Source organism: Neolamprologus multifasciatus, chromosome 7 (genome assembly GCF_963576455.1).
Source record: "Neolamprologus multifasciatus chromosome 7, fNeoMul1.2, whole genome shotgun sequence".
Taxonomy (NCBI): Eukaryota; Metazoa; Chordata; class Actinopteri; order Cichliformes; family Cichlidae; genus Neolamprologus; species Neolamprologus multifasciatus.
Genome location: NC_140445.1, coordinates 1,827,641 through 1,949,536, shown reverse-complemented (window position 1 = coordinate 1,949,536; position 121,896 = coordinate 1,827,641). Strand labels below are relative to the sequence as shown.

The following is a 121,896-nucleotide window of genomic DNA, read 5'->3' as shown; positions in this document are numbered from 1 at the left end:
AAAAAGAACAAGGAGAGGGGATTTATCTTACATTCACATACAGTGCAGGAATATATTAATCAGTATTGTAGTCAAAATCTACACAGATGCATCAAAGAACACAGCCAACCAAAGCGGGATAGCATTTATTGTTCCTGAATTTAATATCAAGGTAGGGAAAAGGATCAGTGACGATTTATCAGTGTACACAGGAGAAATGGTTTCATTATTGTTAGCAGTCCAGTGGGTTGAAGAAATAAAACCACTAAGATCTGTGATATGTTCAGACTCGAGCTCATCACCGGCCGGTCTGCAAGACCGTCACTCAGAATCCAGACTGATATTCTGATAGAGACCCAGCAAATATTATTCAGAATAATTATGATGGGGCTTATGGTCACATTCTTATGGTTACCAGCGCATCATGGAGTTAAAGGAAATGAAACGGCAAATAGGACAGCAAAAGAAGCAACAAGGAGACCGATGGTAGATATGGTTATTAGTGTTAGTGGGACGGAGATCAAGAGTAGAATGGGATACAAAATGAAGGAAAGGTGGCAAAAGCAAGGGGAGGAAGAGAGGAAAGGGCGATGGTTTTACAAAATCCAATTTTTTGTCATTTCGGTCCGCACTCCACACCAGCTGGTGGCGGTAATGCACCATTTTGCTGTTTGCCAACTGCCAATAAACCCTATAAAGAAGAAGGAGGAGGAAGCGAGTTAACCGAGTGTAGTTTTTTTTTTTTTTTTTTAAATTTGGATAAATTTGGTAAACTCACTGTCTGACCCATTGACTGTAGAAAAAGTTTTCTACAGTCAATGGGCTGACCCATACTCCGGAACAGTAGGAGGCGGTAATGCTCCTTTACGTTGGTTGCCAACCGCCGCTAAACACAAAGAAGAAGAAGAAGAAGAAGAAGAAGCGAGTTGACGTTATGGAGGCAAACGCGAACCCTGGTAGCTAACGTCCTACATTCATCCAAGTCAATAAAGGCAACTTTAACCCGCTGTGGTGCTCAGCTGCATGGAGAACAAAGCGCCTGTGCTGCTTAACGCGGTTCCTCCTTACGGACACATGATCTGCAGCGACAAATGGAGAAACTCGTCCTTCATTCAGGGTTTGAAAGGTAAATAAGCACCACGAACCCGAAGTAATAAACATTCACCAAAAAACAGACGAGAACCCGCCTTTAACATTTTATTATAAAAGTACTGACTTTTAATACTTGTAAGGTTTAAAAGCAAAACGCGTGTGGATGTGGATGAAGTCTTATTTTATAGTTACTGAATTATTTATACTGTTAAGTATAGTTTATTTTCAATAGAACATATTTTTTGATGCCAGAGTTTAATGTTAATGTTCAAATATGATAATAATAATATTTTCAAACAAATTCATGCTCTCAGAATTTATTATTAAACTTCAGCTACACTTTAAATGATATATTCATAAAACTCATAGTATCAGATATTTGGCCTGAACATTGAATGACATGGCTTAAGTAGCTCTGTAAATATAGCTATTTGATTTCATCACAAACATCTGTATTTTATGAGCAATAACAGCAGAGGGCTGAAACTTGGCAGTTTTTCTCTTATTAAGATGTGAATAAGTGAGGTGGTCAGACCGGAAGCATTTGGTGAGTTGACATAAAGTACAGTGTTCTTAAAAGCAGCTAAACTTCCCTGTGTTTAAACTGTCCAACAACACTCCTGAGGTTCAGTGCGGTGAAATACATCAGTCACTTTATTACTGATCAAATGAATGATGATATATACAGACAACGGTGTAAGTTCTATGTGCAGGCAAATTCAGCTTCTCTTCAGTTTCAGTTAAAGCGGCTTTAATTGCACACCGTTATATACTGCCCCCTTGTGGTCGTCTGACGAGCAACGTAGAATGCAGAAGCCGCATGTTGCATGTGATGATGCAGTGAGGGGGCAGTGTCAGTCAGATGTTTGGACTTTTAAAGCACTTTTAAGAAATGTAATGTTTGCTTTTAGAGAAGGACTGGCTCTAGTAACAGTTTGCTTTTAGGTGTTTCACTGGCTAAAGTGTTTGTGTGTTTAGTGCAATTAATTTGCATCTGCTGCAGATGGAGGTGTGAAAATCCTCTTTGAGACCGAGCTCGGAGTGGCAGATTTCCTCCTGCCCAACAAAAGCAGTGTCCTCTACGTCTCTGAGTGTGACATCATCGCAGGAAGCGGCTACAAGAGGAAGGTGGTTCGCTACAGGAACGTAAGTTTGACGTGGAACCTGGAAGCTTCTCGATGATGTTCAGGTTGATATTGGAGGCGCTCCTCGTGTTTGTTTTCAGGCTGGGAGCAGCTTCCAGGAGCTGGTGTTGGTGGAGAAGACCAGACTGAGCGAGCAGTACTTCCCCGCTGTGCAGAAGTTTGTGGCGTTTGACCTCGGCCTGTCTCTGCTGCCCATCAGCGGGCAGGCCGACGCCTCACAGCTCATCACTCAGATGGTAAGATTTCCAGAATGTGTTGATTTATAGTCCTTAACTCTGAGTTACGGTACATAAAATCATTTTGCGTTGTTTTTCTCTATGATGTCACATTTTGTAAATGTTTGTCTCTGTGTGTCATAAAAATATTGCATTAAGTTCATTTTTATAGACAACGGTCTGCTATAAAGAATCATATCAGTGAGAGCTCAGTATTAACACAACATACGGTGATTTATTCATACATGACTTTTTGTTTTACAGAGACATGATGTCACAGGCGCTGTAAACCCTGCATAACAAAAATCAAACCAATCAGATCAAAGCTGGCCTTTTTGTTGAATTTGAGGCTTGTTCTTGTTGTCTGCAGGTTCACGGGGAGGCTCGGGAGAACCCCTTCAGGAGGAAGAGCTCGTCCCGCCTGCTGGACCCTCTGGTCCTGGCTCTGGTCCAGCAGATCCCCGGGGTGGGCAAGGTCAAAGCTCTGGTGCTGTTGCGGCACTTCTCCAGCATCCAGCAGCTCTGCAACGCCTCCCCTGCCGAGCTGGAGCCCATCGTGGGCCAGGCTGGCGCTCAGCAGATCCACAGCTTCTTCCACAAACACACTGCCGGCACCTGAACAGCTCAGTTCAGATTACAGTGGCCAAAATCCAGCCTTGAGACTGAAGTTCCTGCAGCATCGATTCACAGTCCTGGTTCCCAGAGCTGATGTCTGCATGAGGAGGCTGAAGAAACTCAGTTTTTACTCTGGCTTGCAGTTGCTGGTTAGGTTGAAGCAATAAAAACTGCACGGTTAAAATGAGGTAAAGGTTGGCGTTTGGGGGAGAATAACCCCTTCGCAGCAGGAATCCTGATCCATCAGGTTTAAATTAATGAGTAAATCAGGATTATTTGACACCCCAGGAATGAGAACAGTCACTGGACGATCAGAGCCGGGTGACCGTGACCTGCACAGCAAACAGCACTTTCCACAGTGGTGCCTCAGGTCAGGCATGCTCCTCATCTTCATCGACATTCACGGTGTTTGCGTCCTGAGATGTGTGAGAGAAGGCTTCCTGCAAACTGCCTGACGTGTGTCGAATCTAAACCAGGCGCCAGGCTGATGCAAGAATTACTCGCACGTTTGTGTCTCTGAGACGACGGTTTACAGCACAGCCTTCAGCGCGAGCAGGAAGTGTTGGAGGCAGCGTTAACCTAACATGTTGCCCGGTGTGTTCCCGCGCAGAGAGCACCTGCACACTGTCACTGGCCACAGAGCTGAGCGTGAACTAATTCATGTGCCGATTTTTACTCTGCATTATTTATTTTGACCTGAATGGATGGTTCCGTTTTAAAGGACAGACTCGGACATCAGTTTGCCTCTGCAGAGGAAATTTTCCAGATTTTGAATGCATGCAAAACTGTTTTCTATGACTGTGAAATAAAAATAAAAACAAAGTTTTGCATTTTTTCTTTTTATTGCTTTAAAAATACCTGAAAGTATCCTGATGAAATGAGCTGCAGATTATTCCTCTGAAAACTCATTTCAGTCTGAGGATACTAACAAATGCACAGACTGCATATGTTGGGGTGTGTTACACTGTAGTCTTTGACATTTGGCACACTCAACTACATTAATATTTTTAACTTTATATTACCTCATCTTTCTTCTATATATTTTCAAATGAGCTAATGACAATACTTTTGAAAATATGAAATGATGTCTTTAAATCCTTACCTTTTACACTTTTTTATTGAGAAGGTCTCCTCTACAAGGGCTCAAATCTCTCCTTGTGCTCACGACCTCTCAGTCTGTTTCCTGCTCTGCTGTCTTTGACAGCTTTGAGCCTGTGACTCCTTTTTAAAGGAGACTGTTGGTCATCTTAAGCCTGCAGGGTCTCCAAATGATGCTGTCCCTCCTCGACTTTTAAAAGAGGTGTTACCTACAGTTGGTCCTTTGGTTCTTGAGCTGGTAAACCATAGTCTGATGTCAGGTGTTGTCCCTAAAGATTTTAAAGATGCAGTAGTCAAACCCCTGATTAAAAAACCTGCTTTTGATCCTACGGTTCTTGCAAACTACAGGCCTATCTCCAAACTACCTTTTCTTTCCAAAATTCTTGAAAAGGTAGTTTACAGCCAAATAACGGCCTTCCTGTTTTAGAGGTTTTCCAATCTGGTTTTAAACCCTTTCATAGCACTGAATCAGCCCTTTTAAAAGTTTTTGACATATTTTAGCGACTGATGCTGGGGACTGTGTTGTTCTTGTGCTTTTAGATTTGACAGCTGCGTTTGATACCGTGGATTATGCCATTTTATTCTCTCGTTTGGAGCACTGGGTGGGCATTAGGGGCACAGCACTGGAGTGGTTCAGGTCCTACTTGGCGGGGCGAACTTTTCGTGTCAGCCTTGGTGACTATGTGTCGTCCTCCGCTCCCCTCTTGTGTGGTGTCCCACAGGGCTCAGTTCTAGGCCCCCTCCTCTTCTCTTTATATCTGCTTCCTCTTGGTTCTGTACTGAGAAAACACGGCATTCCTTTCCACTTGTATGCTGATGACTGTCAGATCTATGTCCCTCTAAAGAAAAAAGGCAGACACAGCCATTACTTCAGTGTCTCGATGACATTAAGGCTTGGATGTCTGTTAACTTTTTAAAATTCAATGATAAAAAGACAGAGGTGATGGTTTTTGGTAGCCCACTGAGACCCCCAATGTGTATGTAGATTCCCTGGCACAGTATGTTAAGCCAACTGTCACAAACCTGGGGGTCAAAGTGGACTGTGATCTGAAGCTTGATTATCAAATTAAGGCAGTGGTAAAATCTAACTTCTTTCACCTCAGGCAGCTGCAAAAATAAAGCCAATTCTTTCACGGCAGCACTTTGAGACAGTGATCCTCGCCTTTGTTAGCACTCGGCTGGATTACTGTAATGCACTTTATATATTAGTCGTCTACAGAGGAGGCAAAATGCCGCAGCTCGTCTTTTAACTGGCACTCGAAAGTTTGAGGACATTTCCCCTGTTTTAGCTTCACGTCACTGGCTGCACATTTCTTTTAGGATTCATTTTAAAATTCTTTTATTTGCTTTTAAAGCTCCCCATGGCCTCGCCCATCGTATCTCTGAGCTGCTACAGCCTCATACACCCACCCGCTCTCTCAGGTCAGCTGATCAGCTGCTCCTGCATGTACCCAGGACTGGGCGTAAACTTCGTGATCGTGCTTTTGCTGTAGCAGCTCCAAAACTGTGGAACGAGCTTCCTTTAGAGATCAGACAGGCCACTTCTTTATCTGTTTTTAAGTCACTCTTGAAAACCCACCTCTTTACCCTGACCTTTGACACCACGTGAGATGTTGGTTTTTATTTTTATTTCAGTTGTTTTTAGGTGATTCGATGCTGTTTTATCATGTTTTTGTTTTAATATAGGGCTGTTTTAATTTTATGTTTTATGTGTTTTATTTATTTATTTTGCTGTTTTCTGTTATTCTATTGTTTTAACTTATTTTCTGTACAGCACTTTGTTCCTGTGCTGGGTATTTTAAAGTGCTTTATAAATAAAATTGGATTGGATTACAGAATTTGGGAGTTTCTTTCTGTCAAGACTGGTCCTTAAACTTCTTGCACTAATCCCTTTCGGCAGGACCGGGAGAAGGTGAGAGTGCTCGGGCCGTTTTCCTCTCGGTGTCCTTGAACGCCTCTTGGTGAGTCCTGGGTATTTAACATTCTACCCTGGACAGCGGCAGGTTGTTGCGCAAGCGCAGCCCATTCAGTCTGCATGAATGCGGAGTGAGGAGAGGACAGGAGCACTGGGAGTACTGGGACTGGGAGGATCGGACCGGACCCGGGTAGGCGGACATGGATGGACAGAACAGCGGCAGCATCTGCTCCCGGCCGCACGGCACCGGGACGCACGGCAGGAAGAAGAAGAAGAAGATCCCCGACAGAGTGACTCTGAAGAAGGAGATCGGGCTGCTGAGCGCCTGCACCATCATCATAGGTGAGGCTGAAAAACAAGGAGATTCCTTCTTCTTTTGATTTAGTGCTGCAGAACTTTACATAAAACTCGTTCTTTACCAGAGCTGTGCTGATGGAGCAGCTCCTCTGTGGCTGATTAATAAGCTGAAAGCTGCACAGCAAACTCACAGCTTGTGGGGGTAGAAAAATGAGGGAGTCCATATTTGTTGTGGGTTCACATCAAACTGAGTTGTAGTGCTTACGTGGCTGAAATACACGAAGTCCAGGAGCAGGCTGTGGTGAAGCAGAAGATCATTGTCTGCTGGAGCAGAAGGAGAAGCTGGGAGCTTTAAAGAGGAGCATCATCCAGGGTGGATGGAGGGGGGAGGCCTGCAGGAGCTCAAGTCTGACTTAAAACTACTGTCAGCTTCCAACGGGCTCTTATTGTTCCTCCGTTTGATGCTGGGCATGTTTGCAGTGAGCCAATCAAAATCCAAACTGCTTCTGGTGCGCAAAAAAGAGTTTATCTAAGCTAAATGAGTACTTTTTAAAAACTCTATTAACTGTGTTTTTCTGTTTGGCACACAGACACAAGGAGGAACTTTTATATTGTACTGAGCCTGGCTGTAGGTTTCCTTCAGCACTGGGAGACAGAATCCTTCACTGAGCCTGGTGCTGAAGTGCCAAAAGGTGCAGTTCCTCTAATGTCCACTTGAGGCAGATACTCTCATGTTAAACTGTCCAGCTTTACACGCAGAGAAATAAACTTGTTTACAGCCTGAAGTTTCTGTGCAAAAGTTTTACCCACAGACTGTTGGACACAGCCAAGACCAACACGTTCTCACTCCCAAAGCGTAACATTTTACGCTAGGTGACAAATCGTCAACACATTACATTTTCGGCTACCCACCACGTTCCTGAATGAGACCTCGGAAAAATGAGGAAAAATGAGAACCGTATGGACTCAATCTACACATGTTCGCTCTTTTTCTTCAAATCGCTTAGAAACACGCTATTTAACATCATTAAAGTCCTGGTTAACCTCAGGAAAAAGGTTATGGTTAGGGCGAGGGATAAGGTTAGGTTTAGGGCTGGAATACAGGGCTGGAACGTCTATTACCGCGGGAGCGTCATTGCACTGGATTTCGGCCATAACCCGCCGCGTACCATAAGAACGCCGAAGGTCTCCTTTCGCGTTCCTCAGGAACGCCGCGGGACGTGACAAAACGTCGGCATGTTACGCCTCGGGAGTGAGAACTGGCGGCCAAGAAGTGGATGCTGCGCACTATGGTGGCCTCAAGATCATTGACGGTGTGCTGTGATGATGAGAGAGCTTAGTCTGAAAGCAAAGGTGCCGATCTGCATTCTTACCTACGTCTACACTCACAAACTCTGAGTGGGTTTGTGAGTAATTTCCAGGAGGTTAGGAGGGTTATGGCCCCCTCAAAAATCAGACCCAAGCAACCCCCCCCCCCCCAATAAAGTTATGAATTATCTTGCATAAATAGGCTGTTTATTTATTTGGACTGAGGCCCCACCAATGTTCAGCACAAAGTTACGCTGATGGGAGGTTCAGCATCTGTTCAGGCACCTGGAGGCCTCCTGGTGAGGTGCTTCTGAAATGAGTTCCAGAGCAGACCCAGGACTCAGTCTCTTGGCTGCAAACATGTTTATTTCTGCACTGTAAAAATTAAAAAAGTTTGCTTTTTTTTTTGTGCTTTTAATGATATTTTAGAATATCATTAAATTCACATAAATAGATTGTGATTTTACATGTCAAATGTAAAATAACATAAAATCACTGCTGTAAAATGTGAAGTTTTTACATGAGTCTGTGGGGACTGACTCACTGCTGGAGCCAGGTTCAAGAGGACGGCCGTGGTGGCTTTAGATAGCACAGAGGAGCAAATCAGTGAATCAATGCAGGGAGGAGGCTGTGGTTGGTGTGTATGTCGGCAGAACTTTGGACTTGAACACAGGATTTTGTTGTTTTTTTTCCGTTTTCAAACCAACAGACTGATTCTGTTTTTGTGCATAAACCCAACCATACATACCTGTGCTATATTTTACACTCCCATTAATGTCATTTAGGATGTATAGGGATTAGGGATGCACCGATACCGATACTGTAAAATGTGTGTGTACTCCTACTCGTAAAAGTTAACCGATACCATGAACCGATACCAACTTATTTCATTAATCAGAGGGTGGCTTGTCATTTCTGTTGTAGTTTTTTAGATTGGCCACTAGGGGGGCAATTATTATTTTATTTATTATTTATTTTATAATTTTTTATATTTTATTATTTATTTAATAATAATTATTTTGTTTGTTTCTTTACAATATGGACACTCTGCAATAATTTAAAAGTTTATTTTATTCGCAAACCTAATTTGTATTTATTTTATTCCAAACAGAAGTGTTTATTTATTATTCTGAAAGCTCGAGACAGTGCCAATAGTTCAGTGATATTTACAATGTGGAGACTCTGCAATAATTTAATTCGTTTTTTTGTACTCCGTATCGGCAAGTACTCAGATCCAAGTATCGGTATCGTATCGGTTTGAAAAAATTGGTATCGTTGCATCCCTAATAGGGATAAATGACCTTTCTCTTGTGAGGGACAGAAAGTAGGCCCACGGCTTAGCAGCATGGAGCAGCAGGTTTTCCCTGGTAGGTAACGAGGGGCCAGAGCATTAACGGATTTGCTAGTGGAGCTTTGTAGGTGGGGGTGATATGTTCCCAGAGGTCAGAGTGAGTTAGAAGCCTGGCATATAAGTTCTGGACATACTGGAGCTGGAAATCACTAACAGAGGTGGTGACAGAGGCACGGAGGAGAGTCTCTGCTGCAGCATCAATGAGTAATGGCCAAAATCGAAAGGTGTAAAAAAGCTGCTTTGGTGACAGATCTGATGTGAAAGCGTAGAGTCCAGAACGACACCCAGATTGCAAACCTCGGGGTTCATGTCAATGAGAAGGTTTTTAGTCTGCCGGAGTCGGACTTTGGGGCTCACAACCTGTGTTTTATTTCTGTTGAGTTTGAGTAGGTTAGATGACATCCGTGTTTTGATTTCATGCAGACAGTTGCAAGTGATTGTGGGAGGAGCTGAGTGGAGAGTTAGGTACTGAGATAAAGAGGTGTATCATCAGCATAGGAATGTAAGCACAAACTATGGTGGCAGATGATCTGACCAAGGAAGAAAGACAAGAATCAGTCATGAGATCTGGAGTTATTCACAGTCCTGAAAGTCTCCTTTTCTATTTGCTATCTTACAAGAGTTACTCTAAGTTATCATGATGGGTTACTTTAACCTCGTGGTCTACTAGCATATAGCTTAAATAAAAATAAAATAGCTCAATAAGGTAAAAACTCCACAAAAGAAGGAGCAGAATTTAATAGAAATGAAATAAATCTTTAACACGTCACAAGAAAAAACTATAGTAAGGATCTTTATGATGCAGGGAAAGATTTTCCTCATCTGTCCTTGTGGCAGCAGAAACAGATGTTAGAGGAAGTATTCAGAAGTATGTCTAGCTGTTCACCACAGTCGTGTGGATGGTCGCTGCATCAGCTGATGGAGGTCTTACAGCAGTGATGGGGGGAAAATTCCCTCATCAAACAATACGGATGCATTAGCCGGAAGTTTAACATCCGAGCAGCAGTAACGTTCAAATCTATTTTTATTTTATATTTTATATACAACGCCAAATCACAACAACAGTCTCCTCAATGTTCCTTCATGGTCACGTGTCCGGGTTCATGCTGTTATTCCAGTTCCTCAGCATTCCTTCTCACCACTTGGATTAACGTCCCTGTCCACCCAAAAACTCCACAGGCCTGGTACCCACACTGTGTCTGTGAGGTGTGAGTGCAACTACGCTCATGATGAGTCTCTATCAGTTCACCGAGCTCATCCATGTTATTATCCAAGAAGCTCACATTCCACATGATGAAAGCCGGAGAGACATTTGTATTTCCTTCTCCCAGCTTAGCTGCAGCTCTGAAAACCTACTCACCTCACAAACATTTCTGTGGTTTAAAGCAGCTGTCTTTCATTTCTTTTTCACCACAAGTGATCAGTTCAGTTTTCCGGTGTGTAAGGAGGATTCCAGCTGTTACGGCCGACCTACAGTGGTTTTATTATCGAGTAACTGGAGTGCTCCAAAGTGTTGCCAAGGCATTGAACCCCAGGCTGCTAACCTGCTGCCTCCGTGGAAGTTGGTGCAGGTCTTGGCTAACTGGACCTCATCCACACTTGGCTTTGTGTTTTTTCCCTCCAGAACAAGAGGAAGGTTTTGTGTGCAGAATGCTGAAACACCTTTCCATTCACAGAGGGAACAAACTGGCTGCTCTGCACGCTGCAGGAAGCTCTGCATCTGAAGTCATGTTTCTGTAGATTAAAACAAACTCAAATCTTTTTTCTTGACCTTTTAATTCCTTCCACGCTGACATGTTTCAGGAGGAAGCTGCAGGAATGAGCTGCTGCAGAAGGTGAGTCGGTCACTTCCCACCTCTGCAGACTGGAGTGGATAATTTATGTCTGGTTATGTAATGGCTGTGTGTGCCACTTGGCTGCCTTCTGCCACGCTACTGGTAGTGCTGTAGACTGAATGTGTCGGATCTACTGGTACTCCACGCTGCATACTGAGGCTCTGGGCAGGAGGAATTGTTCCCATCCTGAGTTATGGCCTTTATGTCCTTCTCTAACTCACTCTGTTATGGAGCTCTTTGTCTCTTTATGTCCTCTATATAAACTCAGAGGGGACCAGTTTGGACTTTGGAGCAGTAGAAATGTTCAGGATGTTCTCTGACAAAGAAGTCACGTGTGAAAAGCACGTGCAAGAAGGATGGTGCTATGTGACCAATAAGAGAACAATCAGGACCCTGTGGGGTCTCTACCTCCAGCTTCATTCTTTGCATTGTTTTCTGGGTCTCATTTACTCTTTTTTTAGCATTTGACAGATTTCTGGACTGATAGCAAGCAAAAGCCAAATTCTCCTGAATGTATCTCATAAAGCTTCAGGCTCTTCATCCTTCCTTAGAGTTGATGCTTTGGGCGTCCGCTGCAAAATCAATTCTGACTTCTACCTGACTTGCAGACAGGCACACTAACCCCTGATCCTCATGTTTGTGTCACCAGAATACATGAATACAAATGAATGTACAATGTGTCCCCCGCCCAAAACAACAACAACAACAAAAAATAAACAAAGATGAAGAGAGAGGAGTTGAGGCGTTTGACAATATGAGACATTATCCATCCATCTATCTTCTGGTTATCAAATTCAGGTGTCCCAGGGCAAGGTGGGAGGGCTCACACACCGGACAGGTCACCCATCTATCACAGGCCTAACAAAACCAGGAAATAAAACCATAAAAGACACACTGGCCCGGTGGCGCCAGTGTCCGACAGCCTCGCCTCTGTCAGTGCGCCCAAGGGCGGCTGTGGCTACAATGTAGCTGCCATCACCAGTGTGTGAATGTGTGTGACTGGGTGGATGATTGTGTGTAGTGTAAAGCGCTTTACAAATACAGACCATTTACCATTTACACAAGGAAAAAACTAACAAAGTAAACCAGGAAGTAACCAGGAGACTAACATGAAACATGATGACATAGACATAGTCTTATTACATCCCGTATTGATTACTGTAATTCCCTCCTATTTGGTCTCCCTAAAAAGTCCCTTCATAAACTCCATCTTCTTCAAAACTCTGCAGCTCGGATCATAACTCTACTCCGTTAAGTGCTCATATCACCCCAATTCTCCAGCAGCTTCACTGGTTGCCCGTAGAAGCCAGGATAAACTTTAAAATCTTACTTCTCACGTTCAAATGTATCCATAAATCTGCTCCTTCATATTTGTGTGACCTGCTCCATATCACCACTGTTTCCCGCCCTCTCAGATCATCATCTGCTACTCATCTTACCGTTCCGCCCTCACACCTCATCACTATGGGGAGCAGAGCTTTCAGTCGCTCTGCTCCTCGGCTCTGGAAGTCTCTTCCTCCTGCACTAAGAAATATTGACTCCCTCTCTGTATTTAAGACACAGCTCAAAACACCTGTTTAAACTGGCTTATTCGCTTTAATGCTGATTTTATCTGTTGTCACGCTCTGTTTTGTAATTTTAACTTATTTTATGTATTTTATGACTACTGTTCCTTTTATTAATTGTGTTTTTTGTAAGGTGACCTTGGGTTTCTGAAAGGCGCCCTCAAATAAAATGTATTATTATTATTATTATAGACAGGACAAGAAAAAAGGCATGAGAAGTAAGAAAACACAAGGAATGATTAAAAAACTAATGGAAACCATGGCAACCATAACAGCTCACCCAAAGTGACACATACCTCATATGACCTGGGTTATTCAACATACAAGACATTAAAGATCTCGACTCCTGTTAAATGTGTCTGATAGGGAACATCATCGGCTCCGGGATCTTCATCTCTCCTAAGGGCGTCCTGGAGCACTCGGGCTCGGTGGGAGTGGCTTTAGTGGTCTGGGTGCTGGGAGGCTGCATCGCTGCGTTGGGCTCCCTCTGCTATGCTGAACTGGGCGTCACCATTCCCAAATCTGGAGGCGACTACTCCTACGTCACGGAGATATTTGGAGGTCTGACGGGGTGAGTGTGTTTGTGTGTCCAGTACTCTTCACTGAATTAGGATTAGGATGATGAAAATCTAAATGTCAGGGGCCTGAGACTAACCTGAGACTGCTGTGAGTGCTTTTAAGTTCAAATGTGGAAATAACATAAAAGAGAAAAGGAGCAAACACTTTGCCACAGCACTGTACAATCAATAAATATGACTTTTTATCAGGGTTAATGCCAGTAAATAATGTTTTTGACCAATGTAGGTCAGTCTACATGGACAGGTAAAGGGTGTAGCTTCATACCACACATGGAGACAGATATGGAAGACATGAATTAGCACAGCTAACCAGCAGGTTCTTACCATCAACCGAACATTTACGTGTTCTGCCGTCATACAGGCAGGTTGTGTACCAAAAACTTTCTGAGTTGTTGTTCATGTAAATTTTTCTAGTTGCGACACTTCGTTGGAAGGACGCAAATTCATTAACTCGAATGTGTGTAGCAGAAGCGTCTCGTTGTGTTGGATGAAGGTGATGCCATCAGGACGCTGGTGCTGCTGCTCGCTTCACACCTCAAATCAAACTGGAGGATGCCCTAAAGTGGTTCATGATACAGAAAGATATTTCACTGCAATAGAAACCTGTTTCAGTCCTTCTGTCAAAGACATGACGAACAAAAGGAAACAGTTTGGGCCACAGAGCCCGGTTATTCTGGACTGTCTTACGAGTGCCACGAAGACTCCAGAAGTCTAGAGGTTCTTTAGCTGCACTCACACTGGACGTGGTCTTTTTTATATCCACCAGTGAAATCCACGGCGAGGGCTTTGCCTCGTGTCCTGCTGAGTTATGGAGAGTTTCTGAATCTGTGTTTGTCACTGAAGCTCCTTCTCTCTTCCAGATTCCTCCTGTTGTGGAGCGCCGTCCTCATCATGTATCCGACCACGCTGGCCGTCATCGCACTTACCTTCTCCAGCTACGTACTGCAGCCCGTCTTCCCAAACTGCGTTCCACCGTACATGGCGACACGGATGCTGTCTGCCACCTGTCTCTGTGAGTGATAACTTTATCAAACACACTTTGATCAGTGTGAGGCCAGTTCATCAAGTCAGAAGAATTGCTTCATTATTTGGAAAACTTATAAGGTCGATCCTTCAGGCTCGCAGGAGATGTACGAATTGGGATGTGTATAACAGGCAACACCTCGGACGCTGTCGTGATGAAACACATTTCGTTGTCCCAGAAACTTCTTCTAAAAGGTGCCTTTAGACTGTTTGATTCAAATGGCTTATCAGAATATACATACACCTCCATTAATATTTGTTGTACCTCAACCAAGATCCTTTTGGTATCCATCAACAGGCTCCTGGTATAATTCTGGTGACCGTTCCTCTTGGAAAAGTCAGTAGAGTTCATGTATATTGTTTGGTTTCCTGTCACAGACTCAACTGTTAAGCTTAAACCACACATTTTCAGCAGCGTTGAGGTCGAGGCTTTGGGAGGCCCATCCCATAAGCTTAATGCTAACTTGGTTTATCCAAATGCAGTGTTTGGGATCATTGTCCTGTTGGAAACCAAGACTGTGTCCAAGTTTCACCCGTCTAGCTGTTGGTTGGAGAAGTTGAAGATTGTGGAGGTAGTCCTCCTTCTTTATTCCATCCACTTTGTCTAATGTACCAGATCCACTGGCAGTGAAACAGCCCAGAGCGTGATGCTACCACCGCCGTGCGTCACAGCTGCAGTGTCCTCAGGGTTGAAAGCCTCACCTCTGCTCCATCTTTGTGTCGTCTGACCATCAAACTTTTCTCCAGACGCCGTTTGGCTCGTCCATGTGGGCAGCTGCAGATTTCAGTTGAGCTCGTTGATTTTGGAGCAGGAGCTTCTTTCTTGGTTCTTGGAGATGTGAGACTGGCTTCACTGTGGAAGTGACACTGGTGTTCCAGCAGATTCTAGTCCACAGCAGGCTTGATCCTGAACATAAAATAATGATGGCCCGGGTTGTTCCTGAACATCCGAACCAGTTTCCTGTAATCTGAGGGGGACAGTCTGGGTCTCTCCCAGACCTCAGTGGGGACAGATCTGAGTAACTTGTACTTGTGTGATCTTGGATCCTTGTTCAGAAACGGCTCAGAGAGAGTTCCCCAACCTGTGTAAATCTGCACTTCTGCTTTTCAGATCTTCACTGAGATGGCTGGACTTTCCCATTGTTCCCAGTATTGGTCAATCCAGTGAATGCTGTCAAACAAATCCTTTTTATGCTGCAGAGAGAATCTGTCAGTCGTAATTATGATCACTAATGAGAAGCTAGCAGGCCTCGGCCAAGTTTAAAGACATTATAGAACCTCCAACATCCTTCCATTCCTTCTCTCACCCCAACCAATCACAGCAGATGGCCCCGCCCCTCCCTAAGCCTGGTTCTGCCGGAGGTTTCTTCCTGTTAAAAGGGAGTTTTTCCTTCCCACTGTCACCAAAGTGCTGCTCATAGGGGGTCATATGATTGTTGGGTTTTTCTCTGTATCTATGAAGCGCCTTGAGGCGACTTTTGTTGTGATTTGGTGCTATATAAATAAAATTGAATTGAATTCATCACAAGCTTTCAGCATGTGTACGTAAACATCAAAATCAATTCAGACTTCAGGACCCAGATCCTGTTTTTTAAAACAGTCCATCCTGGAAGAAGAACCGTTCAAAGAAATCATTAAAAGCCCAAAATTTTTGTGAGGTTCATGCCTGTGACGAGTGGATGGAAACTTCTGACCTCAGCTGTGTCCCATGATGCTGCTGCTCAGCATTCATCTTTAGAAACAGCTGTGCTGATCAGAAACATACTGGTTGCTCTTTTTAACAGAGCTTGAATGTAAGAATGAATAAGGCAGAAATTCTGTGTAAAAAAAGCCTTTAATAAAAACAAATCACATGTTCGGTGTGATGCAGCGTGGAGAATTACGTCATGGAGCTACAGATTGCGGCTTGCGAGTCTGCCGTGCTGCTCGTTGTGTGCTCATCTTCCCTCTGTGCTGCAGAGAGCAGTGATGCAGCATTACTTGAATGTCGGAGGAGAGTAAAGTGTGTTAAAATGTTTCTTATAAAAAATGCATTGGAATCCTGGAGGAGGAAGAAGAGCAGGACCAGGAGATGAGATGAGCTAAAATCATTTAAACCCTCCGAATCAAAGATGTGTCCATTATTCAGCGTCATGTGTGTGGCAGTTTACAGTTTCTATAGAGCGGTTCGGTGCTCAGGGTGTGAATGAACTGAAGAAGCAGCAGCAGAGGGATGTTTGTTTCACATTCTGCTTGAAAGCAAACAGTTTGCACAAAGCTGAGTGTTTATAGCAGCTCTGAAAGGCTACACTCCACAGCAGAGTCAAAAGTCTGCCTTCATAGAGAGCGACAAAGTGCAGTGAATGGTAGAAATGAGCATAATGGCGCACACTTTTGAACAAACCCTCGTTGAAGGCTTTCATGCTGTTAAACTCAGTTGTTCACACATGAAGTGAGCTCCGTGTAAAGAACGAGAAGAAAGACGGCGAGAAAAGTGACCCGGCTGCTTTCTCTGCTCTTCGGCTCTGCAGATTTTCTGCCCTCTCACGGCTGTCCAGCATTTCTGTTACACAGTTCAAATCATGGCAGTTTCATGTATTTATAAACTGTGTATAAAAGTCACTTAAAGTCACTTAAAGTCACACGTGATTGGTTTTGGGAGGTCCAGTGTGTGTTTTATGGAGGTAGAAGTGACAACAGCACAGACGAAGTGTATCTATAGAGAGCAAAACTGTGTTTGTGTCAGGCTGCAAACATTTGTTTTTCTGCTGTAGTTTGAACTTTGGACATCAGAGGAAGTGCAGCTCTTTTAACACTTGCTAGTTTTTATATACATTTGTACTCCAGCACAGGAATCTATCTCCATCCATCTTTGGAGGTGGATTCATGCCATAGATCGCATGTTTGAGTGCAGCTGTCAGTACAGGGTCATTTCCATGTTACCTGAAACTTTACAAAGACTGTCTGAATGTCTCAACAGTTACTGCTTGTCAGCACTGAATTAAGCTGTTAGACACATTAGCATGGAGGACATAAGCTAACTCTTTGGTTCCTTTCACTGTGAAGTTGTCCGTGAGGGAACTGTCTCCTCCTGGGTTTGGACTGATGACCTTGGCTTGTTAGGTAAATGCTGCTACACTATGGAGTGACTGGAAATGCTGGCTATAAGAACTCTGTAAGTTCACTAATCCAGTGGGTAAAATAAAAACTCTTAGATCTGAGAAAAATCTTAAAAACAGGGTGTGACTTGAAAAATTCAGCTGTTTTTATCAAAAATTGATTCAAAGATAGCGAGTGTCATTAGACGTCAGTGAGGACGACAGAAGAGCCCGAGCAGAGGTCACGACCCCTCGGGCTGCCTAATTGGTTGATGTCTTGTAACCGGCTGCAAATGCCTGATCAATGAGTAAATAACGTTGGAATCTGAAGTGAGACAGCTGGACTCCTGACGCCCTCCTTCACACTCGTTCTTGGAACGGGATCCTGAAACGTGAGCTCGATCCGGCCTCCTCGGAGGGTGGCCGAGGGGCACCCAGACGGTTTTGTTCGCCCTTCGCAACGGAAGTGGTTTGTTTTGTGTGGCTGACAGCCTGCCTTTGTGCCAGAGAGCGAGGCCACCATGAGAGCGAGCAGGGGAAAGCCGCTGACAGTGATAGACGAGGTGAAACAATCACGCCCTCTCTCACTCGGCCTTTTCCCACATTCCTGCCTCCCAGGGTAACCGGCTGCTGCCGCCCACTGCCGGTGAGAGCACCCGCACTGGGACCGCGGGATGGAGACCAGATACTGCTGCTGATCTTATTAAAGGAGCACTCCAGCCAGCAACCAGCAACCTTTGGTCAGTCTCCAGTGATGTCCAGCTCAGTCCCAGTCAGACGGGGACTGGTGATCCAAACCTGTGTTGTCCTCTTACCCAGACGGGTCTTACTCCAGGAGGCCTTTCCTCCTTGCCTTGAGGAAAGGCCATCGCTAATGGAATCCATTTCGCTCAGCTCAGACACTTAGGCTGCGTTCACTCTGCAGGTCTTGATGCTCAAATCCGATTTTTTGATCAAATCCGATTTTTTTGTCTGCTCGTTCACGCTACAAATAAAATGCGACAGCAAACGCGCTCTAGTGTGAACGCTCAAAGCGCCCACATGCGCAAAAGAAGACGTCACACACAACGCGCTCTGTTTAGACCCAGAGCAACAGTATTGTTTGACTGATGGACCTTAATATAAAGACTTCGGACTTCACGTTTCCCAATTTTGCTTTAAGTTATTTTGTTATTTACATAATAATGTAAATAACCTAATAATGATCCTTATTGCTGTTTTAGAGGAGCGCTGCTTCAAAGGATAGTTGCAGATTTCTGTCAGAATCTGCAGATTATACGGCACAAATAAAATGTTCACGTTTCTCCAACGTTGTCTTCCCAACAGTTTCACCGGATGACCAGGAAGCGTTCACGATGTCTTCTCCGGCGCTGATAATTAGCGTCTGTCTTGTGTTGGTGACATAAAAGACGGATTTAATGCGACATGACCATCAAACAGCAGCTTTCTGAAACATCAGATATGTATCGGATTCAGCACCACATACGAAAGTGACCCAGATCGGATTTGAAAATATCGGATTTGTGCCGTTCACACTGTCACACCATGATCGGATATGGGTCGCATAGGGTAAGAAAAATCGGATTTGATGCGTTTTTGCCTGCAGTGTGAACGTAGCCTTAGAGGTTCCACTCCAGATGTTTCTGTCTGGATTTACTTCCATAGCCTTTTGCTTGACTCTCAAAGAAATCAGAGTTGTCCTTCCCCCAGATCAGCCCCGAGGGCTTAAATTTTAAACTTTTCAACTTTTTTCCTTCATTATTCTTTAACTCTCAGCCCAGACGTGGCTCCACAGAGCGGTGACCTCCAGCATGCACCTGAGCCCAGAAGGATTGAGCTTGGAGACACGTTACTGCTTATTGGTGGTTCATTTAAAAGTCTCATTAATGTGTGGAGGTTATTTTGCTGTGCAGAAAGAAAATAACAAATCCTAAGCATTCATTTCCTGAGGAGAGCTTTCTGCAGTAATACCCCCCCCCCCCCTCAGAATCAGCTGATAGTCTTTGATCTTTAATGGAGATGTGCCAAGTTTGACCTTTATACTGCAGAGATGTTCTGAGCACTCTCTGTCCTCCCGAGTGTGTCGTTAACGAGTTCTGTGCTCGGCTCAGTGCTGCTGACCTGGGTGAACTGCTCCAGCGTCCGCATGGCCACCAGGATCCAGGACGTCTTCACGGTGGGGAAGCTGATGGCGTTGGGCCTCATCATCGTAGTTGGTCTGGTCCAGATCTTCAATGGTAAATCTGCCAACCCTCAACAGATCTGACGCTTTTCCACTTCCTGAAAGCTAAAAGCTCTGATGTCTCATGTAACCACCAGGAAACTACGAGGCGCTGACGCCTCAGGTGGCCTTCTCTCTGGAGAGGACGCCGTCGGTTGGGCAGATCGCGCTCGCCTTCCTGCAGGCGTCCTTCGCCTTCAGCGGCTGGAACTTCCTCAACTATGTGACAGAGGAGGTGGTCGAACCCAGACGGTGAATATTCACACTTCTCATCACCGTGGTTTTGCTTTCACAAATTATTGGGAACGTTCTGAAGATATGTAAGTGCCCAAACACGAGAACGTCATCCAAATGAAACTTTAAAGGAAACGTCAGACATCAAGGAAAATCAAGGAGACTGGAGTGAGAAACTAGCCTGCTTACATTAACCAGATCACCACCAACTCATCATTTACTTAGCAGATGAGATTGTTAATGTGCTGCAATATTTTTTTTGTTCTGCAGATTAATCGACAACTGCTGAGACCAAAATATAATCTGAAAACTAATCTTGCACTTTTGTAATCCTCCGTCAATCATCGTTTGACTCAAACAGACCAAATGATGTCTAACACTTCCTTTAATGTTTGTTTTTGGCTGCTACAACTTTCTTTTTTCAGCAGAGTGATGCTCTCCGTTTTTATTCACCACGACCGTGTGAAATAAGACGTGGTAACACTTTATAAAAACCGGCTGTGAGGCTCACGCTTTTCTTTATTTCTTTATTTATTGCTTTCTGTTTGCTAAGACACACAAGAACAACAGAAAAATGACATCTAGTAGGAAAGAATGAGGCTTAAGGTCGTTGCTGATGATGACTGAGACCTCACAGGGTTAATAAATGGAAAATTTCTAGTTAATTAACTTTTATGTTCAGTAATAGGTAAATGGATCGGAAACCATACAGCTGGTGTACACTGATGAGTCAGAGGGACTTCTGTTTCCTTTTGTCTGCCCCTCGGCTCTTCACTGTTGGAGTTACTCAAAAAAGTAATGTATTACCCACAGGACCGATGCTGAAGGCCTGTGAGTAAAATAATCATTTAACTATTTATTATTTTATGATTTTTCCACTGCTTGGAACAGTACTGCAGTTTAGTTAACTGTCAGGTTGCCATTTATTACTGATGGTTATTATAAAGTGTTACCAAATATGTGAGTAAAATATAAATATATGCAACTTCCTTTAAAGTGGATCCTTTCTGCTCATTTCCATGTTTTCATTCTTGGACTCTGCTAGAGGAGCTTTGCATGAGTCACAGTTCAAAATAATCCTCCTCTATCTCACACTGGGCTGTGTTGCAGACCCTCAGCTCATCCTCTGTCTGAAACGAGACGTTTAGCTCCTCCCCTTTTAAATCAACTTTCTTCTGATTGGTTGATGGGAAATTGGAAGAGAAGTGGGTGGGGCTCTTTGCCTGAGATGATCAAATTAGGGACATCCCCTCTCCGTGACATCATACAGAGCTAGGAGTAAAAAAAAAACTGTGAAGCCTGAGATTCAGTCTCACAGGGACTTCCTGTGCAGACATTGATCTAAAACTTTAATTTCATGCTCCACAGTAAAAGTTTCACAGGTTAGAGTTAAAATATACTAGTGCTTTTTCTTAAATCTGTAAACTTTGTAAAGTGTTGCATTATTTAATTAGTTAAGTCTGTTACTGTTAATGTCTTGGAGCAACCACATAATTTCCTCGGGGATAATTAAAGTATTCCGAACATGCACCACAGGGACGTGCCATATATGGCAGGAAATAAGCAGAATATTCCCACTTTGATAGGAGTCTGCTGGTGGTCAGCTCACTCGTTTCAGTGAGCTGACCACCAGACCTTCCTGCTTGAAAAGCTCATCCCTCAACTTCACATGTGGTTGTAAATGTTTTGGTTTGGACTGTGTCGTTTGTGCATGGTGCGTGGCCTCGGTCAGGAATCTACCTCGTGCCATCTACATCTCCATCCCATTGGTGACCTTTGTGTACACGCTCACCAACATCGCCTACTTCTCCTCCATGTCGCCCGAGGAGCTGCTGTCATCCAATGCTGTGGCTGTAGTGAGTAACATGGAAATCATGGTCTCGATGTCCAGCTCTGTCTGCTGAAAATGACGTGTTCATGCAGCCAAACTGCTTTTTAAATTGTGTTTCGAGGGGAAAGGTAGAAAGGGAGCAGTCATGTGTAACACAAAGACATTTGGAGACGTAGCCTGATGAACCAGGTAAAGTTAACCACTATTAAAGGGGTAGGCCCTCCCACAGCTAAATTTACACATTTTTCCTCTGACATGTTGTGCTGGTTATGCAGCTGAGTTATATCCCCCAGTGTTGGAGAGACCACCACATACTAAATACCCTATAACTCAGCGGTCTCCAACCTTTTTTGCGCCACGGACCGGTTTATGCCCGACAATATTTTCATGGACCGGCCTTTAAGGTGTCGCGGATAAATACAACAAAATAAAACTAGTATCGGTACCGAAAAAAAGAAGATTTATTCATAACACACGTGAAAAGACCCAGGAAAACTGAGTAAACGATAAAAACGATAACAAAATAACGCTGAAAACCGATAAAAACCCTGAAAACTATACATTTCACACCTGAGCCCCAACTCTCGCGGCCCGGTACCAAACGACTCACGGACCGGTACCGGTCCGAGGTCCGGGGGTTGGGGACCGCTGCTATAAAATACATTAACATTTAGGATTGACAAAGTAGTCAAATATGCCCACACAGACTGAAAACCCTCCCACAACACATTGTAAAACCTTTACATGTATACATGCAATCAGTAACCAATCAGTGTTAAGCTTTGGTTGTGGAGAGGACTCAACAAAAAGTGTCTTCATATCCCAACGTTCCGATGAAAAAGAAAGTTTGGTTGATTCTGACTAAATCAGACTCATGGGTACCTGTCCCTTTGTTCCAGTGTGCTTAAAAGTGAGGTAATCTATTTCAGCTTAGCTCAGCCAATCAGAGTCTGCGGGAACAGATTAAAAGAACACCGCTGTGGTCTGAGCGTGTTGGTCAATCTTTCTGATGTTCTGCTCTCCAGACGTTTGGTGAGAAGCTGCTGGGAATGTTCTCCGTCATCATGCCGATCTCTGTGGCTCTGTCTACCTTTGGAGGAATCAACGGCTACCTGTTCACGTCTTCCAGGTGAGCCGGACTTCCTGTTTTTCTGTGGTTTTGAATAATGACCCAGCTCTGAAGCAGCTGCTAAGTTCGGGCTGGTTTTCCTATCAACAGGTTGTGCTTCTCGGGAGCTAGAGAAGGTCACCTCCCCAGCCTGCTGGCCATGATCCACTATAAGAGATGTACGCCCATCCCCGCCCTGCTCGTCTGCGTATGTACACATTGATATTACAGAAGTCTCAGTTTCTATGCTTTCTACACATAAACAGTATTTTAATTGTTTTTAACTGCACAGTGCTGTTTTTAAGTATTTTTATAAAATTTCTCCCTAACTCTGTGAGCTTTAAGTCCCATTACTGCTAACCCTGAACCCAGCGCTATCAGCGTATCAGATTTGTAGCTTTTAAAAAATCAAACAAAATCAAAAAGTGTTGCATATTTAAAAAAATAATCATTTTCTTTTCCTCCAGAACCCAATTTTGGTACCAAAGGTTTTTAAAACCTTTTTTTTTTAAAATTTAAGCAAACTGCTTGTGTGGACTCCCTTCTTTAACCAGTTTGGGGGTTTGTCCGGGACAAAAGGAGCTGAATTGGCGAGGCACAGTGTTGTGAAAAAACTTGGCATGGTTTCTAAAACAAGTGTCCATAGATGGCAAGAGAACCTGTTACAATAGCTAAACAAAGGTAAACAAAAAGAAAACTATCAATTTTTTCTGATTATTTTTCTGATTTCTTGTTTTTCTTATAACTCTCAGAATAAAACCACATCCTGGTTTAAGTGGACATACAGTAAATATAGACTTAAAATGTTAAAGTTGGTCACCAGATTGACTTTGCTGGGTGTTAATTTACCAAAGTGGCCCGTCCAACCAAAGTCTGCATGTGGGAAAAACTTTCAAAAGCTCTTCTTCAGTCATGTTCACGCAGTCACGTCTAACCTTGTGTTACAGTGCACAGCCACCATCATCATACTCTGCATTGGAGAGACACACAATCTGATCAACTACGTCTCCTTCATCAACTACCTGTCATACGGTGTTACCATCGCAGGCCTGCTGTACTACCGCTGGAAGAAACCCAACTTGTACCGACCCATCAAGGTGAACCCAGCAGGCTTCTACCATCTGTTTCCTGTTAACTGTTCATATCTGCAACTCGTCAGCTTTCACTGACTTCCCATCATGTACTTTCTGCCTTCTACAGGTGAACCTGCTGGTTCCTGTGTGCTACTTGATGTTCTGGGCAGTGCTGCTGGGATTCAGTCTTTACTCTGAGCCAGTGGTTTGCGGCGTTGGACTAGTCATCATGCTTACGGGTGTACCTGTCTACTTCCTGGGTGTGCATTGGAAAGAGAAACCAAAGTGTATCTATAACTTCATTGGTGAGTTTCTAAAGAAATTACTTTGTAGGGTTTAATTTGACTTGTTTTAATACAACTTGTGATTTTATCTTTCTGCAGAGAGGGCGACACATGTGGGCCAGAGGTTGTGTTTTGTGGTCTTTCCTCAGCTCGACCCCATCGAGCTCGCCAGTCCTCCAGAGTGGACTGACCGCTCATCAGGCAGAGGAAGCGTGTCTGTCAATTCTTAAAACTCTTATCTGGAAACAAGAAGATCTTCTGGGGGTTTTTTTTATCCTGTTTTTACTGATCATCAAACAAGTCCAGACACCTGTTCCAGTCATGGGAGCTTTCTGTCTGAGTTTTGAACCTTTGAGACTCTGATTTTTGTTTTTCTAAAGTTGAGTGGATTGCCCGCTGTTCTGTGTGGGCTGCGTACAATTTTTTCTCTCCATCTACTTTTCTACTAAGTCTTCAAGTACACCATCCTAATGCCAACAGTTTCACGCCGTGAACGGACTTTTTATTTCCACTTTGGAACCATCTGTTCCTCCTTTGGTAACACGACAGAACAGTGACTGTCTCTGAATGTTGCTGGTATTTTATTGTGCCTTCAGGTCTTTTCACACCAAGTTTTTCCTACAGTTGGAAAACTGCAAAAAAACCTTGCACATTGTTTGTTAAAGTCACTAAAAACAGCTCCATCCATGCCACCAGTGTGTCACGGGGCTCTTTTAAGATACACCAATAAAGAAGTGATACTGGAACAGCAGGCTAGATGCTTTAGATTTGGCTAGATTTAGAACCTAGGCTGAAGTCAAAGATAGCTGTTGTGATAAATTTTGGTTTTTTTGTCTGTCTTCTTGGATATTTGCCCCATTTATTTTCATTTGCCTGAGCAAAACATTTCTTCAGACCAATCTAGTATCTGCTGATTAGTTCCCATGCATTAAAAATTAAGATTTTACATGTTTAAATGGGGAAAATGATCCACATTTGGAGGCAGGAGGCGTTGGCAGTGGCATTAATCATTTCCTTGCTCACAGTTTGAGTCCTGGGAGAGATTCTTTTTCCTTGCTGCTCTAATAAAGTGGACTGATTCTGCTTTTCCTTATTTGTAGTCATACATCTGCTGTGCTGAACGTTCATATGAAATATGACCAAAATTTGGGAATGGCACACATGGCTCTGTATGATGTCAGCAAGCACAGATATTCCTAATGTGGCCATCTTAGACCTAAACTCCACCCACTTTCTGTTCAAACCTTCTATTTTTTTGAGGGGCAGCCAATCAGAAAAAAGCTACTGTCTTGTTTCAGGCAGTGAACGAAATGTGGGGCTTCACCAAGGCCGAGCACAAAATAAAGGATTATTTTACTCTAGAAGAGTCCTTGAATGTAAATATGGAGCTGCAACATTAATAATAACACCTTCTCGTTGTCCCAAGGAGTCACCACAGCAGATGGAGCTGCATATTTCCATTTGGTGAAGCTGCAGCCCCCATTAATCCAGGTTTGGGATTGGTATAACCCTGTAGGTTTGTAGCTCCTCCTCCTGGTCTTGAACCAGGGAGCTTGTGTGTGTAAGACAAACGTTAAACCACCACATCAGCCCCCAAACTGTTACGTGTTAATCAGAATGAGTTACAGATTTTATTTTTTAAATAAATAGAAAAGTAACGTTAGGAAAGGACAACATTACAGACTGTGTGCAAGACGTCAGAGTAGGTGTTTAGTGAAGATTTCAGACTTGGTGTGAAAAGCTCTTTATTTGGTGAATTGTGTATAAAATGTGGTGTATTAACTGAATCACTGTTAGAGATTTTAATATATTTGTTTGTGCCTTTTTGCTTTGTTTGTTGCATAGATTGTCTGAGAATTACTTTGGTGTCCTGTTGACTGTTTCTGTGTCACTGTAAAAAGAAACCTGCTGTAAATAAACCAGACGGAGCACAAAGCACTGGCGCATCCAAAAGACCGAGGGCAAACTCAAGCTTAAAAAATGTTGCTAACAAACTAGCTGTGCTCACGTCACCTGCTGCTCTCACGGATGGATTACATGATGCTGTGACCGTGAGTGCATTCAGACATAGGATTTGTGTAATCCACAGCAGTCTAACACGCTGTGGCACTTTATGTTGTGCATGTAAAGTGTTGCTAATGCAGGATGTTACTGAGACAGAATTGGCCCTTCTTGCAGTCACATCTGCTGGTCAGGTTGGAGCTGTACTGTTAGCCAAGCTTCTCACCTTTGCTAACAGTACAAAACCATCTTTCTTCAATTTCCTGCTCTGTGCAGTTTCTGATTATGCAACATGTTATTCTAAGAAACTGTGAACAAGACCCTCTTTCAGTTCTAAGGTTTTCTGGATTAGGACATAAAAAATCATCTGGTCTTTAGCAGGTTCTAAACATATTACACTGTGTCAGCAGCATGAGGCAGCATGCAGAAACGGGCCTCATGCATTCAGCAGCTTCGAGACGCTTCTTTAGCAGTAATAAGTTGCAGTGATGATTTCCTGTGTGACTTATCAGTCTCGCACATCACTGTGGAGGAGTTTTGGTTTCTTTGCCTCATTGAGGTTTGCAGCATTAAGCTCCTTGAGGACTGGACTTTGGACCGTTGCAGCAGCTCGATGCTTTTCTTCTTCAGCCGTTCTGCTGCTTGGATCATCGTCCTGCTGATGACCCAGCTTGGTCCAAGCTTCAGCTGTGGGACACCCGGCCTCACACTGACTCTAGAATACTTTGGTATACAGAGGAGTTTGTGGTCTAATCAGATCATCATCCCTCCACCACCATGCTGACAGCTGCTTAGTTCTGTAAATTATGGAGAGATATCTCCACTCAGGTCTCATCTGTCCAAAGGACATTGTCTCGAGGTTTGTTCAGTTTCAGCTTCATAAACCTGAGCCACGCTGCGATGCTGGAGGCTCTACTGAAGCCTGTAGAGTCAGAGATGGAGATCTTGATGGGGGGTTTCCACCTCCAAACCAGCAAACTGCCACAATTTCAGCTTTTATAGAGGTGCTTACACCTCTGAGGATCATCTACTCAGGTGCATCTGATTAACTCACCTTTTAATTCCTATGGAAGCAGTGAGGATGGACTTTTTCACACACTGCTTCTGTGTTTTGGCCTCATTTGTTCAGTAAATCCTGACACAGTGTGATGTGTAATAATGTTCATCTGAAGCTGACCTAATTTTAAAACCTTCTAAGGACCAGCTGAGTTTTTATGATGTCCACCCTAAAATTAAAAGAGAGTGTACTTTCTTTTTATGACTGTGTGTTTTTCTGTGTTTGCTCTCAAGCAGCTGTGCTGTTGGACAATAACAGTAAGAGGAAGCCTTAACATTTCTATGTGCGCCCTTTTATTCATGTCTTTTTTGTTACAACATTTAGTATAATCCAGTACACTGTGCACTTAATGAGTCATAGTTATCCCAAATGATTTTTAATCCCTCAGGTTATGCCGATTTGCAGTGTAAAGCAGCAGGGATGAGAATTCCCACCTCCAAGTCTGAGGCCATGGTTGTTATCCAGGCGCTGGGCTCTGTGCTGATGAGAAACTGCAGTATCTTGTGTGCTGTTCTTGAGTAAGAGGAGAGCAAGAGACTGACGCAGCCTCTGCAGTGATGCAGACGCCGCATCGCTCCGTTATGATGAAGAGCCGCAACAGATCAATACAAGTCACAGAGGCACTAGAAATTACAAAATTAATATCATTTTTTATTGAATGAGACTTGAAACTAATGATTAAATCAGGAAGTCATCAGCAGCATGTTTGTTGCGGTCACAGAGAGAGGATGCTGAGGGCGGTTTTACCATAGTCCCAACTTCAGATTGGCTATATAATAATAATGATACATTTTATTTAAAAATAGCGCCTTTCAGAGCACCTAAGGACACTGTACAACAAATACACAATATACACACTAATAAGAGTAACAGATAAAAGTTAAAAGCATGCAGAGGTTTAAACATAAGCAATTTTAAACAGGTGAGTTTTGAGGGTGGACTTAAAAAGAGGGACTGAAGTATATCAGTAGAGGGGCCTAATTCTGTTCAGACAACAATAAAAAAATTCTCAAATCCAGCTGTATTCACTTTGGAAATGATAGCTGGTGTCTCCACTCGTATTGATACACACACTTTCATGTTGTAAATTTCTTGTAAAGCATTCGGTGTTTACAGTGGGATCATCACACTGGATGTTAACTTGAATGTGTGTTACTGCACTTTGAGAAAATAACTATAAATAAATGCAGAATGAGGCAGACCTGGACTGATGGTGTCTGTCTTTCTGAGCTGTGCCGGCTGTGGATGCGTCACAGCTGCTGGGGGTGGAGCCAAGAAATTACGGGGCAGGTGATTAAAAGCGATTCTGGGTGGGGGAAAAAAAATCTGATTTTATAAGATTAAAACGCAAGAGAAAATTCCAGAATAGAGAGCAGAGGGGCAAAAAAACAAAAAAGTTAAATATATTGATTAAATTTGTAATTTTTGTTATATTTTGTAATATTATATATTTCTGTTTCCTGTTTTTTTTTTTTTGCTGAATTTTATTTTTATTATTATTTTTATTTAAAATGAAAACTATAAATATAGATTCTGCTCTACTGAAGGTGTCGCGAAGATGAACGACGTGATGACGTAGATACCTACACAGGAAGTTTAAACTGCAGCACGCTTTATTCTTCCCCACATGAGCACGAGAGCCGCTGTCGTCAGCACCTGAGAACAAATGCCGGTAAAGATTTGATTTAAACGTAGAGATAAAAACTTCTGTATGATCGCAGCTGTCGCTTCCGTACTAACGCCTGTTTTCAGCTCGTGACGGAAACACAGTTAAGCAATTAGCTAGAATGCTAACGTAGCTTGGCTAGCCGCTCTGCCAAACTCTGTGCACAAAAATTGCAGTTAAAACGTTTATCGCTTGTTCGCTATCGGAAAGCTACCAGAGAGCATGAATCTAACTTTTCTACAATAAGCATCTCAATAAGGTTAATTCGGCGCAGATAGTTAGCAGATAATTGAAAATATTCAAGTGAAATTCTAACTTTAGGTCTGATAATCTGACCAGGTTGTCGACCTGTAGGAGAAGCTAATTGATCCAAAGCAACACTAAAAGGTAGGAATGTTGTTATTTGTATTGATTTGTTTCAATGGTGTCAATTAATGCATTAAACATACTTCTTTCAGTTATATCCACTTGTGTTAGAACCGAAACCGCCTTAAATCAGCTGATTTTTCTTAAGGGAGTTTTGTGTTGTTGTGAAAATGCGGCTAAACATGCCAGCACCTCTGGATAGTTGAAACCCAGCTGTTTAAGAGGAGGGTCTCTGACCGTTGGGTCCTGTGTGGTCTTGGCAGGACGACTGAGCCGCCACGATGGCAGCAGGCCGGCTGAGCTTCAGTAACATCACCGCCCTGGCGCCCATGGTGCGAGTGGGGACTCTGCCCATGAGGCTGCTCGCTCTGGACTACGGAGCTGATGTGGTTTACTGTGAGGTGAGGACAGAGGCTGTATCCTTGGTGACCATATTTGGATTATCCCCTCTCTGTGACATCATACAGAGCAAAGAGTGGTGAAAAAATAAATAAAATTATATTTATGTAGCATCTTTCTAGACAGTCACAAAGTGCTGCACATAAGATAACAAATAATAAAAGGGTAAAACAGACAATATAAAACAGGCAGAAATTTACCAAAAACTGTTTTAAAAAGGTGAGTTTTGAGTTGTTTTTTAAAAAAACAGCTACTGAGTCCACAGTTCTTAAGGTTTGGGGAGAGAGGGCCACAGTCTTGGGGCCACAGTGGCAAAAGCTCTGTCACCCTTAGTTCTCATCTTAGCTTGTTTTATAGCAAGTAAGCCCTGATCAGATGACCTCAGGGACCTGCTGGGGACATCGGGCTGTGGCAGATCAAAGATGTAGGTGGTGCCAGTCCAGGCAAGGCTCTAAATGTCAAGACCAGGATCTTAAAATCGACTCTAAATTCAACAGGAAGCCAGTGTAGCTGAAATAGCAACGGTGTGAATACTTTGTTAAAAGCCTCGCTGCAGCATTTTGCACAGCCTGCAGACGATCCAGAGAACCTTTGCTTAGACACATAAACAAAGAGTTACAATAGTCCAAGTGTGAGGAAATAAATGCATGTATAGCAATCTTTAGTTCAGAACGAGATAAAATAGGGCTTAGCTTAACAGTTCTTAAATGAAAAACTGCTAAGATGGAGTGTTTACAGCAATCTTGGGTCATGTGTTGACTACAAGAAGAGGGAAATGTGTGATAAGAAATAAGTAAAATCCGAATAGTTCCCCCTTGACCCTTTGGTGTCTGTTGCAGGAGCTGATTGACATCAAGATGGCCCAGTGTCACAGAGTGGTAAACGGTAAGAATCTGTGCCCTTCGCTGCCCTTCACACCGGCTCTTCATTCAGACCTTTCTCATAACTGTGTGTGCATCAGACGTGCTGGAGACGGTGGATTTCGTGGCTCCGGATGACCGAGTGATGTTCAGGACCTGTGAGAGGGAGAAGGGCAACGTCGTCTTCCAGATGGTGAGACTGGAAGCTTATAAGCGAGCAGAATGGCATCGATGTGGAGAAACAAAATTACTTTATTGGCTTTGTGCTTATTGTTTGCTATGGAAACAATAAGTCTGATTGGTCCTCTGCAGAGACGGGTCACAGGGTCAATCAAGGCTACTCTCTGAAACAGTATTGAAGGATTAATCTTCCATTTATTATGTCAGACGTCCTAAATGCATCTGTAGTTCAAAGTTCAGGATTGGCACTTATTATTGGGGAGGTTCAGCGTGCTGTGAAGACATGAAATGTGAACAGTGTGTGATGGGAAACCTTGAACACAGTCTTTCTTTTCTTTCAGGGAACCGCTGACCCGGACAGAGCGTTGGCTGTGGCCCGACTCGTGTGAGTTCAAAGTGAAGTGCTCGTGCCGTCAAGCTCGGCACCGCCTTCCTCGCTACAGTAACTTTAAACGTACTTTGTGATAACAAGCTGCTTCCTCACAGGGAGAAGGACGTGGCTGCTGTCGACGTGAACATGGGCTGTCCAAAGGAGTACTCCACCAAGGTGAGTCCAGTCGCCTCCCGCTGACGCTGTGACCCTCTGTCCCCGTGGCTGACCTCTGACCTCTGCTGTCCTGCAGGGCGGGATGGGAGCTGCTCTCCTGTCGGATCCTGATAAGATCGAAGCGGTGAGCTGCGAGCTAAGAGATCACGTCGGGATAACAGGAATGTTTTTAATTCTGACTTTGGTCTTCACCTCAGATCCTGAGGACGCTCGTGACGGGAGTGTCCATCCCGGTGACGTGTAAAATCCGAATCCTGCCCTCAGTAAGACGAGAATGTTTCACTTCCTCACCTTCAGTCTTTCCCTTTACCTTGTATTTTAAGGTCTCGTGAGACCCCATCCTTAAACAATGAAATGTCATGTGCCTTGCACCCTCTGCATGCACACAGCCCCCCGTCTGCCCTGTTTGTTGCAGCATGCGGTAATATGCAGCAACAAATCTGCAAGTGCGTGTTTTACTTGCTGCCTTGCACCGTGCAGTCAAAGTGCTCGCTCAGAGAGACCAGCTTTCTGTTTCGCCTCAGCTCTGTGTGTTGGTCTGATCGTGGTTGTCTGCAAGCGACACGCAACATGCAGTTTTTAAATGATGGTTTCATTCATTAACCCTTTAAAACCGGTCGGAGCAGCACGCTCTGCTTTGCGTAACTATTTTTAAATCCCGGTAGCTCTGCGACCACGTGAGCTAGCGCAATAATTTTTTTTGCATATGAAACCGGAGGAGTTGTACTTACATCTTATGCCATCAGCTTGTCCTCGGTCACAGTTTCCTTCCACATATAGCTTTGCAAAAACTGCATAAAAAGCACTAAAAAACATAATATTCCAGAAACACGCTTTGCTGATCCGATCAGCTGTTCATAACACTTCCTATGTCCATCAGTGCGAACTATCGCATGTCCACCATGACCTGCCCGAAACCGGAAGTGACGTCATTTTCCGGAAATGTAGTTTTTTACCATCAGGGCCTCATGAGCCTATACTGGTGTTTTTAAAAGTTATCTTTGACTTTATGACTTTCTGTGTGGTTTCTGGGATGCTTAGGACTCATATTGCACTGCTGGAAATAGTTTATTTTGATGCATATGCTGCTTTTTTGCAAATTTTCATTATAATATTTATTTTCGTTTTTTCCTGCAGTGTATAAAAATTGGTGTATTTCAACAATAAAACTATGAAGACACTCAAAATAAATTTCCTGTGGTGGGAAACTAGTTTGTGCAACTTTTTTGTATTTACAGTTTTGAGGGATAAGCCTCTTAAATTTCTCTAACTAGAAATATATGTTAAAAAAACAAAAACGATTTTCAATTTTTTGTAGTTTATTGCACTTTTTTGCAATTTACATAATCACTATGCACTTAATGCAGACATATTATTAAAATTTAGGCTATAATGGTTGTATTGATGTATAGCAACTTGAAATGCTCCCAAAAATGGCTCCACAGCATGTAAACATATAATATAAGCTCTGGCGGACTTGGTTCTATGGTCGGTCTTAAAGGGTTAAGAGAACAAAGTTATCCAAACCTAACTGCCCGTGTGCAAAAGTAACTGCCCCCTAAACCCGACACTGAGAAGTCAGGTGTTTGTGATCCCTTCAGTGGGCCACATGTGCAGAAGAATACACGAGGAGGGGGGTGAATACTTATTGCAGCTGTTTAATCTTCGCTGTTCTTTGGTTCCAGCTGGAGGAAACAGTCAGTCTGGTCCGAAGGATCGAGAGGACGGGCATCGCCGCGGTCGCCGTTCACGGCAGGTAAACTGCTTCAGGAGTGAAAACTTCAGTTACAGAGAAGCAGAGTACAGTTTCACAGTCATTCAACTCGTATACAGAATTAATTATAAGGAGTCCAGTTCATCCTCTGATTATCTTTGCATCTAAAATATGAGAAAGTTAGAAAAACATCTCATAATATCTTTAAAAATAACTTTTACTGCACCAGCTTTTCCAAAACCAAACAATCTGTTTACGGTGTCAAACAAAAGGAGCCAATAAGAAGCCTGGAAAAGTCTCAAACTGCTTCCTGTTGGATTTCTTTTGGCTGTCGCTGACTGCGTCTGCGTCTCGTTGTTCAGGTTTAAGGAGGAGCGTCCCAGACATCCTGTCCACTGTGATTACATTCAGGCCGTCGCTCAGGCCGTCTCCATCCCCGTCATCGCAAAGTGAGTAACAGTCAGCTCCCGCTCAGTTTGAACGCCATTCTTGGCTTGAGATCGAGTGTTTGGCGCTGTTAGGAGAGAACAGCAGCTGCTCTGAGGACAGAGCCGTGTGGTTTCTGTCCTCAGTGAAGAGACTCTTAAATACCAGCGTTCCTAAACGCAACACTAAGACCTGGAGTCATTAAGCCGTCCGCTGTCCCGTGTCTCCTTCAGCGGAGGCTCTCTGGATCACGTGAAGACCAACGCCGACATAGAGGAGTTCAGAAAGGCGACGGGCGCCTCGTCGGTGATGCTGGCCCGCGCCGCCATGTGGAACGCGTCACTGTTCCGCAGCCAGGGAGCGCTTCCTTTGGAGAAGGTCATGGAGGACTACCTCAAACACGTGAGTTTGAAGTGCAGCTCGTGAAGATGCAGAATGAAAGTCTCTCTTTGGAGAAGCTTTGAGCACGTTTGGCGTTTTGTTGATGACCACAGATGTTGTTTGATGCTTCACAGGCGATTCAATACGACAACAACGCCTTCAACACAAAGTACTGTCTGTGTCAGATGCTCAGAGACAAGGTGGAGTCTCCTCTGGGGAAGCAGGTGCAGGCGGCGCAGACCAACGCCGAGATCAGGTGCAGCATTGTTCGTCTGTTTGCAGCAGTGTCAGATGTGTGTGTGCGTAGGGTGGGTGTGGTGTGACGTGGTGCTGACGTGTTGCAGCGAGGCGTACGGGCTGCAGGAGTTTTACCGGCAGACTCAGGAACAGCTGCAGGCTCGGAGGGACGCCCTGCAGAGCGGCAGCCAGCCAGAGCGGCCCGTCACGGACGGAGACGTCACCGCCATGGCCGTCAAGTTCGAACGGTGAGTGAGAAACACGTTTTCAGCTCCTCATGGTTCACGCAGCAGCTCATAGAGCCGGCCGGGAAAGTTTTTAGAGGTGTTGTGGTTTTCCAGAGACCTCAGCACAAAATATTTATTCATGCCACGACTCTTTTAGCTGGAAATGAGCTTGTGGCTGATTTTTCCACCTTTGATAAACACGGTCTTTAACCTTAAGGAACCACACCGCTTCATTTTTATCTAAACACCAGGATTTGTCCGTCAGCCTGAAGCCCAGCGGGCGTTGTGGACACGCAGCTTGTTCACGTCCACCTGCTGGTTATGTTTGGGCACCAAGAACAACTCAGTAGGTTCAGGGATCGTGTCACTGTTACATGCATCAAATGACGCCTCGAGAGAAAACGAGCAGCTGTAACGAGGCGGTACTAACTGACACCCCGGGGATGACAGCGGGCTGGACGCCGCGGCTCGTCTGCCTGCGTGGACTAAAGTGAAACTCTGTGGATTTGATGTGTTTGGTTGCAGGAGAGAGTATCCTCCTCAAATCACCCCGAAGATGTTCCTGCTCGAGTGGAGCCGTAAGGAGAAACTGGAGCAGCCGCAGTACGAGACGGTGAGAAAACGCAAAGCTTCACATCCGCAGAAATGCCTTCGCCTTCGTTCCTGAATGCGACGCCGTGTGTGTGTGTGTGTGTGTGTGTGTTTCAGGTGCAGCGCGCTCAGGACCGAGCCTTTCAGTCCACAGTGACCGTCGCGCAGAAGAAGTACAGATCTTCACTGTGGTGAGTACAAACTTCATGCTTCTGCTCTGTAGCTAGGGATGGGTATCGTTTAGGTTTTATCCGATACTGGTGCCAAACCGGTACTTTTGAAACGGTGCCGGTGCTTAAACGGTGCTTAAACCGGTGCTTAAAGAATGGAGAACACAAACTTTGTCCCAAAACCTCTCATGTTCAGCTGTTTTTTTTGTAAAAAGATAACAATGTTAGCCTTTTCTGCAGCTATGGGGCATATATGGTATCACTCTTGGCTGGAAGCAGCTTAAACAATGGAAAAAACACAAACTTTGTCCAAAAACCTCTCATGTTTAACTGTTTTCCACTTTTTCTTTGGTCATTTTAGCCTTTTTGTCCAGGGTGAAGGGAGTATCTGCCATCAAACAAGAAGACAGCTGCATGTAGCTATGATGATGTTTGCTAGTTCACCTTACATGCATTAATGTAATAACGTGGTTAGCCTACTCAACGTAAATTACACACGAACAACATTAAGCTACTCACGCAGAGAAGAACGGCTGCTGCTGCATCATCATCCTCATCATTTCTGCTACACTGGCAGGGCTAGGGGCCAGGACTCTCCTCTTCGGGGTTTTGGGGGATGTTGCTAACTCTGGGTCGATAACAGGCACCACACCCGCAGTAGATGTGCTCGGTGTGAGGTCTCGCAGCAAGCTATCAAATATGGCGCATTTCTCGGCTTTTAAAAAAACGCTATGCGTCGCCAGGTGTTTCATCAGATTTGAGGCGTTACCTCCTTTGACAGTATCACAGTATCAGCTTAAAGCACTTGTTGCAGCTGCTGAGTTTGCATCTTTTGCTGTGAAGTACAGCCAGACTTTGACCGCTTCGCCTTGGGCATTTTTAATCTGTAGCTCTGCTCTAAAAGAACGTACGTACCTGGACCCGCCTACTATCCTCGGAAACGTAAAATGATTGGCTAGAATCTAAAGTGTATCACAGCTCAGGAAAAAAAAGCACCGAAATGTGCGCTGCTTTTCGGTCTGGTTACTACCGTTTACGTCAGGCACCGGATACCGGTACCCATCCCTATCTGTAGCTGTGTTCAGTCACAGCGAGCCGCTAATGTGCTAAAACACCAGCAAGGCTCACATCTTTGCCTCTGCACAACCGACAAAGTTTCTTTTTGGGTTCTTCTGAGCAGCTCTGAAAGTCTCCTGGTTCAGCGGTTGTTGACCGGTGGTTCAGGCTCAATCCTGGAGAACTCTCAGCTGTTGTCCTCCTTCATGTCCAGCTGACAAATCTCAAATCTGATTCTTAGCCTGCATGCAAGCCGCTTTGCAACCCGCCTCCACCTTTTTCATTGATGCTCTTTTCTGTTGCTACATGCACTGAATTGCAGCTGTGTGATTGGCTGTTTGGATAGTTGCATCATTTAGCAGCTGAACAGCCAGCAGGGAATCTATACTCCTGAAGTAAGTTGTGAAGAGTCGGGAACGCTGAGGCGGAGCTGGAAGATGATCTTTAAACACCTCGGTGACAAAATGTCAGCTTGTGGAATAAACTGCACGGCTCTGATCCTCCGAGCGCTCCCGCCTCCTCACAAATATCTCTGCTCGCTCATTTCCTACAGTTATTGCGACGTCTCGTGTGGTTGAGCGCCCCCTCCTACAGTTCTGACCACGTTAGCTTCTCACAACAGGCACGACTGAAAGTGTGAAAATAGAAAGTTTCATACAGATGATCAAAAGTAGACACGGTGTCGTCCCCGTCTGACACCAAGTGACTCATTTCAGCTCCAGATTTCAGTTTGAAACGACACAAAGTAACTGAAGAGAATTAGAATATGTTTATTTATCATGAGGATGTTTTTCCAGCTTCCGCTCAGAGCGTGGAAAACCTCCAAGAAAAGAGCCGGAGTTTAAAATTTGATCACAGTCGTGATTTTTTTAAGTCTTCTGCGCTTTGGGCTGAAACGATCTCGCCGTCTTTCAGGGAAAAGTCGAAGAAGTTTGCAGAGCAAGCGGCCGCCATCGTCTGCCTGCGAGTTCTGGGAGTGCCAGAGGGACGGATCGGCGAGGAAGACTCCGGCCTGGTCTGCAAAAGGAAGAGGGAGGGGAAGGTGAACGGCGCCGCAGAGGAGGAGAGGAGTAGGAAACGGCACGTAAGCGACGTCCTGCAACAAACCTCAGAGGTCGCTGTGGTAACGAACGGTGACAGTCACCAAGAGGCTCCGCCTCCGAGCCTGTGAGGAGTAACAGCTGGGAATGACCTGCATGATCAGACATTTAACCCAGAAATGAACTCTGAGTTTGTGCTCACAGTTTTATTTTTTATTATTCGTCACTTCATCTGATTTCAACTCAAAGTAAATATTTTTTAAACCAGCGCGGCTGACGTTCGTCTCACAGCTCAGGTCTGATCGTTTAGTCCCGTTAACCATGCCGCTGATCCGCATCCTGTGGATGTCTGCACGTGTGCGGGGAGCCACGCCTCCTAATGCACGCGGTTAAAACCCATCAGAACTCGCTGGGTTTCATATGAAACGTCTCGCGCGTAGCGTAGCCATCGCACGGTGTCCGACCTGCAGAACAGACGAGAAGATTAAATTAAACACAGACCTCCTCCTGGGTCCAGAACACCTCACCTGCCAGGAGGAGCGCCACTCTGTCTCTGAGGGAGAGCCCCGCCCCCTTCAGAAGAAGCTCATTTCTCCCGTTAGTAACCCCGATCTCTCCGGCTGCAGGTGAGAGTAACAACAGCAATCAGCAGCTTCATCACTGCAGCTGCTCGTCTCCAGCCCGGGTCCTTATAATTTACAGACAAACGGCTGTTGGATAAAAAGCTGCACAAACATCGAGCTCCTGCGTACATGTGAGGCTTTAATGAAAAACCCCACACGCGTCCTGCAGCAGGTGAGTGACAGTTTTAGGGCTCGGCCTGAAATCTGAGTCAGATCCTGGAATAAATGCAATCCTGTGGCTGCTCGTTAGCGATTCCTGTCAGTCTGATTTGAGCTGAGTGGACGACGCTGTGCAGCTGCAGCATCTCGGTGCGGGACAGGTGAAAGAAAAGGGCGGTGCTCAACTTTTCAATTCAAAGTTGAATCTTTAGAGCGTTGCAGAAAGCCGTTTTAACACCCGGTGCCTTACTCTGTCTTTTGTTCGTGATTTGCGGAAGAGCCTCAAACTCACCGTGTGCTGATGGAGACGACGTCTGATTTGTGCAGCTTCTCGCCTCACAGTAAACACCGACTGCCACACTTTGTGAACTTGTTTTGATCTCATGATCTTCTTTGTTTTGAGGTATAAAATCTGCCAAATGATGTTATGTTTTATGTTCATGCCAAAGGAACAACCTGTGCTTTTCTTTGTCTGCAAGTTGAGTTAAAGCATGTGCAGCCTGGTGGACCTGTCATAGAAATCATTTTGGACACTTTGCATTAACACTGGCTCAGGCTATGTTTGCCTCCATTAAAGAGGTCGTCTCTGTTAAACAAATGTGCATGTGTCTCGTTTTCCCCTCAGTAATACCTGAATTTAATTGGATTTTAAACCTCGAATTTTAATCGCTTGTTTTGTTGCAGCAGGATTTCTGCTCGTGTTCAGAACTTTCTGCACAGTCAGATGAAAGAAAAATAATTATCAAACTAGCTCCAAACTTTCTAAACTCAAAAACATGACTGGCTACTCAAATATTTTTACAATTATTGAATCCAGCGATGAGGCACAAAAAGCTGCAGTTCCTCTAACATCCACTAGAGGCTCCCGCAGTGAGTCCATCCCATAGACTCCCATGTTAAAACTTTGCTGGAGATATGAACACGTTTACAGCCTGATACACAAACTTCGGTCTCTACAGATGTTCTCTTTCATAACACCTGTGCAGGTGGGGAGTCACTGTGTAAACTGCATAAAGGCTGAAAGTTCGAACTATTAGGGGCGTGGCCTCTCTGGCCTGATAGGCGTATGGTGACACAGGCGGCTGTAGCTGCTAGCTGTCTGTTAGGCTTCACCTCTGGTAACTGGAGTCCCTGAACTGGACTTCTGGACCATGTTTGTGCTGTTTGGAGCATTTTTTATTTTTTTTGTCATGAATGAAATTCTATTTCCGCACTAATTTGCAGGCGCTGCCATACTGTTTATGAATGCAGCTCGTTCTCATTAGCTGATACCACTAACCAGCATGGTGGCAGCCAAACATGTTAAACCGGAGGCTTTAATATTCACTCAATGAACCAACATGTGAGCTGTGTCCATGTTTCACATACAGTCTATGCCTCTGATCTTTAGCAAACATGAGCGTGACATTAAAGAAGAAAAATTCTGTGGTTTTATTAACTCATATTTGATCAACTTTCGGTTCCGGAGAATGCGATCAATAATTATTAAAAAATATTTCTCAATTTTCTGTTATTTGTGTCGACCTACATCCACAGATCAGCACATCTCTGTGCTGTCGCTGTATGATGTGGAGGCCCGGGGATAACAATGCTCGGCAGTCCCTCATAAAGAGGGTCACCTGGTCACCCAACCCACACCTGGACCTGAGGTCCGGTTTATGAACCGGCAGGTGTGAGTTTTCCTGGGCTGACTTCGAAATTCATGCAGTTTTACATCTTTTAGCTTCCTGTGTGACATGTTTCAAGTAGCCTGTACTTCACCTGAACTCACCTGAGGTCAGGTGAGTTCAGCTGAGGTCAGAGCTTCTGCACGCAGGACACGAGCGTCACTACACAGGTGTGCCACATGGTGTTAAAATAAAACCGCCCCTTGTGTTTAAAGAGTCCCGTGAAGTCCTGAGCTGAACCTGTGAGGTGGAGACATCTTGCTGCTGACGTCAAATTAGGGCGGTCTGATGGGGCCTTCAGGGGCGCTGCGAAATACGGTTTCCAGGCGCCTGCTGATCTCTGGGAGGGGACTCAAGGAAGGTGCAATGTGAAGCTGTGTGTCTGAAAAAATGGTCATAATTAAGGAGAGGAACACCCTGTGGAGGCTTTCTAAAAGCACATGGCAGCTTTCTGTCAGCTGCTCAGTGGAAAACAAGATGAAGTTGGGTGAGGCCACACAGGAAACTAACGTCTCACAGCTGAAAAAGGAAGTGCAAGGTTAGCAGCAGTGTGCATGGAGAGATACTACAGTGCTGCGCTTTAAATATGAACACAGGAACTGCTACAGAGCAGCAGTTTCTGACTACAAAAGCGGGGGGAGCATATTTAAGTTATATTTCTGTTCATGAATCAATTATTGGATTATATAAAAAGAGGCAGTAATAATAAATGCTCTGCTTACAAAAACAGATGTATTCTTACAGCAGCTGGAGGCAAATGAACCATGTCTTAAAGATCTTATTTTGAAATTATAGCTCAGACATGATGAAACACATTAGCTGTTTTTAAAGGAATTTGAGGGTTCTGAATATCTGACTGGTGTAATCTTTATTTTTATGAATAGAAAACCTGTTATGACACCAGTCATCATCTTCTATTGGCTGCTCTCTTCAGGGGTTGTCGCAGTCGACCATCTGCCTCCATCTTCTCCTATCCCAGCATGCTCCTCTGTCACTCCATCCCTCTGCATGTTGTCCTGCACTACATCATCGAACCTCCTCTGAGGTCTTCCTTCTTTTCCTTCCTCCTTCGTTGCTTTGGCTGCTTGACCCCATCCAAATGGGAATCCCCTCCCATCACACACAGCACCACTTCATATGCTTCTCTGCTACTCCGGACTTCCTCATGCAGTACCACAGTTAAAAAAATAATAAATAGATAAATAAAAATGCAGTCTTTTAAATTGTTAAATAAATGGTACAATAAAGTTTTTTGTTTTCAGGGTTAACTTCCTGTTTGATACTTGCCACACCCATCTATGACATGCCACACCAAGATATCACAGCTAAGGTTTATTTAGAAAAATTAAACAAACATAAAAAGTAAACAAAGTTTAGATCAAACTCTTTATTTCCACTTTTGGCAGTATATAAACCCTGCCCATTTTCACTTTTGGCTGAATGGGACCGTTTTCAAAAAGCCCCGGTCACGCGTAAACACGATGTGTTGGGGTTTCCGAGGCGGCCGTGAAGGCAGCAAACGGATCAAGCTGGAGGAGCGTAAAAAGTGAACGCGAGCAGGAGCCGCGAGGACAACAAGTTAGCGCGGATAATGGGACCATTGTGCTCCAGCAAGGCAGACCGCAGGCGTGTTTACTGAGCCGTCACATGCCGCCGGCCAACTTTTAGCTCGGATTCAGTCGTCGTTTCGTTCGGCGGGTCAGTTAAAAACAGAGTTCTGCTTTCAGTCGGATGTCAGTGAGTGAGACAGGTCACTTTTAAAGACAGGCAGGCAGACAGGTCGGCTGCACGGCTTCCGCTGGGGGACATTTTCGGCTCTGTTCACTTCAATGTCCACAGTAAACTGCGCGGAGGAGCTGGACTTCAGACTCATCTTTGAGGAAGACGGCAGGCAAACGGCAGGTACGTGTCATTTTCTCGACGTTAGTTAGCAATTTGTCGGCGGCGTCAAGCTAGAGCTAACGGGGGCGCCACCGGAGGTGAACGGCTGTGGCCTTCAAAATAAAACACGGCACGAAACTGGACTGAGACTTTTGAAGCTGCCGCAAAACTTGTGTCAGATGTTCATTTTTATTTTGTGGTGAATATTTCTAGATTTTACCCGCTGGGTTCCCCATCAGGTTAAAGTCAGTATAATCAAGCCATTACATTACATTTTTTAAATAAATGGTCCACCAGTAGCAAGTAGACATTGGACTGTCTGAGATGTTCTTTTACATTTCCTTAAAAATGTTTGCCAAATATATACAATTCCTTTTCCTATAAAGTACTCATTTGAAATCGCCTCAAAACATATTCATTGTTTAAAATGCTAAAATAGAAATATGAGCATGACTGGCACACTTTTATCTCCATGCACTGTATTTTATGGTGTAATAATAAACAGCTTTGTAATAATCTACTAAATTTACTGTGTAAACTGTAGCTGTTTGTCTAATGACAAGGATTACAGTTCCCGTATTTCAAGCAGCTGCGACAGTGATTAATGATTATTTTAGTCAGTAATCAGTTTATAATCCCAAAACAGTCCAGAAACACGTCACCATAGTCTAATACTTTGCGCGATTCTACTTTGAAAATCCAGACCGGATGTTGTGATTTTGTGTTTTGGTCGACGTGACACATCAGCTGTCTGCTGATAAATGTGGATCAGGAGGTGAATAGAGGGCCAAACCAGCTTCTTCACTTCCTGCCTGACTTATTGATAGACTTACGATCAATCAGCAGATTCATTAATGATGTCTGAACTGAAAACCATTAACAGATATTTTAACGTTTATGTCATCTGACCTTTACTGCAAAAGCTCTTAATGTTGTTGTTGTTGTTTTTTTTTAACATCTTATCTTCATTTTATTTTTCAATAAATCAATTTATGGAAAATAAGATTCAGAAAATAGGAGAAAAAAATCACAGAAACCTCACTTTACCCCAGACTTCAGCATAAAAGTCAAAAATATTAACTTTGTTCAAACTTGATTAAAAAAAAAGGTAATCAGTTGATTCATCAAATAGCCAGTGGGCAAACATTTATAACACATCGAAGTAAGAGGAAGTTGCAGTTTTGAATTAATGTCCACGAATAGCAACGTATGTGGAGTGTTGGTGGCTTTAAGTCTTGTGTGTGTAACCCGAAATCTATCTGGTGGTTTCCTGCTCGTTAAAAATTTACTCCCCACCAATCATGTTGGAAGGAAAATCACCAGATCATCATTTTAAAAAACAAAATACAAATGGAGGGTTTAATTTACTCATACATAAAATACATTTGTTTATCAAACGGTCAGAAATAACAGGAAGATGCTTTTCACTATGACAACAAAGACGTTGCCCAAAAACTCTGATTTAAATGGAAAAACCCCCCTGACTAAGAAGTCTTTTTGCAACGTTCCGGAAATTGAGAATTAGTTGTATTTTTAGTTTCTCGTGGCTGATATACTCATAACAGCATGCTGTTTAAATGCTTGGTTACTGAGGGGCAACCAATCAGAAAGGGGACTGGAATACACTCTACTTCTGTATGGCATCTGTCATAGAAATAGATGATGCCAGATATTGCAGCGCCTTTAGGCGACTTTTGTGATTTGGCGCTGTATAAATAAAATTGAATTTAATTGGATAAAATGTGAAAGAATACAAGCTGTCTAATATGTCTAACACTTAAAGAAAGTACGCTTTGTTTGGTTTTCTCCAACTTCATTTATTAAGAGTCTGTAGCTCCACAAACGCATTGCCCGTGACAGCCCTGATATAAAATAAAAAATTATAACCGACTTCCTGTGAGAGTTTTCATAGAATAACATAAAAAGATTGTATTGAAGTTCTACTGATGCACAGCTACTGTAGTAGAGTCCAAGAATAAAAGCATGAAGCTGGAACGAAGCAGAAGGAGGTCACTTTAAATCGTCATATTTTTCAAACATTTATGCATTTGATGCACCATAGACGAGATATTTTCAGGCCTCATACTCATACCTGTGCAGAAAAGCCTGCGTGACGTGCTGTCGGTACTTCTGATTTTTATCATCAGCTAAAAGCATCTAGCTGGCATTTTTCTGCATTACAACAAGCTCCAAACCTGCCTTTGTCTCCTTATTTGATGTTTAACCTGGTGGAGGTCCCACCCTCTCATTTTTCTTTATCAATAGTTCGAGCTTTCTGAAGGTCTAAATTGGCTCTTCAGACACTTTACTAGGAGCCTGTTTCAAAAATACCTTTGTCTTTAGTTAAATCTATGAAAAGTGTCAAAAGAAGAATCCATTCTTAATTAAGGGAAGCAGGAGGAAAGGCTGAGGTATGAAACGTATACAAGAATTGGACTGAAATGGGTCTGATGGAGCGATGGATCCAGATCCAGTATAGATGGAGGTCAGGAGAGAGGTCCAACAGTGAGGCTCCAGCCATCTGTGAGACACGGTGGAGGCTCGGTCATGGTTTCAGCCAGTGCTGTCGGAGATCTTTGTTAAAACTGATGAATTATGAATGTCCAGGTGACCCTGAATCCTCCCTGAGTTATGCTGCAATAGATGTAGGCTGCCGTCGGATACCCATGATGCATTGAGTTTTTCCTTTCCAGTCACCTTTCTCACTCACTATGTATTAACAGACCTCTCTGCATTGAATCATATGTTATTAACCTCTGTCTCTCCTCCACAGCATGTCTTTTATCCTGTCTTCCTTCTCTCACCCCAACCAATCACAGCAGATGGCCCCGCCCCTCCCTGAGCCTGGTTCTGCTGGAGGTTTCTTCCTGTTAAAAGGGAGTTTTTCCTTCCCACTGTTGCCAAAGTGCTGCTCATAGGGGGTCATATGATTGTTGGGTTTTTCTCTGTATCTATGAAGCGCCTTGAGGCGACTTTTGTTGTGATTTGGCGCTATATAAATAAAATTGAATTGAATTGAATTCTCAGTTGACATCACCTGTGCTAAATCCAAAGTATTTCCACATAATGGCCGATTCTGCTTTTAGAAACAAGCTGTTTTCCTTCTGCTGTGCCAGACGTTTGCTCTTTGTTTCAGCCGTCTGTTATTGGTTGTGTGTCTGTTGTTCAATGTAGTGTCGTTTCTGTTGGCGGAGTGTTTTCCGTATCATAACTGAGGTTAATGATAATATATTAATTAGGGCTGCCACAAACGATTATTTTGATAGTCGACTAGTCACCGATTATTTTTGCGATTAGTCGACTAATCAGATCATCATCCATTGGACGTAAAACGTACAGCTTATTGCACCAGCAGCATCTGCTCTTATATAACTATCATTAGCTTACAGCTTTAAGTGTTTAAGGTATGTGCTAACTAAAAATAAAGACAAGATGATAGTTTGTTACATTTTAATGAAATTTGCAGATTGTTTCGGTGAAGTTTAATAAACTCCTTGCTATCTAAAATATAACAGGACACCGGAGTAAATTCTCGAGCATCTCACACTTCTGATAATCAGCTGTCTGCTTGACGTTTATTCAGCTGTGTAAAAACTATAACTTTAATCTCAGCCAAACCGTTTTACTCAGGAACAAATAAAACACTAAAAAAGCCAAACAATAACATTTTTAAGTTATCTAAGTGACTTATATATCATGTTTAACCTGAGTAGCGAAAGACGGCGGTGGGTTTGAAAACGATTTGCCGGAGTCCGGTGTTCTCACGGCTCTAGTTAGCCTAGCCCCCGGCTAGCTATCGAGCTAGTGGCTAACAGACGTCTCCGAAAACGTCGGAGCGCTTTTGAAAATATGTGGTGTCTTGATAAACTGAGCAGATATTTGAGGTTTACACAGCTACATTCTCGCCTGAAAATATGTTAAACGTTTATTTTGTGACCCAGAAAGAATAATAAGAGTAATATTAAAACTAGCTAGCTGCCACCATTGTTGGAAACTGAGCTGGGCTGCGCTATGAATTCTGGGACACAGTTTCTTCTTCTTCTTCTTCTTCGGGGTTTAACGGCAGCTGGCATCCTTGTACATGCAGTGCTGCCATCTTCTGTTTCAGTCCGTTATTACACTCTTAAATCCTACTACTTATTCCTGCGTCTTTTGTGATCTTACAAAGCTTCAAACGACGCGTCGACTATTAAATCAGTCGTCGACGATTTTGATAGTCGACGTAATCGTGACTAGTCGACTAATCGTGGCAGCTCTAATATTAATAATTAGGTTAATTAATGATTAACCTCGTCTTGTGGACAGATGTTCTCAGATGTTCGGTCTGTTTTTGGCGTCTTCTTCCTGCTGTTCGATGGCGTTTGCGGTGGACCCTCAGCAGGAGCTTTGGGAGAACACGGGGATCGTTTTTAGCTGAAAGAATTTGGACCATTTTTCCCTCTGTGGTTTCTCAGAGTTTGTTTGAAAGAGTATTTTGAGCCAATAATGACTAATGAAGACAAAGCTGTGGTTTGCTCCTGACAAATTTTGTCCTACTATTATATGTATTAACACTTTATTATTTCCCACCAGTCGGTTCTCACTTTGACAGTTTTATATCAGGCTGCTGACACAGCAAACTAAAGTAAATCCTTGGACTTGGTGGAATAATCAGTTGTGATTTTGAGCAGATGTGATGTTATTGGCAGCTCATAGGTCGTGAAATTAAAGTTGAGACACTTGTTTGTAGATGGACAGAAAAACAGCGAGCAGCTATTTTTATACTCTTTCATTGGTTCTTTAGTCAAACAGACACTGAAGGAGTCGTCTGCACCTCTGAAAAGTTTTCACTGGTTTCTCTTTAATTCTTGACGCTTCTTTCAGCTGTTCTGAATGTCCCGCAGGCTGACTTTGACAGACTGGCAGATAAGCAGCTTCAGCAGCTCTGATGGATGAATGGATGCATAGACTGTGAGGTGATTAGATGTGCAGATAGATTACGGACAGGTCAGCAGATGGCTACTGCAGATGTGTTCGTTGTCTGCATGCGCTTCAGGCAGCGTGCTGCCGTGCATCACTGCTGGCAGGTTTTACTTCCTGGTTTGCTTGTTTTTTTGTTTTAACCGCTCTGTGACACCCAGCTGCTGGTGGGTATCACCTCCTCCCCCTCTGTCTGCACTCAAACGGGGCAACTGTTGCATCAGATCTCATTTATTTCTACTCAGCGAGTGGAGCTACTGAAGCAGATCACAGTTGGAGCTTTCATGCCTTTTTTGCATACACACTGCAAGGTGTGGGGGTGGGTGGGTGAAGGGGGGGTATCAATAGTAGTGTTGTAGTAGGGTGTGTGTGCAGCTGTGTGAATGCATTTACTCAACTGTTGGGGATAATCTGTCACCATAATTACCTCGGTGCAAGTCGAGTCGGACCGAGACGGCGTTACTGAAAATAGCTGAATAATGCATCACGAATACGCGTCGTCACAGACACTATACAGCAAATAGTAAACAATCAGCAGGCAGACAGGAAGTGGTTCTCCTCTGGAGGTTGTTTGGTTGGTTTGGGATTTCATAAAACTTTTTTAAACCACATTCAGAATCAGTTCCCTTATCGGATCTCATTTTTGGGCATCTAAAAAAGTATAAATAACCACAAATCAGAGCGTCAGTGTGTCAGGACGTCTGTGGTCACACAAGATGCTCATTTCCATCTCTCACAGACCTTTGTGGTTTATTGCCAACTTTAATTTGATCAAAAAAATAAAAATATCCCGGATTATACTACAGGGTGGGCCATTTATATGGAGACACCGTAACAACATGGGAATGGTTGGTGATATTAAAGTCCTGTTTGTGGCACATTAGTATATGTGAGGGGGCAAACTCCTCAAGGTGGGTGGTGACCATGGTGGGTAGAGATGGACCGATCCGATATTACGTATCGGTAACAGTCCGATACTGACGTAAATTACTGGATCGGATATCGGAGAGAAATAAAAATGTAATCCGATCCATTAAATATCAAAAAAGCACCTCACAAAACTTGCTACACAGCGTAACTCGGCTCATAACCGTAGCACGTCGGAGCAGTGTGGTCACGTGATAGAGCGGCTGTGTGTATTTGTAGCCTCGCTACCAAACCAGCATTTCATGTCCGAGGACGTTTTCCCAGAGAGAAGTAAAGCAAGTGTGTAAGTTCATCTCTGAATGTTTGTAAAGCATTCCAGCGTTAAGCTTAACAACCGATATATGGAGCGACTGCCTCTTCTTGCTGCTACTTCAATCATAAACTGATCAATGATCAGCTGATCGTCTCTCTTCTTAGTTTTTGGCCCACTTTGCACCAGAAAGAGGAAACCAGCGGCTGAACAACAGCAGCACGTTTAAGCTTGATAAGCTGTTGTTAGAATTTATTTAATATTATTTCTACACCAGGATCTTTTTCTACAGCTGACGTAACTGTGCAGGGGCGGAGCTAGCAAAGTTTAGCCAGGGGGGCCGATAGGGCATGAACAGGGAAAAGGGGGCACAAAGACATACTTTTCTTTCTTATTCTCATTTAAAATGTCTAGATTTTAATAAATAATTATCTGACTCTTACACCCAAAGTTTTAATCTGATGTAAAATATATAGAAGTCCATTACTGTATATAGTAACTGTTAAGTCTAATATACCCTAGTAAGCTATACTACTTTTTCCTTTGGGAACCATCTGTGCAGTTCTGTTGAAGAAAGATGTTGAATCTGTTTAATTATTCTTGAAAAATAATTTATTTCTGTGCATTTTTTTTCACACTGCATCAAATTAAAGTTGATTACGTCGATTAAGCATCATGAGGTGGAGGGTGGGGGAAATGCTCTTTAACTTCTTACATTCAAAGTCCAGACAGAACCTCACATAGCTGCAACAGACATTCCTCCACAAATGGTGACGTAGTTGATGCAGGATCGTGATTTAACCGCAAAATGACCAACCTGGCAACCTTGCTTTTATGTATAAGAGGCCAGTTGGCAACCAGATTAGTCCACGACCTAGTTGCAAAGAGACACATTGTAGATGAGTTGTGCTTATTGGTGCATACTGACTCAGATTTATTGCCTGCATTTATATATAAGATCCAAATGATTTGCAGACCTTTTCCAATCTGTCTGAGATGTATTGCAGTCGATCTGAGTTGAACCACAGATGCCCAGAAACAGGTTGCCTCTCATCAGGCAACCTGTGCGATCACTGCAGAGGGTGAGAGTACTGCACGCTCAGCTTCTGAGTGACAGGTTGGTCCTTGCAGCTGTTTCTAATCGGCGCCACTTGAGAAATGCCTCCACAGTTTTTTCACATCTGAAATGCTTTTCTATGCGACACAGGATCGACTTCCAGGAGTGTATTTGAAGCTGAAGCAGTTGCATGGACACTGAAGGTCTGTGAGGTATATCTAAATAATGCACCTCGCAGATTCATTGTGATACTAATGTCAGTATTAGTATCAATAAAACCTTATCGATTTTTATCCCTGTCTCCGCCAGCAAAGACATTCAGTCAACCACCAACATTTTTGCGTATCTGCAAGGAGGTTGCTCTTCTATCTTTGCTCCGGTGTGGCTCAGCCAATAAGCACCAAGTTTGTTTTTTGCTTTGTTCCCTGTTTCGTTTATTGACAGCTTGGAAGGCCAAAATTGATCAAGAACTTTAAATGATAAAAATTTGCAAAGCGCAGTGGTTCCCAAACTGTCAGGGAACTGCAGCGGAGCTAAAAGTGCTACATTAACCCTTTAAGACCTACCATAGAACCAAGTCCACCAGAGCTTATATTATATGTTTACATGCTGTGGAGCCATTTTTGGGAGCATTTCAAGTTGATATACATCAATACAACCATTACAGCCCAAATTTTAATAATATGTCTGCATTAAGTGCATAGAAATTACATAAATTGCAAAAAAAGTGCAATAAACTACAAAAAAAAAGAAAATTGTTTTTGTTTTTTAACATATATTTCTAGTTAGAGAAATTTAAGAGGCTTATCCCTCAAAACTGTAAATACAAAAAAGTTGCACAAAATAGTTTCCCACCACAGGAAATTTATTTTGAGTGTCTTCATAGTTTTATTTTTGAAATACACCAATTTTTATATACTGCAGGAAAAACGAAAATACATATTATAATGCAAATTTGCAAAAAAGCAGCATATGCATCAAAATAAACTATTTCCAGCAGTGCAATATGAGTCCTAAGCATCCCAGAAACCACACAGAAAGTCATAAAGTCAAAGATAACTTTTAAAAACACCAGTATAGGCTCATGAGGCCCTGATGGTAAAAAACTACATTTCCGCAAAAATGACGTCACTTCCGGTTTCGGGCAGGTCATAGCGGACATGCGATAGTTCGCGCTGATGGACGTAGGAAGTGTTACGAACAGCTGATCGGATCGGCAAAACGTGTTTCTGGAATATTATGTTTTTGTTGCTGCAAGTGCTTTTTATGCAGTTTTTGCAAAGTTATATGTGGAAGGAAACTGTGACCGAGGACAAGCTGATGGCATAAGATGTAAGTACAACTCCTCCGGTTTCATATGCAAAAAAAATTATTGCGCTAGCTCAGGTGGTTGCAGAGCTACCGAGATTTAAAAATAGTTACGCAAAACAGAGCGTGCTGCTCTGACCGGCTTTAAAGGGTTAAAAAGAAAAACTTGAAAATTTCTGCTTTGAATTAAATATAAAATATCTGTTAAATGATTGCATTAAAAAAGTAGCAGAACCAATGAAACAAAGCAATGAGAGTTTTAAAAAATGACGTTATTCATCATTTTTGTACCTTTTTTTTGATCCTGAAATCATGACGCATCTCATCGTTGGTGAGAGAACTGAAATGAAGTCGAAGCAAATCAACAGAAGATCAAAATGAATCGACAGAGGAGGAAATGCGTCACGGCGGGCTTATGTGGTGATCACAGTTGTGATAATTGGGCTGAAACAATGTTTTTATCACATTCTGTTTTGTTGTAGTGATCTTTACACACGTTGGTTTCTTTTTGCCTTTTTTGGAGGTTTTTATGTCGAATGATATAATGACAGGAAGTCAGCCTGCATCAAACATGTAAAATACTCAAAGATGTTGAAATTGTGAAACTGTGCAAGAGCAAAACTGAAGCTTAATCATGTTGCTGTTACATCTGTAGCCAAATGACGTGACCGTCATTTTTACATTAAATGATAACATATCGACGAGTGTTTTTCACCCCGGGGATGTGACTGCACACATAATATCTAAACTCTGAGTAATCTATACGCGCCGAACACTCATTTCCCAGTACGGCCCTCAGAGAAGATATTTAAGTCTTTGCTCTGTGAAGGTCACATTCTTGGGATGTGAGGATGGTCTTGTTTTTGAAACCCTGTTAAACTCTGCAGGAAAACGTGTGGACTTTCTTTCCTCACCGCTTTCCTGCAGGTTCTCTCCTGGCGGTTGATGAATATTACCTGTCAGGTGCAGTCGTCTGCTGCAGGACAGCTACACCATAATAAGAAAACCACACATTTGCAATGCAAATGATCTCCTGCCTGATTTACATGTTGTTTTCTTTACTCCGCTTCGCAGGTCCAGATCTCGATGTGAGGACGTTCCCCTCCTCCGCGCAGGCTCTGGTCGAGCAGCCCTTCATCCAGGAGCTGCAGAGTTCCCCCTCATGTTTCACCTCAGACCCACATGTTGGATACCAACTTCAGGGGCCCCAGTACGGTGCCCAGGTGAACCCCAGAGCCTTTGACTGCCCCAGCATTCAGATTACCTCCATTGCTCCAAACAACCATTTGGAGCCCGACAGTAGCCAGGATGTTTTGGCAGTGGGCGGGGCAGAGGGGGGTTACAGCGATGCATCCTGGTGCAGAGACCAGCTGTACCTCTCTCTGGAGCCCCGCTACCGGGATCCGGCTCTGTGCCCGAGCCCGTGCAGCAGCCTCTCCTCCAGGAGCTGGATCTCCGACCTCTCCTCCTGTGAGTCTTTCTCGCATACCTACGATGATGTGGAGGGGGAGCTACCTGATGCCGCCCGCCTCGCCATGGGTTCCCCGCTCGGCTCGCCTTTTGGTTCTCCGGGCTGTGGGGGCGGAGCCTTTGGGGTAGAGCTGTGGCAGCAGAAGTACCAGCATCCTATGGCCTTCAACCCGGCGCTCTCGCCCCATCAGTCACCTCGCCAGTCGCCCCGCCAGTCACCGTGCCACTCTCCTCGCACCAGCGTGACAGACGAGAATTGGCTCAACCGCCGGCCCACTTCCAGGTAGATATCGCCATGGAGACCAGATGGCTTAATTTGGTTCATTTCAACCATTTTAAGATAAAATCACAACAGTACCCTTAAGTAATCGATACTTTTTTTTTTTTTTTTTAAGATCTAAAAAATTAAAAATTAACTTATTATTACATATTAATAAATAATTAAATCCTAATAATTAACTGAATAGTCGGAGTTGTGATTAAAGGTGTGAATTTTGGGAAGGGCTTGTTTAGCGAGTCAGGGGACGTTGCATTACATTACAGGTGGGTTTAGGTTTATTAAACATAAAAAGTGTTTAATAAAGGAGAAACTGCCTAAACCAGGGGTCGGCAACCTGCAGCTCTTTAGTCCTTATATTGCGGCTCCGCCTGGTTTGGGAAAATAAATTAAAGTATTTAGCTGAAGTGTATTTTATGTATGTTAGTTCTTTTTTAACTTGTAGTTCTAAATTGGAAGATTATTGTGATATTGACATATAAAAATAAAATTATATTTTATTATTTCTTTCATCGCTCAAAACAAGCGTCACACTCGCGGAAGCCGGTGTACCCGCCAAAACGGCGTGCATTTATCGAGACTTTCAACCCCAGGTAGGCCAGTTATGGATCTTTGGATCCACATAATGTCAGCAGCTGTTCTCCACTGTGAACATGTTAAAACAAACACGCTCACGCCTCACAGACGACAGCTTACAGTCCTGTAAAGATGAAAGTGACTTCGTACAGCCTGATCTGCAGACGCTGTGCGCAGAGGTTCAGGAGCAGAAGTCCCGTTGTAAACATATCACGGCAGACCCGACGATGTTTCCATGAACACGCTTTTCACACACGGTTGCTGACGCATACAGACGGCTGTAGCTTTGCAGCTCACAGCCCGACACACACCAACACAACAGCACAGACGTTAAGGCGGCGAGGCGTGATTGCGGCTGCCGCTTAGGTGCGTCCTCCTCCCCTGCAGCGGCGCTGCAGACCACGCCCCGCCACACACATTAACCAGGTAAAATCCATATTTAGGCAGAATTTTGTAAATATCTATTTTTCATTTTCAGCACATAGTGCTTTTTTTCCAATTATTTTTTAAAAGTCAAGTCAAGGCTCTAAAAGTCCAAAGGTGATATAACAGTTTGTGTTTGCTGGATCATTTTAGTTCAGCTTTGCTTTTGTTATATTTCTTAAAGAGTTCAAAATGTGTTAATTACATAAATAAAATGTAATTTTCTCTGTAGCACTTCATGGATTTCATAAGAAACACATCTTAGTTGTTCACACAAAGCATAAAGGTAAAAACAATATATACAGTGTTATCTTCATTTCAGATGTCAACATGTATTTGCGGCTCCCAGAGTTTTCCTTTGGGTCTTAAAGGTTGCTGACCCCTGACCCCTGACCTAAACACATTCACATGTGCATGTCTGAGTCGTTGATCCCGCTCTGCTTTCTCAGGCCGTCATCCAGGCCGACCTCCCCCTGTGGTAAGAGACGCCACTCCAGCGCCGACCCTCACGCCCGCTCTCCGTCCCCTCACCACTCACCCAGCCCCACACCAGGCGCCTCCCCACGGGGCAGCGTGACAGATGAAACCTGGGTGGGAAGCCCTGCCGGCGCCCTCGGACCCCTCCTCATGTGCGGATTCCCTGAGCTGGACGTTCCCTCCAAGACTAGGAGGACGTCGGGGAGCCAGTTGGTCCTCCTGGCAGGTCAAGCAGACGCCAGTCTGGAGTCCTTCCAGGATCCTCCCGCAGAAGAGGGGCGGGACCAAGAGGGCCTGGCCGAGCTCTTCCTTCAGGTGCCCTCCCGCTTTACCTGGAACAAACCCAAACCCGGAAACGCCCCTCTGTTCAGGTGGGCCTTACAGCATTCAGCAAATAGATTCGGTAGTTCGGTTACTAGCTGATGATCACATCTGTTTTCTCTGCCTTCAGGACCTCATCGCCCCCTCCTTTGGACTGGCCTCTGCCCAGCCAGTATGACCAGTGCGAGCTGAAGGTGGAGGTCCAGCCCAAGTCCTACCACAGGGCGCATTACGAGACGGAGGGCAGCCGCGGATCCATCAAGGCGGCTGCTGGACATCCTGTCGTTAAGGTGCGTCCTCACTATCAGTTTGATATGAACCTTTTTTGTCACTGAGTTTGTTTAATCTAAGCTTGTTCTCGATTTACTTTAAGGTGAGTTACCTTGGCGCTGACTTAACATGTGAGATTCAAGGGTATTATAGAAATAAACTGAAATGATATTGGAGTCTTCCAATATCCAATGCTTCAGAGAGCTTTTCTTCAAAGTCTTTATTTCTCACTCACTTTTGCAGCTTTGTACTTTTGTGTTACTCGCAGCAACAACTCCACCTCATTGTGAGTCCATTTAAAAAACTCTTTTCCTCCACATTTTGCCGCGACGTTTCAAAGAGCCGGAAATTAAATACGCCGCAGACAGAAATGAGGCAGGTCGAATCTTCTTGCGTTTTGCGCTTGCACAGCACTGGAACGTAAGCGTTTTCGGCCGTTTCAATGAGGACGCACAACTCTGTGAAAACGACTGAAAACGCTTGTGTGGACGCGTTTTCAGACGAAAACGCCGTTTTCAAATCTATCCGGGCCAGTGTGGACGTTGCCTGTGTCACCATCCACCTGTCAGAGGCCACGCCCCTAATAATGCAAATTTTAAGGCTTCGCACAGTTTAAACAGGCGAGTCGTTATGAAGGGTGAAATTATCTTTAAAGACCAAAACACCTTTTTTTTCCCTGTTTCACGCTGTAAACGTGTTTAATACTGCTGTAACAATTTAACATGGGAGTCTATGGGGACGTCTGAGGCCTCTAGTGGACATTAGAGGAACTGCAGCTTCGTTTTTTGTTTAGGCTGTGCTAAGTTTAGGTTTCTGAAAATGAAAACAGTTCAGGTAGATGAAAACAAGCAGTTTTTTGTACTCTTTAAACAGTTAAGTTTGAGTCTGTGGCATAAATAATAATTTTAATAAAAAGCTGAAAGCATCGAGCCTGTGGTGACCCACAGGTCGACTGAGGTTGCGCGCTTTGCTGATGTATCAAGTGAACGGCCCCGCGGAGCCTGTGGATCAGACAACAGAGGCGGGCTGAGACAAGTAAAGCCTCCATCAAGGCCTCGCATGTAACGGACACCAGCAGGGCTATTCTGGGTGTCACATTCTCAGGCCGCCACCAAGGCTAGAAAAGCTTCCTGCTGCAAGACGTGCTGAAACTCGCAGCGTTTACTGTCGAGAAAAAGGACAACAGGTCACACAGGAAGCAGATAATCACACAGGCTGCTGTTTAATTTGTGAAATCTACAAAGGACGACAGAGCTAGGGCTGTTCTTCAAATTCTCTTTGTCTATATTTCCTCTCATCTTTCTTAAGATGAATGAGGGTAGAAACTAAATGGTACAGTGACCCCTATCTTTATGATAAAGCAAATACTTAACAAGACAATATAAAAAATTTTAAAAAGTCTTTATAAAAGGATAAGGCAGCTCAGTAAGCAGATGATTTCTTAACTGCAGCTGAAGTCTGTAAATGTCACGATCAGTCGGGCCGTTTTCATTTCCTCGTCCTCTAAGAGATCCCAGCATTTCCCAGGATCCCTTTCCCGGTTTTTAAACCTGTTCTTTGTTCCAGTTTAAATGCTGAATCATATGCAATCAATCATCATCAGAACTTTTCATGGCGAGACCTTTTATTGGGAAAGGATCTGCATTTCGACCTGTAATTACAGGAGGTCTAATAAAAGAGTCGTATTCTCAGTTACATGTCAAAACAAGAAAAAGGACCACACTGCTGTGGGCTACACCCAGGTGCCCCACCACACCCACCTGTTTTTGTTTCATTTATTTATGTTTAACTGTCAAGTTGTTTTTATTTACAAGTTTATTTGAAGCAGTCGTGTCTGTAGCTCTCGTCCTGTTAAAACAGTTTCTAGTGTTTGCTTTAATTTGGTTATGACACAGGCTTTTTGTTTGGACTTTTTATATGACAATTGGAGGTATAAATGTAAGCCGGGCTCGCCTGTCCAAAGGTCAAAAGTACACATAACACCTCAATCAATCAATCAAGGCTTTATTCGCCCTGCAGTGCGATAGTAACTGTTAATTTCTCTTTCAGTTCTTTTCCTTCTGCTAATGTGACCACAGTCGTTTTCACTCCGTCTCAAACATGCTTCATGTGTTCACTCCAGCTTTATTTATGGCCGGGAGCTTCTCAGTTCAGATGTCACACTTTTGCTTTGCGATAAGCTTTTTAATATCAACACCCTTCCTGAGGACGTGTGACACCAACGATCAAGGCCACTTACAGCTGAACATGCACATAATGCTGCCTCCTCCGTGTTCGGGGGATATTGTCATCAGGTCTCTCCTCCTCTGTAGGTTTCTCTTCCCGTCATTCCTGTACAAGTTATTCCTGGTTTCATCTGTCCAGATGTTTTTGTGTTGTTGTTTTTCTACCTTTCAAGACAAATATCACAAATTGCTTTGCAACAAAATGCTAAAAAACAAATGCTTTGTCTCCTTTAGCTCTCAGCCTTGATGCACAGGCCCTGATCACATGACCTTAGGTCACAATGTAAATGGTCTGTATTTATATAGCACTTTACTCAGTCCCTAAGGACCCCGAAGCGCTTTACACATCCAGTCATCCACACATTCACACACTGGTGATGGCAGCTACATCGTAGCCACAGCCACCCTGGGGCGCACTGACAGAGGCGAGGCTGCCGGACACTGGCGCCACCGGGCCCTCTGACCACCACCAGGCAACGGGTGAAGTGTCTTGTCCAAGGACACAACGACCGGGGCTCAAACCGGCAAGCTTCCAGTTACAAAACTCCCAACTCTTGAGCCACGATCGCCCCAGTACGTTGGTAGTTGTCTGTGCAGAGCTCTGAAAGTCAAAACTAGAATCTTAAACTCTCTGATGTAGAACAAATCAATCAATTCTTCCAGAAAATGTGACAAGAGGACCGAGAGTTCCCATTACCCTTGGACACAAACAGACTTCTTTGTTTTTTCAATCGAGAAAAGTCTCAGCGATCTAAGTTTTAGTAGAATCTAAGCAAGATCTGTAACATCCTGGGGCTTAACAGGATGTCATCAGCATAGAAGTGACGAGAAATGTTAAAGGCGCTCAGGCCCCAAAACTGAACCCTGTGGCTCACCGTAGGCAGGAGGAGTGGAAGGTGGTGTTAACTTGGTAGCAGTCACAGAAAATGCTCGTTCAGACATGAGGAGAACCTCTCCAAAGCAGAGCCTGATACACCCACCCAGTATCTCCACCTGTCGAGCATAATGTGTCACAGGTAGAGCTCAGGTCCAACATTAGCAGGAGTAACTGGAAACTCTCGAAACTTTACAAAACCAGAAAGAGGTTTTTGAACAAAGATGCAGGCAGATGTTTCCAGTTCAGTAAAGAAATGGATACAAATCTTTCCAAATAATAATAATTCCAAATAATGTCCTGGGATTAGCTCCTCTCTGAAACCAGTTAACCAGCCTAGTGATGGCCCCCCTCACTTCATCTCTTTGGACCTCATGCTGAGAGTGAACGGCTAACACATGGAATCACCTCCAAGTCTTTAATCTGCTTAAGTTCTCCTGGAATATTTAGGAAGTAGGCTTCACCAGACCATGAAACTTACTTCTGAGCCTCTGAAAATGGTCCTCTGTATAAAAGCGACTTCCTAAACAGCTGATGCAGGACTTTTGTTTGGTGGTAAAAATGCATCATTGTCCAAAAACCATCAAACCATTTCTTTAAATAAAGGTCTGACCACTTGCGTCTATCCCTCAGGTGGCCTTCATGCTAAACTACACATCCCTGCACTGATCCGGCCAGCACCAAATGAATCATTGTAAAACTGATTTCCTGCGAGATATCGCATGTCGGCTTCACATCCAACAGTTTAAAGTAATTTGGAGTCCAGAGCGTGACGTTTCAGCTCGTCTTTCTTCCTTTCCTGTAGTTGCACGGATGCAGCGAGCAGCGGGTCGGTCTGGTGCTGTTCATCGGCACCGCGGACGACCGATACATTCGTCCTCACCCCTTCTACCAGGTCCACCGAGTGACGGGGAAGACGGTCGCCACCATGTGTCAGGAGAAAACTATGGATTCCACCAAAGTGCTGGAGATCCCTCTGCTTCCAGAGAACGACATGTCTGCCAGGTAACGATCACGAACCCTATAAGCCATGCACCGTCACTCAGGTGCTCCTCATATAGTTTCAGCACAGAGAAGAGCTTTGAATGTCCTTCAAGGAGCCTGAAGAAAGACGATCACATCAAATATTGACTTTTAAACTTGCTGCTTCTCCATGTATGTTTCTGTTTTCTGATTTTTCCTAACAACGTGTAAAGAATGGGCAGGTGTTGTTATGTTCCCCTGAGGCGTCTAGGCGGTGAGGGGGAAGTAACAAAAAGTGTCCGGGTCAGAAAAAGAAGTCAAGGAGGCAAAAGGGTTAAATTAAAGAGTTTTATTAAAGTAGCTCAACTAAAAGAGACGGATAAGCCGCAATCACCATTTAAGAAAACAAACAAAACTCAAGCGTTGGTCAATAAACCCAAATTGCAGGCTTTCCACCTACCAAACCCCATAGCAACGGTTAGGCATCGCCTGTGGAAGCTGCCAACCCCATCTCAATGGGTTAAAAATACTGAGGGTGGCCCCAGACCTTCAAAACAATGTCCCATGTGATAGCCAGGGCTTTTTGAGCCATCACATGTGGAGCAGGCAGTCAGAAGACCTTACTGGAACAGTTTTCAGGTGTTTCCTCAGGGGTACAGGCAGGTTTGTTAGCAAGAGGTTCAGTCTGAGTGGTGGATCTATACACGATCTGTCCCCCTGCAAGTCATTTTGAGGACCCGAGAAATGGTCAACCAGCGGCAGCTTAGGGTTAGTTGACCTCTTACACTGACTACATGATACTACTAAGCGATTATGGTGTCTCAATACTTTTGCACAGCATATCAAACCATTTACATACAGCTGCTAATTATACTTAATGCTCAGCTACCCACACCCAGCTGAGTCTTTATCACGTTCCCAATGATATCGATCTTCACACCAGCCTCGCTGCCAGAAAACCTTTCATGTTACTGTTTTTTCTTCATCTGAGCAACAAAACACACGGTAACAATTTCCCCAAAAATGATCGAAAGCAATTTTACTTTGAACACAAAGACGGAAACACTCAGGACGTTTGTTCTGAAGGTGTTTCGTGACTGAGGCACCTACGAGGTTTCGAGCCCTCCTTTTAGAGGAGGGGAAATTACAAAAAGCAGCTGTTTGTGACAGGAAATGACATCGATAAGAACTCAGCATGGTTTTAAAAAAATACAAATACACGGCCGCTGTCTCTTTAGGCTTAACGAAGGTCAGGAAGCGCAGTAAAAAATAAAGAGTCTAGACACTGTAGAGGAGGCAGGAAGCATGTAAATAATGTCACCGTAATCTCAAACATTTAAAGAAGGAAGCATGTACGTAAGGCGATAACGTTAGTCTGCTGTTTGCAGGCAGCGTGAGTGAGTTTAAGTGGTCATGGCCACAGGATGGCTTTGCTGTGAGCTCAATTATTCAGTAACTAGTAGTGGTAGTAGCCATATATGGTGGTGTTGGGTTAGAGCGGTAAATAAGGACCTTGTGTTCACAAAATGGTTTGTACAGATCCTTGAGGCCTTTTGTTCTCGCGTCAGCAGCTTTCAGCCACGCTGTGGTTTTCAGGCACGTCAGGCTCATTTAACTCTAATAAGCTGAGGTGTTTGTAGTCAGGTGGGTCGCTCCTCTGTGGATCTTGTTTCACCGGTTTCTCGCTCCCACACTTCAGCTTCATAGCTTGCACATTCTTCTCTGCAGCTGGCAGGAATGTGGACCTGAACCACAGCACACTGTGCGAGCTCTAACAGGTAGTAGCAGTTGAGACGATGCGTTCTGATAAACAGCGCCTTTTTTCTCGTAGCATCGACTGCGCCGGCATCCTGAAGCTGCGTAACGCCGACATCGAGCTGAAGAAAGGAGAGACGGACATCGGGCGGAAGAACACGAGGGTGCGGGTGGTGTTCAGGGTCGCCATCCCTCAGCCGGACGGCCAGATTCTGTGGCTGCAGACGGCGTCGATTCCCGTGGAGTGCTGTGAGTCTCGCAAACAGGAAGCTTGTGTCCTTTAACCCTTTAAGACCTACCATAGAACCAAGTCCGCCAGAGCTTATATTATATGTTTACATGCTGTGGAGCCATTTTTGGGAGCATTTCAAGTTGATATACATCAATACAACCATTACAGCCTAAATTTTAATAATATGTCTGCATTAAGTTCATAGTAATTACATAAATTGCAAAAAAGTGCAATAAACTACAAAAAAATTGAAAATCGTTTTTGTTTTTTAACATATATTTCTAGTTAGAGAAATTTAAGAGGCTTATCCCTCAAAACTGTAAATACAAAAAAGTTGCACAAAATAGTTTCCCACCACAGGAAATTTATTTTGAGTGTCTTCATAGTTTTATTTTTGAAATACACCAATTTTTATACACTGCAGGAAAAACGAAAATAAATATTATAATGCAAATTTGCAAAAAAGCAGCATATGCATCAAAATAAACTATTTCCAGCAGTGCAATATGAGTCCTAAGCATCCCAGAAACGACACAGAAAGTCATAAAGTCAAAGATAACTTTTAAAAACACCAGTATAGGCTCATGAGGCCCTGATGGTAAAAAACTACATTTCCACGAAAATGACGTCACTTCCGGTTTCGGGCAGGTCATGGCGGACATGTGATAGTTTGCGCTGATGGATGTAGGAAGTGTTACAAACAGCTGATCGGATCAGCAAAGTGTTTCTGGAATATTATGTTTTTGTTGCTGCAAGTGCTTTTTATGCAGTTTTTGCAAAGCTATATGTGGAAGGAAACTGTGACCGAGGACAAGCTGATGGCAGAAGATGTAAGTACAACTCCTCCGGTTTCATATGCAAAAAAAATTATTGCGCTAGCTCACGTGGTTGCAGAGCTACTGGGATTTAAAAGTAGTTGCGCAAAACAGAGCGTGCTGCTCTGACCGGTTTTAAAGGGTTAAAGCACAATCGTAGAAGAAGACGCAGAGGCAAAAATATGCTGCATGTTTGTTAATGCTCGAGTTACCTTCTCCGTTCGGTTTCCTCTGCAGCACAGAGATCTGTAATAAAGTCCTAAAATAAACCTGTTGCTTTTCAGCCCAGCGCTCAGGTCAGGAGCTCCCTCAGGTGGACAGCTTCAGTCCAGCCAGCGGCTCCGTGGAGGGAGGAGAGGAGCTGCTCATCACTGGACCCAACATTTCCGCTCAGTCCAGGGTTGTTTTCATGGAGAGAGGGCCCGGTAAGATCGCCTTGTTAATTTACTGCAGCTTTAATAAGGTTACATAAACTTCTATGAGCCTGATGATTTGTCTGAAGGTCTAACTCGTGTGTTTCTTCCCCTCAGATGGAAGATCGCTGTGGGAAACCGATGCCAGAGTCGCGCCTGAAAAATGCAGCGGAGTAAGTACGAGGAGTGATGGTGATGCAGCACACAGACGGAGAAAGAGTGAACGATTTAAGAATCCAAAACTTTTTGTTCTCCCTCGAGTTTCAAAATGAGCTCCAACTCGAGCAGCTGTTGCAGTAAATCACTTACAGTAAATCACATCATCGAGGCAACGTCGGCATCTTTGAGACACGGAAAAACCAAAAAGTTTACATTTATTTCTTATTTTCCTCAAACAAAAGCTGAACTCTTCATGTTTCAGTTCAGTTACCATCTTGACTTCCAGCAATGATAAAAACAAAAGGGCTGGGTTCTCACAACAAAGTTCTTGTTCTGACTTGTAAATCAAGTGCACCCTCCCATATACAGCTGTACGCTTTGACCCCGCTCTGAAGGCTCAAGTTCACTCTGAGTTTGTTCAGCTGGATCTGAGATCGGGACGGATGAGCAACGTTTCGACAGGAAGGATCAGTAATGTTTGCAGCTGTCTGAGCGTCTCTCGCTCAGTCAGCTTTAGGCAGAGCTCAGCTGAAATGTTTGTTGGCTCCAATCAATCAGTCCAATTTTATTTGTCCTTCAGGTATTTACTAATTGGAAAGTTGGTGGTTTGATCCCGTCTGCACGGTGAGATGCTAACCCCAAGTTGCTCTCCGATGCGTCCACTGGAGTGTGACTGTTAGAAGCACAGAAGAAAATGAGTCAGTGAACGATATGGGCTCAAACTGTGGTCATAAATATTTTGTACTTGTAAATCAGGATTTGTAAGTGTAAAAAGAATTTGTGTGTGGCCAAAAAATACGTGAGAAACTCTGCACTCAAGTTTCAAGTTACAAGTGCGAATTTTGACCCTGTTTTTCTTCCTTTCATCTGATTGGCCAATCACAAATTTAACTATCCAATCAGAGAACAGGTGGGTTTGGCTGTCGGAGGGGTGCTTTTTTTTTTTTGAACTGCAGGTCCTTGAAGGGTGATACAGTTTAAAGCTGGAGGATCTCTATATAAATATCTGATAGCAGCTAGGTCCCCTAACTTAGGATAAAGTTGTGGTATATCAGTGGTTAGAAATACATTATTACTTTAGGATTAGTTTAACACAAAGTCAGGGCTGACCCGGGACCATTGCTGAGAGTCACAGTGCGCAGCATAAAGGTCCTTTCACATCAGACGCAGCATGTGATGCTAATGCTAACTGCTAACTAAAAGCCAAGGATCCAGAATTTGTTGCTGGCTGCTGAGCTCTGTGGGGTTTTTGCAGCAGCTCTACCTGTACTAGATGCACCTGCTCCTTGTCGTTTCTATCTCTGACTTCATGTCCTCTACAACAGCGGTCTCCAACCTTTTTTGCTCCACGGACCGGTTTATGCCCGACAATATTTTCACGGACCGGCCTTTAAGGTGTCGCGGATAAATACAACAAAATAAAACTAGTACCGAAAAAAAGAAGATTTATTCATAACACACGTGAAAAGACCCAGGAAAACCGAGTAAACGATAAAAACGATAACAAAATAACGCTGAAAACCGATAAAAACCCTGAAAACTATACATTTCACACCTGAGCCTCAACTCTCGCGGCCCGGTACCAAATTCAATTTCAATTTCAATTCAATTCAATTTTATTTATATAGCGCCAAATCACAACAAATGTCGCCTCAAGGCGCTTCATAGATACAGAGAAAAACCCAACAATCATATGACCCCCTATGAGCAAGCACTTTGGCGACAGTGGGAAGGAAAAACTCCCTTTTAACAGGAAGAAACCTCCGGCAGAACCAGGCTCAGGGAGGGGCGGCCATCTGCTGCGACCGGTTGGGGTGAGAGAAGGAAGACAGGATAAAGACATGCTGTGGAAGAGAGACAGAGATTAATAACAGATACGATTCAATACAGAGAGGTCTGTTAATACATAGTGAGTGAGAAAGGTGACTGGAAAGGAAAAACTCAATGCATCATGGGAATCCCCCGGCAGCCTACATCTATTGCAGCATAACTAAGGGAGGATTCAGGGTCACCTGGTCCAGCCCTAACTATATGCTTTAGCAAAAAGGAAGGTTTTAAGCCTAATCTTAAAAGTAGAGATAGTGTCTGTCTCCTGAATCCAAACTGGAAGCTGGTTCCACAGAAGAGGGGCCTGAAAACTGAAGGCTCTCCCTCCCATTCTACTTTTAAATACTCTAGGAACAACAAGTAGGCCTGCAGAGCAGGAGCGAAGTGCTCTAATAGGGTGATATGGTACTACAAGGTCATTAAGATAAGATGGGGCCTGATTATTTAAGACCTTGTATGTGAGGAGCAGGATTTTGAATTCAATTCTGGATTTAACAGGAAGCCAATGAAGGGAAGCCAAAACAGGAGAAATATGCTCTCTCTTTCTAGTCCCTGTCAGTACTCTTGCTGCAGCATTTTGGATTAACTGAAGGCTTTTCAGTGAGTTTTTTGGACATCCTGATAATAATGAATTGCAGTAGTCCAGCCTGGAAGTAATAAATGCATGAACTAGTTTTTCAGCGTCACTCTGAGACAGGATATTTCTAATTTTAGAGATGTTGCGCAAATGGAAGAACGCAGTCTTACATATTTGTTTAATATGTGCGTTGAAGGACATATCCTGGTCAAAAATGACTCCAAGGTTCCTCACAGTGTTACTGGAGGCCAAGGTAATGCCATCCAGAGTAAGAATCTGGTTAGATACCATATTTCTAAGCTTTTCAGCGCCGAGTACAATGACCTCAGTTTTATCTGAGTTAAGAAGCAGAAAGTTAGTGGCCATCCAAGTCTTTATGTCTTTAAGACATTCCTGCAGTTTAACTAATTGGTGTGTGTTATCTGGCTTCATGGACAGATAGAGCTGGGTGTCATCTGCATAGCAGTGAAAATGTATGCTATGTCTTCTAATGATGCTGCCTAGGGGAAGCATGTATAATGTAAACAGAATTGGTCCTAGCACCGAACCCTGTGGAACTCCATAATTAACCTCAGTGTGTGAAGAGGACTCTCCATTTACATGCACAAATTGGAGTCTATTAGATAGATATGATACAAACCACTGCAGTGCAATACCTGTAATACCTACAGCATGTTCTAATCGCTCTAATAGAATATTATGGTCAACAGTATCGAATGCTGCACTAAGGTCAAGAAGGACAAGCACAGAGATGAGTCCACTGTCAGAGGCCATAAGAAGATCATTTGTAACCTTCAATAAAGCTGTTTCTGTGCTGTGATGAACTCTGAAACCTGACTGAAACTCTTCAAATAAACCATTCCTCTGCAGATGATCTGTTAGCTGTTTGACAACTACTCTTTCAAGGATTTTTGATATGAAAGGAAGGTTGGAGATTGGCCTATAATTAGCTAAGACTGCTGGGTCTAGAGATGGCTTTTTGAGTAAAGGTTTAACTGCAGCCACCTTGAAGGCCTGTGGTACATAGCCGATTATTAGAGATAGGTTGATCATATATAAGATCGAAGAATTAATCAATGGCAGGACTTCTTTGAGCAGTTTTGTAGGAATGGGGTCTAAAAGACACGTTGATGGTTTGGAGGAAGTAATTATTGAAGTTAACTCAGAAAGATCGATTGGAAAAAAAGAGTCTAACTTAACATCAATGGAACTAAGAGTAGCTGTAGATAATATTACATCTGTGGGATGATTATTGGTAATTTTTTCTCTAATGATAAAAATTTTATTTGTGAAGAAGTTCATGAAGTCATCACTAGTTAACGTTAAAGGGATGGTTGGCTCAACAGAGCTCTGACTTTTTGTCAGCCTGGCTACAGTGCTGAAGAGAAACCTGGGGTTGTTCTTATTTTCTTCAATCAGTGATGAGTAGTAAGCTGTTCTGGCTATGCGGAGGGCTTTCTTATAAAGCAACAAACTATTTCTCCAGGCTAAATGATGATCCTCTAAATTTGTGACACGCCATTTCCTCTCCAGATTACGAGTCATCTGCTTTAGGGTACGTGTTTGAGAATTATACCACGGGGTCAGGTACTTCTGATTAGAGACCTTAGTTTTCACTGGAGCTACAGTATCCAGAGTCGTACGTAGTGAGGAGGTGAAATTATTAACAAGATAATCGACCTCTGTTGGGGTAGCGTTCAGATAGCTGCTCTGCTCTGTGTTGGTACAGGGCATTGACGATGATAACAGTGGCTGGATTATATTCTTAAACTTAGTTACAGCGCTTTCAGAAAGACATCTACTTTGATAAGGTCCACTCTCCACTGCTGCGTAATCAATTATTGTAAATGTAAATGTTATCAAGAAATGATCAGACAGGAGAGGGTTTTCAGGAAACACTGTTAAATGTTCAGTTTCTATGCCATATGTTAAAACAAGATCTAGAGTGTGATTAAAGTGGTGGGTGGGTTCTTTTACATTTTAGAGAAACCAATTGAGTCTAACAACAGATTAAATGCCATGTTGAGGCTGTCATTTTTAGCATCTACATGGATGTTAAAATCACCCACAATAATTATTTTATCTGAGCTCAGAACTAAATTAGATATAAAGTCTGAGAAATCAGACAGAAACTCTGTGTAAGGCCCAGGTGGACGATAGATGATAACAAGTAAGACTGGTTTCTGAGTTTCACAGCTGGGGTGGACAATGCTAAGCATCAGGCTTTCAAATGAATTAAAAGTCTGTCTTGGTCTTTCATTAATTAATAGACTGGTGTGAAAAATTGCTGCCACACCGCCCCCTCGACCTGTGCTTCGAGATTTCTGGTAGTTAGAATGACTCGGGGGTGTTGATTCATTTAAGCTAACATAATCATCCTGCTGCAACCAGGTTTCTGTAAGGCAGAGTAAATCAATTTGTTGATCAATTATTAAGTCATGTACTAACAGAGACTTGGAGGAGAGAGACCTAATATTTAATAATCCACATTTCACTGTTTTACTCTTTGGTTCAGATGTGGATACTGTATTGTTCTTTCTTTGTGATTGTTTAAGTTGTTTGTTGCTGGTTTTTAGTTTGTTTTTTGTCTTTTTGGAAGCAGACACAGTCTCTATGGAGATGGGTTGGGTTTTTGGGGGGGTAGCAGGACCAAATGACTCACGGACCGGTACCGGTCCAAGGCCCGGGGGTTGGGGACTGCTGACCTACAAGAGTTTGTTTTTTTTGCTGGTTCTTCAAATGTTCTATAAAAACATGTATGCTAATTCATAATGAAGAGGGCTTTGTAAGTATCCCCACTAGTGACCACAACTCTGCGAAATGTGTTTTTCAGGGTTTTTATCAGTTTTCAGCGTTATTTTGTTATCGTTTTTATCATTTACTCGGTTTTCCTGGGTCTTTTCACGTGTGTTATGAATAAATCTTCTTTTTTTCGGTACTGATACTAGTTTTATTTTGTTGTATTTATCCGCGACACCTTAAAGGCCGGTCCATGAAAATATTGTCGGGCATAAGCCGGTCCGTGGCTCAAAAAAGGTTGGAGACCGCTGTTGTAGAGGACATAAAGTCAGAGATAGAAACGACAAGGAGCAGGTGCATCTAGTACAGGTAGAGCTGCTGCAAAACCCCACAGAGCTCAGCAGCCAGCAACAAATTCTGGATCTTTGGCTTTTAGTTAGCAGTTAGCATTAGCAGCACATGCTGCGTCTGATGTGAAAGGACCTTTATGCTGCGCACTGTGACTCACAGCAATGGTCCCAGGTCAGCCCTGACTTTGTGTTAAACTAATCCTAAAGTAATAATGTATTTCTAACCACTGATATGCCACAACTTTATCCTAAGTTAGGGGATCTAGCTGCTATCAGATATTTATATAGAGATTCTCCAGCTTTAAACTGTATCACCCTTCAAGGACCTGCAGTTCAGAAAAGCACCCCTCCGACAGCCAAACCCACCTGTTCTCTGATTGGATAGTTAAATTTGTGATTAACATGACATTGGCCAATCAGATGAAAGGAAGAAAAATAGGGTCAAAATTCGTACTTGTAACTTGAAACTTGAGTGCAGACTTTCTCACGTATTTTTCGGCCACACACAAATTCTTTTTACACTTACAAATCCTGATTTACAAGTACAAAATATTTATGACCACATGTTGTGTAAAGCGCTCAGTGCTCAGGTACAGTAGGAAAGTGCTGTATGAGAACCAGCCCATGTACATTCACAGACGAGTCCTAATAAAACAAAGACCAAGAACATGACTGTAACGCGCTACGCTGCAACGGACCGAGATCTTCAAGAACACATGTTCAGGCGCGTATCAAGTTTCCAGTGAACGTGTGAATGAGTCAGAGGCTCTTTGGCATCAACTCGACGGACGTGTGTGAACAGGCCGCGCATCGTTAATTAACGAGAACGAGAACCTCGAGAACCTCCGGCCCTCAGCCAGAACAATCAAGATGGGTCTTCCAGCATGGCGGTGACCCAAAACTAAGGCAACAGAGCGGCTGAAGACGGGTCATGGAGAGGCCTGGCCAGCCTCCAGAGAAAATCTGTGGAGGGAGGTGAAGTGGCAGCCAAGAGAGCTTCAGAGTTTCTGTAACGAGCAGCAGACCAAAGAATGAAGAAACTTTTGCCCGGTACTCCGATCTTACTTTTATTGCAGGATCCTGCTCAGTTGTGTTGTTGCGTTGATCTTCATCAGCGCATGCAACAATGTGCTTTTGTTGCTTCTTGTGCAGTTTTTTGCTCTCCAGTGTCCGAGCGTGATTTCAGCTGTGATGTTTCTTTGTTTGCCTCCTGACGTCCGGCTGCACAGTGAGCAGAGGGAAAATATTTGGGTCTAATATTTGTCGTCTCCCCTCGGGCCCTGAAGTGTCGAGCTCACAGAATTTTGCTCAGGTTTTTTTTCTGAGCGTTTGAACGTCTCTTAAGATGGCGACCAAGATTCCCTTTATAGGAAGTGGAAAGAGGAAGTTACAAGATCTTGCTGAAACCTCCGGCGTTACCACAATAAATTTCAGACATTCATATAAATACTGTTTCCCCTTTTTCGTTGTGCGTTTTGCTGACGCGCTCAGAGCCTCCGTGTGGCTGCAGATCAGAGTGCAGCGCATGTGTTAAACCACATCATTTAGGTCCAAACGCCCAGAATAGAAAATGCATTAGTATGTAAAGCAGAAAAGCAACAAATGCTCATGTTTTATAAAAGTGTGTGTGTGTGTGTGTGTGTGTGTGTGTGTGTGTGTGTGTGTGTTCCAGTCCAGCATCGTGGTGGAGGTTCCTGTGTACAATAAGAAGGCGACGTCGCCGGTCCAGGTCCAGTTCTACGTCACTAACGGGAAGAGAAGGAAAAGTGTGACGCAGAGCTTCACCTACCTGCCTGGAGTCAGACACCACCTTCCTCCCGCTGTCAACACAGTCAAGCAGGAACGCTGGGAGCCAGACCACATCTCCCAGAATCCACCTGGCTTCAGCTTGACGGCCTCGCGCAACGGCACGCTCAGTCCTGACGTGGCGTACTATGGTTCCTGTGACCTCCTGCTGCAGTGTGGTCCCCAAAGCAACCCCCATCTCCACCATCCTCACTCCTCTGCTCCCCTTCAGACCCCTTTAATGTATCCTCAGACGTCCTCGGTCCCGCTCCAAGTCTCCTTGCCTTCGCAGACCACCTTGATTCCCCTTCAGACCTCCGTCATGGTTCCTCAGATCACCACGATTCCTCCTCCAGCCTCTTCTGTCCCGCTTCAGACCTTCTCCGTCCCTCCTCACTCCTCCCCTGGTGGATCTCAGAGGGACCTGTCTCTGAGTCCCAGGAGTACCTTTGTGACACCCGCCGACCCCCAGAAGGACTCTGTGCTGGCCGGGCCGGGGGAGGCGCTCATCATCAAGCAGGAGCCGGAGGAGCAGCCGCCTCTGGGATCTTTAGGCCTCCAGGAGATCACGCTGGATGATGGTAGGAAGCTGGATGTTGACCCAGATTTACTCTTGATAAAAACAAAAAAGCTTCTTCCTGTTTTTTTCACAATAATATACATTTATATTTATCAACATAATGTACAGATGTGAGGTCAAAGTGACAGCAAGTAGGGCTGTGCGATATGACCAAAATCTCAATGGTCATGAGTCCCATTCACAGAGAGTTGGGGAATGGCTGCAATCACAGCATTGTAAGATGAAAAGATGTACCTTTAGGCCCCCTCCTCGATTGGCCTCCTTGACTCCGCCCCCAAACCAGCGTCTCCAGAGTGTCCACTGGCCTGTAGGTGTGAATAGTCTGCAGAGTCCCGGCCTGGCGAGTTATTCGTGATGCAGTCATCTCAGGCGCAGAAGCTCCACCTACTTGCTATTTTTTAAGGGGCAGCCAATTTGCTTAAAGGAGGAAGAGCTAAAACTGCTTGTTTCTGATTGAACTGAGCGGCTGCAGAAAGACTCATTATGAGATAAAGAAGGATTATTGTGAACTCTGAATGATGCAAAGCTGCCCTGCTGGAGTCCAAGTATCAAAGCATGAGCAGCGTTCGTCTTTTTACCTCGTAAACCTGCTTGTTTCAGTTTGTTCTTCTCATGTCAGTGACACAGCTCTGTGATGTTGGCTGTGTGTGCGCGCGCGTATTGCGTTTGATCTGGATTAATAATAGCTGTATTTGCTGCTCTGAATGGTGGAGGTTAAATTTGTTGGCACAGGCAGCAGCTGTCCTCGGGGCGTCTGATCTTCACGCTGTCTTCCTCCGTCGCCTTTCAGCTCGAATTTAAAACCACGAAAATCAGAACCAGCAGCAGGAGCGGCACAATGGTGCAGTGGTTAGCACCATCGCAGGAGGTTCAAGGGTTAGAACCTGCCTCGGTGTGGAGCGAGCGTTTCCCCGTGGCTATATCAGCTTCCTCTCAGCTTTGGTTAATCGGTGACTCTAAAGTGTGTGTGTGTGTGCGCCTCAGGTTTCACTGCAGAGCTATGAATAGACCGAGCTGTTTGCTGCTCTGCAGATGAACTCAGTTTTATCTTTTGCTGCTCATAACGAGCGCGCTGCAGCGTGACCGCCACACCTGCTCAGCACATTTCAGTCCTGCTGCTTCATGATGTGTGAACAATGTTTAGTCTTTAATGGACGGGTTAGAAAAGCAGAGCAGAGTTAAATTAAGCCAGTTTGTTTAATTTGTTGCTGTTGGAGTGAATCAGGGAGCTAAATGTGATGGATTCAAGCGTTTGGAGAATTCGTTTAAAGCACTTTGTCCTGCTGTGCCCCCGTGTGGCCGTGCTCGGTACTGTAAGAGTCCTTAAGCAGGTTCCTAACTGGGAAGGTGAAGTGGAAGAGTCTGCAGCCACAATCAGAACTAAACCTAAGGAAAGGTGCTTAAGTGCTTCCTTTATTAACTCCTTCTTAGCACTCGTGGAGACTGGAGCATCCTTCATGAAAGGAAAGCACCATCGGTGCAGATTGTGACTGCAGAGCCTTCAAATCAAACTGACCTCTGTCCAGTAAACTGTGTCATGTTATTTTAATTTTACCCTCAAAGAGCCCAAAAATCAAAATACGGCTGGTGAATTTGAGCTTCTCTGCCAACACAGCAGCAGAGAAGCTGAAACTCCCCAGCCATCGCTTCAGCTTCTCCTTTTCAGGGTCGCGGGGGCGCTGGAGCCTATCCCAGCTGTCATAGGGCGAGAGGCGGGGCACACCCTGGACAGGTCGCCAGTCTGTCGCAGGGCCAACACACACAGACAGACAACCATTCGTGCTCATATTCACACCTATGGGCAATTTGGATTAATTAATTAACCTATCATCACAAACTGAGCTGAAGTTCACCAGCCATATTTTGAGTTTTGGGCTCTTTGAGGGTAGCTTTGCATGAGTCACACCACCTTATGCTGAGCCCCACTGCAACCCCTGAGGCTAAGCATCGTTCAAAACTAGCCATCCTAGCTCCTCCCCCTTCCAAGAAAGTTTCCCTGTGATTGGCTGGGGCTGCCCCTCCCAAACAGCACGACCACGCTGCAGTCTCACTGCTTCAAAGACAGGGATCAGGTTCAAACTGAGCTGAGATCCACCAGCCATATTTTGATTTTTGGGCTCTTTGAGGGTAGCTTTGCATGAGTCACACCTCAGAGTAATCCCTCCTTCTTATGCTGAGCCCCACTGCAACCCCTGAGGCTAAGCATCGTTCAAAACTAGCCATCCTAGCTCCTCCCCCTTCCAAAAAAGTTTCCCTCTGATTGGCTGGGGCTGCCCCTCACAAACAGCAGGTTCAGTTTGCAGTTAAAAGGGATCGAGTTGGTGATTACATGCAGTCCGATAACAAAGCAGTTAACTGCTTAATCTGCAAAAGGTCTGCAGAGTCCAGCCTCAGGTCTGACGTAGTTGCTGCATGAGACCAACAAACCGACACAGGTGCTCAGCAACGTTTGTTTTAGTGGAATAAACAGACCACAACGTTTCTGTTTTGTTTGCAGTGAACGAGATCATCGACAGGGACATCGGTGGCCTGGTTGGCGGCGACCAACCCGACCGGTACGACTGGGAGCCAAAGTCCGGCGCCGGCACCTTACCGTTCTGCGGAGGCCCTCAGTAGCACCAGCGCTCTCAGGAACGTCGTTTTTCTTCTGCTGTTTGCACAAAGTGCTCCAAACTGATCTTCAAGTGCCTGAAAGCGTCAGACGACCGTTTCCTCGTCTGTCTCAGGAAACCGACTCGTACCTCACAGACAAACCAAAGATTTAACTTTTCATGAGCGAATCGGAGGAAGATTAAAGGGCTGAAATTTAACTTTGTTATAATAATTCTAACAATCGGTAACGTCAGACGTAAAATAAGAAAATTCTGTTATTTATTGGCCAGTAAATTACAAACAATCTATTTTTGATACTCTGGATCTGATCCTCAAACCTGAAATCCTTCAGCTGATTTACATTTTTATAGCTTTGTTTTACACGTTTACATTTCCTTCGCCCGGTTTAACGTTGACGCTCCTCGACCGAACTGTTGTGGTGTGACACGGCGTTCTAGAAACATGTTTAAGGTTGAAGTAAAAGAAAAACAAACTTGTTGTGTGTCCGAGTCTTTTCTTTCAGAGCCCGACGACCAACATGTGCGCTTACACAGGGAGGTCAGAGGTCACGGTTGGTAATATTAATCTACAGGAACAACCAGAAGCTGCGTAGAGTTAAAGAATGACTCGCACATGAAGACGGCTGCTGCTGTGTTTGCAGCAGAAAAAGATTTAAAAACAGAAAAGATGACGAACAAACGAGCTGCAGCAGAGACTTTTAATCTTTTCTAACACTCGTCGTCTTTGGAGCTGTGACATTGAGCTCCTGTGGTCAGCACCGTGAAGTCTGAAGGACCAATAAGAGCAGCTGTGGTTCAGTGTCCCGCCATCGTGTGGCCTTAAGCAGCTGCAGCTTTAAAGCCTTGAAGTAACAAAAGCTGCTGGTTGGTCCTTTAACACGAGCTCGCCTCAGATTTTTGATCTGACATCATGACGGGTATAAATAAACCGCGATCCCACCATGATGGCGACGGCGAGCTTCAGGTTCGTCACACAAAGAGCTGCTGGTCTGGGTCGGTTTGAACGAAGCAGAATTCCTCCACGGCCGAGTCCAACCCGGATGTCCAGCAGCTGTCTGCGCAGGTGTAGACTAGCACCGTCCCAAATTCCAGCTCCACCCCTGCACCGCCGCGCTCGCCCTGCAGCAGGCTTACCAGCGCGGGCATCAGCTGCAGCTCGAACGTCCGGGAGCCTCCGCAGGAGCCGCACGCCGGCACCAGCTGCGCCACGTTGGACGGCGGCTCGGAGATGAAGAGCGGCTTCCCGCCGCGGCAGTAGCGCAGGATCTGCTGCGGACACGCCGAGATCGTCTTCATGAACCTGGAGAAGACGGCGTCTCCGTGTCGGGCTCTGGTCTTCTCATACTTCTCGTCCCCGCCTCCTCCGCTTCCCTCTAACTCCCCCACCGCCACGCCCTCTCGCCTCTCGTACTCCCTCAGCAGCTCCTGAGCGTGCTCCAGGTCGCTGTCCTCCCCGCACACATCCGTCTCCTCCACCACGCTGATGAAGAATGGACAGAAGGCGGTCACGTCCTCCTGCGAGTCTCCCAGACTGAGGTCACAAAGACGGCTGCTGACGTCTGTCTCACCACCTGTCAGGGAAAAAAGAACCATAAGATGACCTCACCTGCCTGTCAGAAGGTGAAAAAATAAAAAATAAAGGTGAAGATGAGGAGATGGTTAACAGGAAGAGAGGAGAAGAGGGATGGAGAGAGACGCCTGCCGAGGAAGGAAAATAATAAAAACAGAAACCACAGCAAACTCTAACATGACAGCAAATCATAAATGTAACTGAGCAGCTCACAGAACTAACAATACAAGAGATTTTTAATTCAGTTCAGCTGCATTTATAAAGCACCAAATCACAACAACAGCTGTGGCGCTTTGTATTGCACAGTAGATCGCACAATAATACATACACAGAAAAACCCAACAATCATATGACCCCCTATGAGCAGCACTTTGGCGACAGTGGGAAGGAAAAACTCCCTTTTAACAGGAAGAAACCTCCAGCAGAACCAGGCTCAGGGAGGGGCGGGGCCATCTGCTGTGATTGGTTGGGGTGAGAGAAGGAAGACAGTCTGTTCCTTCTAATATATGTTCCAAGTATTTAATTCCTGTACTACTCCAATCTGGGAAGTTCATCATATTATTGTTCTGTAGTATGTCGGGGTTCTTCCACATAGGTGTGATTTGCATGGGATTAATGAAGTCAGTCATTTTTATTAACTATGCTGTCAGAGGAGCTGATGTTGATGCTATTGAAGCATACATGTCCTGGGATGTTTCTGTGAATGGTAGGCCCGAAATCTCTATTTTATTGCATAGTGGCTGTTCTGCGTCTGGGCAGGGCTCCTCTAAGAAGCCATGTTTGAACCACCCTGAGATGAACTGTTAAGAAGTAGCGCTGAAAGACGACCTCTATCCTTGGTCCTTTGTAGTGTAACGAGAAAAGATCTTCAAATTTACAAGAACCTCAAAGGAACAGGAGAAAAAATGGCTATGAAATATAATCTATATATAAAATATGGCATCCTTTAGAATAAAACTTTCAAATTTAAGAGAAAAGAAAAGTCCAGCCCTACCTGCTGCCTCTGGGGCTCCTGTCTCCTCCTTCACAGGTGTGTCCTGCTTCGCACCTCCTCCCCATCCATCATTATCTTCCTCTCCCACCATCCCCCAGTCGTCAGCGGTGTCACACCAGTCAGTGACCCGCATAGGAGCCTCCTGAGCCGGTGCAGGCGGCCCGGGTGTCCGCACCTCTGCCTCCAGGCACTGTGAGCGGAGCACCGCCCAGCACTCTGACCGACCGCTACACTCAGCTCCCGGGCACGCGAAGAGGTGGAGGTTCCTGTGGTGCGGAGACGTGTCCACGGGGCAGTACACCTGAACCACGTGGACTAGCGGGACTCTGCAGCGGCCGCATCGCGGTGACCGGGCAGCGATGCCCGGCGGCCAGTCCGGCCGACCCCCTACTTTGTTGGTCAGATAGGAGCACCGGTGCTTCTTGGAGTCGATCTCTCCGTCACACAGCCCGAGCAGAGACACCTCCTGAGCGCGTGAGGCCATCTTTAAAAAAAACAAAAAACGCCGACCGGAAGTGGAGTTCAGCGTGGGAGGTCCCTCACCAAAATACCACCGACTGGAGTCAAATGAAAATATAGACACGGGAAGTGTGTCACTGAACTATAAATTACACGATACACGAAATTACACGATAAAACGAAACCATTATTATATAAATACTATAAATATTTTATATTATAATATATAACTATTTATATACGCCGTTAGTTTACATTTTTCACAGCTTTTAAAGATTTTAACTTTTAAAAAGTCCAACAGTCATTGGTCCAAATATAAGCGCTTGTGTTTCACGAGGGGCCAAATTCAAGACTTTGAAAATAAAAGTGAAAACAGCGAAGAGATGAAAAATTGAAGTCTCCGTATGTTGTATACTCATCGTGTGTTCAATAAAGTTCTTTTAAAATAAATAAATAAATAGAAGTCTCGACTTCCGACGCCGTGACAAGCAATTTCCGGGTGTAGCACTTTCAACTTAAAAGCAGCTTCCAAAGTGAAAGCTAAAAAGAAAAAAAAGACAACTTAAATTTAATCAAATTTATTTACAGTTTTACAGATTTTTTTTTTAAACCAATAAATACATTTAATCAGTTTTTAAACTGCTGTGTGTATCCAAACAAATGTTCAGCACTAGTTGCTGTCATTCTTTCCCCTCTTTATAAGAATTTAGGAGAATATGAAAATGTTACGACGAAAAATTGGCAAATTTACGAGAAAATGTAAAATATTGTGTGGAGAAACTTGCAAACCAAGAAATAAAACAGGAAAAAAAAATGAAAACTAAAATTAGAGGATGAAAAGGAAATTGATATGAAACCTTTCTAACATAAAAGCCAGCAAATTTATAAGGAAAATGTTTAAATGTATGAGAGAGAGTAAAATTATGAGATTTGTTAAAATAAATTACACATTTATGAGGAAAATGGTCAGTTTACAAGAAAACCTACAATAATTTTATTAGAACGAAAACAAAATCTGCAAATTTATGAGAACGAACTCAGAAATTCAAGAACAAAACAAACATTAGACGCATTAAATAATTGGTTTTAAGAATATTTCTCATCTCTCTATTCTTCGCTCTTCCTCACCTGATTATTATTCTCAATTATTAGTGAGTTATTTATTAATTTATCTTTTCTGCTGCTGTTTGATGGTCTGCGCCCTGTCCTGTAAGAATAAACTCACTTCACTGCACCATTATTGGAGCTCCTGTGTTTTTTAGATCAGATGATAAAACAGCTGCAGTGGCTTTGAAACCCTGCACAAATCTTTCAGGAATTAAATGAATGGTTTGACAGAAGCTGGTAATAACAGGATTTTAATATCTACGTACAGCCAGAGCCTTTAAAAATGATCTCTGGGAGCGAGTGTTCTGGTTTCAGTCTGAAGAACATGTCCCTGAATGATTTAAACAAAGTTAGAACAGAGCGATTTCTCACTATAAAGCAGTAAAGAGCTGGCTGCATAATTTACGGCCTAATGTAATTACATGTAATCCCTCCTCGTGTATACATTTTTCTCTACATTGACCGTTTCCCCCTCAGGGCCGCTGCGGGAGCTGTGAAATGATTTCCCGCGGTGTGTAACCGCCTCTAATGTCCCCTCCTCTCTCTGCTAATTAGCTCCAGTGTGAGGAGCCTCTGAGCGGAGCCTCCGTTAGTGAAACCACAGCAGAGGTTTCTCTGAATCAACACGTTTTAGCTCATTTACTGCAAAGCAGCCGCACTTTGAATCTCTGCTGAGTTTTTAATCATAGCAGCGGCTTTCAGATCCATCTCGGTGCTCCCCAGCAGGTGCTGGTTTCACTTCACATCATTACGCTCTCAGAGTAAACTGAGAGGCTCGACGCTGCAGATAGATAATTCATCCCGTTTGATGGAAGATTTCACTTTAGCTTTATATCTCCTGGCTACGTGGGCGCTTTTAAATCTCTCCTCAAAATCCATCTTATAGATCGGCTCTGCTGCAAAGTTAGTTCACGTTTTATTTCCTCTCATTTTATTTTATCAATCCCATTATCTCGCTTTCAAGCTGACGTTTTCCAGAGGAGCACATAAACACTTTTAGGAATATGAGGAGATGTGTTATATATTTGAACGCAAAGAGTACACAAGGCATTCAGCTTATTCAGTTTAAATCAATTCAAAGGCTCAATAGCAAAACAGTTTGTTGTTCCAGATGCCGAAAAATCAGCTTCGTCTTTCTAAGACTTGAGGTCATGGTAAAGGGTTTCTGAGTGGACCATGAGCTCCTCTGTAGAGTCAGTGTGTCACTGTGTCCCACAGCTGAAGCTTGGACCAAACCGGGTCATAAACAGGACAAAGATCCCAGCACAGCAGCAGATCTGCAACAGAACGACTGAAGAAGAGAAGAACGGAGCTGCTGCAGAGCTCAGAGAGCTGTGCATGAGCGGATGCTGCAAACCTCAACGAGCTGAAGCAACAAAACTCCTCCACAGTGATGAGACAGACTAATAAAGTCACACAGGAACCATCGCTGCAGGTTATTGGTGCTGAAGGAGGTTCTACAAGCTTCAGAATAAAGTGGAACTCGTGCAGAATGAACTCTGTCTCAGTGAGTCTCCTGTTAGCAGCAGAAGGTAATTAACAGCGATGGCTCTGAATCTCATCAGAGCTGCTGAGGTCTGACACTCTCCTCCTCTGCTGGACCAGAAGATGCAGGCTCGACGCCAAAGCGAGCGCTCCGGGTGACCCGCTCCATCAGTTTATGACACAAGAATGTATATCAGCTAGAAACAGAGAGGGGAGGTGCACCTGCAAAATACTGAGACTTACTGAGGAGGAGGAAAAAATATTAGAAGCTGGCAAAAAATATCAGTTTTGCAGGCAAAACGTTGATTTGATGCACTTAATAATTATTATATGAAATTTACATTACTCTGATGGATCTGTGGGTTACAGAATCAAAGCCTGAGACATCGATATTTAATCTCCAGCCCGATGAAATCAGCTTGAGGCTGAAAAACGTGAGCGCTTTTCATTTTGATATTATTTTTATGACAGTAACGGAACAAAGCACAAGGCAAAGAGGCAGTGGTGACCAGTGGGCTTAGGTTGGTCACAGGTCACTCTGATCCCTCTGGCGGGCCGACTGCAGATAACCTTTTGACCTTCACTGAAAGGAGGAGGAGCTGGCGATGTGCTTCACCTTTCCTTTCTTAAAAACTTCTGATAATCTAAGTGGGTGGAAATGAGGGACCCCTCTCCCCGGTGGGGTGTAGCCTCTCGTCTCTGTCGCCTTCATATCTCCTTAGTTTCCTTATTTCGTCACATGCATCCTCTTCTGCCCCCTGTGGTGGAGGCAGAATGAAGACGACAGTGTGCACAGATGCTGAGTCTAAAACAACCTCGCTCCTGCACACTTATCACAAAGATGCCACGTGCGCGTATGTTTTACACCGTGAGAAGACCACGCCCCCCACGCTGAATAAAACCTCACACCGACCTTTAAGTCACCAAACTTTAAGCTGCCTTTTGCTTTTAATTAATCATACAGTGATGTGAACCCTGCTGCTTAAGATGCTCAAAGAGGATTCACTGACCAGCGCATCCGGATATGTGCAGGGCGGCGGAGGATCATAAACTCCTGGATCTGCATCGCTCACTGAGTTCAGAGTTCAGTCGGGGTGTCTTTGTTTCACTGCTCACGTGTGACGACATTAGCAGGGGTTTTATTTTTGACTGAATATATTTGAGATCCGTTTACAGTTTTTTCTGAATGCTTAAACCCTAACTGTGATTCTTACAGCACAATTTCTAAAACTATTAATACTTATAGCAAAACCACTCACTGAGTTTGCAAAACTAAAAGCACAAACACTGCTTTGCACTCAGTTTGCCATTTTGTAACACACACTTTGCAAACCCGTAGCTACAATCCACTGCACAGCACTCTTTTTGCAGAACTGTAAACACAACTCACTGCTTTACACTCAATTTCCAAATGATCAATGCACTCCTAGCAAAACTATACGCATTTAAGGCCATTATTTACACTATTTTGCCAACTGTCTGGCACACTGCCACATGTAAAAACTTTTTTAGATCATTAGTTCACTTTGCAATCAGCCCAAGCACTATAATACAGGTAAGCTCTGTGTGTGGAGTACAATGGAGGGAGCAGGAAGAGTGAGAAGTAGAGGAGGCCGAGGAAGAGGACGTGGAGGTGAAGAAGTAGGAAGAAGAGGACGACAAGGACAAGGAGGAACAAGAGGAGGACGAGGAGGGGGGAGAGGAGGACGAGGAGGGGGGAAGAGGACGAGGAGGGGGCAGAGGAAGGGTAAGAAGAGTAAGAAATAGAATTGCTGATGACATCAGAGCTACAATAGTGGACCATGTAATCAACTGTGGAATGACCCTGAGGGAAGCTGGCCAACGGGTTCAGCCTAACTCAAGCCGCTACACTGTAGCAAGTATCATAAGGATATTTTGAAATGAGAATCGGTTAGTACAGTCACTTTGCACTAAGATTTGTAGCACTGCCATATGCTGATGAGAAACACAACAATACCATAGATGTAAAAATACTGAAATTGTTACTTTACAGAATTGCTAGATGACCAGATGCTGGGGCAGAGGAAGCATGTTCACTGCAGACCAAGAAACCCATATAGTCAATATGGCGATTGCAAATAATCCTATACTTGGTAATAAACACTTGTGTTTGTTTTGATGTGTGTGAATAAACACCAGTACTTGAAGTTTGGATCCGTCTATGCTTATGGATCTATGACAAAAGTATGAGCTCAAACTGACATGGCCTAGCTTGTACACAGAGAAAGCAAAAGCCAGATGTGTTTTGTATTCATACCATCAGTGTGCAGTTGGCGCATTGTGTGCTTAGTAGATGATGGCTTGTGTGTACTGTTTGATACGAAAACACCATTTTTACGAAGGTGTGAAGAGTTAATCTAGCTGTGTTCGCTTTTGCAAGAGAACTACAATGTTTTGATAATTGGGTGACAGGTTTTCTTATTTGTGTGTAGAGTTTTGCAAAAATAGCCAATAGTTACAAAAAATGTGCTTAAGCAATCAGAAAAAACTGTAACTGCGTCTTAACGGCTCCACAAAGCTCTCAGCTTTCACACAGACTCAGCCAGGAGCCTTTAAGAAGGTTGCAGTTCCTCTAATTGACATATTTTGTCAACACACAGTTGGTGTGGAGTGCCCACTATTCTATTCTATTCTATTCTATTCTATTCTATTCTATTCTACTCTATAGTCTGGTTCCAAGTGTGGATCAGCCCCCACAGACTCCCATGTCAAACATTAGAGCATAAAAAACACATTTATAACCTGGTAAAAAGAAGAAAGTCGGGCCTCCTGACTGGCGGGTGACACATGTGCCACGTTTGGCATCCCTGAACCGGATCTGTGGTCCAAGTTTCTGCGGTTAATGTAATTATGGGAGCAATAACGTCGGTGCTGTGCGGTTAATTGTACCAACAAAGAAGTTTGTGTCACACTGTTCTCGAACAACCCTTTAAAAACTCCCCTACGAGCTCACAGGTATTACAGATAAAATCCATCAAAGCCGTTTGATTTATATTTTCATCTTCAGCTGCTGCGTCTTCTAAATACTTTGATGCAGGTTTGAGGCGAATGACTTCATTTCAAAGTGAGTGTCACCATCCAAACCTGCTAAATGATGAATGAGTGGACAAAAGAAAAGAAATGTGCAACTTATCTGCTGCTGGGTATTTAAAGATACATGCACACAGTCGACATGCATGAATATTTCTGTCTGGAGGCTCTGCCTGTTATTTACTTCCTGTACGTCTCCACCTGCACGGTTACAGTTTGTCTGCTTCCTACCTTCTAATTAAGGATTTACTATCAACTATTAATCCACAAATTCAGCTTCATACACACCGACACATCTCTACTGTACACATTACACAAGGCAGCGTGATTAAAGAGCATGAAAGCATCTCTGCAGTCCACCGAGACAAGGATTCAGATCATGATCAGAAAACACTGATGATGATGATGATGAAAGCGATGATCAGCTCTTTTGAGGTCAACACACAGATCAAAATATTTTAGATGTTCAAAAAAGAGAAGAAGCAGGAGAGAGAGATGAAAGCAAAGAAGAACACGTCTTATAAAAGATATAAAAGCCTCAGCGTGTCGTTCAGACACGTTATTATAAACCAGAGAGCTGCCAGCAGACTGTCCACGAAACGTGACCAGAAACAAAGAAAAGCTGCTATGAGCCAAATTGGCCAGAAGGTGGAGCCAGACCTTCATCAGTCTGGAAGCATGAGCCCGTATAATGAGAGTGAAGTTTATTCTTGCACTTCTTTGTTTTTATTTACATGATTTATCTGCATGTTAATGTATAGTTAGTTACAGCTACTGTAAGTGTGCAGACTGAACTTTTGCATTGCCTGTCGGAGGAGTCCTCGGCTGCAAACAGCGTCGGAGAGAGTCGTTATCTATTTAACTGCAGCAGGTAGGAAAGGTTTCTGTCCTTGTTACTGCAGAGTTGAAGGAACCTGCTGCAGTAGGTCATGCAGTGGGTGTGAGGTGGTGTCCGGTATGTTCAGCAGTTTGTGGAGCTTCCTTTACTCGGTAACGACCTGCAGGAGCTCCAGAGTCCCAGCACTGAGCCTCTCTCATCAGCTTGTTCTCCCTCGTGGTGTCGCTGGCTCTGATGCGTCTACTCCAACAGATGACTGCGATAAATAATAAAAAAAATGCATTAGCTATAAATAATAAAAGGGGGTTAAAAAAAAGATGTCAGTTTACTTTAAATGGCTGAAGAAGTAACAGTCATGTGACAGCTTTGGTTACGTTCCTCCCTCAGGCTTACTTTGTGCGACAGAGCGTGGTTAAGGAACTGTGCTGTATATAAAAGATGGATTTCAACACGCAGCATCATTGGTCCTGATTTTGAAGCCCAATTGTTGCATTAACGTATTTGCATTACGTCACGCTGAGCTCCCAAATTTCTGACAGAGATCAAAATGTTCAGATAAGTGATTTTTTTTTACCTTTGCTGTTCCAGACGGACTTCCTTCCTCTTTCATCCCCTTTTCTCCGATCACTGGGGACGCAGCAGCCGTGAACACATTTATCTGAGCGTCCCATTATCCCATTCATGTATTCAGGGAAACACGGAGGCCTGCCGAGGCTTTCTCACTGTTAGGGGACAAGTGAAGCCTCTCAGAGCAGCAGCCACTTCTCTTCATACGTCCTTTCACTTCCACTTTAACCACCTGAAGTTTGAAACAACGTTCCTGCAGCTCACAGCTGTTAGAGTTGACCACGTGATGTTTTCCTGCTTTCTTCTGTGTCTTTGAATCTCTGTGTCTCCTTCATGGAGGCTGACGGCGTCGGACAGTTTGGATTTGCAACATGAAAGTCGGATTTTCACTGGTCGATTCCTGTAGACTCACAGATCAGGGTCGGTGTGCGCTGAAGCTGCCGTTTGCTAACCTTTGCATCCCAAAGCAAAGCAGCGACTTTGATATTCTTTCTGTTTGTGTGGCCAGAAGGAGCCCTGACGGTGGGAGCGCCTCGCTTTTCTTCCATGTTGGAGGAAAGTCCTTCAAGTCCAAAACTATCCAGCCGATCAGTGCGAAGCACAAACGTCTGAACAGGTCGTGAACCAAACCTGCAACCTCCAATGTCCTCGTGCAGAGTTTCCCAACAGTTTCATGAAGCATGCGGCTGAAATCTGACCGAACGGTCTGAATTAGCACCGGAGAAACTGGTCTCACTGTGAGCCTTTACATCACTGCACCAAAGGTCACCTGGTGTGATCTGGAAGGACCGCAGCCTTTGACACTCTGTGAAAGAGAAAAAGATGCTTTTTTATTCTAAGCTACAGGACGAAGAACACAACGTGTGTTTACCGTAGCTTTGTTTACTTATGTGGTTCTAGTTTACATCCATCCATCGTCTCCTGAGGTGTTAAGGCTGGCCGGTATGTTTGGAGAGCGGACCCAAAAGCAGACGCAGGAGAGAGGAAACAAAGTATAACAAAAAGCAAGACGTTTATTAGGCTGAATGCATGAACACAAAACAAGGCAAGGTGAACTGGGGCAGAACTAAAGTAAAACTAAACTGGGAACAGCTAAGAAATGAACATGAATTTGAGCAGGTGCATGCAAACACCAAGACCTGGCGTGACATGAAGTGATGCAAACAGACAAACAGACACTGAACAGAGCGAGACAGAGGACTAATAAGGTAACGAGGAAAGGAAACACCTGAGGAAACACAGCTGACACAGATAAACATGATGCCACAGGGAAGTAAATCACTGACCTCCCATACCAGCTGAGATATAATGTGTCTTAAGTTCATTCTAGTCACATCAGCGGCTCCTCTGAGCGTAGAAGAGTAGCTCCTCACTTTTATGGCCCCTCCATGAATCATGGCCACGTGGTCCTCAGACCCGCCCTAGAGCTGGGTGTGGTGGAGGAGCTCAGCCCAGTCACATGGGCTGTATCCCAATTCAGGGTCTAATGCCTCAACGATGATCAAGGGCCGCGTACTCAAAGACCGCTAAGGCCGGAAGTGCGAGGCTTGTGAAATGGGACGGTCTAGCCTCCGTCGCGCTGCCCATGTTGCCTAGCAACCATGATACTAACAGCTGGAAACGTTTCATACAGCTTTGTGTGACAGAAATGAAGGAGAAAATCTTTTGTTTGTTTGTTTGTTTCTACATGAGCTTTGATCATTCTCTGATTAAGCTCAGCTATTGAACGGCGTATATTTTAAAGTAAAGGCTTTAAAACCAAGTTAGTACAAACGTCACTAATGTCACATGACTTTGCCGACATGTGGCCAACAGTAATGTTTTAATGTTCCTCGTTATTAAACATTTGCACATAAATAAGTGACATAATATTCAGTACTTACTTAAAGTTTACTCTTCGGGCGCCCCTCATCCGCCGTTTTTTTTTCAGCAAAATTATCCACACCCACCGCCGCGCTATGCATTCTGGGATATGTTGGGCCACGAAGTCTACACCGCCACGTCCTTAAAATTCAGGGAAATGAAGGACGCATTTGAGGGCCGCATTTCGAGCAGCCTTCGAATTGGGACAGCCTTCGTCGCGTCGCGGTGACGTAATCGGCCTTAAAATGCGGCCTTTAAGGCTGCAGACCCTGAATTGGGATACAGCCATGGACTCACACTGGAGGAGTCCAATCCCCAGCTGGCTAAACTTTTTAATGAGCCGTTAATTTAATCAGATCCCATCAAGGTTCTTTATGTTGCAAAGTGCCTAAAAAACAGGCATTTACAAAACAGCTGATGAACCTTCAACAACACTAAACGTGCAGATCACAGAAGGAAAAGCACTTTAGCGAAACTTGAGACTTCTCTGTCACTCTCAGTCCTGACAAACCCTGATCTGCACTGAGAAATAAAGCTGAGCTGACAGGTCTCAGTGGGGTCTGCTCGTGTGCAGCAGGCTTAGACTGGCGCTTGTGTCAACAGCCTCTGTGAAAAACTGTCTTCATTTCCACCTGCAGCTCGTCTCTACGTGCGGCAGACGCCCTGAGGCAACCACAATCACGACATGCAGCACTCTGGGTAATTATCCCAGTAACCGTCCTCAGACTGCCTGTCGTTGCCACGGCGCTGTTGCCCAGGTCAGCGCGGCATCACCTCAGCAGGAGAGGAATCGTTTTGGGTGGCGGTGTGAGATGGTTGTATTACAGAGTGTCTGAATGCTGAGCTGCTTATCAGCTCGACCACACCATCACTCTCTCAGTGGGACTTTGAGCCGCTAAATGGAGTTTTTTAATTGGTTCTGCTGCGTGGCGGGAGTCTCTGCCTGCTGTGGACGTGGCGTGCCGATCCTGGTCACACCCAGCGGAGGGTTCACGCTGTCGATAGCGGGGTCCATTTAGCTGCCACGGGTTTGTTTGGGGGGCAGTGCGATAACGGAGAGGGCGGTCGTGGAGCCGCAGGCGGCTGGGATTTAATTAGAACTGAATTAGCAGTAATATTTCAGACTTTCTCATATTTGATTTTATTACACTGCTTAGAGAAAATGACTCACAGTTCATCATCCTCTGAACACCTAAACTGGACTTGATAAAGCTCCTGGAGCCTCGATGGGAGGAATGAAACTGAGGAGGAAGTGCCAAAAAACCCGCAGTTCCTCTGGTGTCCACTTGAGGCTCCAGCAGCGAGTCGGTCCCTGTAGATGTTAAAATGTTCGTGTTTACAGCAGCAATAAACACACGTACTGCTATAAAACACGAACAGGAGTTTAAAATTTGCTTCACCAGGGGCGTGGCCCCTTTGACTGACAGGTGGATGGTGACACAGGCGGATGTAGCTATGAGGTGGCTTCACCTCAGGTAACAGACCTGCAGACCCTTAGACTGTATATAAAAGATGGACTCTGCAGTTTGGATTCTGGATGCTCCGTCTCAGTTTTCTGGAACCAGGATTTGAAGGACAACGTGCTGCAGTGACAGGTGGATACGCGGTAATTAACAGCCTCACCTGTCAGTCATAGAGACCACGCCCCTAACAGGTGACCTATAAAAATACTTTTTGTGTTGTTGTTTTTCATATATTCTGACTGAACTATCATTGTTGCCTTTCAGTGTGACGTAGTGTCCTACAGCATCGGTCCCCACAGTCGTTTGGTACCGGACTGTGAGAGTTGAGGCTTTTCAGGAGTTTTTATCATGTTTTAATCCTTTTTATCGTTAACTCGGTTTCCCCGAGTGTTATGAATAAATCTTTTTCTTTGGTACTGGTTTTGTTGTATTTATCTGCGACACCTTAAAGGGGACCGCTGTCCTACGTGACATGGATAAAATGACCAAAAACATGTTTAAATATCTTTAAAGGACAGCTGAGTCTCTAGGGGACATGCAGTTTTCCCCTCTTCTTAAATTTGTATCATTTCAGTTTTGTGAGGCTCACATTCACAGAAACAGGAAGTTCAACCATCTCATCTAAGAATACTGTTCATATTAATTACATGAAATAAATGACGGATTATTTATTTCGAGCATATGCGTACATATATACAGGAAGGAAAATACTGTCTTCTAGTACAACAGGTGCTTGAAAAGGAGTGGAAAGAAGTAATACCTATAAATCTATATGATACTTCTATAGACCACCGACACATATTCAGAGCTCGGGCATGTAGTTGTGCAGCTTCTTCCTGAGTGTTTGTAACATGTTCTCTAACTTATCATATGGGACACATTAGGGATGCACCGATACCGATACTGGTATCGGGTATCGGGGCCGATACTGTAAAATGTGTGTGTACTCATACTCGTAAAAGTTAACCGATACCATGAACCGATACCAACTTATTTCATTAGTCAGAGGGTGGCTGGTCATTTCTGTTGTAGTTTTTTAGATTGGCCACTAGGGGGACATCCTGCGCTAAACAGGCACAGGGTTAGGCGAGTGAGACTGGCAGCTCCAGATAAAAAAGAGAAACTGGAGGCTGCTGTAGCTAGGCTAAACAAAATGTCAGCAGTGTGGAACAGCCAACTTTAACTCAGGTTTTGGAAAAGCGAAGAAAAATGTCAAGAGAAAATCCACGAGCAGTTAAAATAACAGAGGCTCTGACTCATTTTATCGCTCTGGATGACCAGCCAATGCCGGTCGTGGAAAACATAGGATTGCACCGTCTTCTCAGCATACTCGAGCTGCGATATGAAATTCCCAACCGCCCACACATCAGGGAGATAATGGTGCCAAAACTTTCTGAAGAGGTAAAGACGAGCAGTGTGTGCACGATGTCAGTCCTTGGTTTAACGGCACAGTGGACTGATGATCCACGGGCAGATGAGGAGTTCGTCAATGCCAAATACTTTCGTTATTTTTTTTGTTTGTTTACAATATGGACACTCTGCAATAATTTAAAAGTTTATTTTATTCTTAAACCTAATTTGTATTTATTTTATTCCAAACAGAAGTGTTTATTTATTATTCTGAAAGCTCGAGACAGTGCCAATAGTTCAGTGATATTTTGTTAAATTACAATGTGGAGACTCTGCAATAATTTAACAGAAGTGCTTATTTTTCACTTGAAATTTTTTTGTGGTCATTTTTATTAAGATTTTATTTTTTATCAGCAGCGAATAAAATAAAACCTGTCTTCCAATTCATTGCATTTAATTAGCCAAGTTTGAATATCTTGACTGTATAAATAAGAAACTTGTATGATGAGGATATATATGAATTATACGAACTGCCTTTTTTTGTAGTGTGAAAAGAGAATTTAGTGTATTTTTATAATTATTTCCCCATAACTCAGCTACAGTTAACAGTACAGTATACAGAGACAATTATAATTTATAATTTTGTTCATGACTGAGATGCTTTTGGACATTTTGTTTTGTGTGTGTCTGTGTGTGAAGTATCCTAAGAGTTTATTCTCCTGTATTTGTGTCCCATCATTCACCTGATAGTTACCAAATATCATTGCTTTGTTTCACTAAGATTCAGGGATCATTTTTTGCTATCCATCCAAGTTTTTAACTTAATTTATTATTTACATTATTAATAAGTTCCTCATAATTATCCCCAGAAAAAAATATTAGTATCATCAGCAAATAATAATAAGTTTGATCACTTAGAAACATGACATTAATATATATGTTACATAGACAATAATAAAGTAACGGTTTTACACAATTATGTTGCAGCCGAGTGATCAAATCTCATTTTTAATGATAACGTCCATCCTTTATATACAGTCTATGGTATCGATATAAAATATTGAGTTTTGTGTCCTTGTTTTAACATCGCTGCAGGCGACACAGAGGAAGGAAACACACTCTGCTTCCTGCAAAATGAATCAGAATAAAAAGACGGTTCATACAGGAAGAGTCTCATTAAACTGTAATTTCAGCTTCATAAATGAGGTCTTATGAATTCACCCGTTAAGAGCTTCTGTTTGAGGTCTCTGACTGTCAGCGGCCGATAAAGACAACTTCAGACTCATTATGTGAAACATGAGAGCAGGAGGACACAAAGCGAAACGTGTCGGCGCTCTAAGAGCAGCAGATGAGTTTCATCCTGCTGCAGCCGCTCAATAGAAATTAATTTTCTGGCCTCGTGCAGTTTGTGTTTCGGGGTGTGACAATAAGAGCCGATTCTCATCTTCTCACAAACCTCACCGAGTGTCGCCTGAACTCCACGACCTGCAGCTGCGCTCCTCTTGCTCATCCCTCCTCTTCCTCCTCTGGAGAGCTTCGCTGAGGGCCTCAGGGGCTGCACACACTCCCTGGTTTCCTCTGTGTGCGTCACATGTCAGATGATGGTAGATATCAGAATCCATAATGACGACGGAGGATGAGTCCCAGAGGACGGCGGGTTCAGGAGCCGCTGACCTGCATCTTTAAGCAGAAGCTCTGCTGTCATGACGCCTCTGAGTAATCACACTTCATGAATTGGTAATTGTTGGGGGGGGGGCCACAGAGGGTCCGAGTCCCAGGAACAAACAGCACAGTCTCTGTATGAAACGCCCGGGAGAATTTATATGCAACCGGCTCGGTGTTGCTGTTTTTATTACTGCAACTCACCGAGTCTTTGTGTGGGATTCACGTCCTGTGGAGCTCCTGGAAACGCACAAACTGCACAACTGATAAATGAATTTAACTGGCAGATTAATCAGTAATGCGTGTGTGTGTGTGTGTGTGTGTAGGTGTGTAACAATAATTCTTTGTTACTATATTTTTGAATGTGTGCGTTGGCTGGTGCTCACAGTATGTTCACCGTATCCATGCAAGTGCGTGGAGGCTTTGTGTGTGTAGGAGGCGACTCTGTATTTGTGTTCATACTCAAGTAAGAAAAGCAAAACAAAAGTTATTCAAAGCAATGGAGAGAGAGCAGCTTTGCATGATTGAAAGAGGAAAATAATCCTTCTTTGTCTGATACTGGACGCTGGCGGACCCTCTGCTAAAAGCAAGTGTGTCCCCTCTCAGTGACAAACATCAAATCTGTGTTTGCTGCTGATGGCACAGCTGGTACAGTCAATCTATATGGGTCGGTTTCCTGGCACAGACGTGGCTTTTAAGCACAGTCCATAAACAGGGTTAAGTTCCGGGCTTTGGGAAGGCCAATCCAGACCCATTTCTAGACAACAAGGATCAAGCCTGCTCTGGACTGGAATCTGCTGGCACAGCTGCCCATGTGGAAAAGCCAAACGGAGAAAAGTTTGATGGTTCAACAAGACAAAGATGGAGCTGTTTGGAGGAGTAAAGGTGAGGCTTTCAACCCTGGGAGCACTGCAGCTGTGAAGCATGGTGGTGGTAGCATCACGCTCTGGGCCGTGGTTCTGGTACATTAGACAAAGTGGATGGAATAAAGAAGGAAGACGGACTCCAAAATCGTCAATTATACCTCAGATCAGCAGCTGGAAAATTGAAATGTGGACACAATCAAGTGTTCCAGCAGGACAATGATCCCAAACACACACCAGAACTGGTTTTGGATAAAGCAGCTTTGCATTAAAATGTCTTTCCGCCAAGAAGAAGCCAGAAGCTTGTCGATGGGTACCAAAAGCATCCGGCTGAGGTTAGAGCTGGGCGATATGAGATTTTTTTATATCACGATATGTTTTTTCATTTCAGGCGATAACGATATACAGTGGGGCAAAAAAGTATTTAGTCAGCCACCGATTGTGCAAGTTCCCCCACTTAAAATGATGACAGAGGTCAGTAATTTGCACCAGAGGTACACTTCAACTGTGAGAGACAGAATGTGAAAAAAAAAATCCATGAATTCACATGGTAGGATTTGTAAAGAATTTATTCGTAAATCAGGGTGGAAAATAAGTATTTGGTCAATAACAAAAATACAACTCAATACTTTGTAACATAACCTTTGTTGGCAATAACAGAGGTCAAACGTTTACTATAGGTCTTTACCAGGTTTGCACACACAGTAGCTGGTATTTTGGCCCATTCCTCCATGCAGATCTTCTCAAGAGCAGTGATGTTTTGGGGCTGTCGCTGAGCAACACGGACTTTCAACTCCCGCCACAGATTTTCTATGGGGTTGAGGTCTGGAGACTGGCTAGGCCACTCCAGGACTTTCAAATGCTTCTTACGGAGCCACTCCTTTGTTGCCCGGGCGGTGTGTTTTGGATCATTGTCATGTTGGAAGACCCAGCCTCGTTTCATCTTCAAAGTTCTCACTGATGGAAGGAGGTTTTGGCTCAAAATCTCACGATACTTGGCCCCATTCATTCTGTCCTTAACACGGATCAGTCGTCCTGTCCCCTTGGCAGAAAAACAGCCCCATAGCATGATGTTTCCACCCCCATGCTTCACAGTAGGTATGGTGTTCTTGGGATGCAACTCAGTATTCTTCTTCCTCCAAACACGACGAGTTGAGTTTATACCAAAAAGTTCTACTTTGGTTTCATCTGACCACATGACATTCTCCCAATCCTCTGCTGTATCATCCATGTGCTCTCTGGCAAACTTCAGACGGGCCTGGACATGCACTGGCTTCAGCAGCGGAACACGTCTGGCACTGCGGGATTTGATTCCCTGCCGTTGTAGTGTGTTACTGATGGTGACCTTTGTTACTTTGGTCCCAGCTCTCTGCAGGTCATTCACCAGGTCCCCCCGTGTGGTTCTGGGATCTTTGCTCACCGTTCTCATGATCATTTTGACCCCACGGGATGAGATCTTGCGTGGAGCCCCAGATCGAGGGAGATTATCAGTGGTCTTGTATGTCTTCCATTTTCTGATGATTGCTCCCACAGTTGATTTTTTCACACCAAGCTGCTTGCCTATTGTAGATTCACTCTTCCCAGTCTGGTGCAGGTCTACAATTCTTTTCCTGGTGTCCTTCGAAAGCTCTTTGGTCTTGGCCATGGCGGAGTTTGGAGTCTGACTGGTTGAGGCTGTGGACAGGTGTCTTTTATACAGATGATGAGGTCAAACAGGTGCCATTCATACAGGTAACGAGTGGGGGACAGAAAAGCTTCTTACAGAAGACGTTACAGGTCTGTGAGAGCCAGGGATTTTCCTTGTTTGAGGTGACCAAATACTTATTTTCCACCCTGATTTACGAATAAATTCTTTACAAATCCTACCATGTGAATTCATGGATTTTTTTTTCACATTCTGTCTCTCACAGTTGAAGTGTACCTCTGGTGCAAATTACTGACCTCTGTCATCATTTTAAGTGGGGGAACTTGCACAATCGGTGGCTGACTAAATACTTTTTTGCCCCACTGTATATATCACGATATCTATATCACGATATAAGCCAAATAACTATATTTGTAAGATTTAAATGTGCCGTTGCTCACAAGTAAAATGTGAAATAATCAGCAGCTTGTTTTGATTTAAATATTTATTTCCCATAATAAGTTCAACAGGGTAGATGTACTTAAGGAACATGAGACTTTTTCAGATAAATACAGGCAAATATTGCAAACTACACAAAAGGCAGCCGCTAAAGCGTTTAAGTTTCAAAACAGAACAAACAAAACAGACTAAACTGTCAATTCCACTTAGAAACAAAATATTAATTCTAAAAATAAATCTTAGTTTGTTTTACAGAAGAACAGACAAAATTGACTAACTTTTGTCAATATCAAATAAACTGAGAACTAAAAGGAAATTCTCAATCTCTCCTTGTTGTATAGCTTAGCTTTTCAAACAGTTTAACAGTTACTTTAGTCTGACAGAAGCTGAATGACGAATTAGCTTCCAGTCAGAGACTGAGCGTGCACCGCTTTATTGTATTTCCAGACTTGCTTTCGGCACAATTTACAGTGCGCGCTACTCTGTTTGACTTGAAATAGCAGAAACACCTTCACACTACGGAACTTCTGTGGCTCTTCCGTTCAACAGTCTCTCCGGCGTTGGACCATCATCTGTTTTCTCTTCGGTAACCTTCGCTCACGCTCTCGGTTGGTTTTTCTCTAGTCGGCACACTCATTTCCTCCATTACCCGGGCGGCACGGCGGCTGGCTGCTTCCCAAACAAATACACATGTGCGGCTTGGCACTTGTGCTGTACGTAACAAGTCATGTGATGTGCTGCTGCGGCTGTGATTGGTTCGGCTCTGCGCTACTTAATTTGGATTGGCTTTTCTTCTTTTTTTTTTAGAGGGCAAGAGAGATGAGGTCTATCGCAATAGTTTAATTTTTCTATCGAGAAAAAGTTATTTCGCAATACATATCGTTATCGTTCTATCGCCCAGCTCTAGTTGAGGTGCAACTTTAAAGTTGAACCACATATTTGTGGAGGTGTGTGTGTATTTAGGCCTGTTCCATCGATGTTCATTTTATGCAGAGAGTTTTGTTCATATATCTGAATTATTCAATGTCTGATTCCTAAAGATTCACTTGTTCTGGATAAAAATTCAAAAGCAGAATTGTGAAACTATCCAAATGTGTGCATGTTTTTATGCAAATCCTGCCTCATCTGCATGAGCAACACTTCAGACAACTCGTAATACAAAATATAGTCCTAACGCAAGCAACCAGCTGAGAAAGATTCATGATGCTATCGAGTATTTTTTCCACTCTGCTCACCTCGTCTCCACTCACAGCAGTCGTTTCCCATCTTTATGCTAAGCTAGTCTGAGCACTTATTGGCTGTAATAGATGCATCCAGCATGTGTTCAGTCTCGAGCAGTCGGTGTGCCAAATCTATTTTGGTGATTATGTAAACGGGGTTCAAACGATGTCTTCAACAGCTACACCTGTGTGACTGAAGGAAACGAGGATTTTTCTGTTCCTTTTGTCTCCAAGGAGGAAAAACGGAGCTAAAAAAAGTTTAAATCTCTTAAACAAAAGGAAACAAAGACAGTTTAGTGGATACACACACAGCTTTTTAAACTTAAAATAAGGAACACGTCCTAGTTTTCATACAGACCCAGAACAGGCCTCATTTACCATCCAGTGAGAATGAAAGGAGACACAATCAGACCTTATTTATATGTTTGTGTATCGCACTAACAGAGCACCAGGAGCCTGCTGGAAACAAACAAATCCAGAGCTCAATCTGCCTGTGAGTGCGAGATGTAGAAACATCATATTTCCAGTTGTTATCAATCATTTTGCACCACTGAGGTGTAAACATCACTGTTATTTGCACATCTGTAAAATGAAACACAATTTTATTATAAACTAAACAGCTCTGATAAAAGCTAAAGACCTGCGTGCGTCACTGAAACCTCGAGTATAAAGTAAACCTTGACTCCTGAGCCCAAGAACTAAGACTTTAGGCTTGTCCTCCGTGTCTAATTTGTGGCTACAGCTGACTTCCTTTCCACTGTAATGACCACAATAAATTCAACCATCCAGCTCTGGTATCCACCAGGTTGGATATGGCTCCTGGACACCTTCTGGATGTGTCTGGGTGCCGTGTCCCAGAGCCACCCCAGCTTGCTCCTCTCAGTGTGCTTGATTATGCCTCTACTCTCTATACCCTTTACTCCGTGTACACGCTGTAACCACAGACTCTTCTGAAAACCCACTCTGTAACCTCACGTGCACCTCTGAAATGCAAGTACATCAAAGCAGCCCACAGTTACTGTCCTTGTGTTTGGTGTGTGTTTGCTGCCATAATTCCTCCTTTTGTATCAGTCAGGGAATAATAACCATTGCCTCATGGATGGAGATTCCAGAAACTATCGGATCAGATGTGAGGGGATGTGCAAAAGAAGTGAAAAATGTCAGCCTTTGAAAAGTAAAATGACCGCAGCAAAGAGTCGGCGCTCGTGGCTGGCACTTCTTATAAAACCCTGGGATACGACCACATGGTGATGAACACATGATGCTCCAGCACAAGCAGACATGTTGGCAGAGATATCAGCCACTTGGGTTAAGGAGAAGTCTGTAAAGAGCTGGGCTCTACGAAGATTCACCTCAGAAGTCTAAACCAGCCGTGAGTCTCCAGCAGGAGCTCACGTCCATCTCCGGCCTCGTTCTGTCACCGCTCACAGCTTGTGGTGAGGGTAGGACGGCAGACTCACCAATAAATCGATAGTTTTGGAGCTTTAATTCCTTCATTTGATGCACTTGATTTAATGAAACCAAATTTGACAAACGAGGATGGAAATGATGGACATGCATCCACCTCAGGACACTTCTTTAGGCCTAAAGCATGTCATCATTAGCTTTCCTTAGCCTGTGTTTCTATGGTTAAAAGTGTGGCGTCCTTCTTTTGCATGTGCCGTGAGCTAGTCATTAAAAAGGATGGTGGAGGTTGCATTCGGTGCTGAGAAGAGGTCAAAGCAACATCTAAGGTCAGATGAGGTCACGCAGCGCACAGATAAATGAGGCTAACCGGGCCTGGAAGACGGTTTTTACTCCCCGATGGTTTGGATGCTTTCAGAAAGCCCGAGGGCGAGGACCACACCACGTTTAAATATCAGGGACCAAATATGAGTCAGACATACACATGAGCCACATTATGAAGATTATCTCCCGCAATATCGTATTAGAGCTCATGAAGAATGCAAAAAGAAGATTTATTGACGGGACTGTGGCACAGATATGGCTCCTCGAACCCTTATTCGACATGAATTGGAATAATGGCACTTTAATGTTAGAGCTAGAGGCTTTAACGTCAAAAAGGGACAATTTGATCCAAGCAGACAGTAACATGTGGAGATAATGAACTCTTATTTCTGTCACAGCTGAGGATAAAGAAAGAGCGCTTATCTAAAATATTCTATTTTTCAACACAGCTTTCAAATTTTTCAGTTCATCATTTGTGATCTCAGTGATCGCTCTGTGTCTGCACGGCTCGTATGACTGAGCTCGCACAGAGGCAGCCTCTCTCATACAGTTTTCATTCTGCACAAACGTCCCTGTGGAAAGAGCGTCTGTATGGACGCCTCCATCTGCTGTGACCTCAAACCAGAGAGACTTGTCCTTTTGGACAATGAGGAACATGTGTGAGGTTGCTTTTGAAACTCAAGTGTGATTGGATGCGGTGGTTGGAGATGAGCTGCACCAGGTGAACTGATCAAACAAGACTTCTGAATTTGAATAATCAGGCTGTGAGACGCCAGAAAGCAGCTTTAAACTATTTTCAGATTTGATAAATCAGATATATATCTATACTTTATATAAAATATATAATTATTTTCAGTTGGGTGAGATGGAAAGGAAGCGGCTGAAAGAAGAAGTTGTCGCAGTATTTATCAGTGAAACTCTTACCAGAGCTTCTTATCTACCAGAGTAACTGCAGGACTTAGATCAGAGACATCAGACATCAACCACTTCAGCCTGAGAACGTCACGGTCAGGTTCAGGAACTCCTCAAGGTCGTCTTCCCCATCCTGACAGACTTTTTTGAGGCTAGCTGAAAGTCTCTTCCCAGATTCCACAAAGACCCTCACGCTTCACTCTCACTACAGATCTGTGTCTGGAAGCCTTCTCCACCATCTCATCCAACTCACCTCCACGTGGTGGCAAAGCTGTAAGTTTATGGGTCAATCTGTGCTCCAGACTTCAGGTGTGTTCACCATCCTGGACATGTGGGTTGGTCGGTGCACTTGGTCAGGATGATCACCTAATGGGCGCTTTGCTCTGGAGTTAGGAAGAGATTCCAGACTAGATCCTGAGCACGCTGCAGGGATTCAATATCTCATCAGGCCAGGAAGCATCTCAACATCTAGTTAGAAAATGTTCCTTGGAAAAAACCTGGAATACCCCACTATGTCCCAGCTCTGGATAAGCAGGAGAAAATAACTGATGGATACACAGTGGTGAGTGTTTGCCCTCTTCCTAGGGATGGGTATCGAAACCCGGTTCTTGTTGAGAACCCACTGTTTCAATTCCTTGGAATTTTTTGCCATTTTTGCAAACGATTCCCTTATCGATTCCAGTCGCCCCGAATGACGTCACCACGTTGCGGAGAATTATCCACACCAACCGCCGCGCTATGCATTCTGGGATATGTTGGGCCACGAAGTCTACACCGCCACAGCCTTAAAATTCAGGGAAATGAAGGACGCATTTGAGGGCCGCATTTGGAGCAGCCTTCGAATTGGGACAGTGTTCATCGCGCTATTGTGACGTAATCGGCCTTAAAATGCGGCCTTTAAGGCTGCAAACCCTGAATTGGGATACAGACAGAGTCTGGCTCAGATGCTGGCAGTTCTCGCTGCAGTCTACCGTAGCGTCTCCTTTCAGGCAGGATAGACGAATGTCACCGAGCAGTGACTCAGTTTGTGGTCAAAGGCTTGAACACGTTTGCCACAGCAGATGATTTTCAGTAAGTGAATGTGTTTAATTGTAGGCAGGGACATTACTGGATATTCTTGTGTAATTGCTACAGAATAATTTATGTTATACTTTGTTATTGCTACAGAAGAATATTTATTTTATTATTTTACATTTACAATGTTACTCCTAAATTTCTATCTTGTTCAAAGAGAAGATATAAAGATATATAAGTTCTGAGCTATTCGACCTCAGTGTTCTCCTTTTTTTAAAAAGAATCGATAAAGAATCGAATCGTAAAAATCTTATCAATACCCATCCCTACCTCTTCCTCATTTCTTATTTTTTCTGTTTGTCACACTTAAATGTTTCGTATGATCGAACAAATTTAAATATTAGACAAAGACAAAACAAGCAAACACAAAATGCAGTTTCTAAATAAATCCGAAGCTGCATGGATCAGATTTACAAGGTTTGCCCTTAATAACAAACACCTTCATTAGAAACTGCATTTTGTGCTCACTTGTGTTATCTTTGTCTAGTATTTACATTTGTTTGGAAACAAACATACAAAAAGTCAGAAAGCGGGTGAACACTCGTTCCCACCACTGTGCAACCAATCAAATATGATACAGCATCAAGAAATCAATGTAGTGAGCTTCGGACACCGAGAGCCAGAGAAACAGCTGATTTTAAATGGAGGCAGTTTCTCTACACTCCACCCTCTGGTTTCCATCTTCACGGAGAAGCACACAAACCTCCCAGCCCCTCTACACACTCCTGACGTGACAACAGTCAGGTTTCAGCGAGGCAGCAGGATCAGGTCTGAGACCATCAGCAGAATAACATAATCTGAAGCTCATGGACATTTTCCACACTTCTCACAGACTTTTGTACTTTACTTGTTATTTTTCATCGATCAAGAATAATATATTTGCACTTCTTTGAAAAAGTGGTTTAATTACAGTCATTCTGGCAGAAAGCATTATGGGAAAATGAGAAGGCATTAACTGAAGTAGACAAAGCGGCCGAGGCAGCCCGCAATAAAAGAAGAAAGTACTTTGAGATTAAAATTAACTTTTTAACTCATGTCTTGCCCATCGCTGCTGAACTTCCTGGAGGAGATCCAATTATAAAAGATGTTCATTTAGAGCTAAACAACTCCAAACTTGGTGAACTCTCATGCAGCTTCTGCTCACTGAGCAAAACTGGATGTTTTGGTGATTTGGGAGCCTTAAATCTACAGGGTGAGTGCTGTTAATATGAACGTGACTGCTTGGATTTGCAGAACATGCAAAGGTCAAAGGTCAGCTACTTTTGCGCACTAAATGTAATCCATGCAGAGAGTTTGGTCTCACCCCGATGCTGACCCGAGTCAGAGCAGAGAGCTCCGTCACGCTGATGGTCTCCTGTTGATGAGCACGCTCCTCGTCGCACTCTTCACCTGCTCTGCTCAGAAACCGTGGACTCGGACAGCTGCAGGAGTTATCAGGACATCCTTCAGAAGATGATCTCAAACAGGAAGTCATCTTATTTTGAAATTGGCCAATGTGTTTGCCTGTTTCTGCCTCACAGTTCTGCTCCTTTTGTTTCAGAGGAAACGTCTCGTTTATTTTCCCCTTAACCCTTTAAGACCTACCATAGGGCCCGGTGGCGCCAGTGTCCAGCAGCCTCGCCTCTGTCAGTGCGCCCCAGGGTGGCTGTGGCTACAATGTAGCTGCCATCACCAGTGTGTGAATGGGTGGATGACTGGATATGCAGTGTTGGGACTAACGCGTTATTAAGTAACGCGTTACAGTAACTACGTTATTATTGTGGTAACGAGCACGGTAACTAGTTATTATGCCAAAATCAGGAACGCGTTAGTCGTTACTGGGATTTAGATAGGGTCGTTACTCGTTACTTCGTGTGGTGGCATCGCGGAGCTTCCACAGATTCAATAACATTAGCAAGTGGTGGAGGCAGCAGGTGGAGGAGGGAAAGGGGACGCAGAAGGAAAAGCGACCCGAGGCGGCCGCCGGTCCAAGTGTGAACTGAACTTCAGGTAAGAAGTTATGACCTGCAGTCTATCTGGGTCAGATATAAACCAAGTTTAGGTGGAGTTTATTTTCGTTACTCGGACTTTTTCCGTACTGCGTACTAGCTAGCATGACGGAGTTTCTATACAGCTGGGTGGGTGCTATGAAGTTAATGATGTTGAACTTTATTTTGTTCATAAGTTATTAGAGTTGCCAACTGTCCCGTCTGGTATTCAGATAAAATATTACGCGTTTCTTATTGAGGTGAAAAGGAACAGTTTGTCCCATAATTCAGCTACAATGAAAAAAAGACACAAAGCTGGAGTTATTCTGCGTCTTTGCTGCACAGCTGCCTCTTCTTCTTTCATTCTCCCCCCCCCCCCCCCCCCTCCCGTTTCTACTTCAATCATGAAAACTGATCAATGATCAGCTGATCGGCTCTCTTGTTTGTTTATCGCCCACTTTGCGCCAGAAAGAGGAAACCAGCCGATGTCGCGCTAAACAACAGCAGCACGTTTAAGCTTGATCAGCTGTTGTTAGAATTTATTTAATATTAATTTCTAGTATCAGCTGATGTTTGCTGGAGCCACAGCTGCAAAAAAGCTGCTGGTCATGATATCGGTTTGGTTATCTGGTGAGAGGGAAACATGAAGATGAAACCAGGAGATGTCCTTACTGAATCATCAGAGCTGAGCAGGTGATGGAGAAACAGGTTTACCTTTTAGGTGACATGGATGAGTTGAAGTTATGAACTGTTTCTGAGAGACAGATAACCCCAGGATCCTTTTTTAGGTAGCTGACAGCTGGTAACTGTGCAGGTGTGGATCTAGCAAAGTTTTGCCAGGCGGGCCAGGTAGGGCATTAACAGGGAGAGGTGGGCACAAAGAAATACTTTTCTTTCTTATTCTTATTTAAAATGTCTAGCTTTTAAAAAATAAAAATAATAATCTGAATCTTACAACAAACGATTGATAGATTGATGCATATATACCATCAAAACAGTGCACATCACTGTCACAACAGCGTTTGTTTTCATTCAAAGGCTTTATGATTTTTCCTATAATGGCGGCCGGTCTCTAGTCAAAATGCCCGGGCCGATTTTGCAGTTTTTGTGTTGGATGTAAAAGGCGCACATGACGCTGTGACGTAGGCTAGAATCATGGCAGCAGTCAATGACGGTCCAGGCGTGGGATTTCTCTCGTGGAAATATGCACATTATCTTTTCCTTTCTATTGGTAGGTGGCACAGTGCACTGTGGCAAGTAAGCAAGCTAGAAGACTGGCAAAGTTATGGAAGCAACACATTAACAAGAGAATTCTGAGTAAAACCAAAGTTACTTTCCCTAGTAACTAGTTACTTTGAAAGTAACGAGTAACTTGAAGTAACTGAGTTACTTTTGATAGAAGTAACTAGTAATGTAACTAAGTTACTATTTTAAAGTAACTTACCCAACACTGTGGATATGTAAAGCGCTTTGGGGTCCTTAGTGACTAGAAAAGCGCTATATAAATACAGGCCATTTACCATTTACCATAGAACCAAGTCTGCCAGAGCTTATATTATATGTTTACATGCTGTGGAGCCATTTTTGGGAGCATTTCAAGTTGATATACATCAATACAACCATTACAGCCTAGATTTTAATAATATGTCTGCATTAAGTGCATAGTAATTACATAAATTGCAAAAAAGTGCAATAAACTACAAAAAAATTAAAATCGTTTTTGTTTTTTTAACATATATTTCTAGTTAGAGAAATTTAAGAGGCTTATCCCTCAAAACTGTAAATACAAAAAAGTTGCACAAAATAGTTTCCCACCACAGGAAATTTATTTTGAGTGTCTTCATAGTTTTATTTTTGAAATACACCTATTTTTATACACTGCAGGAAAAACGAAAATAAATATTATAGTGCAAATTTGCAAAAAAGCAGCATATGCATCAAAATAAACTATTTCCAGCAGTGCAATATGAGTCCTAAGCATCCCAGAAACCACACAGAAAGTCATAAAGTCAAAAATAACTTTTAAAAACATATGCAAATATGCAAAAAAAATTATTGCGCTAGCTTACGTGGTTGCAGAGCTACCGGGATTTAAAAATAGTTATGCAAAATGGAGCGTGCTGCTCTGACCGGCTTTAAAGGGTTAATGACCATATGAAGCTTACTCACCCCTGGATGGACTGAATCAGCAGCTCAGAAGGAACTAAATGCATTTGATTTAGTTTTTAGTTTTAATTTAACACAATCAAATTCAATTCTATTCATATAACACGTTCACAACAGCAGTCAGCTCAGGCTGCTTTATATTGTAGGGCAATCGTGGCTCAAGAGTTGGGAGTTCGTCTTGTAATCAGAAGGTTGCCGGTTCGAGCCCCGGCTCGGACAGTCTCGTTCGCCTCTGTCAGTCTGCCCCAGGGCAGCTGTGGCTACAACTGTAGCTGCCTCCACCAGTGTGTGAATGTGAGAGTGAATGAATAGTGGAATTGTAAAGCGCTTTGAGGGCCCTGAAAAGTGCTATATAAATGCAATCCATTAATATTGAATTAAATTGTAAGGAGGTCCAGTTTAAACCCGTCTTCAAACAAAAGGCTGTCGTGTCATAGAAGTTGCACGTGCATCATAATTTGATGCGATATGTTCTGACGTAGCCTCATAGTTGTATCAGTGTTTGCACAGAGTCAGAGGCTGTTAAATAAAGCAGCTACAGTAACATTCAGCAGTATTTTCACAGTTTCTATTATTCATTTGACAAAGAGCAGGAAGGCGCTCTAATCAAATAATAATAAAATACTCTTTTCTCATTTCAGGTGAAATGAAGTTTGCATTCATAAATAAAATGAGCAGTTTGAGTTTTTCCTTTCAAATATAAACCAGCTCAGCCTCTTTTACTCGTCATCAGCTTCTCTGACTCAGTTTTCTCTTTTCACACGAGCTCGGAGTAAATTATTTCACGTCTGTCTGCGTGTTTCCTGTGAACACATGCCGACTACTGCAAAGACAAAGGCCTCGCTGATTAAAACACCTTCACCATAAATATGCAGAAACTTCAAAATCTAGTAACAGGTCTGCGCTCCTAAAGCCAGCGTCCGGATCTGGACCGTGGCCTTCCTGTCCGTGACCTGACTTATAAAGAAAAGACAATAACTGAGACACAAACACGTCTGAGCAAGCACTTCCTCAGAGATGAATAACTACGATTAAATGCAGAGTTGTGTGTAAATGGTAAATGGTAATGGTGTAGGGTTAGGGATGGCATCTCAGAGGCCTTTGGTACTTTCAAACCACGTTGGAGCGTCTTTATACACCTATGGAGAAGAAAGGTGTGTGGGAGAAAGAAGAAGTTGCTGTGAATCGGTGTAATCATCCATGAACGGGCTGAAATCCAAAAGATCTTCAGGCTGAACCAGCTTCTGCTTTTCCTGCAGAGGTGAAACTTAAGGCTCAGGTGTTTCCTCTGGTTTTGTGAGAACGGGTACAAAGCCAGACTAGAGGACAGCGTTGTGCATAAACAAATTAGATGTGGCTTTTTCAGAACTTAGATAATTAAAAATTAAAGCACTGAAAGCTTGTGATAACTGATTGCTCCCATCTCGTTGGAAGGATCTGGTAATCTACGAGTGTTTTAAATCAGTGCAGTCAACCCAAATAATAGGCTTTAATTAGCAAACGGTGGAAATGCTCTCTTTAGTGTGTCTGATGGTTTATTAAGGTGCTTTTGTTCTAAAGCATCCTATAAGTGCTAAGCAATTACTGTTATCATTATGAAGGTAATGACTTCTAAAAAGCATCCTGGTGTAAGCTCGCGGAGCACGAAGAGGTCTCCAGAAGCTCCAGCCGCTCGGTAAATCTAATCCGGGTGTTTAACCCCATGCCGAGTGTTTGGCCTCACCCCGACACCGAGCTAATGAGTCAAAGCAAAGAGCTGCTGGTCCACTTACACACTCGGGGAAGTGAACAGTAAAGCCATCTGTGACTGAAAGGCTGCCAGGACAACATGAATGTTAATAACTCAGAATGGGTTTATTTACATGTGGCTGCCTCTGTAATCCGATTACTTTTTTCAAGCAATGAGTAAAGTAAGGGATTACTATTGCAAAAACGGTAATTAGATTACCGTTACTTTCCCGTAGGAACGCTGAGTTACTGCGTTACTAAAACCGTGATTTTTTTTGCGAGTGTCTCATGACAGTGACGTAAGCGAGTGCGACGTTCGTGACAACAGCTGTGTGCAGATCAACAATGGATCATATATCGAGTGCAGAGAGAGTATGAGCGTGCAGCGTTTAAAGCGTGGAAGTACTGACCTTACTTTGAGTTTGATTCCATAAAAAGTGACAAAAACATTAGTGTCCGTTGTGCGTGGGAAGAAAACTTCTTTTTACAGAGAAAAAACCCCTAAACTTCCGAGCAAGCACCGAGTAGCTACGACGTAATGGGAAACTCACAGAGAAACTCGTGGATTCTTCCACTGACCGCTGCACACCTGCACCAGGGTAAACCTCCGCCTACCCCACTCCTGCTTTACAGGTGAAAATAGAGCAACAGGACCGCTAGTCTTTGACTTTATTTATTTTCTGCTGTGTTTTACTTGCATCTATTTGAAAGACTGAGTGTAAACACACAAAAATATTTTATTTTATGAGCGGGAATGTGCAGAAAATAGGTTTAAATGTTAAACAAATTTCTTCCAGTCAGAGAATGTTGTAGATAATTAAATGTTTGCTTGATGCATAAAGTTAAAAGATTAAAACTAATAAAACAAGTTTTAAAAAGAGACTTTTCCATTTGATTACATTTTGTATGATGATTATGTAGAAAAAGTAGAATTGGGCTGAAAGATCTATCACTTTATCACCTATTCAGGTTGTAAATCGTGTTTTTGAAAAGTTACTAAGTAACTAAGTAACTAATTACTTTTGAAAATAAGTAATCAGTAAAGTAACGGAGGCAGCACGGTGGCACGGTGGTTAGCACTGTTGCCGCACAGCAAGAAGGTCCTGAGTTCAATTCCAACATTCCACCATCAGGTCTTTCTGTGTGGAGTTTACATGTTCTCCCCGTGTTTGCGTGGGTTCCCTCCGGGTACTCCGGCTTCCTCCCACCATCCAAAGACATGCAGCTTGTGGGGATAGGTTAACTGGAAAATCCAAATTGCCACTAGGTGTGAATGTGCGAATGGTTGTCTGTCCCTGTGTGTTGGCCCTGCGACAGACTGGCGACCTGTCCAGGGTGTACCCCGCCTCTCACCCTATGACAGCTGGGATAGGCTCCAGTGCCCCCCGCGACCCTGAAAAGGATAAGCGGAAGCGAATGGATGGATGGATAAAGTAACGGGATTACTTTTTGGGGGGAGTAATCAGTAATTAGTTACTGATTACTTTTTTCAAGTAACTTGACCAACACTGGTAGTAATGTATAAATAAAGTTATATTTAAAGGCCTTTATTTGAGATCAAACCACCTTTCACTGGATGGACTCTGGTGTAACACACAGGTTTGATCTCAGTGTTTAAAAATGGTGATGGAGACACTTTCCAGCTGTTCCTGCACGGTGGATGGTACTTTCCTCCATCACAATCAGGTTTCACAAAGATCTCCAACAGCAGCCCACAGTGCTTCACTGATGGATGAGGACTCTCTCCTGACCACCTCCATCCATGCCACCCATAATTTGGATCCATGTCTCCAGCAGACCCATTCTCAGTCCAGTTCTTGTCTTTTCTCCCAGTTGGCCCTTTCCTTAAGCCCCACACTTCTTCTTTTGCCGAGTTTTTTCCTCAGTGTTTTAAGGACACGCTGCACAGTGTGCTGAGATGTCAGCTTTGAACTGTGTTGTCTTTGGTTTCTCACAGGTTCAGTGAAAGAAGTTGTAACAAATGTGTTTTACTGCTAAAAACAAGGTTGTTAGTTGTATCTTCAGACAATGTTTATGTTTCCAACATATGTATCACAGCATGGTTCAAAGAGAAGAAGCTTCTGTTCTGCATCACTGAAAATAACTGCATAAATAAATGACCCGTCTGAGATGCTTTCACACGTGGTTCCACGAGTTTAGCTGTAGCTAATATTACAAGAACTGCATAAAAAAACAAGAACCTGAAGACAAGAAAAATATTTCTTATTTTACAGAAACTATCTGGATTTTCAAAATAAGATTTGTTTGATATTTGTCTCGATTCTGAAATCAGCATCAAACTGTATAACCTTCAGGAGGAATGCTGTCCATGAACATTTATCAATATCTGATGATCGTCTGCAGCAACAGGGATCTTATTAGTGTTGATTTTTGTATTTTCCAACCCCAGAGACGAAGAACAATCGATAAATACTGACATTAAATGTCCCGGAAATTACTGCAAAATGCCAAATTGTAACACAGCGAAACTGGCAAAAAGATAAAAATATGACAGCAATATCCAGCTACATTCATCGACATCAGAGCAAAAACAAAAGTCAGAGTTTTTTTGTTTCTTTTGTCTCAGCCAAGAAATCTTTGTTGGGTTTTATTTATTCCAGGTGAACACGAACGTTACTAACAGGTTAATTAATGATGTTCAAGACTCAGATGTGTGTTGACACAGCACATGCTCTCAAGGTCGCAGAAATGAAACCATTACTTTAAAATCCTTTACATGATCCAGCTATTACAGCACGATGTCTAACCTTTCTTCATTGAATCATCATAAATCAGCTGAAGGAACTTTTCTTTGAGGCGTTTTTCCGACAGAGGTTGCAGTGATCTTCGTGTGTCCTACATCCCAACCTGATGCTGCTGATCACAGCGTTTTAATACAAAGGTGAGAACACACCGTTGGTATCAAAGGAAATTCCCCGTGCTTGTTTGAATCATATCTGTATCATATGACCAGTGTTGGGGAGTAACGGAATACATGTACCGCCGTTACGTATTTAAAATACAAAATATGAGTAACTGTATTCCATTACAGTTACCGTTTAAAAAGGTGGTATTTAGAATACAGTTACTTTGTTGAAATAAATGGATTACACGGCGGTACTTTCAAGTTTCATATTGTGGCGGGTCAGGACTGTTTGGGTTTTGTTTGACAGCTACGTTCTGTTGTTCCAGGCGGCAGCGTTACCGTTGCCATGGTTACCGGGTGACGCTCTCTCTCTGCGTGTTTCCTGGGTGAGAGAGGCCTTTTTGTTGTTGTTGTGCTAAGCTAACAGGCAGAATGCTACAGGTATAGCTCTAAAGAATGTAGCATCATGGGCAGTGTAGTCCGTGCTGCAGGGAGAATGGACTGCCATTCCCGTTATGTGTCTGTGAGCGAGGGAGGGAGAAAAAGGAAAAGTACGAGCTGTCATCGAGCAGAAATGGGAGCTGGAAGCATGTAAATATAATAATAACCACTGCAGCCAAGAAGAGAGCCTGACGAGCCCAGTTGTAAGTAAGCCATTAAGACTCGACTGTACACCGTGTTCGTGTTTTCCTCTGAAACAATAAGTTCTGTTGGAGCAGCCTTTCAACGCCTCTCTCTGTCTCTGCTAGCAAAGTTGACCCAGACAACAAAGTAAAGCTAGTTTTCAGCTACGAGCTGACACGAACCCACCGTATTAGCCAGAGGTCCCTTTACTACGGTTCGGAGCCGCGGACCTTCAGTAACAGTAATAAATCACAGCAATAGTACATTCATGTAGTTGTAAACAGCATGATAATATATTAAGTAATCCAAAGTATTCAGAATACGTTACTCTCATTGAGTAACGTAACGGAATACGTTACAGAATACATTTTGGGGCATGTAATCTGTAATGGGATACATTTAAAAGTAACCTTCCCAACACTGCATATGACTTCAGTTCCTGCATGTAAATGAGGCGTTTTCTACACACGCTAAAGTTATTCGTGGATTTCCTCGAGGTTCTGAGTTGGAACCAATACTTTTTGCATTATGCATGCATCCCTTAGGCAATATTATTAGAAAACACAGCATTTTCATTTCTATGCAGATGATGCTTTATTTATCCGTAAGGTCAGACAACACAAATCCACTAGTTAAACGACAGACAAAGACCTGGATGACTTCAAATTTCCTTCTTCTAAAATCAGACAAAATGTGTGTCTGATCAAAATCAGTGTAAATGGTAAATGGACTGATTCTTATATGTCGCTTTTCTACTCTCCCGGAGTATTCAAAGCACTGTACACAACATGCCTCATTCACCCATTCATACAAGCACTTCTAAACACAAGTGCAAACTAAACTACATTCACATGAACGCATCAGAAGGCAACTTGAGGTTAGTATCTTGCCCGAGGATATTTGGCATGCAGACTGGGGAAGCCAAGAATCGAACCACCAACCTTCCAATCAGTAGCTGATCTGCTCGACCACCAGAGCCACAGCCACCACTCAGTGTGCAGACGTCATCTGAACAGTATCACTAAAATCCAAAACATCTGTGATGTTGAGGACAACTGTAATTCATTGTTATCAGGAAGTCTAAAAACTCCCTGAAAAGTCTTCAGTTAAGACTGCTTTCTTCCATTTGCGCAACATCTCTAAAGTTAGAAATATCCTGTCTCAGAGTGACGCTGAAAAACTAGTTCATGCATTTATTACTTCCAGGCTGGACTACTGCAATTCATTATTATCAGGAAGTCCTAAAAACTCCCTGAAAAGCCTTCAGCTAATCCAAAATGCTGCAGCAAGAGTCCTGACAGGGACTAGAAAGAGAGAGCAGATTTCTCCTGTTTTGGCTTCCTGTTAAATCCAGAATTCAAAATCCTGCTCCTCACATACAAGGTCTTAAATAATCAGGCCCCATCTTATCTTAATGACCTTGTAGTACCATATCACCCTATTAGAGCACTTCGCTCTCGCTCTGCAGGCCTACTTGTTGTTCCTAGAGTATTTAAAAGTAGAATGGGAGGGAGAGCCTTCAGTTTTCAGGCCCCTCTTCTGTGGAACCAGCTTCCAGTTTGGATTCAGGAGACAGACACTATCTCTACTTTCAAGATTAGGCTTCAAACTTTCCTCTTTGCTAAAGCATATAGTTAGGGCTGGACCAGGTGACCCTGAATCCTCCCTTAGTTATGCTGCAATAGATGTAGGCTGCCGGGGGATTCCCATGATGCATTGAGTTTTTCCTTTCCAGTCACCTTTCTCACTCACTATGTGTTAACAGACCTCTCTGTATTGAATCATATCTGTTATTAACCTCTGTCTCTCTTCCACAGCATGTCTTTATCCTGTCTTCCTTCTCTCGCCCTAACCAATCACAGCAGATGGCCCCGCCCCTCCCTGAGCCTGGTTCTGCTGGAGGTTTCTTCCTGTTAAAAGGGAGTTTTTCCTTCCCACTGTCGCCAAAGTGCTGCTCATAGGGGGTCATATGATTGTTGGGTTTTTCTCTGTATGTATTATTGTACGATCTACTGTACAATATAAAGCGCCTTGAGGCGACTGCTGTTGTGATTTGAAATCTATAAAAATATAATACCATATTATCTTAACAGAGGAATTTACTCTCTGCTGAATTAAATATGGATCCAAAATCCAACCATATACAAAGATTGAAAAGGTATTTCCATCACACACCATGACAGACGTCATTCTGATAACCAGCGAGTTCACTTCACCTGCAGGTGTTTCTAATGTTGTGGCTGATCGCTGTGGGGGGGGCAGTGAAGCTGAATTTGTTTGAACCTGGTTAGTTTTTAGAAAATCCTGAAATGTTCACACTGTGTGTTGCACATCTCCTAAAACGAGGTGACAGCAGGTGAAATGGGGGCATTTCAGCAAAGCGCTTCTTTGTCATTTGAACCACAGACAGATTTTAAACATCAACCAGATCTTACAGGCGTTTGCTCTACAACAAGCGTCAGAGCCGAGCTGGGGTTTTTATGCCCCCTGCCTGAGCCCTTAACATCATCAGGCTGACTCAGTTCAACAAACGGCGAGTTGTTGCTGCTGCTCACCCCTGCTGCCGTTCAGGAGGTGAGTTTAAGGCCCAAAGTGCAGGAATGAGCCTGTGTGCTGTTACGATTAGCATAACAGCATTCACACCGGTGAGAGAGGAGTAAGAGCCGAGTCAAATGAGCCATGGGGTATTTATATACAGCTGCACCATTAATTCATTAGGGAGCCACAAAAACCAGGAACAGGAAAAACTGTTGGATTTTATAAAACCACAAAATACAAGAAATCTCTCCCCCAGAGGACTGGACGCCCGATCAGCCAGAAATCAGCGAGGCTGTCAGTTTAATACAGATTTGAGGCAAACGGAGAAAAGACGGCCTCTCCAATTACACAAACACGATGAGGTGAAAGTCCTGAGGATAAATGTCAGACTGACACTTTGACTCTATCATCTGGATCTGTTACACTTCTTTTTGGATCATTTCTTGCACTTTACTGACAATTTGGCACAGAACAGACACAAAGAGACAAATTCATGCCAACATTTGGTGTTTTAACCTGTCCTGCCTCCTTTTTGACCATAAATGGAAGGAAAATAAACTGTAGATGAAGTTTTTCACTGATACCTGTGTGTGGTAGGAATAATTTCACCACTGCAGATAAAAGATTTCCATCTGTAGTAATTTATTTTTAGCGGTGTGGGTGAGATAGTGCAGAGGTGGGTTGCAAAGCGGTTTGCAGCTGCTTATTGTTTTGAATTTACAATCTAATGCGAAGTCACAAACATTAACTGATCTCAACACTCCGGCTTTGGAAAATGAAGCTTTAATTCTTAATAAACTCTTTGAAGACCAAACCTGAAGTGGAGATGTTTGTCCCTACTGCCCAACACGACGTTTTACTGAAAACCAAACACAGGAGGGATGATGATCTGAGCGGACCACAGCTACAGCTCAGACCATCAACAGGACAATGATCCAAGCACAGCAGCAGATCTGCAACAGAACGACTGAAGAAGAAAAGAATCGAGCTGCTGCAACAGAGTCCAGACCTCAACCTGACTGAGACCTTGGACCAGCTGTGCATAAATGAATGCTGCATTTGCAGTAAGTCTGCAGCTTGTGCACCAGACTAGACATAGTACTTGAACGTCACGGTGCTTTAACTTGCAAACATTTACAGCTTGTCAAACCTCTTTCCACACATCAAATACTGAATTCTCCAACAGTTACGACAAGAAATTTGACGTGTGTAAAATCCAGACGCGTGAACGCAACACATGACGTTTGCCATCCCCGTTGGTGCTGATGGAAATGGGTTTGGAGTCCTTTCCATTCCACTTCGCTGATGTGCAGCTTTCTGACTGTGAAGAGTACAGAGGCGTGAAGACCTGTAGTGCACTTCATGTCTGTAAACTCACCTATGCTCTCGAAAAGTGAGTACAGGAGTCCGCCATTCGAGCGGACGAGCGTCTCAAACATCCTGCACATCCTAACCCCACAGTTTGGTTGTTTTTCTAAGCCTGTCACCTTGTAAACGTTAACGCTGTTCAGACCAAACATTCAGCAGTTCTGCCCGAGGTTACCCTGTAAATCTGTGAATATTTGTGCGTGAATAGTAAAGATATTTTCACAGAAAATCCTGTCATTTTGCTTATTTTTCTCCTGCGTCTTCTTTTGTTCTGCCTCTATATAAACGATGATGGGTGTTACTGGGAGAACCAGTCCTACAGTCTTTGTACGAGACCCCGTTACAGGTCAAAGGCCAAACTCTTAGATGTGGAGGTATCAGGCGAAACGTCACCTGAAGTCTTAAATGAAGATCATTGTTCTGTATTCATGGCTAGTCTGAGTTTTTCTCAGCAGTCTTGAGGATGCGAGCTCGTTAATATGTTTGCCACCTGCAGCAGGTTTGAGACTGCGCACCACATAACCTGCAAATTCAGAAAACTGTGCAAAGAACACGTTTGCAGAAGGATCCGGTGCATCTGTTAACTCACGGAGGAAGGACGGGCTGGCATGTGGCATCCCTTCTGTTAGTGCAGTAATCCCGAATGTCTAAACAAGGCCATATCTCACCACGGCGACACCGGTATCCTAGCAGCTGCACCCGATGGTGTTTGTTGGCACGGAAACAGCACAGAGGCTTAGAGGCGAGCGCACACACAGAGACAGACTGATGAGTCTTTTCAGCTCTCTGTAAATAAGGTAAATGCAGGATGCAAAGTACCGGGAAATGTGCAAACACGGGCTTTACTACCCAGAGAGGATATCAGTCAGCCAGAGACGCCGTCTGCAGATATATTATCAACTAAATCATCAGATGAAGCTGATGCACAAATGCACAGAACATTTAGGTGAATTAATCATGCACATGTGAGCCTCACATCTGCATTTAGCCCCACTTATCCTTCCGGGTCCCCTTACACTGTGACACAGCTGCAAGCGTCGCACAATCAGCAGCTACATCTGGGAGCTCAGTTTGGCTGAACGCACCACAAGTGTTGCCTCGGTCTGATTTATGCAAATCAGCGACGCACATCTTTAAAGACGGAGCGTCTCAGCTGCTGCAGAAGTCAGCTGGCTGCACATGTTTTGTCACATGTGCTTTTTTCCCCTCTAATTAAGACTTCACATACCCCATGACGTGGAAGGCTAAAGGCTCATTTCTCCTCCAAGAGCAATTAATAAAAGGGGAGAGCGTCTGTGAAGTGTCAGCAGCCCTCAGCAGCAGCGACACAAACAACAGCAAAGTGAAAACAGATTTTTAGATAATGACCCAGACACAGCTCGCTCCCATCGCACTGCGAAATAATTGAATTCCCTCAGTTATCATCAGGAGCACCTCGGAGGTCAGATGAGGGAAGTTCTGCTGTGACAACATCCTTAAAGAGGAATCCCACCAGGACCTGAGGACATGAGCGATTCTGGTCGTGGAATATAGATGTATGGAAAATAGTGTGTTTGACTGCAGCACAGACGTCAGCTCGCCGTCAGCAGGCATCTTTTGCTCTTGAGCTTCAGGCTTTTCTGGTATATTCATGGTTCCCTCAGTTACAGCAGCCCAGACCATCACGCCACCACCTCCGTGTCTGCTGCTGCTGCGATGTTCTCTTTATGAAACGCTGTTATTTTGATGGACTCAAACCTTCTCGGGGATCATCCAGATGTTTTCTGGCAGATGTGACACGAGCCACGGTCAGCAGTGGTTTTCTCCTTAAACTTTCCCATGGACGCCATTTTTGCCCCATCTCTTTCTTGTCGTTGAACCATGACCTCTGACCTTAACTGAGCCGAGCGAGGCCTGCAGGTATGTAGATGCTGCTCTGGGTTCTTCTGCGACCTCCTGGCTGAGTCAACAGGCTCCTGTGAAGGTTCAGCAGCGTTCCGGGTTTCCTCCATGTGTGGATAACGGCTCCCACTGTGGTTCACTGAGGCTGGCTCAGACTGATGATGTCACTTGTTTCTTTAGATCGCAGCGTGATGCTGACGTGCTGGTTGAGACCTTTCAGTCTGCTTCACTTTATCTTTAAGTGATTTATCATCCAGCAGGTGTGACAGTGATCAATAAAATGTGGTTAACGAGAGTTAATTCATTTTTAACAAGAAGGTCCAGGTGGGTTTGGATAGCTTCTTTTACCCCTAATAAATGAAACTCGATTTTGTATTTACTCTCGTTATCTTTGTCTAATAGTCAAATTAAAACACGTCTTAATTTGACTTCTCAGTTCTCAAACACAGAAACGAGACTAAAACCTCTAAAATTGTAGTTGGAATTCTGTAGCAACACACATCCGCCTTAAAGTGGACAATGGAAGTTCGAAGTTAATGAGGGACAAACGCAGAGAGCTGTGTGTTTGTTTCCACCTCTGAACGATTCTTACACATGTGCTGTTTGTTTACGGAGCCAAAAAGAAAGAACCTCCGAACCAGGGATGCACCGGTATCGGTAACGACACCGATACCGGTATCAGTATATCGGAACTAGGGATGCACCGATATCGGTATCGACACCGGTCTGTTCAGGACGGTCAGGACAGTCTGATACCGATATCGGTGCATCCCTAGTTCCGATATCGATACTGATACCGGTATCGATATCGGAACTAGGGATGCACCGATACCGGTATCGACACCGGTCTGTTCAGGACGGTCAGGACAGTCTGATACCGATATCGGTGCATCCCTAGTTCCGATATCGATACTGATACCGGTATCGATATCGGAACTAGGGATGCACCGATATCGGTATCGACACCGGTCTGTTCAGGACGGTCAGGACAGTCTGATACCGATATCGGTGCATCCCTAGTTCCGATATCGATACCGATACCGGTATCGGGTATCGATACCACACTTTCTAAAGTACTCGTACTTGTTAAAAGTCCCCCGATACCGGGGACCGATACCACGGTCTGAGACCTGTCTATGTTTGAGCGGCATGTAAGGGGTTAATCACAGGTGCCGAGTGCCCGCCCCCAGGCCCCGGCTGCATCTCAGAGCTGGGAGAAGGCGAGACAAGTCAGCCGTGTGGAACTATTTCAAAGTGAACGAAGACGGAAAACAAAGGCGGACTGCAAATTGTGCTCAGCGAAATTGTCCAGAGGCTCTAAAGGTAGCGCATTTAACACAAGTAATTTAATCAAGCACCAAAATCCCAACACGACAACGAGTACAAACAGTTTACCCACGCTTATTTACCCACGCTTATTTACCCACGCTTATTAGCACAGAGCAGCATAGCTGATGCTACAGCAGTGGGACGGAAAATAGTTGGGCATTTTAAACATTCGGCCTTAGCCTACTCCCGCCCCGAGGACATTCAGGGACAGCTCAACCAGCCAATAAAGAGACTGCAGCAGGACGCACAGACGCGCTGGAACAGCACGTATTACATGCTCCAGTCCCTCATTGAGCAAAAGCGAGTGCTGGGCGTGTCCGAGCACGAACTCCCTGACTATCTCACCGCTCACCAATGGGCTCTTATGGAGACGACTGTTGCCATCCTCGCCCCGTTTGAGGAACTAACTAAAAAAGTGAGCAGCTACGACGCACTAGCCTCTGATGTCATCCTAGCTGTGACTGTGCTAGTGAGACTTCTAAACAGAGAAACAGACGAACAAATTTAAAATTAAATTTTGTTTTTTATAATTATTTATTCTGTAATATGTTGCATACAACATGCTTTTCATTTTAAATAAATGTTCTTCATTCCAAACCAGTCCCTTGTTTGTTTGTTTTTTGTTAAATTATAGGACTAAAGCTGTTACCTGCAAATTTAAATCATGTTTTTATTAAGTACTCGGTATCGGCGAGTACTGAAATGCAAGTACTCGCACTCGTTTCCAAAAAAGTGGTATCGGTGCATCCCTACTCCGAACAATCGAAGAGGTGCTTTAATTCAGAATATTTATGGAGCTAAAGAGACGCTGAATCACGAGTGATGGGAAGCAGAGCGGGAGAGAAACGGGCTGACTGGTGTGGACGTTATACTGGACCCTCATAGTGAAGAGAGAGGCGTGCCTCCTGGGTTTTCTGGTCACACCCACTCGGGAGGAGAGCCCACGGCTGGTTGTCACGTGGGTAGCTGGGGCTCCCTGTTGACGTATAGATGACATATAAGCTAAAAATCTGGGTGTTGCTGAAATATTGAAGCTGTTCACTGAGACGAACACCTCAAACGTTTAATCTTAGTCCCGCACTTTGTGACCTGCTACAACATTTTACTAGTAAACAAAATCCAAAAATGTTTTGGATTAAGAAAATTCATATTTCTGGTTTAAGGATTCAGAATAATTTCCCACGAGCTCGAAGCCTTCGAGGCTAAAGATGAGGTTAAAATGCGAATGAAGACATGAGACTGCCGTCACAGAGAGGGGAAATCCCAAATATGGTCAGAAGCTTTAAGGGCACAAGAGAAAACATTTAAAAAAACATAAAAAATAAAAATATGCAGCTGGAAATGAGCAGATTCAAACATTCAACACCAGGATAGGGTGGAAATTACAAATGAGTTTAATTGCCCATCACTGATTATTAGCTTAGTTGATAAAATACCACAAACTTAAAGTTTTCTCCGACCAAAATAAAGAATTTTTGACAAAATCTTTAATTTTTCATGTAAAATGTGAAGTTCATGGACAGGACTTCAGTTTGTCGTCCTTTCATCCTTCAAGAAAGAAATATTTAGAAACAAAAGACTGCAAAACACCACCTGAGTGCACAATGAACACGGTTTATATAAATGCAGTAATCTGACTCACACGCTCACAGCGAGCGGCTTTGTGAATTTGACACTTTAAGAAAAGTACAGAAACTCTGTGGGCGTGGTCAGTCCTCTTCCTCTTCGGCGTCCAGCGGTCCTCGGTTTGCAGGGAGCGACGCTGTGATTCGCTGCCAGCGGTTTGGTGGCCAGATGATGTGAGAGGCCCGACCATGAAGCAGCCCCACAGACACCTGGGAAAAAACAGCATCACAACTTTTAACAAATGATCAAAGTAAACAAATTTTATTTGATCATTTTACCACTTTTGAATTCCATGCTATTGTTTTCAGCAGCCCTCCAGTTTTATCTGTCACACTTAAAGACAGAATTTTTAACAAACATACACTCAAAATGTAACAACAACAACAGAGGACACACTCTGGACCTGGTCATCACCCACGGGCTGTCTCTGACCACTACTGTGTGTTTTTTAACATCACCGGTTTTATTCAGCGGTGCGAACTGTGAGGAGGCGCTATCTAACCTCTGAAGTGGCTGCAAATTTAACAGGGTTTTAGACGACGCCCCCCTGTGATTCTACCTGCACCCTGTGATTTTATTTTTAATCATTTTATCAGCAAACTGAAGAAAAGCCTTGACTCCGTTACTCCACTCAAACCAAAAAGATTAATGTAAAACATGCATCACCCCGGAGAAACGAAGAAGTCAAAACACTCAAAAGAAATTGCAGAGCAGCAGAAAGGAGATGGAGGAAAAATAAAAATGTAATCAACCATCAAATACTTTGCGAGCAACTTAAAATGTACAATAATACATTAAGGAATTCAAGAAATTCGCGAGTGATGGGAGAAGGGAGCCGGAGATCGACAGACGGATTCACCACGGTCCGTCGTGGCCTGTTCTTAAAAACGTACATGTTTTTAAGAACAGGCTCAAGACCCACCTTTTTAATTTAGCTTTTACTTAACGTTTATTTATTCTATGTTATCCTGTTATTCTATTTATATTATTAAATTAGGTCCTCCATAATATTTATTGTATTTTATCTTTTTATTCTGTATATACTCTTATTGGGTCATATCTCCAGTGTTTCCTCGGAGGGCGCTCTCTGCACCGGGGCTGTGATCGACCGTGGCTGCTGGGGCTCTGTTGGTCCTCTCAGCCTGGCTGGGGGCTTCTTTGCCTCCCTCCTGCTCTGTGCCCGGCCTGGAGGCTGCGGTCTTTGTGCTACATTTCTGTGTGAAAAGTGCTCTATAAATAAATATTGATGGATTGATCGACAACTAAGAGCCGATTCAGAGAGAGAGAGCCATCCTGTCCTCAGGTACCACAGGTGTCCTACAGTGAGCCTGTCATGGAAATCTCTTTGAGCATTGCTGACTGAAGCAGCTGTGGTGGAGCAGGAGGTTTGGGGGGTGACAGAGGAACAGGTGGGCGGAGCAGACTGCAGTTTAGAGGGTGAGTAGCCTCATATACGGAGGTGGCTGCCTTCCTGTTTGTCCTAGCAGCAGGACAGCACAGAGGGCAGTGACCTGCGGACGTGGGCGGAGCCCTGCAGGATGGAGCGCGTGCGGTCAGGGTTAGCAGTCGAGTAGTCAGTTTTGCTTAGCAGGGTGTCTGAGGATGTTTGTGGCAGCCATGGAGCAGGTGATTCAGGGCTCCCTTTATAAGCTGTTTCAGCAGCTCCAGCAGACCATCTGTTATTAAAGGGAACAAAGTGATCTGAGCACAGTTCAGGCTTTTCAGCTCTACAATCGATGGCTTTCTCTTTGTAATCTCCACCGTCTTTGACTGATGTTGGGGGAAAGTGCAGTTCGTGACAGCATGAGTCTTTTAAAACCACAAAATCTGAAGAATTCAAAATGAAAAGATTATTGGGCAATGAAATGTGAACATAAATAAGTAAAACACGGCTCCAGCTGCCTTTCTTTGCTCAAAAACCCTCCTCTAGTACACGTGTCAAGACCTGTTATGCAAAAATAATTTTCTCCAGTCACATCACGGAGCTGGAGGCCTCAGCAACCAATGCTTGCTTCAGAGATGGATACACACAGGAAGTTGCCCCATCAGAGCCAGTCTACTTTATGTTGCAAATGCATGCAATCATCATCTCATTGAATCTGATTGTGCTGACGGGGATAAAATGGCAACAACTGCAAATATGTTGCCGTCTACATGCAGAGAAAGTGCAAAATGGTAAAGCTGCTCTGCAATCGTCCTTTTATAAGGAATATAACCAGAATACAACCAGCCGAGTCAGCGTGTCACAGATGATATCGACGACTCAGATTTACTGCAACACGTTGGTAATCTGCAAACCTTCAACCTGAGAGTGACGGCGCTCCAACCGACCGCGATGGTTTGGAGAACGTCGCCTCCACCGGTGCCGTCGTTGAGGGTGTTTCTGGGTGACCGCTTTGATTGTACTTGCAAACTCCAACAGCAAAAGATGTTTGAACTTGTTTAAATGTAGTCTTTGGTTGGGCTTAGTCACAAAGACAGCTCAGTTATGCTGAATGTAATAAAACTGAAGCCTTCTTTGAATTGAACACATCAGATTTAAAGCTGACATCCAGAACCTGCAGCGACTGTTTGTGAAAGGCACCAACCCTCTGCTTCGTTTTTTGTTGAATATATTAAAGATACGTATCCAAGTAGCTTGAATTAACACGACGCCGTGGGTTGGTTTTCCTCTTTTTGAGTCACAGTTGCCTTGGCAGTCTGATTTTTGAAGTGACATGCTTCTTATTTAGGTTTTCACAGGTTGACATTCAGCTTGAGGTGCAGAGACTTGCAGACATCAACGGCAGAGATAATTAAAAGCGGCACGCTGGCAGCTGAAGATCCGTCCACTCACCGCTGTCCAGCATCAATTAGATCTGCTTTGCATAAGGTTGAACGCACACACACCAGCAAATATCATATGCTTTTAATGATTCCTGTTATCTCTCAAAGCCGGCCTCTATATTTAAAACCATATATACATGCGGCCTTCATCTCCATCTCCAGAATAACCTTTAGAGAGCTCGTGCTCGGGCTGGAGGTGTTATGAGGAGTTGGTTTCAGAGAAAGAAAGCAACGTTTTCAACGCTACAGTAACAGGAAGGAAAAGAAACCACCTCACAACAGCTGCGGGTCAAGCTCCAGTTTAATAACATGTGGTAATGAAACAGCTGATTAATATTCATCCGGCTGCACGACACTGAGCTGTTATCTGCTAAGGTGAGACAGTGAGGAATTGCTAAATTACACACCTGAAAGCTGTGGAGGCAGAGAAGCTCCAGGTCAGCACAGATTCATCTTTCTTTTAATCTCAGAAACACCAGGTTGGAAACATCAAACGAAAACGTTTGTTTTGCACCTTCGCTCCACGATTTGGGTTTGAAGATTCCTTCAACTGGTGACACAAATCAGGAAAAGTATCCACGCTGGCTTCTTTACGCCAAACATAATCCATGTGACCACGGTTAAAACATGGCTGCCAAGGTGACATGTAGTTATTGCTTCCTTTGCTTTATTGATGCTTTCTTTCTTTCGATGCTCTGTTTTTGGCTTATTTGGATATTTGTTTGTTTTTTTTTGTTAATTATTGGATTCTTTGTAACTCGTTGCTTCCTTCTTTTTTACGCAGAGATTTTTAAGGCGACGATTGACAAAGAAAAGCATGTAGGAGAAAGTGAACGTGCCTAATTTCAGGTTTTTCAGAACAGGAAATTTGAGAATTAATTAAAATGCATTTATATAGAAATTCTTCCTTCTTTTGTTTCTTGGAGGTTTTTCCTTTCAGGATATGTTTTTATTTTTTGGCAGTTTCATGCTTTAGATCGTTTTTTGCTGCCCTCTGCTGTCCCATGACCACGAGCTGTGGTTAGACCAGCGGTCCCCAACCGTTTTTGCACCACGGACCGGTTTATGCCTGATAATATTTTTCACGGACCGGCCTTTAAGGTGTCACGGATAAATACAACAAAATAAAACTAGTACCGGTACCGAAAAAAAGAAGATTTATTCATAACACACGTGAAAAGACCCAGGAAAACTGAGTAAACGATAAAAACGATAACAAAATAACGCTGAAAACCGATAAAAACCCTGAAAACTATACATTTCACACCTGAGCCTCAACTCTCGCGGCCCGGTACCAAACGACTCACGGACCGGTACCGGTCCGAGGCCCGGGGGTTGGGGACCGCTGGGTTAGACGACCAGAGTCGGGTGGATGGGCTCTGTCACTCCGAGCCCTGCACAGTGGAGGTGGTTTACTGAACCTGATTCCTCCTGAATGGTTTGGGAGGAGGCTTCTTTGCAGAGTTGGGAACACCTGAGTGACCCCTCCCTGGGAGACATCTGGAGATTTCTGCTTTGAATGCTGCTCCTCAAATGTTTTACGTGGGCAGACAGTGGACGGGTTAACACTATTGTTTTTAATGGGCTCATTTTTCAATGACTATGACTCTGCTGGTGTTGGAGACAGATTTCAATGGTTTTGAAAACAGAAGAGGAGCTTTGATGGACGATGGTAGCAACAAGCATCCATCAGGTGCTGAACACAGAATAATGAGCTCCGCCCAGGTGTTTCCAGGTACACGTCACATTACCGTAACTCAACAACAACGCTGGGCGAGAGACTCAAACGGTTCCTGAACGAACCGTTTACAGGTGGCCTGTGTGATGGATGCTCAGCGTTCCTTTAATGGTTATTGTAACCATTAAAGAAACCATTAAAGTTATTGGTATAGTTTAGACTTTTGTAATTCATCCATAATTTTTCGCTTCACTTGTTTTGATTCTATTTTCTTGGATTTCTCTGTTTTGGTTTCCCTTTTTAAAGGTGACCGCCCTAATAATTAACAGCTTTTGTGCTTCGTACTTTCCTACCTTCCTCGGTTTGCTGTTTTCCTGATTTTGTCCATCGGGTCCTCCTTTGGGGTCTTCATTAGCTTTATTTTTAATTTCCTTGCTTGTTAGCCGAACATCTCTCAGGTTCTTTGCCTCTGTTGCGCCTTTGTTTTCTTTGTATTTTTCCGGATCGTTGGTCAGTGGTTTCAGCGGTCATGTGCCGAATTCCACGCTGCATCGTAGTCTTTTCTTCTCGGCGCTCTCTCGGCTCATTACTTTCTCTGTTTGTGTCCACATCGGGATTGGCTGAGGAAGAAACCTCAGCATCGGGCTGACTCACCGTATTGATCAACACCCCCCCATCAACTCTCTGCAGATGAATTGCGGCCATTTCATGCTTTGGGCTCAGTAGAAATCGTATTTATTGCACCTATAAACGTTTTAATAGGCCATACTTCCCACAGCGTGAGATCGACTGACATGAAAGCCTGACTCGTGTTGCATATGCATGAAAATCTCCTCGGTTTCACATTTTATAAAGTTCTCAAAACCAAACAAAGAAAGAACATTTTTAACTTAGCAACAAAAGAATGTGGAGGAAAAAGCTCCATACAGCGCTGCACTCGGACCATATAGTGTATATAGAGGTTGTGGGTGTTTTTCTCTGTTTTGTTTTGGACTATTTCTGATCGACCCGAAGGCTGACTGCATCATCTGCTGCACTGAAAGACTGTGAGGTGGGTGGCAGCGAGGACTGCCAGGCTGACTTTAAAAAGAATATTTTATTCAAATGAGACCTCCTCATTGGAGAGGATACATCCTGAATATAGTCAATTGATTTAGCTGTTCGAGTCTATTTCCTGTGGTATGAATATTTGGTAATAATATGAAACTGTCAGCACATTGTGTTTCATGATACAACACAGCTGAGGCTTCTGCTGCTGTGGCTTTGGCCATTTGGCAGCAATAAAAGGGTAATGCGATTTTAGGTGACGTCTGTCACGAGGGGCAGAAGCTGACATGTGCTCTTCAACTCTGCAAAGAAACATCTAGTGACCACTGCGCTCACACCACCTTTCTGAACGGCAGAGAAACGTCTCCAGGCTGGAACAGGCCAGAGCAACGACTGGATGTCATCTTTCTGTGCCATTAAGCAGTGACAGACAAATTGCTGTGAAAATGGTGACAAGTGTGGATGAAATAAACACAGGTTGATGTTGTTGTTGACTCTGACTCAGGTTTCTTCAAACGTGTTGAAGAAAGAAAAAAACAGCCACAGCTTTGGACTCTGGGTCTGGCAGAAGCTCCAGTTTCACCCCAGCAAACGAGCAGAAGCATCACAAGCTGCAGAATAACGTGAAGCTGCAAATATCTGTACAGATACCACAGCCTCACACCTTTCGCTCTTGTATTTGTCCATGCAGTGGCAGTGTTAGACGATTATATGTAAAGGAAAGTTTTCATGTGACAGTCGAGGGAAAGACTGAGTCCACCCCTGATTCAACAGCTTGTAGCAGCAATAACCTGCAGTGAGGATTTTCTCTGTGACTTCGTCAGTCTCTCACATCACTGTGGAGGAGTTTTGGTCCACTCTTCTTCATATTGTTGTTTTTCGCTGCAGCATTCGTTCATGCACAGCTCTCTGAGCTCTGCAGCAGCTCCGTTCTTCTCTTCTTCAGTCGTTCTGTTGCAGATCTGCTGCTGTGCTGGGATCTTTGTCCTGTTGATGACCCGGTTTCTTCAGCTGTGGGACACACGGCCTCACACTGACTCTACAGAGGAGCTCATGGTCCACTCAGATCATCGTCCCTCCTCCACCGTGCTGACGGCTGGATGAGGTGTTTGTTTCCTCCAGATGTGCTGCTGTGCGTGATGGACGAACATCTCCACTGTGGTCTCGTCTGTTAAGATGCAGTTTTGGAAATATACACCACGCTGGTATGTTCTCTTCAGAGAGAAGACTCTTTCCCCTGAAGCCCTAAACGAGCCATACTTGTTCACTCTTTGCTAACAGAGGTCTGAGCTGCAGCTTTTGGGTTTTTTGGAGTTCTTCTGAGTTTTGCACATCTGACCTTGGGGTGAATTTTTTGGAACGTCCAGCGCTTGAAGACTTGCAGCTGAATGTTTTCAATTTGTGAATAATCTCCCTTAGTATTTGTAGACGGCCTTATAACCCTTCCCAAGATCTTTGCTGACATCTTTCCTCCTTGGCTTGGTCCAAACTAGCAAAAGTGCCATAAGTAGTGGTGCTCACACCGACTGATGATCCTTTAATTAAGTGCATTTAATAAGCAGCACCTGGCTGCTACTGACCTTTAATATTCTTAATTCCTATAGAAGCAGTAAGCGTGCCATTTACTGAGACTGAAAGTTAATAAATACGCTGTTTAGTGTGTTTTACAGAACCATGGACCAGAACAATCCTAAGGCAGGGTTGGGTTGATTTCTGCTCCTCTCTATCAGCCCATCCCAGCAGCCATGACATCTGGTCAGACCCCCTTCATAGCAAAGACGTCTATCAGGATGTCTGAGGCAGCAGTTTGTAAGAGGAGCTGTAGTTTACACCTTCGTAGGAAATTCTCTGCAGACGATCAGCATGTGAATCTAAATTACATTCAGCCACAGACTTCACACTGAAACAGCGGTCTTTGGCAGCTTAATGAAAAGTTGGAACAGAACGGGCGTTCTGCAGACGAGTGGTGTGGTCAGAAACATAATAGGAGCGAGGCACAGCATATTTAAAACTAGATCTCAGCCTCTCTTTGTAGGACAGAACAGCTGCCGGTCGTCTCAGGAACAAAGAGGCTCTGCAGAGCTGCTGCTCTATGTGCTCTGGGTTTGAGCTCAGGGGGGATTTCTGCTCAGCTCCTTGGATAGCTTTGCATCAGTGGGAGAGCAGGGCTTTCTGTCTGGCTCTGAATGTGCTGTCCATAGCAAACGACTACTTCTTTGCTGAAAAATTTATCCCGCTCCAACCAACAGGGGAAAAACTACAAATAGCACGCAGAGAACAGGAGTCAATATCAGAATTTTAACACTCTTCCTGCTCCGGAGAGACGAGCCTGAAACACGGCGTTGATGAAATTTTATGTGTCTGTCAGGATGAACAAACCAGGTCTGCAGAAACATCCTGCTTTGTTAACGTACTTGTTATCTCTGCCGACCACAACAAAACGCTGAAAGATGGCACCGAAACAAGCCGTCACTCTGGCTTCCCTACGGTGAAGCTCGGCTCCAGTCAGGAGGAGACGACCCAGCTCGGATCGGGATAGGGCAGATGAAACCGGGCCCACAGTATGCAATGCACGTAAAGGAAACATACTGGAGTTATTTATCCGTGGATTCTCCCAAAGCTCCATGTTCTTTCTTTACCGTTTCCCCCA

General features: G+C 43.8%; 6 protein-coding genes across 9 annotated transcripts in view; 4 read left to right on the top strand and 2 right to left on the bottom strand.

Annotated features, from left to right (window-relative positions):
* The first annotated feature begins 666 nt into the window (after positions 1-666).
* Positions 667-3,868, top strand: faap24 (FA core complex associated protein 24). Its single transcript, XM_085165423.1, has 4 exons — positions 667-1,105; positions 2,075-2,217; positions 2,297-2,452; positions 2,802-3,868. The coding sequence occupies exons 1-4, from the start codon at positions 1,003-1,005 to the stop codon at positions 3,048-3,050; spliced, it is 651 nt and encodes a 216-aa protein (XP_085021549.1). The 5' UTR covers positions 667-1,002; the 3' UTR covers positions 3,051-3,868.
* Positions 3,869-6,128: 2,260 nt separating this feature from the next.
* Positions 6,129-28,109, top strand: slc7a10b (solute carrier family 7 member 10b). Its single transcript, XM_085165410.1, has 11 exons — positions 6,129-6,401; positions 12,782-12,986; positions 13,854-14,005; positions 19,205-19,330; positions 19,413-19,566; positions 21,281-21,404; positions 22,405-22,508; positions 22,599-22,695; positions 23,435-23,584; positions 23,688-23,865; positions 23,944-28,109. Exons 1-11 carry the CDS (start codon positions 6,260-6,262, stop codon positions 24,072-24,074), a joined length of 1,563 nt encoding a protein of 520 aa, XP_085021536.1. The 5' UTR covers positions 6,129-6,259; the 3' UTR covers positions 24,075-28,109.
* Positions 28,110-28,435: 326 nt separating this feature from the next.
* Positions 28,436-37,909, top strand: dus2 (dihydrouridine synthase 2). Of its 4 annotated transcripts, none has more exons than XM_085165413.1 (17): positions 28,436-28,574; positions 28,908-28,955; positions 29,198-29,335; positions 30,173-30,218; positions 30,295-30,386; positions 30,715-30,758; positions 30,860-30,920; positions 30,997-31,044; positions 31,118-31,183; positions 32,606-32,676; positions 32,997-33,083; positions 33,294-33,462; positions 33,576-33,697; positions 33,786-33,926; positions 34,431-34,518; positions 34,614-34,687; positions 36,638-37,909. In XM_085165413.1, the coding sequence occupies exons 3-17, from the start codon at positions 29,216-29,218 to the stop codon at positions 36,891-36,893; spliced, it is 1,485 nt and encodes a 494-aa protein (XP_085021539.1). In that variant the 5' UTR covers positions 28,436-28,574; positions 28,908-28,955; positions 29,198-29,215; the 3' UTR covers positions 36,894-37,909. The 4 variants fall into 4 exon arrangements, with proteins under 4 accessions (XP_085021539.1, XP_085021541.1, XP_085021542.1 ...); XM_085165415.1 differs by having other exon boundaries at positions 28,890-28,955; XM_085165416.1 differs by lacking the exon at positions 28,908-28,955.
* Positions 37,910-38,784: 875 nt separating this feature from the next.
* On the top strand, positions 38,785-71,782 carry LOC146513418 (nuclear factor of activated T-cells, cytoplasmic 3-like). Its single transcript, XM_085165408.1, has 10 exons — positions 38,785-41,113; positions 50,668-51,346; positions 52,789-53,187; positions 53,268-53,427; positions 57,312-57,511; positions 59,301-59,473; positions 60,556-60,696; positions 60,802-60,857; positions 68,009-68,702; positions 71,199-71,782. The coding sequence occupies exons 1-10, from the start codon at positions 41,041-41,043 to the stop codon at positions 71,315-71,317; spliced, it is 2,694 nt and encodes an 897-aa protein (XP_085021534.1). The 5' UTR covers positions 38,785-41,040; the 3' UTR covers positions 71,318-71,782.
* A 215-nt stretch (positions 71,783-71,997) lies between these two features.
* Positions 71,998-74,498, bottom strand: pdcd2l (programmed cell death 2-like). Its single transcript, XM_085165420.1, has 2 exons — positions 73,878-74,498; positions 71,998-72,884 (listed from the first exon to the last, which is right to left on the bottom strand). The coding sequence occupies exons 1-2, from the start codon at positions 74,359-74,361 to the stop codon at positions 72,283-72,285; spliced, it is 1,086 nt and encodes a 361-aa protein (XP_085021546.1). The 5' UTR covers positions 74,362-74,498; the 3' UTR covers positions 71,998-72,282.
* A 38,949-nt stretch (positions 74,499-113,447) lies between these two features.
* Positions 113,448-121,896, bottom strand: part of immp2l (inner mitochondrial membrane peptidase subunit 2) — a 222,847-nt gene continuing 214,398 nt past the window's right edge. The window contains exon 6 of the mRNA XM_085165425.1: positions 113,448-113,904. Within this exon, the coding sequence (XP_085021551.1) occupies positions 113,779-113,904 (126 nt within the window). The 3' untranslated portion in view covers positions 113,448-113,778. The remainder of the gene's footprint in view (positions 113,905-121,896) is intronic.

Coding starts and splice junctions, on each gene's coding strand:
- dus2 (XM_085165416.1), top strand. CDS start 29,216: ATGGCAGCAGGCCGGCTGAGCTTCAGTAACATCACCGCCCTGGCGCCC. Junction 29,336..30,172: donor CTGATGTGGTTTACTGTGAG/GTGAGGACAGAG, acceptor TGTCTGTTGCAG/GAGCTGATTGACATCAAGAT. Junction 30,387..30,714: donor GCAACGTCGTCTTCCAGATG/GTGAGACTGGAA, acceptor CTTTTCTTTCAG/GGAACCGCTGACCCGGACAG.
- LOC146513418 (XM_085165408.1), top strand. CDS start 41,041: ATGTCCACAGTAAACTGCGCGGAGGAGCTGGACTTCAGACTCATCTTT. Junction 53,188..53,267: donor GGAAACGCCCCTCTGTTCAG/GTGGGCCTTACA, acceptor CTCTGCCTTCAG/GACCTCATCGCCCCCTCCTT. Junction 57,512..59,300: donor GAGAACGACATGTCTGCCAG/GTAACGATCACG, acceptor TTTTTCTCGTAG/CATCGACTGCGCCGGCATCC.
- pdcd2l (XM_085165420.1), bottom strand. CDS start 74,361: ATGGCCTCACGCGCTCAGGAGGTGTCTCTGCTCGGGCTGTGTGACGGA. Junction 72,885..73,877: donor AGGAGCCCCAGAGGCAGCAG/GTAGGGCTGGAC, acceptor TTTCCCTGACAG/GTGGTGAGACAGACGTCAGC.
- slc7a10b (XM_085165410.1), top strand. CDS start 6,260: ATGGATGGACAGAACAGCGGCAGCATCTGCTCCCGGCCGCACGGCACC. Junction 12,987..13,853: donor ATATTTGGAGGTCTGACGGG/GTGAGTGTGTTT, acceptor TCTCTCTTCCAG/ATTCCTCCTGTTGTGGAGCG. Junction 19,331..19,412: donor TCTGGTCCAGATCTTCAATG/GTAAATCTGCCA, acceptor TGTAACCACCAG/GAAACTACGAGGCGCTGACG.
- faap24 (XM_085165423.1), top strand. CDS start 1,003: ATGGAGAACAAAGCGCCTGTGCTGCTTAACGCGGTTCCTCCTTACGGA. Junction 2,218..2,296: donor AGGTGGTTCGCTACAGGAAC/GTAAGTTTGACG, acceptor GTTTGTTTTCAG/GCTGGGAGCAGCTTCCAGGA. Junction 2,453..2,801: donor CACAGCTCATCACTCAGATG/GTAAGATTTCCA, acceptor TGTTGTCTGCAG/GTTCACGGGGAGGCTCGGGA.